The 144,179-nt window shown below is 43.1% G+C and overlaps 1 protein-coding gene across 3 annotated transcripts; it reads right to left on the bottom strand.

The window, feature by feature from the left end:
* Positions 1-35,904: 35,904 nt before the first annotated feature.
* On the bottom strand, positions 35,905-133,185 carry TRIOBP (TRIO and F-actin binding protein). 3 transcript variants are annotated; one of them, XM_077452338.1, is made up of 14 exons: positions 132,930-133,185; positions 111,731-111,787; positions 107,870-107,938; positions 105,918-106,007; positions 99,220-99,329; positions 88,892-89,312; positions 76,513-76,611; positions 71,041-71,188; positions 69,095-69,209; positions 57,419-57,578; positions 52,259-52,372; positions 48,943-49,029; positions 36,816-36,979; positions 35,905-36,652 (listed from the first exon to the last, which is right to left on the bottom strand). In XM_077452338.1, exons 1-13 carry the CDS (start codon positions 132,933-132,935, stop codon positions 36,818-36,820), a joined length of 1,638 nt encoding a protein of 545 aa, XP_077308464.1. In that variant the 5' UTR covers positions 132,936-133,185; the 3' UTR covers positions 35,905-36,652; positions 36,816-36,817. The 3 variants fall into 3 exon arrangements, with proteins under 3 accessions (XP_077308464.1, XP_077308462.1, XP_077308463.1); XM_077452336.1 differs by lacking the exon at positions 132,930-133,185 and adding an exon at positions 116,593-116,683; XM_077452337.1 differs by lacking the exon at positions 132,930-133,185 and adding an exon at positions 111,991-112,375.
* Between the last annotated feature and the right edge of the window lie 10,994 nt (positions 133,186-144,179).

Here is a 144,179-nt window from a genome sequence, read left to right as displayed (position 1 = left end):
AACAAAAAATGATTCAGGAGAGCTGACGAATAAAAATATTGTATTCATGAAACCAGGAAAAAGAATAAAGAAATAAGTTTTGGAGAAGTGTGTGTGAATATGAGCAGCAAAACAACTTCACTCATAAACAAATTTTTAACATTGCAGCCTGACAAATGTGCTATATCGATTACGAACGCTAGCTTTACCTGACCGAGCGCTTCCGTCTCAGAATTTATTCTGAGCATGCGTGGCACTTTGTCCGTCAGACTAGGCTACACACGATCGGAATTGACGTGCATCGGATCATGTTGTCGGAAAATTTTAGATCCAGCTCTCAAACTGTTGGTCGGACATTCCGACGGAAAAAGTTCAATGTAGCCCACACACGGTTGGATTATCCAACAGCACGGTCTGATTGGACATTCTCCGTCGGAATGTCCGACCGTGTGTACGGGGGCTTAGTCTAGAATTGCTGCACTTCACTCTTCTGTCGCTAGGTGGCCAGGTACCTGGTGAGATTAGATAAGACAAGGACAGATTAGGAGTACATGGGGCATCTCAGCCAATGGGCAGGGGTTTTCTTAAATCCCTTGGCCTGCTGGGAGAACCTATATATTTAGGTGGAGTCAGGTGATCATGGTTCTGTGCCACCTGGATAGCTGTCTGGGTGGACATGTGTTGTATTGCCAGGGCTGCTAGGTTGGAGTTTGGGCCTATCCTGGGCACATCTGGCTGCAAAGTCCTATCCAGAAGCACGAAAACAGCGCAGGGTTGGGATTGTGGCTTGCAGTCGAACCAGAAGTGATGGTTCTACTGGACGGAGAACCTTTCGTGGTCAGAGGTAGAGGGACCAACCACCTTATTACCAGGGACCACAGTGAGTAGCTGCAGCAAATACCAGAGCAGAATTCTCACCAACTGGGGATGGTGAAGAATCGTGAAACTTCAGCGGATATCAAGCCAGAGACCCAGCCAGTGGAGGAGACGCTTGCAGAGCAACCTTGTGTGTCAAGCCAGGGATCGAGCAGGCCAGTGTGGTGAAGCTTGAGAAGTATCTTGAGTGCCAAGCTAGGGACCCAGCAGAGAAGCAGGGGTGATGCTTGAGGAAGATACTACAGTGAAGATTGGAGAACCACGTGGGATTCAGTGGCAGTGAATCATCTAGTCTAGTGGGAGAGACTGGGAGCTCAGTGGGCTGAAGAATTAGAAGAAGTGATTGTAGTGGAAGTGAAGGAACTGTTACTCTTTGTGTTAGAAACTGGTAAAGACTGCAGCCAGTGGTGTAGCTAGCACTTCTGGCATCCGGGGCTGGACATTTTTTGCACCCCCCCAAACAAGACAAATGGTATGTGGCAATATAGCAGCACCACGCCAAAACTGTGGGTGTGGTCAGATTGCATCAACGGTGGACGGGGCTTAAAGGGTCATATGCTTAATGAATGTGCCACAAGTGAGTATGTAGCAGACAGTACAAGCCTCAGTACACCAATTTTAATTAAATAAAACTGTTCTATTGCATATCCTTTACTACACTCAGCTAAATAAGTGATATTGAATTTGTGTCTTTTGTTATAAACAATAAACATGTTATACTTACCTGCTCTGTGTAGTGGTTTTGCACAGAGCAGCTTAGATCCTACTGTTCTTGGGTCCCTGGCCTACCCTCTTTCTGGGTGTCCCCACAGCAAGCAGCTTGCTATGGGGGCACCAAAACAGGAGCAAACTCCCAAGCCATGGCTCTGTGTGTACATTCACAGAGCCATGGCTCGCCTCTGCTCCTTTCGTCTTCTGATTGGCTCACTGGCTGTGAATGACAGCAGTGTGAGCCAGTGGCTCCCGCTGCTGCCAAAAGCCAATCAGGAGTGCGAGTTCCTGGACAGCCAAGGCTCTCACGGACATCACTGGATCAAGAAGGGGCGGGGGGGGGGGGGCTGCTGCACAAAGTTTTTTTTTTTTTAACCCTTATGCATAGAATGCATGAAGATTAAAATATTGTGCCTTTAGAAGCATTTTAAACAGGAATGTGCTGTACTTAGAATGCAGTAGTCAGGAGTCACAAATGTAAAACACAGTGAGGGGAATTCATCAAATCTGGTGCAGTCAGAATTTGAAATAGCTGTGCATGGCAACTAGGGGTGCAACGGATCAAAAAACTCACGGATCAGATTTTTCCTTGGATCAGAGTCACAGATCGGATCATTTTTCGGAACAGCAAATAATAATTGAATTTGCAAAAACCTGTGAAAATTCCACCACCATATAGTCCCCACTGTAATATCCACATCATCTCCCCCACTGTAATATCCATGTCATCTCACCAACTGTAATGGACATCTCCCCCACTGTAATATTGGCCGAGTATGGCTGGGTATCGCCGAGTATGACTGGGTATTACCGAGTATTGCAGATTATGGCAGGGTATGGCAGAGTATTGGTTGAGTATTGGCAGAGTATGAACTCACCCTCCGGGGCCCAGGCAAGCTCTTCCTCATTCTAGGTTTTAAATCCAGGCTCTTTCCCTGAAGCTGGAAGGTTCTTCAGGCACCCCCTTTCCTAGTCCAGGGGGCCTCCGCGATCCCCCTTTCATAGTCCAGGGCCTCCAGACACCTGCTGCCCTAGTCTAGGGCCTCCAGATACCCCCTCACAGTCCAGGGCCTTTACTGCACCCCCCAGTCCTGGGCCTCCTTTGCAACCCCCAGTCTAGGGCCTCCTCTGCACCCCCTCCCAGTCTAGGGCCCCCTCTGACCCCCCAGTCCAGGGCCTTTTTTAAGCCTCCTCTTCTCTGAGATGCCTCACGCATAAAAGACATAGGCTGTTTGGGCACTGGGCAAAACTAGGAGGTAGACCTGCCTGTCCATTACACTTGATTGGGTGGTAATAACACACTTAGAGCAGCGGTCCTCAGTGCGGGTGGGGGCAGCACCACTGGCAGAACCCCCCCTATATGCACCACCTGGGGCAGGTCCCCCCCCTAGTTTTGGCCCTGGAAACAGCTTGTTGCTTGAAGCCTTTTCCTGCATGGCTGTCCTCCTGTTGAAGTCTCCGGCGTCTGCCAATTAACATTGCAACTACCTAAGGGTGTCCTGGGCCTAACCCTCTATCCCAAGTTCTGTTAAGATAAATAAAAATCTCTTTGCATTCAAGAAGTGTCTGGCGCCCAATGAATCTACCTTGCATTAAACCCACTATGCCTTAAAACTCACCACATACAGAAGGATGTCAGCTATCTCTGGCCCTGAAGGTCCTCATTAGGCTGAAGGAGGCCGGAGACCTTGCTACAATGGTATCAAAGGTCTTGCACTTGGCTCACTCATAGATCAGTGAGAAGAGTAAGTACCACAATGTCACATGAACATGGCATAAGGCAAAAGAAATACGATATTCAGACACAATGCAGCCTAGGATGTGTTTGTAGCATTTAATTCTAGTGCAGGGGCGGACTGGCAACTCATGGAGCCCCCGGGCATTTGAAGATTATAGGGCCCCCTGTGTCCCTGTCCAAACTCAATTCACACCCACACAAAGCTCCACCTACATATTGCAATTCCCACATTACATGTGTGTATCCCTGGTCTCCCCTACCCCCAGTTTCTGTCACAATCATCCTGGCAGGGCAGGTCTGCCACTGCCTTCTTTAGTCTGGTCAGCAGACCAACACTTAAGACAAGGGACTTGCTAAAGCGCCACTGCTGAGACAGAGAGCTTGGACAGCAGCATCAAAAGATGTATCACAAACAGGGCAGGACTTAGGGTGGTGGGAGCCCCTAGGCTTAAAGAGGGATTCCACCAAAAAAAAAAATATTAAAAGCCAGCAGCTATAAATACTATAGCTGCTGACTTTTAATAAATGGACACTCACCTGTCCCGGGTTCCAGCGATGCCGGCAGCCAAGGCCGATCGATCGCTCGGCTCTCGGCTGCTGTAGTCACCATTCTAGGTGAGGGAATCAGGAAGTGAAGCGAATCGGCTTCACTTCCCGGTTCCCTACTGCGCATGCGCGAGCCGCGCCGCGCAATAGGAAATCTCCGCGCTGTCACTGGGACCCGTGTGTGTCCCAGCAGACAGCGCGGCAGGGCAGGAAATGGCGTAGACTCCCACGGGAGTCTATGCCCGGAAGTGGGTGAAAATACCTGTCTTTGACAGGTATCTCCACCCCCCTCCCCCCTGAAAGGTGTCAATTGTGACACCGGAGGGGGGGAGGGATCCGATCAGCGGAGGTTCCACTTTAGGGTGGAATCCCGCTTTAAGTCACTTTCGGGCCCTACCTTCTATACATTACTTTAAATAGAGCAAAATGATACATACACAAGCTATGTATTAGAGCTACACAATTCAGGATAAACTGAGAATAAAAATGGAGATCACGATTTTGAACAAACAAACAAAATTACATAATTTATGTTAATTGCTGAAGTCTATTAAAAATGTTAAATTAATCTCATTAATTGTCATTGTAATAGGTTATTTCTCTCACATGGCATGTGTATACCACAAATGACACCCCAAAATACATTCTGCTACTCCTCATGAGTATTACGATAATACATGTGTGGGACTTTTTCACTGCCTAGCCACTTAGAGAGGCCCAACATTCAGGGAGCACCCTCACGTGTTCTAGGAGCATAAATTAAACATCTAACTTCTTGACTACCTATTACACTTTTGAAGGCCCTGGAGCACCAGGACATTGACATGTGACACTGATGTGGCACTGATGACATGTGACACTGATGTGGCACTGATAACATATGGCACTAATATATGGCACTGATGACACAGGACACTGATGACAGGTGGCACTAATATGTGGCACTGATGACACGTGGCACTAATACATGCCACTGATGACAGATGGCACTAATACGTGACACTGATGACAGATGACACTAATATTTGGCACTAATACATGACACTGACAGATGACACTAATGACACGTGACACTGATGGCACTTATACGTGGCACTGGTGGCAGGTGGCACTGGGGACATGTGGCACTGTAAGCACTTTATTTTCCCCCTTTTTTTTTTACCTTGACGCTGCCGCCGTTCACTCTCCCTCTTCCCACACTGTCTCTGTGGGAGGAGGGAGAGCTGGCGATGAGAGATGATCTCATATGTTTACATATGAGACCATCTCCCATTGGACACTGTGATCGAGTGCTAAATGGCTGCTGTATTTGGCCATTTAGCACGATCTGTGATTGGCTATGTCCAAGGGACACGCATTGGGGAAGTAAACAGGAGAATGTCCAGGGACATCCTCCCGGCAATTGGAGTCCACGTTGCAGCCATCTTTCGGCTATAGCGCGCACACCTAGTGTTTTTTAAATGTAAAGAAGATTTGCTATTTAAAACATAAACAGGGGGGCCCGCGGGGCCCCTCATTAGGCGGGGCCCATGGGCTTGAGCCCAGTCACAAATGTATTTCAATCCCGGCACCAACTGGTCCGCCATTTTAGCATAAGCCTGAGGTACTGAACAAGATATCAAGGCTGACATCTAGGCCAGGTCCAAAGAAAAGGTAGGAGGTAGAGGCACAGATAGGGAGGACAGAGGGGACACCAGAGGCCAGTGGAAAGGAGGGGATGCTTCAGTACCAACCACCTCAGGGAGTTGTAGCATCCCACACTGCGTCCAGGGAAGGAAAAAAGGGAACAATTACTTACCAGTCCAGCAGAGCATGTGGGTAAGGCTCCCATAACAAATCCTCCTGTCCACTAAATTGGGGGCTGTCGGCCAGAGTAATCCTGTGACACAGACTCCGACACCTGATCATATGTGTCCCCATGAGCCATTTAACTCGCTGGGCACCCTGTTCTAGCATGTAGATAAAGGTCTGCATGCGCTCATGGCCAGACAAGGTGACCATTGGATCTAAATTATCCAGCCCGTCGCCCAGCTCGGCTGTTGATAGAAGATCTTCAGAGAAAAATTCCTGAAAAAAGGCAAGGAAAAACCAAAAAGGGTCTGTGGAACCACAGGCCCTGAAAGGGAACCAGGGTGTCACGTACCTGGTAGGCGAGCCCGGAATGCAGGGAGCGGCCTCTCGTAGCCCCTGGCTCGAGAACCCCTGAAGGTGGTAACAGAGGTTCAAAAGTTCAGGGGGCACAAGTGCCTGGCAAGTGAAGGCAGGTCCGGATAGACAACAGCAACACAGATAGCAGTCGGCAGGTGACAGCAAGCACAAGCAGAAGGACTGGCAGGGCAGACGATCGTCAGCGGAGGACGGCAGGCTCAGGCAGATCAAGGCAGGAACGGCAGGAGGTCGTCAGCGGAGACAGCAGGCACTGGAAATCCGAACGGGTCGGTAGGTAACAGCAGAGTCGGGTACAGGCCGGGTCGGCAGCAGGCGGTCAACAACGGTACAAGGGTAGAGGCAGAGACGTGGTCAGACAGGCAGGTAGTCGGTGGCAGGCAGCAAACGAACGTGGTCAAGAACAAGCCGGGTCACAGGAATCAAGGCAACAGGTAACAGATGCAGAATCTCCGAACACGCTGTAGACTGGACAGCAAGAGGGGAACGGAGGCAGAGTCCTTAAGAAACCTTTAGGGCGCCAAAGCGGTCGCACGACGAGTCTGCGTGCCCCCGCGAGTGGCCATGCGCCCGTTCATGACCCCGCGCACCTGCGTGCGCTCGTTCGCCACATCGCGCACCCGCGTGCGCCCGATCATGCCAACGCGCACCCGCGTGCGTCCGTTCTCGTTAACACGCGCTAAAGGGAAACGACAGGTTCTCAACAGGCCTCTGCGGGCAGATCTCCCATGTGCGATCGGAACGCCAGGACGGTCATGACACAGGGCCTAGCTCCTGAACATTGGGCACGGTAACTGGCTTGCCTATCGCAGAGAGGACTGCCCATAGGATGTGCCAAGTTGTTTTTCTGCCTAGTGTCCTAGTCCTGTAGACTGACTCCAGACTGCAATGTCCACTGTTAACTATATCCTGTGAAAACCAGAAGTTCAAAGCAGCACTAAGGAAGCAGAAGCCAGCAGCATTGCAAGTTGTAAACGGCAAATGCTGAGGGGTAAGAATTTTTTAACAAATAGTTTACTGGCAGATGTTTATTCGATTGCGTTAAATGTACTAAGATGAAAAGCGATGGGTGTTTGATACCATTTCAAAGGGAGTTCTCTCAGTTGCTTTACCAAGCAGTGGGCATATTGATTATGTTCAAAGCTTTTAAATATCGGAGCATGGTTAAGGCTTGCTTAAAGCCTTAATCATGCCAGTAAGATTCAAATCTAACAAAACAAAAGTAAAAAAAAAAAAAAAGTATTCTTACCAGTCTCACTACTCATGTCATTATTTATTTCTTGCATAGCTATAACCACCAGCAGAATCGTCAGCATCCAACAGGTTTGATGCCCTCTGCTGTGGTCAAATCCACAGGCTGCACCTTTGCTACACTGCCAAAGACTCACAGAAAAAAGGCTCAGAGGCTAGACCTCTGTGGCAAATTGTGGATGAATAATGTCCCAGCTGTCTGGCTGCTACAAGGTCCCACTAGAGAATAGGCAAAACAAACAACAAACAATTGTTCAGGAAAAGGACTTGATTGATGTCAACAGTAGTTCTATTGAGCCATATGACTGCTATTATAATACCTAGCATTCATTGACATTGTGAATAAAATGTCAAACCGATCAATAATGTCCATAAAAACACTTTATTAGAAACCTAAAGATATTCCAACCAATTTCCACAGTATGTGTCACAAATAATTTCAGATTCTAAATCCAGAGTGTGTGATAGTAAGGATGAGAGAGTTTATACAGGTGCATCTCAAAAAATTTGAATATCATCAAAAAAGTTATTTATTTCAGTAATTCAGTTCAAAAAGTGAAACTCATATTATATAGATTCATTGCACACAGAGTGATATATTTCAAGCATTTCTTTCTTTTAATTTTGATGATTATGGCTTACAGCTAATGAAAACCCAAAATGCTGTATCTTAGAAAATTTTAATATTACATAAGACCAATAAAAAAAAGGATTTTTAAATGTTGTCTTACTGAAAAGTATGTCCATGTACAGTATAGTATGCACTCAATACTTGGGCTCCTTTTGAATGAATTACTGCATCAATGCGGCAGGAGATCACAATGTGCCACTGCATGGAATGGAAGCACAGGTTGCTTTGATGGCGGCCTTCAGCTGGTCTGCATTGTTGGGTCTGGTGCCTCTCATCTTCCTCTTGACAATAACCCACAGATTCTCTATGGGGTTTAGGTCAGGCGAGTTTGCTGGCCAATCAAGTACAGTGATACCATGATCAATAAATCCGGTATTGGTACTTTTGGCAGTGTGGGCGGGTGCCATGTCCTGCCTGAAAATTAAATCAGCATGTCCATAAAGCTGGTCAGCAAAGGGAAGCATGAAGTGCTCTAGAATTTCCAGGTAGATGGCTGTGCTGAGTTTGGACTAGATAAAACACAGTTGACCAACACCAGCAGATGTGTTCTCCCAATCAGATGGCTCCCCAAATCATCACTGACTGTGGAAACTTCACACTGTACCTCATGCAATTTGGGTTCTGTGCTTCTCCACTCTTCCGCCACACTCTAGGACCTTGATTTTAAAATGAAATGCAAAATTTACTTTCACTCGAAAAGAGAACTTTAGACCACTGAGCAACAGTCCAGTCCTTTTTCTCCTTAGCCCAGGTAAGACGCTTCCGACGTCTCTGGTTCAGGAGTGGCTTGACACCAGGAATGCGACAGTAACCCATGTCCTGGATATATCTGTGAGTGGTAGCTCATGAAGCACTGACATCAGCCGTAAGCCGTAGTCTACTCCTTGTGAATCTCCCCCAAATTCTTGACTGGCCTTTGCTTCATAATCCTCTAAAAGCTGCGGTTATCCCTTTTGCTTGTGCACCTTTTCTACCACACTTTTTCCTTCCACTCAACTCTCCATTAATATGCTTGTTTCATAGTTTCATAGTTTCATAGTTTCATAGTTAGTAAGGTTGAATAAAGACACCAGTCCATCCAGTTCAACCTGAGTGAGTGTCCACAATTGCCCCTATCCCTGCACACTGAACACTGAACACTCAAATCGGTCCCTACCCTCAAGGAGCCCACAATCCAAGGTCCCCATCCATATACTAGGGCCAATCCTGGACAGAAGCCAATCAACCTACCTGCATGTCTTTGGATTGTGGGAGGAAACCGGAGTACCCGGAGGAAACCCACGCAAGCACAGGGAGAACATGCAAACTCCAGGCAGGTAGTGTCGTGGTTGGGATTTGAACCAGCGACCCTTTTTACTGCTAGGTGAGAGTGCTAACCACTACACCACTGTGCCGCACTCTGTAAACAGCCAGCTTCTTTAGCAATGTCCTTTTGGGTCTTGCCCTCCTTGTGGAGGGTGTCAATGACAGTCTTCTGGACAACTATCAAGTCAACAGTCTTCACCATGATTGTGTAATGTACTGAGCCAGACAGGTGTTTTGAGTTAATTAGTTCATTAAAGTGTGACACCATGGGGGGTTATTCACTAAAAGCAAAACCACCGTGCACTTGCAAGTGTACTTGGAAATGCATTCACTGTAGATCTGAGGGGGGCATGCAAGGAAAATAAACAGCATTTTTGCTTGTACATGATTGGATGATAAAATCAGCAGAGATTCCCTCATTTCAGATCTTCCCTTCAGCTCTACAGCAACTGCACTTTCAAGTGCACTTGCAGTGCAGAGTGGATTTGCCTCTAGTAAATCAACCCCATGAGTCTACAATACTGAACTTTTTAACAGACAATAACATTCTCAATAACACAAATATCATGTCAACAACAGTGTTTACAATAGTGTCCGATCAATGTGGTGGGATCATTTTATAACTATACCATATCAAGGTTACCAACCATAACCATTTCCGTCCTAAAAACAAGGTGGTGATTCATGAGATGCCTTGAACTCACTGATCAATGAAAACTATTCCCTGTATACCTAACATTATTATTATTATTAACATTTATAACAAGTCAAGACTATTTTGCTTGTATTATTTCAAAAAGCCTTGCATAGAAGAAGACCGCAAACATCTCTGTGGAGGGACTCTCATGTATTGGAACCAGATTTACTAACTTAGAGTCATAATAGAAAACTCATTATCTAGTATAACGTAACTTTGGAGCCCACTATCAAATGTGTGGGAACCCAAAATAGGGCAAAGTTAGAGGTTGTATGAAGGAATAAAAGAAGAAAAAAAGGGAAGTAGTAAGTAAAGCAGAAGAAAAAAGAAAATGGAGAAAGAGGAGGTTTGCGGTCGATCACCATGCTCCAGACTACTGATTCCTCCCCCACCCCACCCCTCACAGTGCCTGGAGATATCTAATCCAGGGGTTCAAAACCCTTTCAAACCAATTTTGTTGATCATGAAGGATACTAGTTAGTTTTTTATTTATCATAATCCAGGAAAATATTTTTTTCACTAATGCTAAATTTATCAAGAGGGGTTTTCCACGCTCGTGCTTTGGTGGTCTTAGCTGGAAAAAAGATAAAAAAGAGGAGGGTTCGAAGATGTCTGGGCAGTTCACTCGAAAGATCAGAAAATAAGGCGTTAACTTAACGATTTTAAAGTGTATTCACTCCAGTTACCAATTAAACCAAGTTAAAAATTCTTATCCAAAACCTTTTGACATTCGGCACGTCCAGCCGATGTGGAGCATTGTGCCCTCCTGGCCATACCCCCTGAAAAAGAGAGGCGGTGCATCTGGGTAAATTTTAGCTAGCCTCATCAGAATGAGGTACCATCATAACAATATTTTGTAGTTTGTCTCAACCAGAGAAGTGTTCAAAATTCTCTTGTGCACAATGGTCGACCATTTGGACTAATTGATAGGTGAGTTTAGAGCCCTGATCCATTAACAGAATAAATAACTCTGAAATACTACCCCCCATCCTAGGACCGCTCAGGCATTTATTTTCGTGAAATGTTCTAGTGGTAATGTCCCCCTGATCTTGACAAAGTGATTGTAAATAATGGGTGATTTAGCAGAGTCGAAACAACTCCGTTGGGGGCATTTCCAGAGTATCTCGAAAGTAAGAGGGCTTTCTTATGCGCCCTTATGATCTATAAAATGTGCTATCTTGTATAGTCCTTTATTAATCCACCATGCAAACTGTTTCAAGTGTTGTCCTGGGGGAAAGTGCAGATTTCTGAAAATGGGGGCCACTGAGGTATGAGGCGACTTTACAGTATTATGATCCTGGTCACCTAGACTCAGTGAGAGAGAGAGTGCGGCTCAGAATGGCTCTACGCTCCCTAGGTGGTAACTTCAGTAGAAGGTCCATAGAGAGTGGATAACTCGCTTGAGCCTCCATTTTCACCCAATCAGGCTAACAAATTGTAGAAAAAATTTGATAGGCGTTGCACCAACTGGGTCGCTCTATGGTAATGCAAAAAGTGTGGAACCTCCAATTCACCATGCCATTTTGAGACATACAAGTAAGATTGAGCCACTCTGCACCCTCCCTGGCTCCAGATCAATTTACAAATTAATGATTGGAGTTGCTTAAAAAATGTCATGGGAACTGGTATCGGTAGGAGCCTAAAATAATAAAGAATTCTGGGAAGAGTCATTATTTTAATGGCACCAATTCTGCCCATCCACGAAAGACTATGGTTCTGCCAGTTCTTTAAATCTTCTGTCGTAGAAGAAAGAGGGACATAATTTGCCTTATGTATTGTAGATAACGCCAGGGATGAATTTTACTCCTAAGTAGGAGAAGGCCTGCTTACACCACCGAATTGGAAAGGAAGCACATATAGAGGTCAGGGTTGAGGCAGAAAGATTAATATCCATTGCCTCTGATTTAGATTGATTGACTGTCAGGCCTGATAATGCTCCAAATTTAGATAGAAGTGAAATCAAATTAGATAGGGTCTATGATAAATAATAAAAGAAAGATAGTCGGCAAATAATGTGCATTTATGATCTCTGCCTCCACCCAAGACACTGTAATATTGAGCTTTTTCAAAATATTCATATTTTCTGAGATACTGAGTTTTGAGTTATCACTAGCTGTAAGCCATAATCATCAAAATTAAAATAAAAAAATGATTGAAATATATATGTGTGTAATTAATCTATATATGGGTTTCACGTTTTGAATTGAATAACTCAAATTAACTTTTTTAGGATATTCAAATTTTTTAGATGCACCTGTATAGGCATCCGCGGTGTGCAGTGACAACATACAGTACCTTGAAAAAGTATTCATACCCCTTTACATTTTCCACATTTTGTCATGTTACAACCAAAAATGTAAATGTATTTTATTGGGAATTTATGTGATAGACCAACACAAAATGGCACATACAGTAATTGCGAAGTGGAAGGAAACTGAACAATGGTTTTCATGATTTTTTACAAATAAATATCTGAAAATTGTGGCTTGCATTTGTATTCAGCCCGAGTCAATACTTTGCAGAACCACCTTTCACTGCAATTACAGCTGCAAGTCTTTTGGGGGTATGTCTCTACCAGCTTTCTAGAGAGTGACATTTTTGCCCATACTTCTTTGTAAAATAGCTCAAGCTCTGTCAGATTGGAGGGAGAGCATCTGAACAGCAATTGCCTTCAGAAATCACCTAATTAGTAAATAGAGTCCACCTGTGTGTAATTTATTCTCAGTATAATTACAGCTGTTCTGTGAACCCCTTAAGGCTCCTGCACACTGCAGCTCAAAGAAACGGCTCCTACAGGCTTTTGAGCTCTTATTTTTTCTGCCTAGAAACTCCCCTACATGTTAGCCAATGTGTTCATGCACACTTGAGCTTTTTTAAGCGTTTTTATTATGTATATGCTTCTACAGGCAGAAAAAACCCACACCAAACTCACATTTTTGAGAGGAGCTAGTGCTCAAAGAGCTTGAAAGAGCTCAAAAACGCATACAAAAGTGTTGTTTTGTTTAGTTTATACAGTGGTTAAGAAAATACTATCTAAGAGGGTTTGTGAAAAAAACACTTATGCCCAAAAAAGCTGGACAGGGCTTGAAATAGCTAGAAAGAGCTCAATAAAAATATGAGAAAGAGCACAAAAAAAAGAAAAACAAACAAGCTTTTTCAAGCTTTTATAGGCAGAAATAAAAGCTCAAACACCTGTAAAAAGCTGTTTTTTTTAGCTGCAGTGTGTATGAGCCCTTAGAGGTTTGTAAAAGAACCTTAGTAAACAAACAGCGTCATGAAGGCCAAGGAACACACCAGGCAGGTCAGGCAGGTCAGGGATAAAGCTGTGGAGAAGTTTAATGCAGGGTTATTTTATAAAAAAATATCCCAAGCTCTGAATATCTTGTGGAGCACTGTTCAATCCATCATCCGAAAATGGAAAGAGTATCATACAACTGCAAACTTACGAAGACATGGCCGGTCACTTGAAGTTAACAGGCCAGGCAAGGAGAGCATTAAATCAGAGAGCAGCCAAGAGGCCCATGGTAACTCTGGAGGAGCTGCAGAAATCAACAGCTCAGGTGGGAGAATCTGTCCACATACAACTATTAGTCGTGCACTCCACAAATCTGGCCTTTATGGAAGAGTGGGAAGAAGAAAGCCATTGTTGAAAGAAAGCCATAAGAAGTTCAGCTTGCGAGAAGCCATGTGGGGGACACAGCAAACATGTGGAAGAAGGTGCTCTGGTCAGATGAGACCAAAATTTAACTTTTTGGCCTAAAAGCAAAACGCTATGTGTGGCGGAAAATTAACATTGCAGATTACCCCAATCACACCATCCCCACAGAGACAGGGAAGCTGGTCAGAGTTGATGGGAAGATGGATGGAGCCAAATACAGGGCAATCTTAGAAGAAAACCTATTAGAGTCTGCAAGACTTGAGACTGGGGCAGAGGTTCACCTTCCAACAGGACAATAACCCTAAACATACAGCTAGGGTTACAAGGGAATGGTTTAGATCAGGGATATGCAATTAGCGGACCTCCAGCTGTTGCAAAACCACAAGTCCCATCATGCCTCTGCCTATGGGTGTCATGCATGTGGCTGTCAGAATCTTTCTTTGTCTCATGGGACTTGTAGTTCTGCAACAGCTGGAGGTCCTCTAATTGCATATCCTTGATTTAGATCAAAGCATATTCAAGTGTTAGAATGGCCCAGTCAAAGTCCAGATCTAAATCCAATTGAGAATCCGTGGCAAGACTTGAAAATTGCTGTTCACAGATGCTCTCTATCCAATCTGACAGAGCTTAAGCTATTTTGCAAAGAAGTATGGGCAAAAATTTCACTCTAGATTTGCAAAGCTGGTAGAGACATACCCAAAAAGACTTGCAGCTGTAATTGCAGTGAAAGGTAGTTTTTACAAAGTATTGACTTAGGGAGGCTGAATACAAATGCAGTTCGCACTTTTTAAATATTTGTAAGAAATTTTGTATCATTTTCCTTTCACTTCACAATTATGTGCGACTTTGTGTGGGTCTATCGCATAAAATCCCAATAAAATACATTTATGTTTTTGCTTGTAATATGACATGTGGAAAATTTCAAGGGGTATGAATACCTTTTTAAGACACTGTAAATTTAACAACAGTGGGGAAAGGTGCTAGCCAAAAACACCTGACCAACAGGTGTAATACTGTCCACTGTCTGGATGGACTGGCCGAGACACCAGAACTGAGATACAAGAAGTGTCTAACTTGATGTGTGTCGCGGAATGGCTAAGCAACCTCCAATCGGAAGTCCCCGAAGATCTACAGCATCTCTGGTCTCCAATGCTACATGTTTTGTGGTGTGGCCTTTTTGTCAAATCTTGGAGAAAGACTGCTCACAGCTTCTGCCAGGCCAAATAGCTAGCAATTGAACAATGAAACCCAGATTAAAGGTATACAAAAACATTGATACCTATTCATGCTATAAAATGCTATACAATTAAAAAATAATAAAACCACCAATACATCAGTTCAAAAGTAAAATAAACACAATAAAATAAAATTGAATCAGTACTTCAGTGCATTATTATTTGATTCCTGAATGGGACATGATTATAAAGGGGCTTTTAACAAACCTATTGTGTTGTCTAGAGGAACATAATTAACTAGCTAAAGATAAATAACTAAAAACACCACCAAAAATACAAATTACTGATACTACCTCTGACCTCATCATAGAAAGATAAGCAAGGGAAAGTATTGTGACCATATCACATTAATATAAATATTAATAATAAGGGTAAAGAAAATCAATACCATAATCTAAAACTCAAAGTACATTATGTACTTCCAGTTCTTTATTGAAACTGTGACGAACTGCAAAGTTTATGTATCCAGAACGTTTCACGCCTGCATAATTGTAAAAATCTTTCATTATCAATAAGTTTTTCTTTTGGTATGTGTTCTATGGCTAATACAACCAACCATATAAGTTGGGCTTGATGGATTTGTGTCTTTATTCAACCTCACCTACTATGTAACTACAGTGTCTTGCAAAAGTATTCAACCGCTTGACTTTTTACCTATTTTATTACATTACAGCCTTTAGTTCAATGTTTTTTTAATCTGAATTATATGTGATGGATCAGAACACAATAGTGTAAGTTGGTGAAGTAAAATAAGAAAAAATATATACATAAAACTTTTTTTCAGAAATAAAAAAACTGATAATTCACCCCCTTTGTTATGAAGCCCATAAAAAGCTCTGGTGCAACCAATTACCTTCAGAAGTCACATAATTAGTGAAATGATGTCCACCTGTGTGCAATCTAAGTGTCACATGATCTGTTATTACATATACACACACCTTTTTGAAAGGCCCCAGAGGCTGCAACACCTAAGCAAGAAGCACCACTAACCAAATACTGCCATGAAGACCAAGGAACTCTCCCAACAAGTAAGGGGCAATGTTGTTGAGAAGTACAACTCAGGGTTAGGTTATAAAAAAGATATCCAAATCTTTCATGATCCCTGGGAGCACCATCAAATCTATCATAACAAAATTAAAAGAACATGGCACAACAACAAACCTGCCAAGAGATGGGCACACACCAAAACTCAAGGCAAGGACGGCATTAATCAGAGAGGCAGCACAGAGACCAAAGGTAACTCTGGAGGAGCTGCAGAGTTCCACAGCAGAGACTGGAGCATCTGTACATAGGAGGACAATAAGCCGTATGCTCCATAGAGTTGGGCTTTATGGCAGAGTGGCCAGAAGAAATCCATTACTTTCAGCAAAAACAAAATGGCGCTTTTTGAGATTGTGAAAGGGTATGTGGGAGAGTGTCAAAATGTATGGAGGAAGGTGCTCTGAGGAGACTAACATTGAACTTTTTGGCCACCAGAGAAAATGCTATGTCTGGCGCAAATCCAACACATCATATCACCCAAAGAACACCATCCCCACAGTGAAACATGGTGGTGACAGCATTATGCTGTGGGGATGTTTTGCAGCAGTCGGGACTGGGAAACTGGTCAGAGTTGAGGGAAAGATGGCTGGTGCTAAATACAGGGATATTTTTGAGCAAAACTTGTACCACTCTGTTTTTGGGCTAGGATGGAGGTTTAACTTCCAGGACAATAACCCCAAACATACTGCTAAAGCAACACTTGAGTGGTTTAAGGAGAAACATGTAAATGTGATGGAATGGCCTAGTCAAAGCCCAGACCTCAATCCAATAAAAAATCTGTAGTCAGACTTAAAGATTGCTGTTCACAAGCAACTTGAAGAAGCTGGAGCAGTTTTACAAGGAGGAATGGGCAAAAATCCCAGGGGTAAGATGTGGCAAGGTCATAGAGAATTATCCGAAGCGACTTGGAGCTGTGATAGCCGCAAAAGGTGGCTCTACAAAGTATTCACTTTAGGGGGGTGAATAGAGGCAAGGGGGTGCAGGCACAAGTAGAGAAGAGAAAAAGACTGGCCAGTGATTACTGGCATTAAATTAAGTAAGCAAATGAAGGGTAAGAGACCCTCAAAAAATTCCCAGCGCAAGAGGAGCACTATAAAATATATGAACTGAAGGTGCGGTTCTGCCTATACTGAGCCCCTAGATAAATGGTTAGAGTGGACAGGGATCCACAATGGGTAACTGGGTTACCAAAGTCCACAGGGACTAATAATCATGCAGAGTAAACAGCTAGAGAAACAGCCATCTATGTGAGCAGGATGGATCAAGGGTGGTAATTAACACAGAAAAAGACAGAAAGAGAAATTTTGATGTTAAGTTGGGATACATTTGGGGTGAGGCACTACAACTAGTAAAGTCAAAACAGAGAAATGAGAGTTAAAAAAAGAATTCTTTATATGTTGTCAGAGAGGGGAGATAGGATGAGCACTATGGCTGCCTGTCTGATCATAGAATCATAGAAGCTAGAGTATGTGAATTATGGGATTACAATACATGGGATGCAAAGGATATCAGAACAAAATAAGGAAAGCGGAATTTAAGCAGGGAATAGTAAAAAGAGTTAAAAGAAAGTGAGAGAATGATATGCATGTGTTGTACACAAATGGGAAAAGATGCAAGTGATTTTAAAGAGATATTCATGTATATGTGTGAATGCTGAAACCTTTAGTTCTACATCTTGTGTGTGATGTTAGCTCTTTGCAGACCCCCTCCCTTTTCTCTGTCTCATAAAAGAATGTGCTAGGGTGAGACATTAGTGACAAGGACACCCATGATATGACTACACGTATATCATAACAAAATGTGCCGGGTTAATTAATCTAATGATAAACAATGCGATCACAATTATTTTTGAATCAGTTTTCCAAACATGGTAAAATGAAGGTTACATTTAACTATGTATTACACAAATTGAATATCTTTTGATAGTGGAAACAGTGCATTTAAAAAAGGGAGATTAAGTAAAATGTCCTCCTTCAAGGAAATATATCTGTGGATATATATTATAATTAGGGTGTGATATTGATATTATCACTTGAGTATTAATTTCTGATATTAGTTTAACAATTTTATTAATGATATAGTGTAACTGGTTTAGACAACCTATGGTTGGAAATGAAATCCAAGTTATTGGGGAAATTTGTAAAATGGGATTAGTTTAGATTAAGATAACAATTTTGTATATTTACATTTATACAATAAGCCCTTATTGAGAGAGAAAAAAGATTAAGATGAGGTCATTAACTGGAATACAGCTTAAATAGTATTTAACAAAGCCAAGATGGATGGGATGCATAAGAAGTTTTTCTACAAAGATGAAATCTAAAGGTCTGATAATAACTTGATTTGCAGTCCATGATGTGAGAGCAATAATAAATAAAATTTAAATATAACAGACCCATCACATCAAGTCCACACTTCCTGTTAGGATAGATGCCTGCCACCTGCAGCTAGTTGTTTTATAGTTTTTGATCTGGCTGAGAGCTTTCAGTTCTGTCATATACAGATTGTTGGTCCTTTTGTTTTTATTTATTTTTTAAATCCAAAGCAGAGTGTGTGGATTGTGAAATGATGTGCCCCCTTTCCTTGTAAGTGCAGTGGTATAAGCAGAAGTAGTGATGGACGAACTTCCAACGGGATGTTTCGCGAACACGATCCGTGAACATGCCCAAAAGTTTGCGAACCACAAGGTTTGCGGCGGACCCCCTTCACTTTAATGGCAGGCGAACCTTAAAAAACTCCAGGTCACATTTTCAGCCACAAAATACTTACTAGCTGTGCACACATAGTCCCACAACATGGACACTGATATATCAGAAGTATTAAGTGAATCTGGGATCGACAACGACAAGCATTCTTTTTTTTATCTGTGAAATTTTGTCAATTCAGGAGCGCACGAAGGCCATGGAGGAGAGGCAAGGTCAGGACAGGCTATGAAGGGGGTGCAGGAGATGATCAGTGCCACAGTCAGGGCAGTGCAGTCCTGTGCCAGTGTCCCAGTATGCCAACCTGTGCTTGAGCCCCTGACCCCTCCCTCTGCCCGGCCCTTACCCCCACCTATGCAGGGCTCCACTGTGGTGATCTGGAGGTGCCAGTCCAGTGCTGATCCTCAGCCATGGTGCTGGCACTGCCTGCTGATTGGCTTCTCCGCTGCTATCTTCCTCACTGTCTGACACCAGCACTGCAATAGAGACTGAGCACTGACACCAGCACCGAGATAGAGAGCACTGACACAAGCACCGAGATAAAGTGCACGGACACCAGCACTGTGATAGAGAGCACTGACACCAGCACCATGATAGAGAGCACTGATACCACACCAGCACCATGATAGAGAACACTGACACAAGCACGGATACCAGCAACTCGCTGTGGGACCCAAAAATATGACACCGCTCAAACTCTTCAAACAGGAGGGTACGGGCATATAGTACGGTGTGCTTTTTTTTGTACAAGTGAGCCAAAAGGTAAAAAAAAGGTCCGTGTGCTAGATTATATAAATAGTTTATAGAGTTATGCATATACAGTGGTGTGAAAAAGCGTTTGCCCCCTTCCTCATTTCCTGTTCCTTTGCATGTTTGGCACACTTAAGTGTTTCGGAACATCAAACCAATTTAAACAATAGTCAAGGACAACACAAGTAAACACAAAATGCAATTTGTAAATGAAGGTGTTTATTATTAAAGGTGAAAAAAAATCCAAACCATCATGGCCCTGTGTGAAAAAGTGATTGCCCCCCTTGTTAAAACATACTATAACTGTGGTTGTCCACACCTGAGTTCAATTTCTCTAGCCACACCCAGGCCTGATTATTGCCACACCTGTTCACAATCAAGGCATCACTTAAATAGGAGCTGCTTGACACAGTAAGGTCCACCAGAAGATCCTTAAAAGCTACACATCATGCCGAGACCCAAAGAAATTCAGGAACAATTGAGAAAAAAAGTAATTGAGATCTATCAGTCTGGAAAGGGTTATAAAGCCATTTCCAAAGCTTTGGGAATCCAGCGAACCACAGTGAAAGCAATTATTCACAAATGGCGAAGACATGGAACAGTGGTGAACCTTCCCAGGAGTGGCCGGCCGCCCAAAATTACCCCAAGAGCGCAGCGACAACTCATCCAAGAGGTCACAAAAGACCCCACAACAACGTCCAAGGAACTGCAGGCCTCACTTGCCTCAGTTAAGGTCAGCGTTCATGCCTCCACCATCAGGAAAAGACTGGGCAAAAATGGCCTGCATGGCAGAGTTCCAAGGAGAAAACCACTGCTGAGCAAAAAGAACATCAAAGCTCGTCTCAATTTCTCCACAACACATCTTGATGATCCCCAAGACTTTTGGGACAACATTCTGTGGACCGATGAGACAAAAGTGGAACTCTTTGGAAGGTGTGTGTCCAAGTATATCTGGCGTAGAAGGAACACTGCATTTCATAAAAAGAACATTATACCAACAGTAAAATATGGTGGTGGTAGTGTGATGGTCTGGGGCTGTTTTGCTGCTTCAGGACCTGGAAGACTTGCCGTGATAAAAGGAACTATGAATTCTGCTGTCTACCAAGAGATCCTGAAGGAGAATGTCCGACCATCTGTTCGTGTACTCAAGCTGAAACGAACTTGGGTTCTGCAGCAGGACAATGATCCTAAACACACCAGCAAGTCCACCACCGAATGGCTGAAGAAAAACAAAATGAAGACTTTGGAGTGGCCTAGCCAAAGTCCTGACCTGAATCCTATTGAGATGTTGTGGTATGACCTTAAAAAGGCCGTTCATGTTCGAAAACCCTCTAATGTAACTGAATTAGGACAATTCTGCAAAGATGAATGGGCCAAAATTCCTCCAGGACGCTGTAAAAGCCTCATTGCACGTTATCGCAAATGCTTGGTTGCAGTTGTTGCTGCTAAGGGTGGCCCAACCAGTTATTAGGTTTAGGGGGCAATCACTTTTTCACACAGGGCCATGATGGTTTGGATTTTTTTTCACCTTTAATAATAAACACCTTCATTTACAAATTGCATTTTGTGTTTACTTGTGTTGTCCTTGACTATTGTTTAAATTGGTTTGATGTTCCGAAACACTTAAGTGTGACAAACATGCAAAGGAACAGGAAATGAGGAAGGGGGCAAACACTTTTTCACACCACTGTACATGGTTTACTGGTCACATGTGTTGAATTCCTCTGTGATCCACGCCTCATTAATTTTTATAAATGTGAGGTAGTCAGCACTGTTGTGAGCAAGGCGAGTATGTTTATCCGTCACGATCCCCCCTGCTGCGCTGAACGTTTTTTCGGACAGGACACTGGACGAGGGGAAAGCCAATAGTTCCATTGAAAATTGTGCAAGCTCTGGCCAGAGGTCAAGCATGCCCACCCACTAGTCCAGGGGTTCATCACTTCTCAGAGCGTCCACATCGGCTGTTAACCCGATGTAGTCGGACACCTGCCGGTCTAGGCGTTCCCTGATGCTGGATCCGGATGACACCTGTCGATGGGTCGGCTGAAAGAATGATCTCATATCAGAAGTGACCAACACAACTTCAAACCGCCCTCTTCTTGCAGGCGCTGTTGGCTTGGTACCCGCAACTCTTTCTCTGGGAGTGGGAATTCCTCTGCCAGCGCACGCAAAAACAGAATGCAGCATTTCTCTAAGCAAGGAATGGAAGTGCTCCATTCTGACAGCCCTCTGTGGTGGTGGTGGTAACATTTCCGCCATTTTGCGTTTGTACCGGTGGTCTAAGTACATTGCCACCCAGTATTGGTCCTTGACCTTTATGCTTTTTATACGGGGGTCCCTGTTAAAATACTGGAGCATGAAGGCCCTCATTTGCACTAAACTGGAAGCAGTGTGGTGGCCTGGCTCCTGCTCATCATCCAGGATAATGTCGTCCTCCTCGTTCCCCTCCCCCCATCCAAGGACAACAACAGGGATCCCAGAAAGGTTTAAAGCATGCTCTTCTCCTCATCCGCCCCGGCACCATCCTCCTCAGACTCCTCTTCAGACTCCTATTGTTGACTTGTCTCAGATAGAGTAGCCCCCCCCCTGGGAATTCATCCAGCAATGCGACTTCCTCATCTTCCTGCTCCTCCATGGCTTGATCAATGACACGACACAATGCACGCTCCATAAAGAAGGCATAAAGGTAAGATGTCACTGATGGTGCCATGGCTGCGACTGACCAGTTTGGTGATCTCATCAAATGGCCGCAGAAGTCTGCATGTGTCGCGCATGAGCAGCCACTGGAAAAAAAAAACAAGCTCCCCAGAACCTGTTCTGCCACAGAGTTCGTACAGGTAGTTGTTAACTGCACATTTCTGCTAGAGCAGCCTATCAAACATATAGAAGGTTGAGTTCCATCGCGTTGGGCAATCGCAAATAAGACGTCTGACCGGCAGATTGTGTCACCGCTGAATGTCAGCAAGGCGAGCCATGGCCATGTAAGATCTTCTGAAATGGGCCGAGATTTTCCTTGCTTGCCGCAAGATGTCCTCGACCCCAGGGTATTTGACAACGAATCGCTGCATGACCAAGTTTAAGACGTGTGCCATGCATGGCACGTGTGTAATTTTGCCCTGTTTCAATGCGCTAAGCAGATTGGCACCGTTGTCACACACCACTTTACCAAATGTCAAATTGAGCGGTGTTAGCCACTGATCTGCCTTTGAACGCAAAGCTGAAAGGAGTGCAGGGCCAGTGTGGCTCTTGGCTTCCAGGCACAACAGACGCAGCACAGCATGGCAACGTCTCACCTGGCATGTCGAATAGGTTCTGGGGATCTTGGGCGGCGCAGCAGAAGAGATGCTAGCAGCAGAAAAGGAGGAGTCAGCCGAGCAGAAGAGGGAGGATGGAGTAGGAGGAGAAGAAGAGGCAGACCTGCATGCAATTCGTGGAGGTAAAACCAAATCTACATGGGTGCCACGAGTTACATGCTTGACAGCCGTCAGAAGGTTCACCCAGTGGGCAGTAAAAGTTATATACCTTCCCTGCCCGTGTTTGCTAGACCACATGTATGTGGTCAGATGCATCTTGGCACAGGCACTGTGTGCCAGAGATACATTCACTTTCCGCTGAACATGGCCATATAGCTCTGGGATGCCCTTCTGTGAGAAATACTTCCTTCCTGGGACCTTCCATTGTGGTGTTCCAATGGCCACAAATTTTCGAAAGGCCTCTGAGTCCACCAGTTTATATGGCAGTAGTTGGTGGGCTATCAGTTCTGACAAGCCAGCGGTCAACCATTGGGCAAGAGAGTTATCCAGCGTCATCATTTTTTTACGCTCGAACATTTGGCCCAAGGTAGCCTGCCCTTTTCCAGAAAAACGTGAGGACGGCATGATGGAAGGTGGAGTGGAGGACAATTCTGAGGAGAGAGGAGAAGTAGAAGAGGCTGGATGGTGAGAGCCTGGAGTGTGGCTTTGTGAGTTCTATTGCTCCCACTGGGCTCGGTGATGGCAGCTCATGTGCCTTCTTAAGGTGGTCATCCCTAGGTGAGTGTTGGGCTTGCCGTGACTTATGCGTTGACTGCAAAGGCTGCAGATGGCAACACTATTGTCAGCAGGGGACACATTAAAAAAGCCCACACTGCGGAGCCATGTGCCGGCATCCTGGGAGTGCCAGATGTGACCGTACATGGTTGATGCCTCGCTCCTGATACATTAGCAGTCTGGTTTGTCCCTCTGCTGGTCCATATCTCCCTCTGAACTCCCTTCCACTTCCTCTCTTGTGGGCACCCATGTGACATCACTAGACACTTCATCATCTACGTCACTTTCCCTACCGATATAATTAGAGATCTCGGAGTAGGCAGCAACACCAGGGACCAACCTCCTTGGGGTGATCTGGGTACTGTTGTCAGACTGCTGAGTGGCGGTTGTTGCTACCTCTTCTTCCTGATCCAATGCCAGGAATGGCTGTGCATCGGCAATGTCTTGTGATGGATCGGAAAATAATTCCTGTGACTCAAGCGGAGGGTATATGGTGGTGGTGGTGTTGGTGGTAGTATCTTTGGGGGTGCACACAGCAGAGAGTGAAGAGGGTGCAGATCGAGAGGATGAGGAGGGTGCAGAAGAGTAAGGCTGAGTGAGTCACTCAACCAAGTCTGGTGCATCCTTTGACATAATCAAACACACCTTCTGCAATTTGCCACTTTGGCTCAAGCATGTTGCTCCTGTCCTACCCCTACCACCCCTGCGGAAGGGCCTGCATCTTCCTCTGCCTGTCATTTTTTAAATGACCCTGTGACAAAAGTCTCTAGAGAAGTGCAGTATATCTAGAAGAAGGTATATAACACCCCACTTCAATCTGTCGTTTTGGGGGGCCACTGGTCTATCACACCAGTTATAATACTTTTTTCTAATTGCGTTTGTGACTCTTTGGAGTATCACTGCAGAACCACTCAACAGTCACAATGCTGCACAGTGGAAATGCACTATACTATGCTTTCTATATTTTAAAGTATTTTATACGTGTATTACACCCCTATTATACTGCACACCAAATAGTACACCTATACCAGTCCTTAAAAGGACCTTTGTGGACCTAATAGTAGCTAGCTAGCGAATTGCAGACTGTCTATGCTCCAAACACCAAACTGTCCCTACACCGAGAAACGACAGCTGCAGAATCGGTCAGCAGCACTGCATGCAGTGCACTATAATATGCTTTCTATATTGGAAAGAAAGTATATTATATGTTTATTACAACCCTATATACTGTACACCTATACCAGTCCTTAAAAGGACCTTTGTGGACCTAATAGTAGCTAGCTAGTAGCTAGTGAATAGCAGACTGTCCCTGTTCCAAACACCAAACTGTCCCTACACTGAGAAATGACAGCTGTGGAATCGGTCAGCAGCACTGCATGCAGTGCACTATACTATGCTTTCTATATTTGAAAGAAAATATATTATAAGTGTATTACAACCCTATATACTGTACACCTATACCAGTCCTTAAAAGGACTTTTGTGGACCTAATAGTAACAGACTGACTGACTGTACCTGCTCCACACAGCGTCCTTTCCCTACACTGACAAAAGACAGAGTGTAAAATGGCCGCCAGATCAGGTCTATTTAAAAGGTAGGGGGTATGTCCATGTACTGAAATGTCTCAATTGGCTGTCCTGTACCCCATGATGGATGTGTCATGGGTCAAAGTTCTTCACACTGTAAACTAATATGTCCACCACGAACAGTGCCAGAAGTCCGCCAGTTTGGCGAATTGCGAACAAGCAAAATTCGCCGCAAACCGACCGTCGGGCGAACCACAAGGCCATCTCTAAGCAGAAGAATATTTTGGATTTATGGACATCTCTGCATGACCGCAGGGTATTGTTATCATTGATTACGTTATGACATCAGGAAAATAATGTCAGATGGAAACTAAGGACTTGTGCTATCTAGCTAAAACTAACAACAGAACAAGCAATGACAAATTATGATATTGCCAGGAAAAAACTTTTTGAAACACGAAACTGGAATTCTTACACAAACAGTATGATAGAAAACAAACCATTGTAATATATTTATGCAAGCTGGGCCCAGTAATGAAGGCTGATATGTCAGAGCAGTCGCTTTATGCAAAGGTGCTATTCGACAACGTTACAGACATTATTTTGGTCAAATATTACATTTTTAATGGTCCCACATTCTGCGCAGCAAATATACAGCTAACTAAATGTTTGTTTAATGAAAGGTTCAAAATATGAATTTGTTTTGTGTACAAATCTAAAAATGAAAAATTCATGCATTTGAAACAGCCACCTTATTGACTCTATAGGAGGCTGGAGAAAAAACATGTGTTAAATTGATGACATAGGAATCAGCTGTTGTGAGCCCAGTGCAGGACACACTCCCTGAAGACCCAAGATAATTTTTTTGTAGATTTGATCCGCGTTTTAATGCCGAGGATGGCAATACCCATACTGAGTATGCAGTTTATTACCTATAAGGACACGCTGTATTCAGAGTCATTGGATACTTTTTCCCCAGCTCAAGAAGCAGAGCTCCATGTTTTATCAAAGCCTGTGAGCTATAAAAAGAGTATATATTTATATAGGTAGTCGAGATATAGAGAGCTTTTTTTTCCATTTGAAGGGCCAGAAGTTTGTTTTTACTTCAACAGGTAAACCAATAAAGCACGCCAATTTAATTGATTGGCTGTTTTCAGCCTTCCAGCTTCTTGCTGAGGTAGCCATACTAACATTAATACTCACACATAGAAGCAGACCAGGCAATTAAGGATGCTGTATTACAGCCCCGGACACTTGCTGGGTCTGTGCAATGCACAGATTCCACCCTAGTTCTGGCCCAGTATAGCTGGGATTATTAATTCAACTTTAAGGACCCCAGAATGAGTAGAACAAGTGGTCCACAGGGGGCAACTTCTTATGAAACAGGACTTTGGAAAGATGTGATCTTTTATGTCTGCCAGACACTCTTTTCCCTCCAGCTTGACAAATGGACAGTGTCATCAGTCACAAGCAGTTATGGCTGCCTTGGTAAATGAGCATGGGATAAAGCCAGGGTTCACCACAGTTGTTTTATAAGATACCACTTCTTGTTTTACCTGTTACTAAGGTGTTACCAAAAGCTGAACATCCCTTCCAGAGATTACAAAAAGATATATCCAGATGCCCAAGTCAGAATCATAGTAGTATGCATTTTGTCTGCATGGACATGTTTTCTGAATGCCTAGTGGCAAATGCCACAGTAAAAAGTGTTATCAGGAGTAGTTTGTAAGTACAGAGTGCCAGAATCTAGAGAGTAACAGAGGAAATCTTTTTCATAGGAGAGTCCTTACTAGGAGGTTTGAGGTTTCATTTTTACACTCCCTACTGTCTACAACGTAGCGGAAAAGGTAGAGTACAAATCTAGAAAACTTTTGCCTGAATGTTTTCTTATATTTTATCAAGCCCCCTAAGGGGATGTTGGACTCTCACCCTATGATATTTTTTTTGGGGAGTGCGTTACCCACTTGCTTATATTTTGTCCCAGCAGCAGAAGTCCTCCATTTAGATCTCACAGAGAATGTTGCTGATCTTTTAAGGTTTTTGACAAACGTTTCTCCACAATTCCAGATCCTAACTGGAAAGATCTCAAACTAGAGCCAGGTGACTTGTGGATTGTTAAGAGACATTTATATATAAGGAAATGTTTGGAGACAATACATCATCTATTTCATGTACAGTTTTGCAAAACTTGAAGGAAAAGTCACCTGGATCCACACCAGACACTGCAAAAATTACTAAATTAAAGAAATCTCTGTGTTTGATTTGTTTCCCTCTTGCTATCACAGTCTAGGGTACTATTTATTCAAATACTTTAATTGTAAGGAATATTTATATATATATATATATATATATATATATATATATATATATATATATATATATATAAATATATATATAATGTGATTTGAAAAGTTGTTTAGCCATGTTGAAGTCATATTTGTCTTTTGTACATCTTCCATTTTATGTAAAATTGTCTGTGTTTACATATGCTGATAAGTCAGCATGCCAACAATTAACCCCCCTAGCGGTAATCCCGAGTCTGGCTCGGGTTAGGAATTTACTGATAGAAGCGGTAACCCCGAGCCGGACTCGGGATTGCTTCGCTGGATGCAGGGGAGGACACAGGGAGAGTTACTTACCCTGTCCCCTGGATCCAGCGATGTCCTCCGCTCGATTCACAGTGCCGAATGCCGCCAAGCTCCGTTCCCTGCGACGTTACGGCGCATGGGAGCGGAGAACGCCGGCAAATTCTTTTATATTATTTTATATAAACTTTAAACTTTTATATTATAAATACAGTTTTTTCTGCCTGGGATTTGGAGATTGTCCATAGCAACCAAAACGTGTCCCTTTTTCAGTGTTTTAGGATTTGATTACATTATTGAATAATTTTTATTATATTATAAACTTTATCATACCCAGGATGTCTGATAGACTCTGGTTTGAAGTTATTTAAGAGCTTTATTCCTAAGAATTACAGGACTACAAAATAAAACGCCAGATTTCCATGCAAAATAATTGTACCGCTTTCAGCACCCAATTCCAGACTGAATCATAGCGGCAGGGAGGTTAAGCTAGAAGGCCATTCTGGCCACAGGAGTGTACAGCCAGTACTCTGTAAATATGTCTTCTCAATCATTTGTTTTTACACAATGAAAAGTCATTTTGTAATGAAAAAGCTGCTCAGCTATTATATTCTCAATGGAGTTTTGCCTCTTTGGCCAGGAATACCTCCACCTAAGCGTGTGGAGGTTCCAGGTTAAAAGGTGATAGCAGGTATGGTTAGTGATCAAAATATTAATCAAAAGAGAGGAGATTGTAAAGGAAGTTTGGAAATTCTGTATATAATCGTATTCTATTTTGTATGTATTGAACACTGCCCTTGCTGTGCACACGGCACTAATGTTTTCAGTGCATTCTTTCAACGTGTGATTAGAATTAGTCTGCCTATGTTACCATAAACGTACAATTGTAATTTTAATGTGATACCTACGTAATCATATGTATAAAAACCTTAAATTGTGTCATACAGCAGAACAGGTATTTGGAAAGATGCAGAGTCTATCTTTTGTGTTTGTTCCCTACTGCAGTAGTTATATTGATTAGTGGTTCCGAATTAATAATGAGGATAGGAGTTGCCCATCTATAAAATTCCATGTCATTCAGGAAAACTAGGTCCCAGTGTTGGGTCTAGTCAAAGAATGTGCCAATGATTTTTAATACTTTTAACGATGACCTGGTACTGGCAAACAAACCCTGTGGTGAACTTTCTGTTTAAAATTTTCTATCAGGGATAAGCTCTGTGAATTACAGTCATCTAAACTTGCACAGTTCCCCAATCAGTAAAACTTGCCACAGGTATGTTGTACTGCCAGGAAGGATGGTAGCAACTAACATACTGCAAATAGGAGTCGCTGGTCAGTTTATTGTAATGTTGTAAGTAGTGTCCCCGTCATTGTATAATACCAAATCCAAAAGAAAAAATGTGTGTGAAATGATGGGTGTGGAAGGCCTAAAGTATTATTACTGCAATGGTCCACAAAAGAGAACAACTTCTAACTGCCATTCCAAATGAATAAAATATTGTCAATATATCGACCACACAAGGCGATATACCACGTAAAGTGATTGTTGTGCCATATGGTGTGCTCCTACCAGTAGCTGTAGTGATGTTTGCATAGGACAGGGCATAGTTGACCCCCGTGGCTATGCCAAGCACTTGTAAATAGAAATCAAGGAACACAAAATAATTGTGCTCCAAGCTAAACTTGATGCCTTCAACAATAAATTTTGTCTGGCGGAAGTTCACGTTGGGGTCTTTCAAAAGGAAATATTGCAGCGCAGACCCCACCTTGAGTAGAATTGAGGTATAAAGAGAACACACATCCAGGGAGGACCATACATAGCTAGCATCCCACCTATAACTGACCAATGTGTCAATGATATGACTGGATTCAAAATTTAAAATGGCAGCTGGGATGCAATGGGCTGCAAGAACTAGTCAATGTATTGGGCAAGCCCACTCATGAAGTTGTTGGTGCACGCTATGATGGGCATCCCTGGAGGGTTCTCCACTGACTTATGTATTTTTAGCATGTGGTTAAAAGCAAGTGGTGCTGCACTGCAAAGGCAGCGAAAATTGTTTGTACTTTTTATTTATGACCCCTTCAATGCCTGAATACCTGGTCAATGAGTGACTTAAAGACAGGTTGGAACTCAGGTAGAGGATGCTTTCGAATTTTCCTATAAGTCTTAAACCTCGTACACACGATTAGATTTTCCACAGACAAAGCATCAGACTTTTGTCTGAAGTGTCTGTGCCGTGAACTTGTCTTGCATACAAATCGGTACACAATTGTCGGCCAACAAACATGAACGTAGTGACGTATTACGTGGAATTTCAGCTCTTGGGCACCTTCTGCTAATGTCGTGTTTGGTGAGCACCGATTTCAAGCATGTGTGTTTGTACTTTGGACTTCTGTGTGATGGACGTGTGTACACACGATTACAAAAATCTGACAACAGACCGTTGTCTGACGAAAATTTACTAGCCTGCTATCCAACAATTGTCGGTGGAAAGTTGGCCAACAATTGTCTGATGGAGCGTACCAACGGTCGGATTTTAGGCAGTCTGTCATCGCACAATTCCAGGGCAAAAATCTGAAGCATGTATACGAGGCTTTAGACTTAACTAAAATGTGACAAGACTCATTGATGTAATTAGAACTATTTTGAGACCTTCCGTATTCCCACCTTTATCTGCTTGACATATTACAATATCCTTATTGGTTTCTAATTCTTTTAGCGCTGTACGGTCACATGACACTTGTAAAGACCTTGTGCTTTAGGATTGTTTGTTACCATTAATACAATATCCAATGGCATCAAGACACCCCTAATGCTGAAGGTTCTGTTGGCAGCCATAGCTCTGCAAGGGAACAGAGATCTGAGGCATAGGCAGCAGGCCAGGTAAGCATTCATATTCTTTTTCAGGCTCTTTTTAATATGGAACTATAGGAAACCTTTTTTCCCCTCTCATTTTAGACAGAATAAGGGAGGAGCTAAAACCCCTGTAAATTTTATTTTTGACATATTCAATGAGGAGACTTCCTTTCACTTCCTGTCCCATAGGCAAAACAGGAAGCAAGAGGAAATCCCTCCAAAGCGAGGGAATGTCTGGTTATCACAAGGGTCTCCAGAACTAGTATCCCATTAGAATATTTACATTCTACTATATTACAGTTCTAAAATATAGATTTTACTTTTGATGAATGGTAAACGTGACAAAAGAGATGGTGAAACTGCCTATCGGGAGCACAAACAGCAATAAAAACCTGGCAGGTGTTCTAATACCTCTCCATCCAAAGCACAAAAACGTTTTTCCTCTAGTTATTCTTTCTTTTGTTTCCTTTCGGTGACAGAGCCACTTTAAGGAATTCAAGAAAGTTGTGCAATACCCAACGACTATAACAAGCAAAGATTAAAGTGGTTCTAAAGGTTGAATGTTTAGAAGGTTAAAAACGTTCTGTGTCTAGCAGCCTCCCCTGCCCCACTAATACTTACCCGAGCTCCCTCTCAATCCAGAGATGTGTACAAGAGCATTGGCTTTCCAGGAACTCTCCCTCCTCATTGGCTGAGACAGCAGCGGGACCCATTGGCTGTAAATCACAGCCAGTGAGCCAATGAAGAGAGGGGGCAGGGGCGAGCTGGGGCTCTGTGTCTGAATAGACACACACAGAGCGGCAGATCTGGGGCACACCTGCTTGGATGCCCCTATTGCAAATGGCTTGATCTTGGGGGCATTCGATAGGAGGAAGGGGCCAGAAGCTCCAACGGGGAATCCGAGAAGAGGTTTGGGACTGCACAGAGCAGGTAAGTAAAACCTGTTTATTGCCTTTAATATCATCTTAAGAAATGCTGGAGTACTTAAGGCCTGGGCATACTTGTAACTCCAAATACCCATACTCTTACAGGGTACTTCAAGCTTACTGGAAATATTGACATCTAGTGCCCATGCATTCCATATACAGCTATATTTGTGTAGCTTCAGACTGCAAGGGTAGAGATTATTTTTACTGTTAACAAGTTCTGAAACCTTGAAAGGCTTCAGCACACATGAAGGATTACAGGATTAGTTTTTTTCAACAATACCGATGAACCACAAGTTGTGGTTGGGTTCTCCGCACCAGAAGCATGAAACCATTTCACACAGCTGAGTATACAAAGGTTTATTTAATTCCAGTATATAAAAGCTGACATATAGTACACATATGGTATATAGCACAGCTGTCAGTGTGCTTTATATCAGCTCTCAACTGATCGTTCAAGACCTGAAACAGCCAATGTCAGATGATCCCATGTGCAGCACAATGGCAACTGTGCATCCTCACAGAGGCTAAGATGACACCAACTTAGCTCTACTATAAGCTAAAGAGTCCGACTCAGAGAAAAAAAAAAAAGAAGTCTTGTACACATGGGTTTAAGCTTGTACAGGAGCAGTGTGTACAACAATCTTCAAGCCACTTTCTTGAAGTTTTCAAAGCAACCTTTAAATTTAGTAAGGTTAAGCACAAAACATAATGGAACTGGTGGCTGTTACTTTAATCTTCCTCAAAGCCTGCAATCTGCCTATTTTATGCAAGTGCTGAGCCTGCTAGCAGCTTAGGACCCAAAAATACCCAATACATTTCATTATTCCTTGCCTGCGGAGTACAATTTCCTGCACCCAGCTACAGGGACCTTCCATCAGTTGGACCCCTGTGCTCCCGATCTGTGGTAGCAGAGTCCTCTTTAGCAGCCAACTGAAAAATTGTAAGGAGCTCAGTGCTTTGTCAAAATGTAAATACATCTTGACATTCTGAATTCTGCTGCACCACTTCAGAGCAACTACATACAATGTTTTCTTTTAAAAAATAAATAAACTTTCAGAGTCGGTGTGTGTGTGTATATATATATATATATATATATATATATATATATATATATATATATATATATATATATTAGGGCTGCGGAAATTAACGATTAATTGTTCGATTAATCGTTAATTTCTTTGATCGATCAAAATAATTTTGATCGAGGACGATCCGCGGAGTGAGCTCCGCGGTCTCGCCCATAGGAAAGGCCGCGGCTTCGGCCTAGCTCCGGAGCCGCGGCCATCTTGGTCCACCCCACGGCGGCCTAGACGCGCGCATTGACGTCATCATCGCCCGCCTGCTTGTGTCTACTATGAGGACGGATGGGTCTGCCTGCTGTCTATTCCAGACAGAGCAGACAATCATGAATATTAAGGTATGGGGGAGATATGAGGAGATGTGGGCAGTACTTTATGGGGGGAGATGTGGGCAGTACTTTATGGGGGGGAGATGTGGGCAGTACTTTATGGGGGGGGAGATGTGGACAATACAGCATGGGGGGAGATGTGGGGGAAATGTGGACGGTACAGTATGGGGGAGATGTGGACATTACAGTTAAAGTTAAACTAACTTTCTACGTTTTTCTTAAAGTTTAATAAAAAAAATTGTAAAAACTGTATGTGCATTATAATTAATCGAAATTAGTCGATTAATCGATTAAAAAAAAAATCGATTAATCGAACAGGAAAATTTTAATCAGTAACAGCCCTAATATATATATATATTTATATATTAATATTCTTGGTTGTAGTTAAAAAAAAAAAAAATCTAAACTTTTGTACTCTACCCTTTATTGAACCCTTAATATCCCAACCAGACAATACTTTCCTCTCCCAAATCACATTAGTTATTTTTTTTAATATTCTTGGCTTAAGTGGCAAAAGTATTAAAACTTAAAAAAAAGGATAAAGTTCACCTTTGGAACATGTAACAGCATCTGAACCCTCGTTCCCCAATCACCCCCTTCCTATGACAGTAGACGAGGGTCCCGCAGCCACTGTCACAATTTGAAAACAGCGCGGCCATTCATGGCTCTCTACGCCATGAATAGACTACAAGTACCATCAGCCATTGCAGGTGTAGTTCACAATGAATTGTGAGGGTGCTCTCAAGTAACTGCCTGCCTGGATCAGAGGCAGACAGCTACTCTGGGAGTCTGCAGGATCCTGGCATTGCACCCACCATCATGGGTGCAAATGCTCTGCAGGCTCCTTAGAGGAAAAAAAAAATCTAATTTTTTTACCTGCAAAACATGTGAATTATTTTTCAAAGGGTAATTTTAGCCTTTAATTCTGTTTTTAATAAGGTTGACACAAACTTTTGGTGACATGATACTGTAAGGTAACCGTGTAAGGTTATACAATTTTGTAGTGCTTTTAAAGAAAATTCAACTACACTTGGATGACAATGCCACCAATGCTGTGGGTGGCATAGTAGTGTAGTGGTTAGCACGCTCACCTAGCAGTAAAAAAGGGTTGCTGGTTTGAATCTCAACCACAACACTACCTGCCTGGGAGTTTGCCTGTTCTCCCTGTGCCTGCGTGGGTTTCCTCCCACACTCCAAAAAGACATGCAGGTAGGTTAATTAGCTTCTGTCCAAAATTGGCTCTAGTATATGAATGGGGACCTTGGATTGTGGGCTCCTTGAGGGTAGGGACCGATCTGAGTGTGCAATGTACAGGGATAGGGACAATTGTAGACACTCACTCAGGTTGAACTGGATGGACTGGTGTCTTTATTCAACCTTACAAACTATGTAAAAGAAAGCTTAATTTGTCCCTCAAAAAATAAATTACAAAATGTAAAAGCCCATAGACTAATTGTGAATAAAGCTCATTTGGTTAAAGTAAACAGTCAGCACGTGTACTATGATTTGCATTTAACATCCTCAAATTGGAACTGAAGCCTGTGTCAAGGAAAACAATTGTTTTTTTTTATAAATATGCCCACGTATTTATAATAAATTTAAGACTGAATGACCTATATATAGTAATTTATTTAAATACACTCTACACTCAGCTGTGGATAACAAGCTTTCCATTGCACTGAATAATTGGTCTATTTATCACACTGTTCAGCTTGTTAGGCCCCCACTGAGGTTTAAAGAATGGGTGCAGAGAACCTGTATGTCATTTGCAATATAAACAAACAGCTCAATTCATATGCCACTTGTGTACACCATGTGACTATTGTTATTAGTAAATAAGTCACATGGTGTAATATAGGTTATAATCATCGCTCACATCAATTACAATAAGTCAAATGTATTTTCTTATTTACTGTAATAATAAGCAACAGGTGAGGACTCATGTCCTATAATACACTATATGACCCATTCACAAATTACATTAGTAGTCATAAGATTGCAGTCTTGCCATCTTGTGACTTGTGCAGCTCTATAGCGGACTTGTGAGGGGTCATATATTGTTTTATCAATTGTTTAGCAAGGAGACCCTGGCAGTATACCAGCCCAGGGTTTAAAAGAATAGCAGCACTGATTACACTTTCATTCCATCTGCAGCAACAGCCCTTAACCCATTGTTGCCATCATACATCCCCAATGCCTAGTCCCTGCAGGGAGAAGAGCCATCTCATTACAGTTTTGAGATAGTAAGAATGAGTAGCAACGATGACCATACACAGTTTTCAGGTACTTTTCAACCAGCTTTCAATTTAATATAAAACCTAAAAAAAAAAAAAAAAAAAAAAAATCAACAAAATCCTATTACCAACAGTTTCAATCTTTTTATAATAGGGGGTAGAAAAAGTTGGTGGTGGGTTTTGTAGATTTGGAATTTAAACCTGGTTAGAAATATTGTGTGTATACCCAGCCTCATATTGTGTCTTGAACACCATTTCTATTTATTCAGTCCATGATTCCTGCAGGCTTTCAACAAATTTATATTTGGGAATTCAGGCAGCACATGGGACAAAAAAATAAAAAATAAAAAAATAAAACACAGAGGGGTGTGTGCAAGGAATGTCAGCAAGTGGTAGTGAAAATTGTGTGTCTGTTTTCTACAATGGTATACAATGTGCAACCTTCAGTTACAGCTTATGTTCACATGATTACTTGATTTTTATGTTTTCAGAACTTCAGCATTATTGGTGCCTTTAAGGTTACTTTGCCTGATTAATAGTATAAAAGCCATTTTGTACCAAGAAAGTGCAGAAAAGCCAACTGCACAAATATTCTATCCAATTTACTGACAGGCACTTGCACCGGAAACTATATGGTGCCAACAGCACACAATGTTTCTGCTACTTATTCTGAATAAGATTTCTGTAAATGAGACAAGTATAACTGTGTAATACAGTGCAAACTAAAATAGCATTAAATTGGCAGTTTTTGTATTGCATAAATAGATCACTACATCTGAAACAGAAGTAGTCTAAAGAAAATTGTGAATAGATATGTACAGGTTTCCATAGTGTGAAATGATTTATAGTAGCTTTCATTTGTGGAGGCAAATCCCAATAGTATATAGCTGGACATGCCACCACACGGATGCCATCTGATACCAGACAAGGCAGAGCACCAGAGATCTTACCACACACTCCCAGAGTACAGGTCAAATGAGCCTGGTTCAGACTGGTAAATACTATGCATGATTCCAAGGAGGGTGAGAAGCTCAATATATTTCACATCTTCGGTATACAAATTGTTTAATGCTAAAAAGGTAACAATATTTTATTTTAAATGAGTTTGTGTTTTCACACTTGTGAATAAGAGATCTACATAAACATACATCACTCTCACACTGCTGACATACAAACCTGTCCTCACTGTTGCTTTGTTTAGAAATATTCAGTTTTGACCTGAACAATACTCTGTGCTTACAAAGTGAGGAATAAATCTTTCATCAAACATAACACCACTCCCCAGCAGTTTATTATATGTCCGTACGGGGCCTGTCTCTAGCCAGTCATTTTATCAATGACCTTAGAATTCAATTGGTATTCACTCTGTTAAAATTACTGACATTGTTTACATTCCCAACATTCAGTGCACTCATTTCTGCACAGCTCAGCTCCACCCAGTGCTCTACTATGTCTTCCCACAATTGCTCCCAGTGCATTTATATATCACTTACATGTCCACATATACAGTTGGTCTTTAAAAGCAAACATTTACATTCTGCCATACGTAACAGTAAAACATACTAAAATATCCCAAAACTGGTGTTGCAGATTTTGGGCTATATGACCTTGTGCTACTGTCTTAAGACACGTGAAAAAGGATCTTCGTATGATAATAAAAATAATAAACTGTATAAAATCCTGTGATTCACATATAAAATGATGCAGTTTTGTGGCGCAGCCAGAGATGCAGTGATGTCACAGTGTCTGCATATACGCGATATCCGTATCTCCATGAAAAGAGGCATCTAAAGAAACTGTAAATTAAATAAGAATAAAGTGTCAGGACATACGATTTGGAATATGCTACTGTACACCCTAAAATGGCAATTTTACTTTCAGTTACACAAAGGCAGCATATTATGTTACATCTGATGTGTAGAACAACACAGGCTAATATTTAGTATAAACCATTCTCACCGCTATTCTCCTACACTGTTCCGTAGTGCAGCCTCTTCACGCAGTGCTGACATGGCGAGCCGCAAGTGTTCCTTTAGCTGGTCAATCTCACGCTCTGAGCGGGATTTGATATTATTGAGTTCCACATAAATGTCTTTGTACTTCTCTGATGCATACCTCTTGTCCTTGAAAAAGATGGAATAAAAGCACAACTTGTTCAGAATAAAAATTTTTTTTATATGTTTTAATAACTTATTTTAAATAAGCTGCACCTACAATAGTTATTAGAAAATGAATGTCTTGAGTTTTAAATGGAACATTAATACCAAGGAAAGGAAAATCTTTGAACTACGACTGATAATTCTCACTGGATTTGGCGTGGAGACACAACGGACATCTTCAGCTGCCATTGTGCACTTGCTGGGCTTCTAATGTGTCCCTGTGGCTCTAATAAGGAAAGGGCTCCCTCCAGGCATACCTGCCCTCAGGGCCAGTGCAATGATTTTTGTCTACATAGGCAAAGATGCATTTTGCCACCACAGCGTGGCTGGACGAGGGAGCAGTGTGGTTGGAAGAGGGGGGGGCACAGTGTGACAGGAGGACACACACTATACTATACCCCGGGCACTGTGTACAAGAGTCTTCTGTTGCAGTGAATATTGTTCTGGGTAAGGGGCGTGAGCGGCCTTTCTTAACCTTACCGGCACGACAGGAGCAGCATGGCTGAAGGCAAGAAGTGGGAGCTGGGGTCGAAGGGCGGAGTTGGGAGGCAGGGTGTGTCGTCCTCCTGTGTAAAGCGTATCATTGGTTGCTGGGACACCAAGCTGCCTTATGCTGGCGCTGGCTCTTCCCTTAATTTAACCACTGCTATATATGTTCCAATTTGGAGACTCTCAAATTGAAGAGTTAGGACTGCACTTTACAGAGGAGCCTCGACAAGGCAGTGTGGCTTCCACGTATATATTTGTAAAACCTCTGTTTTAATATAAATTGTTAGACAATGTCAAATTGTTTTTTATTTGTTTGTTTTTTAACAGGCTAGCTGGTAAGCATGCTGGGAAATGTTCTATTTGTTTGCATTGCTGATCGTGGCTTTAACCTCTGTGACTCTTTCTCCTTCCCATTTGAGAAAATCGGGTACTGTCCGCGATAGGTTAGTGCAAATAAAAAAATAAAAAAGTATCACGGACAGTACTCAATTTTCTCTGTCACAATTGCACTAATATGGCTACAATCACTTCAAGTATGATGGAAGTCCAACCCATTTTAAAGCAAACTTGTCTGCTGCTTATCTGGCTCACTTTCATTACCCTCTGTTTCCCCCCCCCTCTTTTTATATATTATTTTAAATTACAGATGTTGTAACGATAGGGACGTCTGATTAACCTCATACTGTGTGGAGAGAATGGGAACATGGTACTGAACACATTAACGCTTCTTTTCCCCCTCAAAATTTTAAAAGCTACAGTCAGATTAAAATCTCCTGTCCGTACTATGGTTAGTACATAAAATCGGATAAAAAAAAAAAAAAAAATACAGATTTCGATGCAATTGTCTGTTAATCTGATTCGCTGTACACAGATTTCGAGAGCCAATCAGGACAGCTCCTGTGAAATTATCAGAAGGGACAAGCACAATTTTTTTTCTCGCACAATACCAGAACGTACCGTTTTCTTTAAATCAGTACAGTATTGATCCGGAAGAAAAATAAATAAATAAAAAAAAAAAAAAACACGGAAGACCAAGACCATGCATTTTTGGAAATGAAAGAATATGTTTTAACCAATTCAGCCCGGGAGGTTTTACCCCCTTACTGACCAGAGCATTTTTTTCCAATTTGGCACTGCGTCGTTTTAACTGACAACTGCGCAGTCATGCGTCGCTTTACTCAAACAAAATGGACATCCTTTTTTTGCCACAAAAAGAGCTCTCTTTTGGTGCCATTTGATCACCTCTGCGGTTTTTATTTTTTGCACTATAAACAAAACAGCGACAATTTTTATTTTTTTTCAAAAACACTATCTTTTACTTTTTGCTATAATAAATATCCCAAATTTAAAAAAAAAAATATTTTTTCCCTCAGTTTAGGCCGATATGTATTCTTCTACATATTTTTGGTAAAAAAAAAAAAAAAAAAAACTCAACAATTTACACACAGATCCCAGTTCTCTCTCTGTCACGAGCGTTCGCGGGTGCCTGCCGGGCACTCACACCGGTGGTAAGCCATGGGCGCGCATCCCTGGCAGCAGTCAAAGGGCAAACCGACATAAGGCAATGTTGTTTCAATCACCCGTGCCATTCTGTCGCAGTAAAACTGCGGCGGCTGGTCAGGAACAGGTTAATATAATACAACACGTCATTTCCGAAGTTGAATTCTGTCATAGGAGAATTTTCGTAACTTTAGTAACCAGTTTTTTGATATGAGACTAGCATGCCAAAAAAATAAAAAAATTAAAAAAAAGATAATTTGTCCAAAATTCAATCAGAAGTCAATCATTAGATCAACTTTTGTTGAACAGACAAGCTGTAAAAAACTGTTAATGGAGCAGAGAGGGGGTACACACGTGATGCTGAATGAAGCTGTATCGCAACTACCCATCAAGCGTGTGCAATGCACAGTTGCAGCGTTGAGGTGCAGGTTTTTGGGGGTTACAGCAGGTAGTGAGGTGACATAATGCTTGCTCAGCATCTGAAAAACACCTGTGTATTTTCTGCAGTAAAGTTTTCTTTTTACAGCCTGTGCCTCTTACACTAAATGTACAATGAGCTAAACATGTGAAGCTCAGGGTACCTTCTCAGCATGCCTTGGTGCAGGGAAGAACTAACTTTAACTGGTCCAGTTAATGAAGATGGCGAAATACACTGACATTTCAGAAGACAACTAGGAGAAGATAAGAACACCCGCAAGGGAGGTGAGTGTAGCAGGGGCGGATCCAGGGGGGGGCCCAACAGGGCAATTGCCCCCTCCGAGAATGCGGTTCGCTCCGCGGGTGATCCGGCGGTCAGCTCCGCGGGTGAGAGCATGCGGGAGGTTCCGCAGGTGTCGTTCCGGGCGGGCAGCTCAGCGGGTGACAGCACGGGCGGGTGAGGTTGGGACAGCTGGGCGGCTCAGTGTTCGAGCAGGGGAGCAGGGAGATGACATCATCTCACTTCCCTGCATCTCTGCAGTTCCGTCCTCACTGTGCGTGAATCAGTGGGCAGCAGAAAAATTACATTATCTCTCTGCTGCCTAATTTCACTCTGGAAACAATCCGCAACGTGTGGCAGGCGACATGCCAAGTGACAATCTGCAACGTGTGGCAGGCTTAGTGGCAAGTGGCAATCCGCAATATGTGGCAGGCTACGTGGCAAGTGACAATCCGCAATGTGTGGCAGGTGACGTGGCAATCCGCAACGTGTGGCAGGCTACGTGGCAAGTGACAATCCGCAACGTGTGGCAGGCTACGTGGCAAGTGACAATCCGCAACGTGTGCCAGGCTATGTAGCAAGTGACAATCCGTAATGTGTGGCAGGCGATGTGGCAAGTGACAATCCGCAATGTGTGGCAGGCGACGTGGCAAGTGATAATCCACAATGTGTGGCAGGCGACGTGGCAAGTGATAATCCACAATGTGTGGCAGGCGACGTGGCAAGTGATAATCCACAATGTGTGGCAGGCGACGTGGCAAGTGATAATCCACAATGTGTGGCAGGCGACGTGGCAAGTGACAATCTGCAACATGTGGCAAGTGACAATCCGCAATGTGTGGCAGGTGACAATACGCATTTGGTGACAAGTGACAATGTGCAGTGTGTGGCAAGTGACGTGGAAAGTGACACCCTCAAGGCTCCCACTGATTCTGCATTATGGGGAGTTTTTTTTTTTTATAATTTTAATTTTATTTGATTTTTCAGTTAAAAAAAGAAAGAGAAAAACAAGCGGGAGGGTAATCATAATAAGGAAAAAATGTGTTACAAGTACAGAACACTCCTCCAGTACAATATATAAAAAAACAAGCAAACAAGACAGATGTCCTTAATGTTACAGTCAATGACCCTTTGTCTTACCTACTTACTTTCCTTTCCTTCCTATCTTCCCTCCCCGCCACTTTCCCAGCAGTATATCCTAGCCCCCCCACCCATCCTCCCCCCATATTTGTTGGCCCTTCCTCCTCGGTTTATTCCATTAATACCTGGATGTAGGTTTCTGTCCTTTTGAAAATTCTCCATTTTTTCCATACTGCCCAATATTTGTTCATCTGGTTATTCTCCATTTTAACTAAATATTCCATGTTATTAATATATTCAATTCTCCACACCCACTCTTTAACCACTTGCCGACCGCCGCACGACGATATACGTCGGCAGAATGGCACGGGCAGGCATATGGGCGTATATATAAGTCCCTGCCTGCCCGCGGGTGGGGGGCCCGATCGGGCCCCCCCCCGGTGCCTGCGGCGGTCGGCATTCCTTCGAGAGCGATCCGGGATGAGGGGGCGGCCATTCATTCATGGCCACCCCCTCGCGATCGCTCTCGACGAATGGAAATCCTTCGTGACATCACTTCCTCTCCTGTAATGTAAACACAGGAGAGGAAGTGATGTATTCTCTCCTCCGTGTCGGTATTTTTCGTTCCGGCACCGAGGAGAGAGGTTCGGTGAGTTGCACCAACACACCACACATACAGTAGAACATGCCAGGCACACTCACACCCCCCCTTTACCCCCCGATCACCCCCCCAATTACCCCTGCCCCCCCAGTCACAGTGACACCAATTGCTTTTTTTTTTTTTTTTTTTTTTTTTTTTTTGCATTGGTGTCATTTGTGACTGTAATAACTGTTAGGGCAGTTAGTGTTAGCCCCCTTTAGTTCTAAGGTACCCCCTAACCCCCCCAATAAAGGTTTAACCCCGTGATCACCCCCCGTCGCCAGTGTCACTAAGGCTGGGTTCACATTGCAGCGGTTTGAGAACGGATGTGATTCGCACCGCACTGCAGTGCAAATCACATCCGATCTCTGTGCGATTCGAGTTCAGCCATACAGATAGTATGGCTGAATTCGTGTCGCACCCGCCGCAAACTCGCACGGGACCCTTTTTTTGGTCCGCAGCAGAATCGGATCGCATGGGTGTTCACACCATGCGATCCGAGTTTGCAGATCGCACTGCGATATGCGAACTGATCTGGGGGCGTCATTAACATTTCACTGACACTCCCAGCAGTTCGCATAGGGCAGTGTGAACTGCCGCCGGGAGGCATGCGATGCGGGAACCCGCCGCGGATTCGTGGCGTTCCCGCATCGCTCCAGTGTGAACCCAGCCTAATAAGCGATCATTTTTCTGATCGCTGTATTAGTGTCACAGGTGACGCTAGTTAGGCAGGTAGGTATTTAGGTTCGCCGCAACTTTTTATAGCGCCAGGGACCCCCATATACTACCGCATAAAGCCCCCTGATTGCCCCCTAGTTAACCCTTTCACCAGTGATCACCATATAACTGTTACAGGTGACGCTGGTTGGTTAGTTATTTTTTTATAGTTTCAGGGCACCCGCCATTTATTACCTAGTCTCACTAGTGTACCCCTAAATTTAGGGGCGTCTACTTTCCAAAATGGGGTCATTTGGGGGGGGGGGGGGTTTGTGCCATCTTGGCATTTTATGGCCTTCAAAACTGTAACGCCCTTAGAAAGCCTGAAGGCGGTGCTTGGTTTTCGGGGCCCCGTACGCGGCTAGGCTCCCAAAAAGTCCCACATATGTGGTATCCCCGTACTCAGGAGAAGCAGCAGAATTTATTTTGGGGTGTCATTTCACATATGCCCATGGCATGCATGAGCAATATATCATTTAGTGACAACTTTGTGAAAAAATAAAAATAAAAATAAAAGTTTGTAATTTTCCCGCAACTTGTGGCAAAATATAAAATATTCCATGGACTCAACATGCCTCTCAGCAAATAGCTTGGGGTGTCTACTTTCTAAAATGGGGTCATTTGTGGGGGTTTTGTGCCATCTTGGCATTTTATGGCCTTCAAAACTGTAATAGGTAGTGAGGAGTGAAGTCAAATATTTACGCCCTTAGAAAACCTGAAGGCGGTTCTTGGCTTTCGGGGCCCCGTACGCGGCTAGGCTCCCAAAAAATCCCACACATGTGGTATCTCCGTACTCAGGAGAAGCAGCAGAATTTATTTTGGGGTGTCATTTCACATATGCCCATGGCATGTGTGAGCAATATATCATTTAGTGACAACTTTGTGAAAAAAAAATAAAATAAAATTAAAGTTTGTAATTTTCCCGCAACTTGTGGCAAAATATAAAATATTCCATGGACTCAACATGCCTCTCAGCAAATAGCTTGGGGTGTCTACTTTCTAAAATGGGGTCATTTGTGGGGGTTTTGTGCCATCTTGGCATTTTATGGCCTTCAAAACTGTAATGGGTAGTGAGGAGTGAAGTCAAATATTTACGCCCTTAGAAAACCTGAAGGCGGTTCTTGGCTTTCGGGGCCCCGTACGCGGCTAGGCTCCCAAAAAATCCCACACGTGTGGTATCCCCGTACTCAGGAGAAGCAGCAGAATTTATTTTGGGGTGTCATTTCACATATGCCCATAGCATGTGTGAGCAATATATCATTTAGTGACAACTTTGTGTAAAAAAAAAAAATATATATATTTTTTTGTCATTATTCAATCGCTTGAGGCAAAAAAATAAAATATTCGATGGGCTCAACATGCCACTTATCAATTTCCTTAGGGGGTCTACTTTCCAAAATGGGGTCATTTGGGGGGGTTTTGTACTGCCCTGCCATTTTAGCACCTCAAGAACTGAGATAGGCAGTCGTAAACTAAAAGCTGCGTAAATTCCAGAAAACGTACCTTAGTTTGTAGATGTGACAACTTTTGCGCAAACCAATAAATATACAGTTATTGACTTTTTTTTTACCAAAGACATGTGGCTGAATACATTTTGGCCTAAATGTATGACTAAAATTGAATTTATTGGATTTTTCTAATAACAAAAAGTAGAAAATATAATTTTTTTTCAAAATTTGCGGTCTTTTTCCATTTATATCGCAAAAAATAAAAATCGCAGAGGCAATCAAATACCATCAAAAGAAAGCTCTATTTGTGGGAAGAAAAGGACGCAAATTTTGTTTGGGTACAACATTGCATGACCGCGCAATTACCAGTTAAAGCAGCGCAGTGCCAAATTGTAAAAAGACCTCTGGTCATTTACCAGCAAAATGGTCCGGTCTGAAAGTGGTTAATGGTGGGTTTTTTGACTTGTGTCCAATTTACAGGTATCAAGGCTTTTTCTGCATTTAGCAAAAGAAGTACCAACGTATAAATTTTTTTATTCTTTCCTTTATTATTTTTCATTTGTGAATTACCACTTGTATCCTCTACTGCATTATGGTGAGTTGAACCATTTATATTTATATTACAATGTAATAATAGAAATAATACACTTCAATCATCCTGACACCATAACAACCATGGTGCCGTGATGATTGAAGCGACAATACCAGCCATTTCCCCGATAAATTGCCCCCAAAAAAACATATTTTCTAGCAGTGCCCCTCCCGAGACTAGGCTCTGGATCCGCCCCTGGAGTGTAGGGAGTTTACTTTGGCTTTAACAATTCCAGTTCAGACCAATTCTGACATTCCTCTCCTAAGTGTAAAAAACTATTTTATTTGCTAGAAATCTACTTAGAATCCCCAAACATTATATATTTTTTAGGCAGAGGCCCTAGATTTCTCTGCTGGCCTCCAAAGCATCTAATCAAACCGCTTGTAAAAGTAATCCAGCGGCTTTTTAGCTGCTTGGATTACTTTTACTAAAAAGAGAAATCTCTGGTAGAAAAAAAAAAAGAATACCGGGAGTGTAGATGCAGTCATGATACCAGTACAACCACTTTAACGACTTCCTGTCCCTTCCCTGTTTATAAAGGGTGGCAGGTTGAAGTGGTTCTAAAGCCTAAACTTTTTTTTTTTTTTACCATGATGCATTCCTGCATTAAAGTTGTTGTAAAACCTGGAGGCTTTAATTCTCTGCGTTCAGGTAAAAACTTTCTATTTTCAGCCCCCCAAACACTTATCTGAGCCCGTTTTCATTCCAGAACAGCAGCTGTGTTCTCCCTCTCCTCACTGGGCTCAATGAGAGCAGTGGGTGTCATTGGCTACTGCTGCTCTGAATCAAGTCCAGAGATGAGGGAGTTTGGGCAAAGCTGAGCCGCACTGTGTGCATCAATAGACAAGCACATTGCTGCTTGGGATCAAGCCTGCTTGTGTGCCACCATAGGAAGAAGGTTCCTACGGTGGTACATGGAGCAAAGGAGGCTTCAGGAATGCCCATGGGGGACCCGAGAAGAGGAGGATCAGAGCTGATCTTTGCAAAACCATTGCTTGCTTCCAAGATGGACTAGGAACTGAATATGGGATCTGTAGTGTGCATAGAGCAGTGCACATGACTGCAAGGAGAGGTTGGGGAGCTCATGGAGGACGTTACAAGGTGGCAAAAAAAAAAAAAAAAAAAAAAAAAAATTAAGAAATTATTTCATGAAATTAGATTACAGGAAAAATTAAGTAGTGGATGTGTATGGATCTGTATGAAAAAAAAAAAATATCTCTGAGAGGTGTTCTCATTACAAAAGTGGTTACTTAAGTGGTAAGTTAAGTGGTAGTAAAGTCTTTTTTTTAATTTTTATTTTTTTTTATTTTTTTTACCTACAGTACCTATGAAAGGTAAGCCTATAATAAGGCTTACCTGTAGGTAAAAAGAATATCTCCTAAACCTGTACAGCTTGGGAGATATTCCCCTTGCAATGAGCAGCTGACTTCAGAGGCGCATGTGCCTTGGGGATTCTCGGCTGAAAGTCCGGCAGACGCCGGACCTTGCCGGAAAAGAAGTCTGTGTGCATGCGCAGGAGTGGCGACATTGCGGCTCCGGCCACTCACAGTGCCAATGCCGCGATACCCGGAAGACACGCCAAGGGAAAATGTCAGCTCCTTCGGCATGGACCGGGTGAGATACCAACATCTCGTTCTAAGGTAAGTATTTCATAATGAGCTACTATGCGGTGCATACTAACTCATTATGCCTTTTCCCTTACAGGTGTATAAAAATAAAAAAAAAGGCAGTGGGTTTACTACCGATTTAACGTAGGACCCTGCTTTCACTATATCTGGTCTCCCACAGTACACGGAAATGCAATCGTTTTAGTAACTATAAAACTGCTAAATACTTTCTCATCAGCAGTTAGAACAGCCTTGTGACTTCTTAAATGTTTGGTAAAAGCTTGCGAGAGGAGTTTTCATTCTGCACTGACTGTCCTATAAGGCTGCAGGACCCCTGCCCATCTGTCTGGACAGTGCTGATTGGCCCTGGCCCTGTGCTGTACTCTCCCACGAAAAAAAACAAAAAACAAAACTCTAGCAACACACACCAAAATAAGCATGTGCAGCTTGTCCCCTAGCCTCTGTCTTATCAAGAGATAAAAGAAAAGATAGCATCAGCACTTCATGTTATATACAGTTGTGCTCATAAGTTTACATACTGTGGCAGAATTTATGATTTCTTGGTCATTTTTCAGAGACTATGAATGATAACACAAACTTTTTTCACTCATTGTTAGGGTTTGGCTGAAGCCATTATCAATCAACTGTGTTTATGCTTTTTACATCATAAATCACAACAGAAACTACCCAAATGACTGATCAAAAGTTTACATACGCCAGTTCTTAATACCGTGGATCGCCCCCTTTAACATCAATGAAAGCTTGAAGTCTTTTTTTGGTATTTGTGGATGAGGCTCTTTAGCTTCACTAATGGTAAAGCTGCCCATTCCTCTTGGCAAAAAGCCTCCAGTTCCTGCAAATTCTTGAACCGTCTTGGATGAACTGCACATTTGAGATCTCCGCAGAGTGGTTCAATGATATTGAGGTCAGGAGACTGAGATGGCCACTCCAGAACCTTCACTTTATTTTGCTGTAGCCAATGACAGGTTGACTTGGCCTTGTGTTCATGATCATTGTCATGTCATGTCATTGTCACGTTGGAATGTCCAAGTATGTCCCATGTGCAGCTGATGAATGCAAATGTTCCTCTAGTATTTTTTTGACAACATTCTGTATACATCTTGCCATCAATTTTGACCAAATTTATTGTGCCTTTGTAGCTCACACATCCCCAAAACATCAGCGATCCACCTCCGTGTTTCACAGTAGGAATGGTATATCTTTCATCATAGGCCTTGACTCCTCTCCAAATTAAGTGTTTATGGTTGTGGCCAAAAAGCTAAATTTTGGTTTCATCACTCCAAATGACTTTGTGTCAGAAGGTTTGAGGCTTGTCTCTGTGCTGTTTGGCTTATTGGAAGCAGGATACTTTGTGGCATTTGCATAGTAATGGCTTTTTTCTGGGGACCCGACCGTGCAGCCCATCTTTCTTCAAGTGCCTCCGTATTGTGCATCTTAAAACAACCCCACCACATGTTTTCAGAGTCTCCTGTATTTCACCTGAAGTTATTTGCGGATTTTTCTTTGCATCCCAAACAATTTTCCTGGCTGTTGTGGCTGAAATCCTAGTTGGTCTACCTGACTGTGGTTTGGTTTTAACAAAACCCCTAATTTTACACTTCTTGATTAGAGTTTGAACACTGCTGATTGGCATTCTCAGTTCCTTGGATATCTTTTTATATCCCTTTTTATACAGTTCAACTACCTTTTCCCACAAATCCCTTGATAATTCTTTTGCTTTCCCCATGACCCAGCATCCAGAAACGCCAGTGCAGCACCGGATGAAAGATGGAAGGATCTGTCAGTCAGTCTGGAGTCCAGAAGCTCACTGACCTTTTATATACACACACACGAATTACAAACAGATCATAGGTTTGGATGGTTAACTTTAAGTTTGTGTCTACTTGTGTGCACGTTATCAGGCCAGAATCACCAGGGTATGTAAACTTTTGATCAAGATAATTTGGGTAGTTTCTGTTGTGATTATGATTTAAAAAGAGTAAACAGTTGATTGATAATAAATGGCTTTAGCCAAGCCCTAACCATGAGTGAAAGAAAAGTTTGTGTTATCATTCATATTCTCTGAAAAATGGCAAAGACATCAAATTCTGACAGGGTATGTAAACTTATGAGCATAACTGTAGCTGCTAGCAATTAGTGTAGATATACAAAGAACTGTAATAACAATAACAAAGAAAAATGGCAGCGCTCAACACTATATCAAAAAACTCAAAACATCTGAAGTGTTACGATAGAGAGTCCAATATTGAAAATATTCAAGAAATATCAAGGGATAAAATTCAGGTGATCTCCCTTCTCTAGTGCTTCAATTACCCAGTGCAGCCTCCACCAATACCAGAAAAACGCTCACCAGATATAGTGGCTGTCTAATGAATAGAACAGCAAAAATCTCATATGATAAGATACAGGTCATCAGAGGTATGTAGTCATCATTAGCTCGCACTTATCCCCTCAAACCTATACCTTGAGAAATTAAACTTCCTGGTAGGATACATTCTGAACAGGGTCCCGTGATTTGAATAGAGGGTATAAGTGTGAGCTATTGATGACCCGGATCTTATGATATGAGATGCTCTAGTCATTAGACAGCAACTATACCTGGCAAGTGCATTTTTCTGACATGTGGTGGAGGTCCCACTGGGTGATTGAAGCACTAGAGGAGGGAGATCACCAGAATCTTATTAGGAGATGGATTGGGAACTGTGGAAAAAATAGGAGGATCAGAGAAGACAGGATCAAACAGCCTTTTTACACAATGCAGAGGATTAACCCCTTAGGTTTCACAGTGAGTATAACAAGCATGGATTACTGCATATACCAACTGATTTTACTGTTGTGGGTTTAGTAACACTAACTTTTGCCTTGCTGAATTGTGAAAAAAAAAACATATATGACAATAGGCAAACATTATTTAAACCTTTTGCCTGCATCATGACAATGCTGATGACAGCAGATACGAAAGAAAGAGTAAAAAATAAGCAAATAGGAGCACAGGACATAACAGGTCATTATGGACTTTATGAACATGGTTTTACTACTCATCCAATTCACCTACTGATTTTCTGTAGTTTTGATCAGTACAAAGTTCTTTGAAAACACCACCACAACAACAGAAAAGTGGCAAAGAATAGATTACCTTCTGCATGTTCTGGAGATCCTCGCGTAAACAGGAGACCTCTTTTCGCAAATACTGCAGCTCGTTTTCTTTAACTCGCAGTAAAACCTGAGCAGAATAGATTATCGCCAAAGTAAAACAAGTGCAATAATAATAATAAAAAGAATTATAATAAATGTATTTTTCAGGTGTCCTTTAACATTTTAAATCCTGTGTTGCATTTAGATGTGAACACATAAGAGACATTTTCTCAAACATTATACCTATATTCTAATAGTGCTTCTTTGTACAGCTGCCTATCCTAATCTCCTGATTTCGAAATGTGGAAACATCCTTTCCTTACAAAGGATGACTGTATGAAAAAAAAACATGGTATGGTATAGTCAGAGCGAAAAAAAAAAAAAAAAAATTCTTTACGACTTTACCTAGCTACTGACAACAGTCGAACTAGTTTTATGCAAGCATTCAAGGAGCCCAAAAACCAAAGAAAAGAAAATGATTAGATATAGGAAGAGGATGATGTTTTATGAAAGCATGTTTTCTGTGAAGCTAGATAGAAGAAAGCCTAATTGCATAAATCTCCCAAGAGGTACAGTGTCTGGAATATACAGTGGGGAAATTATTTGATCCCCCTGCAGATTTTGTACATTTTCCCACCTACAAAGAAATGAAGGGTCTATCATTTTTATCATTAGGTGTATTTCTAAATTATAGAGACAGAATTTCAACCAAAAATCCAGCAAAAAAAAAACAAAAAAACACATAAAACAAAATGTTATAAATTGATTTGCAGCTCAGTGAGCAAAATAAGTATTGGATTCCCAAGCAAAACATGACTTAGTACTTGGTAGTAAAACCCTTTTTGGCAAGCAGAGAGGCAAGACGTTTCTTGTACAGGCGGTCCATGGGTTACAAACAAGATAAGGACTGTAGGTTTGTACTTATGTTGAATTTGTTTGTAAGTTGGAACAGTATATTTCTAAGTGTAACTCCAGCCTGTGCAGTGATGTGGGATGGTCCGGGTACTTCTACACATGCAGTCTTGCTATTTGAGGCTCTTGTGGTCATGCAGTACTGCAGTGTGAGAGGTGTCTGACACTGCCAGATGGTTGCTCGACAGTATCCGGGACAAGTGCGAAGAGCAAGCGGCCGGCAGTGACGTCACACCACCTCCGTTCGTAACTCAGATGTTTGTAACTCGGGGACTGCCTGTAGTTGATTACCAGGTTTGCACACATCTCAGGAGGGATTTTGGTCCACTCTTCTTTAGAGATTTTCTCTAAATCCTTAATGTTTCTTGGCTGTTGCTTGGAAACTCGAAGTTTCAGCTCCCTCCATAAATTTTCTATAGGATCAAAGTGGATGTAAACCCTCACATATAACCAGTGAAGTGAACAGCCTCAGATTATACACAGAGATGAAACAAATCTCCCTACATAAGTTTTACATGTATAACTGCTGTCTGTCTTCAGCATGCTTTTTTTTTTTTTTTTTTTTTTTTTAGAAAGTGCACATCGTGTTAGAAATTTTATCCTGTTAAGCACTGGGCATGTAGTCTTGGCATACACCCCCCTCCCCCCACATGGGCAGAGAAAGGAAGGAATCTGCAGTGAATAGACCAGCTCTCCGCTAATCTATTTATAGAATCCACACCAACACAAATTTCAGGCTGGTTGCCGAAGAACTTGTCAGAAGTTATCATGTGGATAACAGAAGAACGGAGCAGCAGAAAGACACAGGGCTTTGGAGAAAGCCAAGAATACACTGCAGATATATGTGCCTAGGTCAAATTTCAGGAATAAAGTTTACATCAATTTTAAGGTCTGGAGACTGACTAGGCCACTGCATGACCTTGGTGGTATGTTTTGGGTCATTGTCATGCTGCAATACCCATCTACGACCCATCTTCAGTGTTCTGGCTGAGGGAAGAAGTTTCTCATCCAGTTTTACAATACATGGCCCTATCCATTGGCAAAGTCGCCTATACTTTTAGCAGAGAAACAGCCCCAAAGCATAAGGTTTGCACCTCTGTGCCTGACTGTAGGGATGATGCTCTTAGGGTCAAAGTCACCATTTTTCTTCCACCAAACATGGATAGTCGAGTTAATGCCAAAGAGCTCAATTTTAGTCTCACCTGACCACAGCACTTTCCTCCAATCCTTCTCTGAAACATTTAGATGTTCAGAAGTGCCTGTACATTATTCTTCTTGAAAAGGGGGCCCTCGTGGCTGCTGCAGGATTTCAATCCATGACGGCATATGGCGTTACCAATGGTTTGTTTGGCGACAGTGGTCCCAACTTCCTTGAGATCATTCACAAGCTCCTCCTGTGAAGTTCTGGGCTAATCCCTCACTTTTCTCATGATAAGCCTTATGCCATGAGGCAAAATCTTGCATGGCGCTCCAGACTGAGGGCGATTGATGGTTATTTAGCATTTCTTCCATTTGCAGAATTGCTCCAACAGCTGTCTCCTTCTGACCAAGCTTAATGCTAATGGTCTTGTAGCTCACTCCAGCCTTGTGCAGGTCTACAATCTTGTCCCTGACGTCCTCTGACACTTCTTTGGTCTTGCCCATGATGGTGGGGTTTGAATGGAAGAAATATTCTGTGGACAGGTGTCTTTTATACACATAACGAGTTGTCGTTAGGAGCACCATCTTAAAATCACTGAACTGCAACGTGGCTTAAAACATTTGTATTGTGTGTTTTATTTGGATTTTTGGTTGATATTCTGCCTCTATCATTTAAAATACATCTATGAAAAAAATTATAGAGCCTTTGTTTCTTTGTAAGTGAGCAAACTTACAAGGGGGATCAAGTAATTATTTTCCATATGGCATATTGCCTGCTTGTGAACAGAAAAGGCTAGGGAGTCAATTTGTTTATCATCTTCACAATGTAAAAATTTTCTGCACAATCCATTTTCTTTTGTACGTGTTTAATTAATACATTTTGGGCCCATAAACACATTATAGTGTGTTGTGTAGCTATTCATGCTGAAGGACACACAGACCACAGCATATCACTTGCTATGGAAGCGTTTGGCGGGGGAACCCCAGAAGAGGAGGATCGGGGGTGCATTGTGCAAAACCATTGCACAAAGCAGGCAAGTATAACATGTTTATATTAAAAAAACATTTTTAAAAATTCAGTTTACACTCACTTTAATTGGGTTTGGAGGAGAGAATATATTGCAGTTTATGTGATATTTTTTAAAGTTTTATATAGTCCTTGGATGCTAAAGTATTTTAAACTGTCATCTAAAAGAGGATTTTTGATTTTCACGTGCATTATTAAAAGAATGTTGGTGATGCATTTGATTGGTTACATTAAATACCTCAAGCTCAGCACTGCTTTTCTCTCCCACTTGTAACCGTCCATCGTTTGGGCCATTACCAGACATGAACGTTCGCAATTTTGCAATCTCTTCTGAAAAACGATTATTCAATTCCTGAAAAAAAAAAAAAAAAAAAAGCAAGCATCATACAGTTAGGACATGTTGAAAACAAAATGAAACTCTCACTCTAGTAAGCAGTGAATACAGACACAGAAGTGACAAACCGTAGTTAGAACCTGCAAAATACTCCATTGTATGCTCAGCCTTGTTTTTACCTACATTGGATATGATATGATGAGCTTATAGCACCTATATTCTATAAAATGTTAATACAACTGAGGGATCATCATCAGCATTCCAATTTTACAAAGAATGCAACAAGAAACGCAAAGGTGCAATCAGGGCGGCTAAGATAGAACAAGAAAGGCACATAGTGGAGGAGAATAAAAAAATAGCAAGAAATTCTTTAAGCACATAAATAGGAGGTCAGACCATATTGATCCCATAAAGAATGAAGAAGGAAATTTGGTTACTTAAGATAGAGAGATGGCGAAGGTATTGAATGTATTCTTCGCCTCAGTCTTCATAAGAGAATCGGGGGGGCTTCAGTAACCAAAACTGCAATTTTAATCCTCATGACATATCATAAGAAGCATCCTCATGGCTAACAGAGGATAGAATTAGAAATAGGCTTGAAAAACATATTATTAACCACTTGCCGCCCGCCCTATAGGCAATTGACGGTGGCAAAGTGGTTTCATAATCCTGATCGGACGTCATATGACAGTCTGACACCCGGCAACTACGATCTCGGTAAAGAGTCTCCGACGGAGGCTCTTTACCACGTGATCAGCCGTGTCCAATCACGGCTGATCACAGTGTAAATGGGAAGAGCCGGTGATCGGCTTTTCCTCACTCGCGTCTGTCAGACGCGAGTAGAGGAGAGCCGATCGGCTGCTCCTCTGACAGGGGGGGTCTGTGCTGATCGATTATTGGGTTGTACTGGATTTTGGGAAAGCATTTGAAACCGTTCCCCATAAATGTTTACTGTACAAAGTAAGGTCTGTTGGCATGGACCATAGGGCGAGTACATGGATTGAAAACTGGCTACAAGGGTGAGTTCAGAGGGTAGTGATAAATGGGGAGTACTGGGAATGGTCCGGGGTAATTTGGGTCCCCCAGGGTTCTGTCCTGGGATCAATCCCATTTAATTTACTCATAAATGACCTGGAGGATGGGATAAACGGCTCAATCTCTATTTGCGGACGATACTAAGCTAAGCAGGGCAATAACTTCTCCGCAGGATGTGGAAACTTTGCAAGAAGATCCGAACAAATGAATGGGGTGGGCAACTACATAGCAAATGAGGTTTAATGTAGAAAAATTTAAAATAATGCTTTTGGGTGGCAAAAATATAAAATGCATATTAGGGGGGGGGAGATCCTCTGGGGGAATCTAGGATGAAAAAGGACCTGGGGGTCCTAGTAGATGATAGGCACAGCAATCGCATTCAATGCCAAGCTGCTGCAAGCAAAGCAAACAGAATATTGGCATGCATTAAAAAGGGGATTAACTCCAGAGATAAAAGGATAATTCTCCCACTCTACAAGACTCTGGTCCGGCTGCACCTGGAATATGCTGTCCAGTTCTGGGCACCAGTCCTCAGGAAGGGGAGAGTCCAGAGAAGGGGAACAAAACTAATAAAAGGGACTGGAAAACATTAGTTATGAGGAAAGTTTACGAGCACTGAACTTATTCGCTCTGGAGAAGGGACGCTTGAGAGGGGATATGATTGAGAGGGGAAATTATTTCAATGTACAAATACCGTACTGGTGACTGCACAGGCGGTGGTTTCAGTGGGGAGAATTGATAATTAAAAAAACAAAACAAAAACTATTAGATAGGCACCTTAATGACTACAACATACAGGGATATACAATGTAATACTGACATAAAAATCACACATAGGTTGGACTTGTATCTTTTTTCAACCTTGCCTACTATGTAACTAATTTGAGAATTGAGAGAGGAGAGCGAACAGAGGGGTGGGACTTTAAATGAAGCACATGGTTACAATAGAATAGTTTGGTGATCATGATAGGGATTTATTGATTGCCAAAATATACAAACAAGGTATAAGACATGCAGATACGTTACAATAGTGCATGGGTAGAACAATACATAATAATTATAAATTGAGTACACGCTTAATGGCAAGGCAATCATAATCCAAATTACACCAAAACCGTATTTAGGGTAAAACCATAATACAAGGTAATGCCTGCAAAGCCTCGGGCCTCTTGGATCCTTATATGGGATATTAGGGGTTAGCTATCAGAGCTATCTGGATATAGACAAGTATCAAATTGTATGGCAGCTCTATGCATTTCGTGGCTAGAAGGCCACTCGTCAGGAGCCAGCACTTGATGTACCTAAAAATAAAAAAAATATATTGGTATCGATTTAGATAATGGAGTGAACACACATATGGGCAGGGGTAGAATTAAACACCCCCATACCACATGTAAGTTAACTTACTCGAGTTTGTGCGGTGGTGGTGTGGTGCCAAGTAGCGTTGGCCATCTAACAGTATCCCCCATCGGGAGCCGCGGGAGGCAATCGGGGGGGGGGGGGCATCCCACGGGCCCCACTCAGGGCGGGCATGAAACCAAGGCAACCTATGTGTGAGGTTAAATATGAGGCACCCCTGAGTGGGGCCCGTGGGATGCCCCCCCCGATTGCCTGCTGCTGCTCCCGATGGGGGATACTGTTAGATGGCCAACGCTACTTGGCACCACACCACCACCGCACAAACTCGAGTAAGTTAACTTACATGTGGTATGGGGGTGTTTAATTCTACCCCTGCCCATATGTGTGTTCACTCCATTATCTAAATCGATACCAATATATTTTTTTTATTTTTAGGTACATCAAGTGCTGGCTCCTGACGAGTGGCCTTCTAGCCACGAAATGCATAGAGCTGCCATACAATTTGATACTTGTCTATATCCAGATAGCTCTGATAGCTAACCCCTAATATCCCATATAAGGATCCAAGAGGCCCGAGGCTTTGCAGGCATTACCTTGTATTATGGTTTTACCCTAAATACGGTTTTGGTGTAATTTGGATTATGATTGCCTTGCCATTAAGCGTGTACTCAATTTATAATTATTATGTATTGTTCTACCCATGCACTATTGTAACGTATCTGCATGTCTTATACCTTGTTTGTATATTTTGGCAATCAATAAATCCCTATCATGATCACCAAACTATTCTATTGTAACCATGTGCTTCATTTAAAGTCCCACCCCTCTATTCGCTCTCCTCTCTTGATATGTATAGGGATGGAAATATGTGACCTTACCAGGCCACAATTCCAATTAAAGTCCCAAGGGATGGAAGAATTGACCTTACCAGGCCATACCTTCATTTAAAGTCCCTAACTCCAGTTCTCTAATAATACTAATTTGAGAATTGGTATCAAGTAAATCTCTCCACCAATCATCAGTTCTGGGATTTACAGCTATGTGTCACATCACTGACTTTCATAGGCTATCATTTCTATTCGTTGTAGGATGCTTCTATTCTATAGCACAGTTGCTGCAATATATGTTATTTTTGGGATGAGTTTTCAGTTATGCTTCGACATAACCTCTGCAGGGAAACAACTTGAACAAAATATTTGTGCAAATTATCACAGTTACTATTTATTTTCTGAAATTAAAGGAAGAAGTTGCATTCCCTACAGCTCACCAACTCCCCCCCCCCCCCCCCAGCTACTCTTATACATACCCAAGCCAGATCTCAATACAGGGATGATCGTAAGGGCAGTGGCCCTCTTGGGTCTCTCCCATTATCATTGGCTCAGAGACAGCAGCGGGAGCCATTTGCTCCTGCTGCAGTTAAATCACAGCCAGTGTGGAGGGAGTGGGGCTGAGCCGAGTTGTGTGCGCCAACAACGCATGGAGCCGGGCATGGGAGCATGCACAAGCCGTTTGCTATGGGGGCACTTGGTGGGGGTGAGGAGCCAGGAGTGCTGTTGGGGGGACCTGAGAAGTGGAGTATCGGGCTGCTCTGTGCAAAACCATTGCAAAGAGTGGGTAGGTCAAACATGTTATTTTTTTTATTTTTTTAACCAAGCATTTACAATCACTTTAAAGTGGTTGTAAACCCTTACAACCAACTTTGACCTACAGGTAAGCCTAGATTAAGGCTTACCTGTAGGTCCAAGAAATATCTCCTAAACCTACATGGTTTAGGAGATATTTGCCGAAAGACAGGGCACTGAGCACGCCGCGGTCAACGCAGATATGCCGCGAGTGGCGGCTCCCGTGCGCATGCGTGGGAGTGAAGTCATCGCGGCTTCGCCGAATGACAGCGGCGGAGCAGGAGACCCACCGAGAAGATGGATGCGCTGGACTACAGGGGACAGCGGTGACTTCGCTGGCTCCTGTGTCAGGTAAGTGACACATAATGGACTACTATGCGATCCCATCAGGGTTTAGGTCCTCTTTCACCCCTTTTCAGAAACCACAGCTCATTCCTTACAGCCAGCTAATACAGTTTCAGCTTTAGGAATTTATTGTTCTGTTAGGAATAATAGTTGAAACATTCTCAGGATTGTCCTGGATGCACTGCAACTTGGACACCTAAACTTTAAAATAAGACAACGCTATTCATGGTCACATAATTCTATGGTCAAACTGGCTTTAGAATTTTTGTTTTACTTTTAAAAATCTCTGCACTGGCAAACTCCTGGCACAAATTACTTGCGACATGACATGACTCTTCCCAAGCTACCCATCTGCCTGAAAAACACTTATATTAATCTTCCAGTGATTTCATCAGTCTTTCAACCACTAAAAGTTCTATAAACACATGTTTCAGGCATTTCAAAGCAACAGAATTTGTAATGAATAACCAGATAGGTGGAGAAACTGCATTATTGAGAAGGTATAGTGGAAAAATCAAACAAAAACAAAGTGCAATTCAGGACAATGCACATTCTGTTTAAACAAATATCTTAGCAGCCAATCTGTGTTTGTCAGGTGTTAAATGTAAATACTGTACGATACAAGATGCAGATAGTCATTTGCATTACTATTTTCACAAAAAAAAAAAAAAAAAGGGGGGGGGGGAATCTTTGTTCCACTTGCCTGATTCTGTCTCAGCAATTCCTGCGCTTCCTGCTGGCACCTCTGTAGCTCTCTCTCCCGCTCTGCAGCAGCTTGATTCAGTGCTCCAATCTCCAGACACTTCTGTGAGTAACGTTCAGACAGGGTCTGCAGCTCTCGTCTTAGAGCGTCCATATCAGATCTAGCAACAGAAGGTGCAACACAAAAAAAAAAAAATTTAACTTCAAAATACAGACTTGATGAGTAGACTGATAAACATATGCACAAATGCTTAAAGGGTAAGTTCACCTTTAGACCCCTTTCACACTGGGTCGTTTTTCAGGCGCTTTAGCGTTAAAAAAAAAAAAAAAAAAAAAAAAAAAAAAGCTTGTAAAGCGCTTGAAAGAAGCCTAGTCTGCAATCCCATTGTGAAAGCCCAAGTGCTTTAAGAGCCCTTTCACAATGTCAGCGCCCAAAAAATGCTTTTTTTTTTTGACACCTTGCCAGCGCAGTGCCTCAGTGTAAAAGCGCGTTTACTTTGGGATTGCAGTTGCAGCTTCTTTCAGGAGCCTTTTTTTTTTTTAAGCTAAAGCGCCTGAAAAACGCCCCAGTGTGAAAGGGATCTCAGCGTGAAAGCCCTTGGGCTTTTACATTGGGATTGCAGTTGCGGCTTCTTTCAAGTGCTTTACAGGAGCTTTTTTTTTTTTTTAACGCTAAAGCGCCTGAAAAACGCCCCAGTGTGAAAGGGGTCTTACAGAAAAATCTGTAAGGTGAACTTACACTTTAAAGCTCAACTGTAATCACAGAAAGATGTTTAGCTACTATATATAAATACTGCATAACATACATCCCTGACACTTTTTCATTTATGTCAGTGTGTCTAAATATGACTGCACAGTTCAACAGGCACCAGCGATTGACAGCTCTGACCACAACACACTATAACGTAACAAGCTTGTTCTGATACACCCAACAGTTTAACAAAATGAACCTCAAGGAAGGAAAACACATGCATTGTGAAACTGTGTTCCGATGTGTACAAAAAAAATGCAACAGCTAAAAAAACTCAGAAAAACTCATTCTACAGCTTTCCAGAACTAACACTACTGTCTTTTATAACATCCAGTATGCATGAGGCCTTAGCAGCAGTGCTTTGGTGACTGTAGGATAAGTCACTGAAAGTAAAGTGGGGTACCAAGAAAATAGGGCTAACATTCGTCCGATTTTTCTCGATGTGCGCCAGCAAATCATAACCGATGAAAGAAAATTTGTACAAAAATTCTTACGAATGTTCTCCTACGACAAAGGCTTTTCCCTTTTTGTTGTTTATGGTTTCTGATCACGTCAGTCAGTCTTTTCAGATTTTTCTTGTACGAAAAGGGTACACATTAAAACGAAAATTAGTTCCGTTTCCATACAAGAACATTTTTGGAGTTTGTCCCTTCGGGTAAAATACAACACTAGCTTATCAACAGACCAGTATTTAACTTTATTTACTGTTAGAGAAAAAAATATACTAAAATCAGTATTTATTGTGAGTGGATACTATTCAGATTGTTATATGCGATTGAGGCAATGAAACCTTCTGTGCCGGTTCACACTGATGCCATGCGGAATTCACAGCAAATTCTGTGCAGTTTCTGCACCGCCTCAAAATCGCTCCCCGTTCATGCAACCTGCTGTGGGTGTGTATGTTAACGACACCCAGAAGTTGATTCTCAAAATGCAGTGCGATCTGCAGAATCAAATGGCATGAGTGTGAACACCCATTCGATCCAATTCTGGTCCCTGAGCGATTTTGGTGTGGCTGCAGAATTGCTCAAATCGCACTGCATGTGATTTGAACAGGAATGCAGTGTGATTCATGTTCAAAATATCATACTGCTCTATTCCCATCTGCTTAGGCTGGTTTCTCACTGCTGCACTGCAATTTGGTCACAGCACAGGAGTACCTGTGTTTCATGCAGCTGATCCTTGGTTTTCTATAGATTTTTATTAGGTCCCACGTTTTTGGCGTGTTTTCCGAAAACGCACCAAAGATGCAGCATGAAGAACTTTCAGAAAACGCACCAAAAACACCTAACCTAATAGAAAGTCTATGTGAAATCACGGGTTAATGGGAAAAAACGCAGGTAGACCCACACCGTGACCAAACTGCAGCGCAGCAGTGGGAAAATAGCCTTATATTCTCAAATGGGAGGACAGTACTATCCAGAGCAAGGGCAGGCTGGGCTGGGGGCAGGGTAGAAACTTCCCCTCAGGCTGCCAACTTATATTAAAAAATGGCCGTTTTCATAGCCGCGGTCTGCTGCCTTTTTTTTTATGCAGGAGGTGAACCGCGGCGGCCGCCGATTGGCTGTGTTGCTCCTGCGCTGCATTCTGGGAGCTGTAGTTTGGACCGCGCTCAAGTTCCTGGTGGCGATGGGTGAAGAGAACTAAGCAGCGGCGCACAGCACCCAGAAACTACAACTCCCGGACACGGAGTCTTCGGAGGCAGGAAAAGGCGGGGCGCGACTCGCTGGCTCGGGCTGGATGGCTGCAAGCAGGGTCAGTACAAGGAATGGGAAGGGACGCCAGGATGTGAGCAGGAAAATCTGCCCACAAAATCTAGTTGTAACAATTGTATGCCCCTGTTGCCTGCCCAAATTGAGTCCCCCCCCGATTGGAACTGGTACAGTCCCAGCGGCAGTACAGGTGGGCGGGGCTGTAAGAGCCTTATACGGCAGCATCAATCATTGGGTCCCGCCCAGCACACAGCAGAGACCTCCTCCAGGGCAGAGTGAAGATGTGTACACTACGGATGGGAGGCTGGATCCTCTGCTACTGTACGTCTCCACTGCCCTGCATACTGTGATGTTAACCTGCTCTGTACTTTTCAGTGCGGGTGTATTGAAAGTGAAAGTAAAATTAATGAATAGGTTAGGAATATTCAAGAGTATAGGAATACACAGCAAAGGATGTGATCATATCCCAGCTCAACTCCAAGTACAGAAGTCCACTCTTGTAGTGTGGGGGGGAGAAGAGGGGTATAGCCTTTTTTTTTTTTTTTTTTTTTTTTTTAACTTGCCTGATTCTATGCTCTAGCCAGCTCCAGTGTTCTCCTCCTCCCCAGACCTCATCACATATAAAGGAAGATTAACCCCGTATTGTATGAAGTGGAGGCTGGAGTGTGGCCAACATCATTCCTAACATACACAGGAGCTGCAGGAGACAGAACTGCAAAGAGCCCGCTGAACCAAGGGATAAGGTAAAGTTGGGTACACACAGATCAAAATTCATCGGTGTACCCCTCTATGTTAGGCAGAAACCCATTGCTATATCATCTTCTGCTGGAAATCCTTGCTCAATTAGCTGACAACAGCTAACAACACCAGCTGAGCAAACAGCACCAGTGTTGACCAGTGTATTCTGACAGGGCACAGTCCCTGCTGTCAGAATACAATGTCCCAGTGGGGGGGGGGGGGGGGACGTTTGTTTTAAGTGTATTGCTTTGCACTGTACATTTGATTTGCAGCAGAGGAAGTTTGGTAGCAACGCCAATGGGCTGTGGGTCCCGCTGGGAACTGGCCATGGCCTGTGGGTGATGACCATGGCATGTAGGCCCTGCCAGGGGCAAGCCACTGGCCTATGGGTCCTACTGGTAGCTGGCCTGTGGTTCTGTGGGCCACTTGGCTGGACTTGTCCCCCAGGCCTAAGGCTGCCAGCCCTCCCCTGATCCAGGAGTATAGTCACATCTTCGTTAGTTCTCTTCCTATCTATCCAACCACACCTTTAGTGTTGCTTACAATTCTGCTTCCTCCTCTCCCCTTCCTTTCTGTGTTGGGGTCCCCCAAGGTTCTGTTCTTGGACCTCTCCTATTCTCGATCTACACCTCCCTGGGTTAGCCGATAGTCTCCCATGGCTTCCAATACCATCTCTATGACACCCAAATTTATCGCTCTACCCCTCAGGTCACTCCCTCCGTCTCCTCACGTATCACAAATTTACTAAAAGACATCTCAGTCTGGATGTCACACCACTTCCTCAAACAAAATCTACCCAAAACCAAGCTCATAATTCCCCCCATGTGCCCATTCCCCTGATCTCTCTGTCAAGATCGATGGCACAACCATCACCCCATCTCCGCATTCCAAGGTTTTAGGGGTAATCCTGGACTCTGATCTATCCTTTAGGCCCCACATAGGCACCAATCACTATACAAATCCTGCCATCTCAATCTCCAAATTACTCCCCTTTCTAACTGGTTACACAACAAAGCTCCTAGTTCACTCCCTGGTCTCCTCTCGCCTTGACTACTGAAAATCCCTTCTCATCGTCTTACATAGGCTATCCCCCTTCAGCTCATCCACCTTACCAACACTCCATGTCTGCTACTCCTCTCCGTCAATCCCTCCATTGGCTTCTGCTCACCCAACAAATTAAAAATACCAACAACAATTTACAAAGCCATCCACAACTCAGCCCCCAGCTACATCACTAGCCTAGTTTAAAAATACCAACCTAATCTTTCTCTTTGTCCCTCCCTAGACCTCCTGCTCTCTAGCTTCCTCGGCACCTCCTCCCATGCTCATCTCCAGGACTTTTCCAGAGCCTCTCCCATCCTATACTCCCCACCATAATCTGTCCGATTATCTCCTACTCTGCTTTTAGACTATTCCTGAAAACCTTCCTCTTCAGAGAAGCCGATCCTGCATGTACCTAACAACTATACTTTTATTTTAAATGAAGCACTTGGATAGTAAAAGACAGAGATATATCATTGGACCATATAAATTTATTTAGTTGAATGTTCAAAAGAGCTTGTCCCTGGCCCGCCCGGCGCCTACCGCTGTGCGTTGCATTTGACGCCTGGACTGGTGAGTCCACTCTAACCATACTATCTATTCATAATATAGTTTTATGAATCTACTATCTTAATTTACTGGTCAGTATATTATTTGTATAATTTTTATTTTTTATAGAAACTTTGTGGTAGCATCTGCTCCTGATGAGTGGGGAGACACCCACGAAACGCGTTGAGCTCTGCTCTTTGATGCTCGGGTTATACCTGTATACGGAACCACATCTATAAGTCCTTAATTACCTATTTAGAAGTCCTTGACCATTCATTACAAATTTAATTTTGTCCTCATTTATGGGATGCATATCTATCATGTGCATACATCTGCGATGTCGGACATGCTGTCATGGGCACTATTTTGCCACATTACTTAATTAATCTATGTATTACTGTTATGTATAACTACATGTGGATACTATATATTATGTCATATATTATGTTTTTATTGTATCGATATGTATATATATCATAAATTGGACTTATTTATAATGAGTAGTTCTTTTGAACATTCAACTAAATAAATTTATATGGTCCAATGATATATCTCTGTCTTTTACTATCCAAGTGCTTCATTTAAAGTCCCAAACTTCCCTTTTTTTATGTGCATTAATTACCGGGATGGAGGTACTTAACTGTACTTCATTTAAAGTCCCAAAACTCCCCCTCTTGTTGCCTATATATACTTTTATTTATTTTTGCCATCAGTTCATCCCCCACAGTTATTACCTTTTGTATCACTCAACCATCCCCCTAGATTGTAAACTAGGATAAGCAGGGAACCCTGATTGCTTCTGTACTGAATTTTTTTCTAATTGTGCTGTCTGCCCTCATGTTGTAAAGAGCTGCACAAACTGTTGGCACTATATAAATCCTGAATAATAATAATAATAATAATAATAATAATAATAATAATAATAAGCAGCATGTAACTGGTACCTCTCTGGCAAACATTTTCTTTTTTCAGTTCATGTTGAAGGATTACAACTCACTTACATTTTTATTGCTATCTGGGGCTGCATTACAAAGCATATTCCCACAACTGCACGCATACATATGAAGTATGGGACTTTTTTTTTTTTTTTTGCAGAATTATACGTACCTAGGGGGAAGTAGCATCGGTCCAATTCTGCATCTGTCCATCGGTTATAACACTGAGAACCGAGCGATCAAACACAACCGATCGATTGGATCTTAGTGCTCAATAAGCAGAGAGCTGGTGATGGCAATCACAGCTCTCTGCTCTCCCCCCCCCCCCCCCCCCCCCCCGGGCTCCCTGGAGCACATGGCTGTGGAGGGGGTGGGAGCAGCCAGCCCTGTCCAGGCATCATGTGGGTGGATCACAACCATATAGTCACGATCTTTCCCGTGCCTGAACTGTCTCTGTGACGTCAGTCAACAGCAAGATTCAGCCTGCGGTCTGCTTAAAACAGGTCACAGAAGTGCACAACTAACTGCACTCCTGTGATCCACAGGAGAAGTACAGCCAAACGAGCTTTGGCTGAACATCTCCTATTTGTGTGCCCTGGGATGGAAACAATGGCATATCCTCCGTGGGTGCAATGTGTGGGACTTACTGCTAAGCACTGTTATGTGCTCCCATGCCCAATGAAAACTATAAATGCAAAGAAGTTTAGCGCTACCCTATTTATAATCAGTCTCTTGTGAATAGTGGTGGAACCCTCCTCAACGTAGAAAAATCAATAGACCATATAAACAATCAAAGAAAAACCTTGGATTGCAAGCATAATGCCTTCTAGAAATGTGCTTGTAATCCAAAGCACTCATATCAAAGCAAATTTCCTCATAAGAAATAATGGAAACTCAGATGATTAATTCCATCACAAAAAAAAAAAAAAAAAAAAAAGGGTCGATAGGAAATGCATAAAAGCACAATCCAACAGGAGCTACAGAGTATAAAAGAGAAGAGAGGCACCTCTAAGTGTAGCAATATGGTTACATTTAATGAAGGTACAAAATTTAGCAATTCACGTGGTTGATGATTAAAATAGGCACTGCTAAGTATGCATGCATTTGGGATAAAGCTGTCCACATAGACCATCCTCCGCATCACCATAAGCTCTACGAGCGCTTTAAGCCTTGCTTTCAGATCACTCCACTGCAGGGTAGTTTTCCCGGTCGATTTTAGACTGACATTGGTGAGAGCTGGTGGTGCGGAGGATGATCTATGTGGACAGCTTTACCCCGGATGTGTCTCTTTTAATCAACAACAATGTGAGTTGCTAAATTTTGTACCTTCATTAAATGTAACCATATTGCCACACTCAGACGGGCCTCTCTTCTCTTTTAGCGCCTGGTCACGCCGGTACGACATGCGATTTACAAATCATACCTGAACTAGCATCTAATGTGTTTCTATGGTAATGTCTTAATAGGTACAATTTCAAGAGAGAAATAGTTCATGTATTACTTTTTCAGGACTTCAGCATGATTTCACTGCCCGAGACTATAAGGTAAATCATGCCGCAAATCGTAACTGTGTCTATATCAGCACTACTTGAGCCTGAAAGAAGTTAACTATTAACCCTTTGCTAGTTAAACTTTTGTTCATAACATCACTGTTCCTCCTTGTGGCATGGACAGGCCCTTTCACTGAAGTCATATCAAATTGTTACAAATCGCACAAAAGTAGTGGTAGTTTAAAATCGTACCGATGTGACCGCAAGCTCCGACTCCATTGCTACTCGTATTGCAAGACATTGCTCATTTATTAAGTTTATTAAAAAAATTTGCTTGTCCTTTAAAACACTCACAGAGAAAGTTGCTCGCAATCCAAGCTTTTACTGTATTAAAATTTACAATGCCTTAAGTAATAAGTGATACAGAAAATTTCTTACATTTAAACATTTATTTAACAAAACAAACCTCCAATCAGTTCACTTGTATGTATAAGTTAGATAAAAAAATAAAAACACAATTATATATTAAATACACAAAAAAAAAAAATGGTACTCAAAACTTTTGGAAGAAAAAGGGGGAAAAAAAAAAAAAAAAAAAAAAAAAACTTTACCGTGTTTTTTTTTTTTTTTTTTTTTTTAAATCTGTGTATTTTTTATCAAAAAAATTGCGTTTGAAAGACCTCTGCGCAAATACAGCGTCACATAAAATATTGCAACAACCGCTATTTTATTCCCTAGGGTCTCTGCTAAAAAAAAAAAAAAATTATATATATATATATATATATATATATATATATATATAATTTTTGGGGGTGTCAAGTGATTTTCTAGCAGAAAATACAGGATTTTTACTTGTAAGCAATAAGTGTCAGAAAAGATTTAGTATTTAAATGGTTAAACTGAGAACTCCTACACAGGGAGTTCAGTCCATTGAAGAAGAAACATTGTATCTCTTTGCTCTTTTCTTGGCAGACTGCCCAGAGAGGAGTAAAGTCGCTCCACTGATTAACTTCAGGTAACTTACATTGACTTCTATTACAGAAGTCGCGCTGAACATATAATCTGCCTTTTTATCAGCACAATCGGCCGATGCCGATTAATTAAAAAATGCCAAATATCGGCCGATATCTATACACAACTATAAATATTAGTGAAGAATCCTTTGCATTTAAGACCTCCACTTTTACACTGGTTAAAAAAGGTATGGGAGAGACAGAATTTTTACCCATATGGAATATTAAACCTCTACAGGAAATGGAAAATATAGGACAGGAGTAAGGAAAGGGAAGAGTGTGGTTTGATGTGATCGGTCCAATTGTAACAAGTTGCACATCAAAGCTTTGTAGAACAAAAAGCTTGGCTCCTAACCAGCTGGTATGATAAAATGGAAATCCTTGACTAGCACTCTGTGAAGAATAGAAATATCATCTAATATTCTTGTATCTTAAGGGCGTTTCTGGATGAATAGCATTAATAGTCAGACTGACTTAAAACCAAGTGCGAGTTTGTCACACAGTTGGCATCATAAATACAATGTAAAAAGTATAATAGTTCAGTTCAGTGTAGGTAAAATAAATTAAATAGAATAGTTATAAAGCTGTAATAAGCTTATAAAAGCATGTGTGCTTTATGGCTGCTGCCTTCTGTCTCCATGCTGTCTTGTGTAACCAAAAAGCAGCAGGAAATTACGTTCTTAGACTTCTGGGAGAATTCAGCTGTTTCAACTTACCAGTGGATCTTCATGTAAATATGTCAGTGTCATCTCTCCTAGTGGGTGTTTGTGTCTGTCTGACATTCAATATGGAAGCAGTGGCTTTATAATATGAATGCCATAGGCCAGTGATGGCGAACTTTGGCACCCCAGATGTTTTGGAACTACATTTCCCATGATGCTTATGCACTCTGTAGTGTAGGTGAGCATCATGGGACATGTAGTTCCAAAACATCTGGGGTGCCAAGGTTCGCCATCACTGCCATAGGCTCACAAAAACTTAGAACCTTGTATGGCACACATTCATTTGTGCCAACTTCAGCAATATGCTATTCAAAAGGAGATACTAACTCCGAGTCATATGGAGTTTGATTGACAATCCCATATGCAACACCTGTAGTAATGTGCTGATCATGTAATGTCATATAACCAAACATCTACTAATATGAACACATATTACCAAATTTTAACTATATACTTATTAATATCACTGAGACTACACTAAACTAACGTAACAGGATAAACAAATATGTATTAATCCTCCAGCTACATAGATACGTGTCTATTTTTGTCTTCTCATGACATTCTATACCAAGATACCTTATATGTCATTCTCATACATACCAGAAACTTATAGCAATACTCAGCTTTAGATGAAGAATCCTATCAAATCAACTGATCAAGGTCATTCACACATACTATATTTATTATGACTAATCATAAAACCAAATATGTTTGCAAGCTTGCCATGAATATAATAGAACACCTATGAGTGCTGAATTATGAATTTTTCAAATAATATTCTAACACTCTGCAAGCAAGCTTCAAAGAGAGATGCTTGATGAAGTTGAGCTACAGGAGGTCAAAGGACCAACAGTCAATGAAGATGACCCAGGTCACATAGCGATGATCCATGGACAAATACTGCCCCTAGAGACCAACACAGCAGGATGGACAGAAACATGATATAGTAAAAGGACTGCCTCTTGGCAATATCTCATTGGACAGGAGGCTCGCGAGGCATGGTTACGTGGGGGTCTGAATGCAGGTAAAATAGCATACAGAAGGGAGATCGATCCCCTTTTCGCTCTTGACTTTTGCCACATGGCTCTGTTACCATTTTAAGCCCAGCTGACCGGACAATATCTAGAGGACAGCCTTGTGATGAGCATCTTTGATGTTCTTTTGTTATACGTTTGTAATATCTTCCTTTAGTGTTTTCATGTTAGCATTTTCCTATTTTCTTGGGAAATAAGACGTTGTTTTACTAAGCAGTGTGTTTGTTTTCATAGCTAACCTTATATCATTGTGCTTAATAACAGTAACATTATCCGAGTTTTAATAGACTAGCCAATTACAGAAATAGTTTAATACAAGTTAATACAAACATGCAATAGAGGGAATCAGTAACCACCTTCAGATAATATTTATCGCACATAAACGTGGTCCGCATTCCTGTGCAACTCAGCTGATATTCAGCTCCTTTGTTTGAATGTGCTAAAAATGCACTGGATGGCACAAAAAGTAGTGTATGCACTACTCTTCAAAACCTGCATTACCGTGTAATCTAGTGCAGGCAAACGCACTGTTGTTTGCAACCTGAGTCTGGGTTATCATAGTTGGTAAGGTTGAATAAAGACACCAGTCGATCCACTTCAATCTGTATTGTTAGGAATACATTGCTACCTGCAGCAGATCATACACCCAGCGCTTTCTGAAAGTGATGTGGGAAACCCACACGGAATGTGCCTTTCCCGCACTGTGTTTTGGTGTGAACCAGCCCTTAAATTTTCTCTCTTGTACATGCATTTTGCTACATTTAATATTCTTCGCACCCTGCTTGGCAACACTGACAAGCACAACCCAATGCAGGTAGGGCTCAAGTTGCCCAGGAATCTTTCAACACAAACCCTGAAAAACCCCTCTCTTACTTATAATATAGATAATTGCCATTTCCAGCTGCTAAAACTCTAATACTGAGATATAACAAAGAAGGGATAACTTGTATTTTTAAATGTTTTTAGATATTCTAGTTTGTCTTATAAAACTGAAAAATTAATAATCAGGGCCCATGTAATTAAAACAACGAACTCAACAGCCTCTGATGATATGAAACACCCAAAACCATCTTGGTATCCAGAGACTTTGAACTAGGCTGCCCAGATTTTAGGTTACAGAAAAAGAGCCCAAAACCAGCAGGTCTTTGTTCCTGGCAAGAGCAAGAGCAAGATATTGTCAATCAAAATATTACTGCATTAGTTAATAAAAAAAATGAATGCAATTTTGGACAGTTAACATATGCCGATTGATTCAGATCATAAATCGAAGTGTGTATTTTAATACCAGATGAACTTGAATTTTAGGTGTTAGGATTAAAGCATTTAAGTATATCTAAATCCAATCACCAAATTATCATGCAAGCTTTAACATGTTCATGTAAATTCAAAAGTTATATCCAAAATTATTTAAAAAAAATTCAGCTTTTAAGAAAAAAACAGCTGGTAAATGTGCCATGAAAGGCCTTCCTTGTTCAAACACTTTTGCTATAGCTTAGACATGGTCCACCATTAGGATGCCAATCCAGAAAAGAAGAAAACGCAAAAAAAAACAAAAAAAACACACATAATGACTAATAGTGACAAAGTGATTTCATAAACCAAAAGTCATCAAGGTAGGGCTTACAACAGATCCACTTTAAAGCAAACAAGCACTAGCTACCACATAAAATATAAGGCTGGAAAAATACATACTGGTGTTGCCGCCGAAGCATTTCATTTCCAGTAGATCCTCCATGTTGGAATGTACGAGCCTTCTCCACTTCTCTTTGCAGCTCTTCCTTGTGGGCAGCTCTGATTGCCTCAATTACTAGATAAAAAAACAATACAGTAATAAAAAATAAATAAAAAAAAAAACACATAACTTTAGGCATGCAAAGGTGCTGAAAATACTATTCGTAATATTTTGACCCCAGGAAGCCAGAACGTTAATAAGAAAAAAAAAACTGGCTATGTCTAGGATGCAAGGTTTGCCCTCCCTCCCCCCCCCCCCCCCCCCTCATCTCACATGCCTCACTATTGGTAAGAATGTCCACCGCATTATTGACCCAGTAGTGTAAACCAATTTCCTAGCTGGGGTTGACATTTGCATATTAGACCTCAGCTTTTGGGGATCTGTGGGCACTCTAGAAGGAAACAGACAGAGCCTGCACCAAGATATTATTTACAGTCTTTTTTCAAAAGTGTCAAGCAAAGCTAGGAAAAAAGACTTGAGGGTTGATTTACTAAAGAGGAATAGGCTGTTCACTTTCCCTTAGCTTAGTCAAGGCGGTAAAAACTTACTTTACAAAAGGATACCACATGCATGGAACATTTGCCTACAGATTACTGGATGATGGAAGTCTGTAGAGTTTCACCTCATTCACCAAGCCGTAGGAAAACTGTGCCTGCAAAGTGAACAGTCTATTTTCCTTTAGTAAATCATCCCCGTTATCACCACAAAATATGCAATTTAACCTTAAAGATCACCATTAAGGTAAAATACTTCTGTTGAGCTTGATACGGTGTATGTAAGCCAGAAATGTATTTTCAGTAGGTTGGCATAATGGCTCAATATTTACATTTTTTTCTTGTCTAGAAATTCCTACCAGTAACAGCACTTCCTGTTTCATGCCGACAACACTGAGCTGCTGCTTTGCAATTAGTTACAACATTGTCGGCTTGCAATGCACTCCTTCAGTTGGTTGTTGTGCTGTCTATTAGGTTTGCAAGAAGCAGACATGATAGTCTTACCCCAACCTATTCTCTATACATTCCACTCCTTTGCCCATCTGTGTCTTACACACATCCTCATTGTGTAAGCTGTCTGCTCTCCTCTCTTGTACTGAAAGACTGCCATAATACCTTCTACCCTCTGCACAAATAGCTTAATGTCATATCCCCTACCCTCCTCTTCTCTTCTGCATGGATGGGTTACTTTCTACTCTTCACCCTCCTCTCCTGCACAGATGGCTCAGCGTTCTATCCTGCATTCTCATACAGACTGCTCATCTTCAGTCTTTCCTCTCCTGCCTAGAAGTCTCACCATCCCTCTGACCTCCTCTCCTACACAGATGGTTCGCCGTTACATTCTGCCCTCCTCTTCTGTGTAGGCAGCTTAACGTCATACCCTTGTCTCTTGCACAGGCTCATTGAAAAGTACTCTAGTCTTACACAGACTGGCCTGCCGCCAAACCCTGACCTCCTCTGCTGCCTACCTTCACACCATCTTCAATACATCCCGAAATTCTCTCCTCCATGTCCTGCCTACTAGCATCTAAAATTCTTCCCTGCACTTAAAATGCCACTAGAACACCTATTTAGCATTGTCTGTTATATCCCCAACCCTGATTATTCTGGACTGGGCGCACACACTTTTGCTCATCAAGAAAAAATAAAATAAAAATATAATATATAGAATAATAAAAAATGTAAATTATATATATATATATATATATATATATATATATATATATATATATATATATATATATATATATATATATATATATATATATATATATATATATAAAAATAAGAGAGAGAGAGTACAACACAAATATAATTTTGAATGTGCCATAATCCCCTTGAAGGAAGATATATATAAATAAATGCTACAAAGCCTTTAATACTGCTAAAATGGCCGTTATACAAAGACTTACCAGATGCTGTGGCTGCCGCTTCCTCGGCTAACAGCTGGTCCTTCTCCTGTTTTAGTCTCTGAATCTCCCACTCGTGATGTCTCTGAAGCTCAGACAGGAGCTGCTTGTGAAAAGACTCCATCTGAGAGAGACTGAGCTCACAGGATTCCTATAAAACAGACAGGAAGACAGTCTAAGAAGTAATGCAGGTCAAGTGCTGCTAGAAACTTCACCATTAAGAAGAGGGCATGTAATTGTGCATTAATAGACAGTACAATACAGTTAAATTACATTAGTGTAACTGGCATCTTATATACAAGGGAGTATCACATTGCAGTGGTCCAAAACCATACAGCATGCTGAGATTTTAAAAAGGTTTTACATAGCTGAAGGACACCTTCCCTGCCCTGGGAACATAGTCAAAGGTCCCCCCCCCCACCCGGAATGGTTTGTGTTTTGTTGCCTCAACCTGGAATTAACATGGATTGTTTGAGGATTTGCATCATTTAATTTACAGAACATGCCCACAACTTCGAAGATTTTATTTATTTTTATTGCGAAGCAAACAAATAGGACAAAATAACAGAAATAGTCAATGTGCATAACTTTTCACCCCCCTAAAGTCAATACTTTGTAGAGCCACCTTTTGCGGTTATCACAGCTCCAAGTTGCTTTGGATAAGTACGAGCTTGCCACATCTTACCACTGGGATTTTGCCCATTCCTCCTTGCAAAACTGCTCCAGGTCCTTCAAGTTGGATGGCTTGCGCTTCTGAACAGCAATCTTTAAGTCTGACCACAGATTTTCTATTAGATTGAGGTCCGGGCTTTCATTAAGCGATGCCAACACATTTACGTGTTTCCCCTTAAACCACTCAAGTGTTGCTTTAGCAGTGCGTTAGGGGGCATTGTTCTGCTGGAAGGTGAACCTCTATCCTAGCCTCAAATCGCAGAGTGGTACAGGTTTTGCTCAAGAATATCCCTGTATTTAGCACCATCCATCTTTCCCTCAACTCTGACCAGTTTCCCAGTCCCAACTGCTGAAAAACATCCCCACAACATGATGCTGCCACCACCATGTTTCACTGTGTGGGTGGTGTTCTTCGGGTGATGTGATGTGTTGGGTTTGCGCCAGACATAAACTTTCTTTGATGGGCAAAAAGTTAAATTTTAGTCTCATCAGACCAGAGCACCTTCCTCCATACATTTTGGGAGTCTCCCACGTGCCTTTTCACAAACTCAAAACGTGCCATTTTGTTTTTTGCTGAAAGTAATGGCTTTCTTCTGGCCACTCTGCCATAAAGCCCAACTCTATGGAGCGTATGGCTTATTGTCTTCCTATGCACAGATACCCCAGTCTCTGCTGTGGAACTCTGCAACTCCTCCAGGGTTACCTTAGGTTTCTGTGCTGCCTCTCTGATTAATGCCCTCCTTGCCCAGTTCCGTGAGTTTTGGTATGCGGCCGTCTCTTGGGTTTGCCGTTGTGCCATGTTCTTTCCATTTGGTTATGATAGATTTGATGGTGTTCCTAGGGATCAAAGATTTTGATTTTTTTTTTTTTATAACCCAACCCTGACTTTTTTTTTCTGAACAACAATGTCCCTTATGCCGTGTACACACGGCCGGACTTTGACAGCAAAGGTCCGACCGAACGAATCCGGCGGACAATTCGATCATGTGTGGGCTTCATTGGACCTTGGCTGTCAAAAAATCAGGCAGACTTTAGATTTAGAACATGTTTCAAATTTTCAAGACGGACTCGAGTCCGGTCGAAAAATCAGTTCGTCTGTATGCTAGTCCGATAAACGAAAACAGACGCTAGGGCAGCTACTGGCTGTGAACTTCCTTATTCTAGTCTGGTCGTACGTCATGTTTAAATCCATTGGACTTTGGTGTGCTTGTGTGTGGCCAAGTCTGTTCCTTCGGAAAGTCTGTCGGAACTCCGCTGAAAGTCTGTCAGAACTAGTCTTTCGAAAAGTCTGCTCGTGTGTACGCGGCATTACTTGTTTGGAAAGTTTCTTGGTCTTCATGGCAGTGTTTGGTTAGTGGTGCCTCTTGCTTAGGTGTTGCAGCCTCTGGAGCCTTTCAAAATGGTATGTACTGTATATGAAATGACCGATCATGTGACACTTATGCCGCATACACACGATCAAACAATCCGGTGGAAAGTGACAATCCCCCCCGTGTGTGGGCTCCGGCGGACTTTTTTATACCCAAAAGTCTGGTGGACTAAGAAAGTAGTTTTGCACCAAAATATGTCTGCCGGACAATACGGCCGTGTGTGTGCTAGTCCGCCGTACTTTTGAAATGAACGGACTTTCCCGCGCATTTTGAGCGCGGCTCCAGCGAATGAAGCTTCGCTAGCCCCCTCACCTGGTATGGACTTCAAGGGGAAGCCCTACGCCGGAAAAAACGGCGTGGGGGTCCCCCCCAGGTCCATATCAGACCCTTATCCGAGCACGCAACCCGGCCGGTCAGGAAAGGGGGTGGGGACGAGCGAGCGTAAGGCCCCCCCACCCCAAAGCACCTTCTTCCCATGTCCCCCTCCTGAGCCGTACCAGGCCGCGTGCCCTCAACATGGGGGGGTGCTTTGGGGAAGGGGGGCCGCGCAGAGGATGCTGGGACTGTGACATCATAATGGGCGGGGACTTCACCTGGCGACGTCCCTATATAAAAGTCGCCGCACGCCGCCTGCCTGTCATTGTGGCCAGAGACAGCGACGAGGCAACAGCTGAAGAAGAGAAGAGAAGAACAGAAGGCGACGACGAAGAACAGAAGGCGACGACGAAGACAGCGGCGACAGAAGACAGCGGCGACAGAAGACAGCGGCGACAGAAGACAGCGGCGACAGAAGACCGGGCCACCGCTTGTAAAAGAGCTAGAAGAAGGCGCGGAGGCCCGGCAAGAGGAACCCAAGAGGGGGACAAGACCCCCGGACGGCGGCGAAGAAGAAAGTCGGGCTCCTCCACTAGTAAAAGAGCTAGCAAAAGAGCAGAAGATAGCGGAGGAGTCTGGCGAGAAGACCCCCCTAAGACGGAAGAAGACCCCCGGAGCTGTACAATAAACTATTTTTAACCCTTGTGTGTTGTGTTTTATATACATTTTTTTTCACAGGTGAATGGGTAGGGGGTACATTGTGGGTACAGCGCGGGGGGCCGGTATCCGGGGCCCCCTTATTAAAGGGGGCTCCCGGATTCTGATAAGCCCCCCGCCCACAGACCCAGACAATCAATGGCCAGGGTTGTCGGGAAGAGGCCCTTGTCCTCATCAACATGGGGACAAGGTGCTTTGGGGTGGGGGGCCACACGGCCCCCCCTTCCCCAAAGCACCCATGTTGAGAGCACGCGGCCTGGTAAGGCTCAGGAAGGGAGCGCTCGCTCGCCCCATCCCCTTTCCTGACCGGCCGGGTTGCGTGCTTGGATAAGGGTCTGATATGGACCTAGGGGGGGACCCCACGCCGTTTTTTTTCAGCGTATTTTTCCCCATTTAAGTCCATACCAGGTGACGGGGCCAGCGACGCTTCATTCACTGGTCCCGGCTACCTGGAGCCGCGCTCAAAATGAACGGACTTTCCTCCGTGTGTGTGTGTGTGTGGGCAAGTCACTGTTCATTTCAAAAAGTACAGCGGATAATCCGGCGGACATACCGCCGGACCTAGTCCGCTGGAAAAGTCACGTGTGTGGGCAGGTACGCTTGTTTGGACAGTCCGGCGGACTTTACAGCAGTTTGTCCGCCAGACTAAGTCCACCGGATAGTCTGATCGTGTGTACGCGACATAGGATTTCACACAGGTGGACATGATTTCACTATTATGTGACCTCTGAAAGCAATTGGTTGCACCAGAACTTTTTATGGGCTTCATAACAAAGGGGGTAAATACATACACACATACCGATTATCAGTTTATTTCTGAAAAATAGTTTTCTGTACATATTTTTCGAATTGTACTTCATCAACTTAGAATATTGTGTTCTGATCCATCACATATAATTCAGATTAAAAAAAGCCCATTGATCTAAAGGTTGTAATTAGGGCTGAAACGATTAATCGACATCATCGATAATAATCGATAATGAAAATCGTTGTCAACGATTTTCATTATCGATTAGTCGGTCCGCATCATGTGGTCCACGGAGCGGTCCGTGGCTGCGGCCTTAGGAAAGGCCGCGGCTTCGGCCTAGCTCCGGAGCTGGCGGCCATCTTGGCACACCCGGCGGCGGTGTTGTATTGTAACCCCGTCACTTCCGGTGCGGCTCTGTTGTAGTGTCATATTTTGCTGCCTATCACAGAATGCTACGGAAGTGACGTTGCCGCCAGAAATTGCGTACTGCGCATGCGCATAGCGTTCCAAACACTCGCGCCATACGTTCCAACATAGTTTCGGCAATACAGTTCAGCGAAACCATCACATAATGTTACGGAAGTGACGTTACAGACAACACAAACACTGGGCCGTGCGTTACAACACTAATACTTCCCTTGTTACCTAGTATTATTTACCAACCATGCTGAGCTACGTGCCGTGTTAGGTTCTGCATTGCTGGGACTTGTAGTGCCTATCCTGAGCTACGTGCTTCAATGTTCAGTGTCCTCATCCTTATCCCTGTGCTTCAATGTTCAGTGTCCTCATCCTTAACCCTGTGCTTCAATGTTCAGTGTCCTCATCCTTATCCCCCTGCTTCAATGTTCAGTGTCCTCATCCCTATCCCCGAGCTTCAATGTTCAGTGTCCTCATCGAAGCAGGGGGATAAGGATGAGGACACTGAACATTGAAGCCCGGGGATAGGGATGAGGACACTGAACATTGAAGCACAGGGATAAGGATGAGGACACTGAACAGAAAAAAGGGGGTTTGGGCTATGGATAAGCTGTAAAAGAACGGTGGATATAAGAGGGCTGCCACTACCCCAGGCTCGAAACAAAAAGTTGGAACAGTATACCAATGTTATAAATACAGGTAGTAAAAGCGCTCTACTCTGATGTTTTATAACCCCAGGAAATGTAAAATATACAAAAATTAAAATGAAATTAGTGGGTGTGTTTTTGTAAAATCTGTGCAAAGTGCAATGTGCAAATCTTGTTAATTATTGTATCTGCACAATTTAAATTCAATTGTGACAAGCGTTCTTTCATATATATATATATATTTTTAATAGTATTGGCTTTTTTATTTAGTCATTGTGCACTCAGATATATATTCATCACGTGGTATAATTTATAGATCAACATTTGATAATTGATTCATTTTTACATTGTGCGTTTATTTTTCATATTGTGCGTTTTTTTTGTTTTTTTTTTAAATATGATTTTATCCGATTAATCTAAAAAATAATTGGCCGATTAATCGATTATTGAAATAATCGTTAGTTGCAGCCCCAGTTGTAATGTAACAAAATAGGTAAAAAGCCAAGGGGGGGGGGGGGGGGGGGGGGGGTGAAAAGTTTTGCAAAGCACTCATACATACTGTAAGATTTACATGTCCCATGTGACTCACCTGAGAAATAAAGCCTGCAGGAACTGTGCCTTCATATCCTCCTTTCTGAGATTCTATTTCTTTCCTTGCCTTCTCAAGTTGCATCTTTAAACTCTGTATCTAAAGAAGCGCGATAAAACTTTTACAATTTATACTTTCATAAATCAATGGAAAAACAAGAAAGGCCCATACTGTATAAAACTTTTGTTTTTTTACATTTTGGAAAGAGTGAGGTTTTCAATCCATCAGTCACCCCCCCCCCCCCCCCCCCCCATCTGTGTCCAAGCCAATATACTAGTCTTACAATTTACAAAACTTACATAAAAAAGGGAGAACGTGCATTTTCTGTTACATGTCCAAATTGTTCCAGCATATGCATATGCTTGTTAGCACAACATGTAGCATATACATTTGTTTGTTTAGAACATTCCCAGTTTGCTGCTTATTTATGCACCTCAATACCAAACACTTTCACCTCCTTCCTGCCCAGGCCATTTTTCAGTTTTCAGAGCGGTCACACTTTGAATGACATTTACCGTATATACTCGAGTATAAGCCGAGATTTTCAGCCTCTTTTTTGAGGCTGAAAGTGCCCCCCTCGGCTTATACTCGAGTCATCGCTGTCTGCCCGCTCGATCAGCGTGTCGAGCAGACAGACAGCGGCCATTCTATCATTCAAAAGCCGCGCCTCCGGCTCCGCCTTCGCCTGTGATAGGCGGAACACTGAATTTCCCAGCAGCCTGTGTTCCGCCTATCACGGACATCGTATCATCCTCGTACTACGGACGAGGATGATACGATGTCCGTGATAGGCGGAACACAGGCTGCTGGGAAATTCAGTGTTCCGCCTATCACAGGCGAAGGCGGAGGCTTTTGAATTTTACAATGGCCGCCGAGGCGCCGACGAAGAGGGCACGGGACGGAGGCAAGGCAAGGCACGGCACGGGACGGGACGGAGGCAAGGCAAGGCACGACACGGGACGGAGGCAAGGCACGGCGGCACGGCGGCAAGGCACGGCACGGGACGGAGGCAAGGAGGCAAGGCACGGGACGGAGGCTCGGGACAAAGGCTCGGGACACAGGTAGGCTGGACACACACACACACACACACACACACACACACACACACACAGGGATGGATGGATGGAGACACACACACACAGGGATGGATGGATGGATGGATGGAGACACACACACACAGGGATGGATGGATGGATGGATGGACACACACACACACAGGGATGGATGGACGGACACACAGGGATGGACGGACACACAGGGATGGACGGACACACACACACACACAGGGATGGACAGGCATGTCTCACCCTCGGCTTATACACGAGTCAATAAGTTTGCCAGTTTTTTTGGGGGTAAATGGGGGCCTCGGCTTTATATTCGGGTCGGCCTATACTCGAGTATATACGGTACTAAGTCATGCAACACTATACCCAAATGAAACAAATTGCATTTTTTAAGGCAGATTGAGCTTTCTTTTGTTGGTATTTAATCACCACTGGGATATTTACTTTTTGCTATGAAAATGAATAAATACTGAAGATTTTTTTTGGGGGGGGGGGGGGGAACATTTTTTCTTCGTTTCGGTTATAACATCTTGCAAATTAAATTATTTTTTTTGTTCTGGATGGAGTGGAGAGAGATTAGAACACCTGTCAGTTTTTATCGCAGTCTGTGCCCCCATTAGGGAGATTCACCATTTTGTCCCGTTTATCATGATAATTAGAAATAAATAAATAAAAAATTTTTTGGTTGTCTCCAGAAAACTAAGAGGGGAAACCTTCCAATGGGGACACTGGTTCTGGTGATCTGGGAGTCCCCAAGAAATCCCCTTAATTTGCAGGGATTTGCAGGGAACTTCCACTTATCCAGTAGTTCCGCCCCCTCCGATATCCCATTTGCCAACTTTAGGGGGGGGGGCAGATACCTGTCTAATACAGTTATTTGCTCCCACTTCCAGCGAAAGATCACCACAGAATCCGCAGGTATCTACGCCATGTCCAGCCCCTTCTCCATCCCCCCCTTCCCGGCTGTCTTCTGGGAGACACACAGGTCCCAGAAGACAGCAGGGACCAGTCAGATTGCGCAGCGCAACTCGTGTATGTGCAGTAGGTAAAAAGGCTGTGAAGCCGATTCCCTTACTTAAGATGCCGACACCTCCACCCGGAGCCGAGGGACAGGTCGACTTCGGGTGAGGACATTGGAGGGTGCCCCAGACAGGTAAGTGTCCTTATTTTAAAAGTCAGCAGCTGCAGTATTTGTTTGTTATTTGTTAATTTTTGATTTTTTGCAGGCGGAACTCCATTTTAACATACATCATTGTCTATTATGTAGTCTGTGTGAAAGATATAGAGTCTACAAAACTATGGTATATAAAAGTATATTTGGAAACTAATCAATCCTGATATACTGTCTGTCTAGCTCATTTCCTGAAGTCCTAAAATGCCAGGACAGTACAAATACCCCCCCCCCAAATGACTTATTTTAGAAAGCAGACAGTCCAAGGTATTTAGCAAGAGGCATGGTGAGTTTATGGAAGTTGTCACAAAAAAAATAAAAAATAAAATTTGTTTTTGTGCCACAAAGTTGTCATTTTACCAAGTTATTTCTCACACACAGCAGAAGCATACTTAGAATTACACACCAAAACACATTCTGCTATGTCTCCCATATGGTTAGCGGGGTCCAAAAATCCAAAAAGCACCTTTGGGCTTTCAAGGAGCATAAATTACACATCTATTTTCCTGACTACCTATCACATTGTTGGAGGCCATGGAGCACCAGGACAGTGGAAACCCATAAAATGACCACAAATTTGGAAAGTAAACACTCCAAGGTATGGTGAGTCTTTTGAAGACTTAATTTTCTTTGCCACAAGTTTTTGGAAAATGCAGAATAAAAATAGATTTTTTTTTTTTTTTTTTTTTTTAACACAAAGCTGTCAATTTAATAAGAAATTTCTCTTATACAGCATGAGCATACTTAGAATTACAGGCCAAAAACACATTCTTTAACTCCGGAGTATGACGATACTAGATTTTTTTTTCAGTGCCTGGACTGATTGTGTACCCAGATATTGTATCTTGTGTATCACACAAATCAACCAATTGTATTAAAAACCAATGTATTGTAATAGCTGCCTCTATGCGAGTGATCAGTAAATATAGCTTAGTGTAGAGTCACCCATAGCAGTCCCTCTTCCTATAAGCCAATCAAGTCTAGCCTGATTTGTGGCTGCACCGAGGAATGCCATGTTCACTGTCCCAGAAGTACAGGAGGCAAAAGAAAGTAAAAAGTGAGTTCCTGTTCCAGGAGAGCAGTCGTACACAGTGGATGGCTGTGACTGGTGTCTTGCAGGAACATAGTCGGTTGGACATGCAGATGGGTCAGTTCAGGAGTAGGCAGAGACATTGTCAGCATGCAAAGTCCAAAACTTGGTGAACAGGCATATCAGGAATACTGATTGGAGCTACCCTGGTCTGGCAGCGCTGTGGCTGGTGTGGTGTTGATTGGTGAACTGTGACTGGCTGCACTATTAGGGCTCATTGATACATTAGGTTGGGAGGCAGTAAAATCTTGCAGTTAAGCTACGGATTTACCATTCAACTGCTACGCCTTTTAGCTGCAGAGGCATTGGCTGGAGGTGTACACCTAATGTGGCTGCAATGCTTTGCAGCTGTGGCAGGAATTATACCCCCCGTATGCCTGCCGATTGTGACCCATTCAAGCTAATGGGGTTGCTTGTGTGGGGTCTAAGGGGTTAAAGCAGGTGGTGAGGGGGTAATTTCTGTCAAATGCTTTGTACATCTGAACAAGTCCTTATGGTGACACAATGACTGGTGTGGCCATGATCAGGGACACCAACTTGTGTTGCGGTGGTCAGAGACAATACGATTGGTATGGGTGATTAGGAATACTGACAGTATGTAAAAAAATAAATAAAAATATATATATATATATATATATATATATATATATATATATATATATATATATATATATATATATATATATATATATATATATATATATATATATATATACACATATACATACATACATACATACATACATACACACATATACACACTACATTTATTTGTACATACTTTCAACAGAGTAGTGCAGCGTCACCATAGTGACACCGTACTACTCTGGCATAGTGATCAGGTTTTATTTTTATTTTTTTACATTGCGATTGCTTGTTACAGTGATATCCACTGTAAAAGCAATTGTTTTATCTGTCATGAATGGCTTTCAGTCATGACTCATTGTTTACTATTGTGATTGACTACTACTATCACATGGTACAAGGCTACTGTGCTTAGCCATGTACCATGTGATCACTATGCCGATTCATAGAGCTCACAATAGTAAGCAATGCTGTCATAAATTAAAGCCATTCCGAATAGTAGTTTACTTGTGATCACTGATTTTTCACAGAAATCACATGGCACCTGGGCTAACCACAGTAGCCCAGTAATCAGTGATCTATCTGGTGGATGCAGTGGATCACAGAATGCGCCACTGAGTGCCCCAGGGGGCACGGTAGGGGAGGAATTGGGGGGAAATTATATCATGTCCTCCTGGAACAGGAGAGCACCTGTCTGCTGGTGTGTGTGTGTGTGTGTGTGTGTGTGTGTGTGTGTGTGTGTGTGTGTGTGTGTACACACACACACACACACACATTGGCCGAGTGGGAAATGGTTGAAGAGTAATTCCAGTTAAAAGTGATTCTTCATCTCAATTTACTGAGAAACATTTATCCAAGGCCAAAACCTTTTAGTTTTAGAAAAGTCAGGGTTAGAGCCCCTGTCATGTTTTTGTGAAGTCCCTGTTTGGGAGATTTATTTTCTCTTTATTGTCCTGGTGGTTTCTTCTGTGAACTGCAAAATGAATAAATAAATAAAAAAAAAAAGGAAGCAAAAAACTCAGATGGGGAGACTCCTTTCATTGAGAAAATCCTGTGAATTGATTTCACTGCATGCAACAACATGATGAATGAGAAAGAACCTGCTAAATTACAATATTCTCTGCAGTTCACAGAAGACTCAGAACTATTAAAGCGGAGGTCCACCCTAAAGTGGACCTTCCGCTCATCGGAACCCTCCCCCCCTCCGGTGCCACAATTGGGACCTTTCAGGGGGGAGGGGGGGTGCAGATACCTGTACAGTACAGGTATCTGCACCCACTTCCGGTGTTCTGCCTAATAGAGTCCGGCCATCGATATGTGTCCGTTCCGTACTGCGCATGCGCAGTACGGAGCAGACGAAGCTTCGGAAAATCTCCGAAGCTGAACGGCGCCTGCGCCGTGAGTGGAGGAGGTAGCCCCCACTATCCAAGCGGACATAGGGTTTAGAATTTTAGAGGGCCCCTCGCGGGCGAGCTTCGCTCGCCACGCTTCGGGCTCGGCCTCGCTGCGCTCGGCTATTTTTTATTCTAACTCTATGTCCACTTGGATAGTGGGGATAGAACCTGGACTCACGGCGCAGGCGCCGTTCGTCCTCGGCAATTTTCGGAATCTGTGCTCCTGTGTACTGCGCATGCGCAGTACGCAGAGGACAGCATCTGATAGAGGACCCTAATTGACAAGACACCGGGATAGCTCTCTGCGGAAAGGGGCGTAGATTACGCCCCTTTCCGCAAGTGCCCGCCTGCTGGGAAACACACAGATCCCAGAGGCAGCGGGGACCGTCCTTATTGCGCAGCGCGACTCGCGCATGCGCAGTAGGGAAGCGGGAAATGAAGCCGAAAGGCTCCATTTCCTGATTCCCATACCCAAGATGGCGGCGGCAGCACCCGAGAGACGATCTAGAGATCGGCTTCGGGTGCCGACATCGCGGGCTCGCTGGACAGGTAAGTGTCACTATTTTAAAAGTCAGCAGCTGCAGTATTTGTAGCTGCTTGCTTTAAAAAAAATAAAAAAAATAAAAAAAAAAACGCGGAGTCCCGGCGGACTACCGCTTTAACTGCTGCAACACCAGAATTTCTGCACCATGAAAGATGGCAGAGCTGAAGGAAAACAAGTGAGGAGTGGGCAGGGATAGAAAGTCTATTTAGTCCCCCTGTTAAATGACAGAATGGACACAGATGTCTGGGACATCTACTATCCAAAGTGACACAACCACCAACAGACCTTACTCTGAAGAGAGGACTTCTGGGAAGGCTTGTGACAAAGGAAGTGTTAAAGTGTTACTAAACCCACAACAGTAACATCAGTCTGCATATGCAGCACAGCATGCGTGTTAGCCCTTGTACACACGGTCGGAGAATCCGTCGGAATGTGTCCCATCGGACCGTGTTGTCGGATAATCCGACTGTGTGTGGTATGCATTGGACGGATTCCGTCGGACCCAATTTTCCAACTTGTTGGAAATATTTTCCGACAAACTAGTCCGATCGGACACACTCTGATCATGTGTAGAGAATTCCGATCGGACAAAGTGCCACACATGCTCAGATCAAATTCCTACACCAAAGCTATTGGCTACTAGCATGAACGTAGTCCCGTCGTAACGAAATAACGTCATCACGTTCTGAACGAACGGATTTTCCGACAACTTGGTCCGACCGTGTGTATGCAACAGTTTCGGACACAATCCGTCGGACAAAAGCCAACGGATTTGGTTGGCAGAATGTCCGACCGTGTGTACAGGGGCTTATACTTGCTGTGGAACTTAAAGGGTTAATCCTCTGCATTGTGTAAGAAGGCTGTTTTATCCTGTATGCACAGATCCCCCCTGCACTGTCTATCTGGGAAAGGCCAGCTAACACAGGCACAGGTAGCCGACCTGCACATGCTCTGTTGTATCTTTTATGCTGGAGAAAACAGTTTCTTGTTCTTGGAGCTAGCCGGGTCACATGATATGGACATCACACATGTGGCCATGTATACAGGCTGTAGTGAAAATCTCCTTCCTGAACTCTCAGCACTGGAGAAACTGTGCAGTTTATCATGTAGCCGTGGTATACCGATCATCCAAAAAAGGTATATAGTGGCAGTATTTTAATGTAAACATAGGATTTTTATAACAGCTTACCTGTAAAATCCTTTTCTTTGATGTACATCAGTGGACTCAGAGCCACAGTAATTACTATGTGGGTTATATCGGACCGACAGCTGCCGGACACTGGCACGCCCCTAAAAGGCGTGTACTCCTCTATATAGCCCCTCTCATTACTGGAAGTCCTCAGTTTTGTAGCCAAGCAATACAAGTGTATCCCAAAGAAGGGAGGCACCTCTGTGTCCCCTGATGTACATCAAAGAAAGGGAATTTACAGGTAAGCCATTATAAAAATACGAATTCTTTTCTTACATCAGGGGACACAGAGCCATAGTAATTACTTCGTGGGATGTCCCATAGCAATGGCAACTGAAGGAGGGGCGACATAAATACAGGAGGCCAGAGAACTCATACTGCAGCCTGCAGTATACTGTGCACAAAGGCAATATCTTCATGACCTTTAATATCGATTTGATAAAATTTGATAAACGTATGAACCGAAGACCAGGTTGCGGCCTTACAGATCTGAGCCATAGAGGCCTGATGATGCACCACCCAAGAGGCACTAATCGCCCTGAGTGAGTGTGCTTTAACATGAGAAGAAAGAATTTTCTTCTTTAAGCTGAAGCTTGAATAATCACTTGACAAATCCATTTGCAAAATAGTGGATCTTGACGCTGCCTTTCCACATCTTGGACCCTCTGGCAGTACAAACAAACCCTGTGTTTTGCGAACCTGAGTGGTCGCAATTAAACAGACTCTGAACGCTCTAACTACATCAAGAGATTTTCCCTTTTGCTGGATAACAACCACCAATTTAGGCTCTGACTTATATCAGGAGCCAAGTGTATTGGAAACAAACAAGGCCTGAATCTTTTTTTATTCCAGACCGACAGGATGGTGTCTTGAAGCAACTTTTGAGTAAAAAACTGTGCGTAAGGGACGGCCCTGAAGGAGGCCACCATTTCCCCTAAAAATCTCCTGCACAGCCAAATGAAGGAATTTTCCTTTGTTTTGGTAAATTGAATTAGTCCTACAATGGAACGGATTCTTATCTGGGGAAGAATATCTTCTTCTGTATGGTATCTATAACCAGCCCCCAAGTACTGTAATCTCCTTGATGGTTTGAAGGATAATCTTCCTAGGTTCAATAGCCAACCTAGAGACTTTAGATAGTTACGGCTGAGATCAGACTCTGGTTTTAGACCTGAGACTGAATGATCTATTGAAAGCAGATCTTCTAATAGGCTAGGACCGCTATGCCTTGAGCCCTTAATCTGGCTAAAGGAGGTGCCAGAATCTTTCAGAACACTTGTGGTGCTGTGGCTAAGCCAAATGGCAGGACCACAACTGAAAAGATAATTTTATATTTCAAATCTAAGAAATTTCTGGTAAGCGGGAAAATTTGGCACATGGAGCTATGCAATTCCCCTCCTTGCAGGATGGACACAGCCGATCGAATTATGAAAGGATCGGATGTTTAAGTGCGATTCAGATCTTCAAGATCTAGAATGGGTCTTATCTCTCGGTTTGGTTCTGGAACCTTAAAAAGGTTCGAGACAAAACCCCCTGTTCCACTAAGGAAACCTCTGATATCACCGACTGGGATAACAGCTGATCAAGAGGCCAGAAAGAGACCTCCCTTTTTTTTCTGGATCCTTAGGAAAATTCTCTGAGGAGACGGAAACACTTGCATAAAAGACTGCCCCATCAGCAGCCCAAGGACCCCACAGGCAGCACCCAAACAGGGACCCAAACCCGGGACCCTCAGATCAAAAGTCTGATGCTCTACCGACTGAGCCATCTGGGCTTTCGGAACTCTAGTCGTAACCTAGAGAAAAAATTGCAGAAATCCATCTGCCCTGACATTGTTCCTGCCAGATCTTGAGAATCGCAGGAACTTTCCCCTCACCCTAACGAGTGGGGGTGCCCCTTCATGAGAAGGCTTTAGCATTCTGCTTTGTGGACTTTCTGCCCCAAGATCCTGGTGCTGCCCTTGGGGACTTTCCCTTGAACCTGACAGTTGAGGCCGTCGAGACTGCCTAGAGGCAGATGCCCCAGGCATAGGAGAGGCAGCACGATAAAAGGAGAAATGTTTGAACCTTGTTTACTGCTAAAGAGAGCTTTACCCTATTAGAGGTCTTTTGGATGTACTTATCCAGTCTAAATAGCCATACCCCAGGAAGCGAAACAAACTGGCTAAGAGCTTTCACATGGTGCTTCGGGTGATCAATATTTCAGCCACAGAACTCTGCGAGAATGCACTAGTCCAAGCATAAGCCAATCTGGGGGGCACAGGAAGAGACCAGACCCCCTTTTCTTACCAGAGGGTCTGTTCTGGCTGGAGGAGAAGAGAGTGAAGGCTTCTGCTGTTTCCAGCATCAGGACGGTGAGTGCTCAATACAGCTCCCAGTGGTGACACATAGGCATGACAACGCTATACATAGAAAGAGAAATTCCTGAGAAAATCTCCCTTACCTTATCCTCGCAGCAGGGTTTTATCAGAGATAAAAGAGCCAATCTTCACCCTTCGCGGTAGGCTCCGAGACCTTATAGGAAACCTTCAGGAACCGGGGAACTCTCAGGTTATCCCACAATCCTGGACCTGCGACAGCACCCTACCAGTAACGTTATGACCTCACTACCAACAAGTACTGGATCCCAGGGCCAAGCTCTCTAAAGAGAAGCGTTCGCAAGCAAAACCTTGTTTCTTCAGACACGAGGCCCGGGTACCATTCATTTAGCCCATGAAAATACATCAGAACAGATCCGGACAGCATGGCTAGCCCTCATCAAGGATTACCACCCATGGAGCTCAGCACATCTTTACTTATGACCAACTCCTTAGACTCTGGTGAAAAAACTGAGGACTCTTAGTAATAGGAGGGGTTATATAGGGGAGTACATGCCTTTAGGGGCGTGCCAGCGTCCAGCACCTGTCGGTCCAATATAACCCACATAGTAATTACTATGGCTCTGTGTCCCCTGATGCAAGAAAAGAAAAGAAGATTTATAAGCTGTGGGCACTGTGGGGGGTAGAGGAACTATTTTCACATTACTGGGTTTAGTAACTCTAAGCCTTGGTGTAGATGCTGACATCTGTAGAGGACATTTTTCTTTCTTTGCGCAGAAGAAAAAAAATCAGTAGGAGTAGGGGACTTAGACTTTATCCCCATGGAGGTAGGAGTAGCTTTCCCCCACTTATTTTCTTGATTAATTTTTCAAGGGATTTCCCGAAGAGGTGCCCACCATCGAATTCCAGTGCATATGCACAGAGATAAGAGAAACTCAAGGTGCTCACCATCAAATTGCTTGTGTAGAAGACGTTTCTTATAAGTATCCTGCGCATATGCACAGAGATAAGAGAAACTCCTGAGAATTGGCGAATTACAGTACATTCTCAAGGGCATCAACACAAAAACAATGGGGCTGAAGGCATCAGCTGCATTTGTTTTAAGGGAAGGGTCTACAAAGACACGTTCCTGGTCTCTGTTCATATGTCTTAACCAGGTAGTGATATTCTAGCAAACAGATATGGCAGCAATTCTTGGCTTTTCAGTCAGTCTACAAAATCTGGCCATGTATGGGAAAAGTCTTTACAGACGTAGCCAACTTTTTAGAATCCCATATGGGTCTGTTTTGGCTGTGGAAAATCAGGTGCTGTTAAGCAAGCCTAGTGCATACTGCAAATCAAATAATGTGTACCTATAATCTGCAGGGGGAGAAAAATAAAATTCAATGTTCTCAATACTTTCCTCCATATTTTTAAGTCAGAGCCAGTTCACACCAGAACGTGGTGTGGAAAGCCCATGTGTCGTGCGTATTTCCCGCCCATCGTTCAAAACGCACTGCAGTGGGTGTCAATATTAAGGTTGCAAATGCAGCGTTTTGCCCTGGCAGATAGAAAGAAGTCATCTGGGAGACGTGACAGTTACCTCCACTTTCTGAGCCCAAGACCAAATAGTAGGGAAAAACGTCAGTTTTAAATTTGTCTGTGCCGAGAAGAGTTAGAAAAAATGTCAGCTGTTACACAGTTAATGTTACATGTTGCACATCATGCCAAAGTGAGCGAATAACATAGGATAAAGTATCTGAAGCAAAAATTACAGGCTGGCCCCACACAATCTGGTCGGGAGAAGGTCCCCATGGTATACTGAGAGGGTAACTGACAAGGAAACTGCCAAGTAGCACGGAGTAACAAGCAGTCAGACGTTAAAATGCGTTGCAGATGAAAAACGTCAGTGGTTTTAAAAAAAAAAAAAAAGATCAATGGATAGATCTCCCACAGAGCTGGCGGACAGAGGCCTGACTCGGTGGAAGAGTATCCACCTCGTATATATGAGGCCTTACTCTAATATATGAATTTGATATTAAGATTCTCTCATTATATTTATGTGTATATATATATATATATATATATATATATATATATATATATATATATATATATATATATATATATATATATATATACATACATATATATACACACACACATACACACACACACACACACACATATATATACACACATACATAAACACATACATACACACACTTAGTGTAGTGTATACATAAATGTAGCTGGTGATCTTTGTCCTAAATAGGAAAGATGCATGCTTGCATTTCAATAATCTATCATATTAGCCCTCCCACAAGAGGGAAGGCCTTCAATCACATGGGCCATTCCCTTGATCCCAGATTCCTCTATAAATACCATACCAAATCTAGCGCTGAAGAAGAGGGGACACCCTTGAAACACGTCAGCTGTTTTTTGGACTATATATCCCACTACTGTTGCTTGCCAGCTGATCTTGCTGGATAATGCATCTTATGGACTCTATACTCTATGTTGAATATGTAACTCGTTTGAGTATGCATTTTTTAAACCTATACTTCATTAAAGTGTTGCAAAGGTAATGCGCAAGGCGTGTGTGCTCTCTGTTCCTTTTTCCCTTTTTAGAACAGCCCACTGTCGTCTATGACACCTGCCACTCCACAAAGGGCAATGGATGGCCCAATCAGTTCTGTCAAAAAAATAAACACATAATCAGTCTGTCCATGTGAAAGGGGCCTTACTTTCATTTCAAATGAAAATGGTCACCGAGACAATAAGAAAAGTAGTAAAGTATGTAAAGTAGTGGGTGATAGTCTCTACAGACTGCAAGAAAAAACCCCATCTATAAATTAAAAAAAATAAAATAAAAAGTAGGTTTGCCTTCGGTTATACAAAGAAAATACAAAATATATCACTCCACAATGCCAATAGATACAGGGGTGAATGATGGCTTGTTTTAAAGTTATTTTACTGCTCAGAATATGTAAATACTGTGTGGTGCATAGTTCATTTTAAGAATGATCCCATTCAAACAATTTACCTGTTTTTCAAGTGCTGCGTTCTCTCCCATAGCTTTGGTTTTGTTTCCTGCAAGCAAACAAGTAAGAGGAGTCTGTTTAGTCTCCCGCAATGGCAACCGTTCCAGCTCTTTCCATTTAGATTCAATGTCTTCATTGAGCCGCTGCTTCTGCTCTTCAGTCACTGCAGTAGTGAGAGTTCGACGAGCGGTGTGTGTGTCGACTCCTGGAGTAGCTTCAAACCAACGTTTTCTCTCCTCTAATCTTTGATCCCGCTCTTCCCCAGGGGAGAGTGGTGATAACTCTACATAGTCAAATGAGCCCTGTCGCGATCCTACCAACTCTATTTTCCTCTGCCTAACTTCTGAACTCAGACGCAGCTCTTCTGGCCTTGGTGTAGCACGAGGAGGCACAAATGTATTTTCCTTATTACTTTCAGACAGTCTAAAATGTAAAGCAAGAAAAGATTTATATGTTAATGTGCAAGTCCTATACTGCACAAAAATTAGCAGTACATGTCAATGCCAAAATTTACATTTAAAAAGTACAAACAAGTGCATTTTGCATTTAATAAACCTCTAATAACACTGCGCTGTAAAGAATTACCCTAAATCATATAACTCATACAATAATAGTGATAAATGTGTTTTAACAATTAAGCTATAACAGTAAAAAACAATCCTGCTGCCTCATTTATAAGAAATAGATTTCTTCCATGAAATCCAAAAATGATTCCAAAATGGTTATAACCATTTGGTGAGTGGGACTCACACAGGGTGAGCACTTGAGGCAATTGCTTGTGAAGTGCGATAATCACATCATCTTTCCTGCATGATTGGAACATGGCTATTTGCAGTTATATTAAGTGTGGGACTTCTGCACGGACTTTTTAATGAACACTTAATGCCTTGAATTTCTTGCATTGATCAAGTGCCTTCGAGAATCTATTAACATTGATTTGATTTCATGGGGGAAATGTATTTTGCATTTACAGTCACTTAGAGGACAGTGTGCACATGGGGAAAAACAAAAAAAAAAAGGTTTATCCTAGTACTAATCTTAGCAAAACTTTTTTTAGATGTCGGTTTCCAGATCTTGTGCATGGCCATACATCTAAACCTGTGGGAATGCAGAGCCACCCCAACCACTCTATAACCCCCACTGCAACCTCATTCACAATTTACAGCATGAGAGGAAAGCTGCAGAGCACTGCTTAGATCTTCTCCAGAAACAGCTAAATCTACTTCAAATGATCATATTTACGTTACAATAAACAAAAGTAAAATATCTCACAAAAGTGAGTACACCCCTCACATTTTTGTAAATATTTTATTACATCTTTTCATGTGACAACACTGAAGAAATTACACTTTCCTAAAATGTAAAGTAGTGAGTGTACAGCTTGTATAAACAGTGTAAATTTGCTGTCCCTTCAAAATAAATCAATACATAGTCATTAGCGTCTAAACCACTGGCAACAAAAGTGCGTACACCCCTAAGTGAAAATGTCCAAACTGGGCCCAATTAGCCATTTTCCCTCCCGCGTTTCATGTGACTCAGTGTTACATGGTCTCAGTTGTGAATGGGGAACAGGTGTGTTAAATTTGGTGTTATTGTTCTCAAAAAGACAATTCAAGTGCAAAAAAACCTTAACTAGACTTACTGGTAACGGTATTTCTCTGAGCCTTTCAGGACAGCACCCTATAGAGAGAGCAGCTCCACCCCTTCACAGGAAACAGTGCCTTGACAACGCCCCTTTAAAAGTGTCTGCTTCCACAATGCCATCAGCCGTACACAAAAATTCCTCTGACATGTTGGAAGATATCAGCAAAAAAAAAAAAAACCGAGCACCCGAGATTATACATCCATATACATAACATGCCGGGAGGAGTAGCTGCTGTCCTGAAAGGCTCATAGCAATACCATTTCCGGTTAGTCTAAGGTTTTCTCCCTCTTAGACAGGTATCTGCACCCCCCTGCCCCCTGAAAGGTGCCAACTGTGACACCGGAGGGGGGTTCCAAAGAGCGGAAGTTCCACTTTAGAGTGGAACCCCACTTTAATTAGTAATTATAATCTTCCGCAGCAACCCAATTCTTCCAGAGAGATGCACTTTATTGACTTTAAACACAGAACAAAGTCTTCCAACAGATGACACGATCCAACAGAGTATCTATGACAACGAATACCAGCCTTCAGAGCCCCATGTCTCCTAGACCTGTGCCTCCATAAACACACACCGAGAAAAGACTGAACGCCATGTAATATCCCCAATACACTGAATGGCTGAGCAATTTCATTGGCCCTTTCCATTAAATGCTTTGATCTCCTTGCGACAGAAGATGACCCCTAGCCGTGAACAGCTGTAGTCCTAAACTGCCCTAATTTGCATATTAACATCAACAAGATTCCTTAAATATGTGCAATTAGATTAAAAGATACCACCTACAATTAAATCTGGCCTGGTCAAGGTTTTTTTTATAATGTATAATATATTATATATAACATAAAATCCCACATAAATCTACAACACTCCTCAGAAACCAGGCCATCCGCTTGAGGTATGTTGCGTCTGGGTGATGGAGGCAACCTTGACTCAGAAGATCTTCCCTGACCGGTAGTCTCCAGGGGGGAATTTTTACTGATAAGTTCAGAAGAGTTGAGAACCAAGATCTTGGCCAGTAGGGTGCGATTAGAATCAAGTCTGTGGAGTCTATTCAGAACTTTGCTAATACTCGCAGAATCAACTGGAACAGAGGGGGAAAAAAAGCGTAGGACAAAGGGAAGTCCCATTTGTGGGGTAATGCATCCAACCCTATTGCTTGATCCTCTCTTTGGAGCGAAAAGAAGGCAGGCGTCTTTGTGTTCCCTTGGTTTGCAAATAAATCTACCTGGGGCAGCCCCCAACTCTCGGTAATCATCAGAAATATTTATTGATTCAATGAGCGATCCGACTCCCTTACTTTCTTTCTGCTGAGGAAGTCTGCTAGAACATTCAGGTGAATTGTTGATAGCAAAGCCAGATTAGATTACGGCAAAGATAGGAACTGATGGGCCAGCTCCATAAGCGCTCTGCTCCTTGTTCCACCCCATTTTCTTGTCAGGTACAGGACAGCTGTTATGTTGTCTGACAGAACCTGCACATGTTGATTTCCTAAGGACCGCTGGAAGACCAGAAGACTCTGGTGAATCGCTTTTAGTTCCCTTCAGTTGGAAGATCCTATGGCCTCTGCCTTGGAACATTCACCTTGCGCTGTTCTTCCAGGTGGGCTCCCCACCCCAATGCACTTTGCACCTTGAGGTTCCTTTGATGCCCCCACCACCATAAAGACCTTTTCGCTCTCAACTTGATCCCTTGCTCTAGTGACTCCTGACGCGACAATTTCTGGAGTATGTCCCACTGAAAGCGGCAAGCATGTAGTCTGGCCCACTGCACCGCTGGAATTGTTGCCGTGAATAGCCCCAGTACCGACATTGCCTTTTGTGCGGATACTTCCAGGTTGGACTGGACCAACTTTAAGGCTGACTGAACCTTCTACATTTTTTTCTGTCGGGGGAAAGATTCTTTGTAGTGTCGAATCTATCTCGTACCCTAGGAATCTTACTTTCTGAGCCAAGATTAGATTTTAATTCTGTTGGTTCAGCAGCTAACCCAAACGGTTCAGATGTTTCTGGGTTATTTGCTAGTTGGCCGCTACTTTTTCCTTGGCCTCCGCAAAAAGTAGGTCGTCGAGGTAGGGTACTATGGTGACCGCTTTCAGCCTCAGGGGCTCCAATGCCTCCACCAATACCTTTATAAACACTCTTGGTGAGGAGGAAAGGCCGAAGGTCGGGGCTCTGAACTGCAGATGACATCTCTCTGCTCCCATGTTGAATGCCAGACGCAGAAGCCTTTTTACCATAAAGATAGTGTTCATCTGGAATCTCTTGTATTTTATTGATTTGTTCAGGATTTTCAAGTTTAAGATTAGGCAAAATTTTCCTGAAGGTTTCTTGACCAAAAATATGTGGGTATAGAATCCCTCCCCATCCTGTTCCCTGGGAACTTGGATGAGAACACCCTTTTGCATCAGTGACGTCATGGCAAGGGCTTTTTCTTAATCCCTTTGTTTTTAAATAACGGATTTTATGCAATGTGGGGGAGTCCGAGAAAACTCTAGGTCGTAACCGTGCCTGATGTTTAACACAAAAAGGACTCGTCGTTGCTTCTATCCAGACCGGAAAATAAAGCCTGCAGCCTTCTGCTCAACGGAAGGTAATCGTCATTGCTTTTTTGCAACTTGTTCTGGGGGCCTGAAAAGCACCTCCCCCACCCCCCCTTTTGTCCAACATGGTTTCTAATTCCGGGCCAAACAGCAAATCCCCTGCAAAGGGCATCCCGCAAAGGGCGGCACAGTGGTGTAGTGGTTAGCACTCTCACCTAGCAGTAAAAAGGGTCGCTGGTTTGAATCCCAACCACGACACTACCTGCCTGGAGTTTGCATGTTCTCCCTGTGAGTGATTCCTCCGGGTACTCCGGTTTCCTCCCACACTCCAAAGACATGCAGATAGGTTAATTGGCTTCTGTCCCAAATTGGCCCTAGTATATGAATGGGGACCTTGGATTGTGGTCTCTGAGGGTAGGGACCGATGTGAGTGTGCAATGTACAGGGATAGGGACAATTGTAGACACTTGGGTTGAACTGGATGGACTGGTGTCTTTACCTTACTAACTATGTAACTTCGAAGCAGAGTCCCTCCAACCAGGTTTTGAGCCATAGGGCCCACCTGGCTGAGTTGATCAGGGTGAAGGATCTCGCCAACATCCTTATGGACTCTGATGAGGCGTCAGACATGTACCGAACTGCCTTCAGGAGTGTAGGAAAGGATTCCAGTAAATCTTTCCTAGAAGTGCCTGCTTCCACATGTCCTTTTAGCTGTTCTACCCAGCATTCAAGGCTTCTCGCCACTACAGTAGATGCCATTGTCAGCTTCAAATTGAACAAGAAGTCCCAAGCCTTTCTCAGGAGGGAATCTGCCTTCTTGTCAATGGCATCCTTGAGTACCCCCATGTCTTCAAACGCTAGATCTGTAAGCCTTGAGACCTGGGAGAAGGCTGCATTCATCTTTAGTATTTTGTTCCAAAGGAAAGACTCGTCCTCTTCAAAAGGGAATTTTCTTTTTAGAGACCGAGAGAAAAATTGGCCCTTTTCCGGGTCTTTCCACTCCTTTTTTTACCATCTCAGCGAGTACCTTATGGACTGGGAATATCCTATGTTTAGTCCATTCTAGACCTTGGTACATTTTATCATGCATCGATAGAGTTTTCTTCTCTTGTATATCCAGGGTATAAACTGCCTTTAATAGGTCCTCCACTTCCTCCAACGCAAGTTTGTAACTAGAGGTCCTTGTCTCCTCCTTTACATCCTCCTCCCGAGAACCCAATGTTGAGGGGGAATATGGTCTCTTTCCTCCTCTGACTCGCTTTCCACCCGTTTTGAAGTAGAGGGCAGAGGATTGGAATGAAAACTCTAGCCCTGAACGGACCCCTGACCCCGCTTCTAAAAAAGGGAGTGTACTGTCCCCAAAATTTCTGCAAGTTCCTTTCTGATAGAAGAGAACAGCTCCTTGCATGGACTCTTCTTTCACAAGTCCTGCAATGCAAGACCTGCAGAATCGCTTGGGCCAGGAGTCTCTTAGTGGGTTATTGCAAGAGGGGAACTTTCTCCCTCAAGGGGCTCTTTCTGATTTGGCAATGGCTGAAGAGGGAAAAAGAAAGGAGAGACCTGGAGCGAGGAGAACCCAACCTTACATAGAGCTCCCATTCCCTGCTGAACTGTTAAAAGAAATCCACTTTTAATCAGTCAGCTGCAAGCATCCCTGCAGGTAGAAAGGAACGCATCAGTTACAAAAACAAAAAACAAGGAGGCACCACTGTACCTCTCTTACCTGGGCCTGGCTGGGGTTACGGGCGCCTGCATTCGCCATCCCCGCGAATCTCCTGTGCTTTTATAAAGCCTTAATCCTTCTGGCATCCCTGCGCTCAAGGGCCGGAAGGAAGCCCCTGCCAGGTGATCCGCATCTTCCTCCTGTCGGAACTACTCGCTACCATGCCCCCTGGAAGCCCTTGGAAGCCCCACTCCCTAGAAGCGACATCACCCACTGTCTGGGAGCCAACATCCCGAGAGCTTAAGGCTTCTCTCAGCATGCACGCCAAGCACACCCGTGGCCTCCGAGTACCTGGGAGCGGGATCCTTCCGACCATCACTCCCTTGAGCCGAAGCAGAAAGACGACACCAGAACACCACCCTCCCATGAGGGGGTGCTGGGCTGGTCATAGAAGGAGAAGCCAGAAGGTACTGCCACACCTTCCCCATGGAGAGAATGCAGTCCCCTCTGTAGTTCCCCAGCAGCACTTCCACCATGGCGGTGGAAACACTAAGACTCTCTCCATGGTGCTATCCTGAAAGTCGAAGAGAGAAATAATGGTTAGCCACTATATAACTAACATAGGTGAAGAATTTGTAATCATATTTTTACTAAATAAAGATTCAAGACAAGTTTGTAAAAAAACAAAAACAAAAAAAAACATTGATAACAACCTGAACAAATAAGCCATTTCACGCTGAACATTCATCTGAGAATGACTGTTCATTCAAAACATATTTTTGCGACCATTACTATAAACACGTATTTAGAAACGTAATATTGTCGGAACCACTGCATGCGTATTTTTCTAACATTTTTCAGCATATAAAATGCAAAGTGGACTTAGAAAAGAATGGCTTCTCAACTCCCCCCCCCCCCAGAGTAACTAGTTTTCTGTTAACAAAAAATAATAAAAAAAATTAAAAAAAGGAGATCAAGCCTAAGATGCCTGCAAAATGCTCAAAAACGCCTAATGAAAAAAAAAGCCTCTAAAAATGACCTCAGTGCTATGCTCATTTTCAAGCATGAATGCAGCCTCAGATTTTACCGACCTAAAACAAGTAAAGTCAAGTTTCTTATCTTTGTATTCAAAATCAATGACTTTAAAAGTACAGAATCATCATGAAAGTCAGATAAACTATTTTTCAGGAGAGGTCAGCAGTAGCAACCTTCCAAGTCCCTCTATACAAGTTTTCTTGCAATGAAATGCGTTTGACTAATGCTAGGCTTTTGTGATGTTTGCAATTCATATTCTTTATCCAATCATTTGTTCTGATGCGCCCAAAACTTCCTCGTACGTGCTAAACTCATCTCAGCAACTTACACGTCTCTACCAATTAACACACTCTAGCTCTACTGATTCGAAGTCTCAGGAGACCAATTATAAGTTGCTGACGCGCTGGATTGTTTACCTTCAGCCTTGTCACGCATATATCCTTCAGTTACAGATCTTTGTTGGAGAGGCTGTGGCCAGAGTGGTAAGCTCCTGCACTTGCGGTGAGAGTATCCCACAAGTCATTATAAGCACTACTGCACCTTTTAAAATGCGGCTAAGAGACTGATTCCCATTTACTGGAAAAGGGCTCAGGTTCCCAATAGGAAACAATGGATCAGGAAAGTGAATGAAACCATGGATGCAGAGGAGTGGGTGGCGACATACAAGGACAGCTGAGAGCACTTTTCTAGTGCTTGGACGACAGGTCAGGCTCGCATATCTGACCCTACTTTGGTTCCATCTAGTTTAGACTTAGCTTTGTTGGAGTTAGCCGAGCCCTCACTTAAGGTACCTACTTGAATACTGCAGCCACTACCCAAATTTTGTCCTCGTAATTTTTTTTTTTTCACAGCTTATGTTCATTACTGCCTTTACATCTGCTTCCAGCCTCCCGGATTGGTGTGGATACCTTCAGTCCTTTTGCGCTTTCAATGGGCCCCTTATGATTAAATACTATGTTTTGTGTCTTTATGTTACAAGTATCTTGTTTTTTTTCCCTTGACACAGATAGCCCGGGTCAACATGGTTTGACCCTCGCAGAAGGATGGCCCTCCCTCTCTTTTCTCTATGAATAACCCTGTTCATGTTTGCTATGCGATATGTGTCGCTTTCTTTTTGTATAAAAATGTGAGATAGAGATACACACACACACACACACATATACACACTCACACCCCAAAAGACACCTTTTAGTATGCTATGCATACTAGCTCATTAAGCCTTTGTCCTGCAGAGTGTTTTATTTTTTTTAGAGAGGGTTTACTTCCTCTTTAAGACTAAATGAAACAGGGAACAACAACAAGTGATAAAAGTAAGGCTGGGTACCAGCCATTGGCTGCAGCGGCTGATCGAATGTTGATTTTCCAGCAGGACCAGTCAACAACAGAAGCTAGTCTAAGGATAGGCTTCTGTTGTACACAGAATGCTACAGTCAGATTGAAATTCGATTTGTGTGTACACAGCTTAACACAGATGGTGGTAGTGGACCTGCACAGAGTTTAGGATGTGACTGCTGATACACGAGACTGCTAAACCCAAATACAACATTCAGCTACCACTGATATACAGGGAAATAATACTGTAAGCTACCCCTAACAGTGACCTGTTTTACTATGCAGGAATTTCACTCATAAAGCAAAACGCAACGCCAACTACATACTTCTCACCATTGTATTGGAAGAGGGTTTGGGTGGGATTATAGCAGTGTTTTCCGTTATAATCCCACCCAAACCTTCTTCCAATACATTTGATTCTTTGGGATCAGGTGCCAGATGCTATGTGGTTACCTGGGTCGGAACAAATACAAAACATACAACTTGTTTTTTGCCCTCTATATTCCTACACGTATAATAAAAGCAATATAGGGGATGCGTTATGATCCATTTTTTAAATGTACAATTTCTCTAATAAGTTTGAATAGACATAAAATACATTTACAAAATACCCAAATTATCTTTAGTTTAGAGTTGTTTTAATGCTTGTGTGTTTTTTTGCCTTAATACATTTCATGCATTAAGGTAAAAAAAAAAAAAAAAAAAAAACACAAAATAAAAAACCACCCAGTAACACATACCGAGTCTGTCAGCGATTCAGTGCAGTCCCAGCTTCAGGTCTTCTCTCCCCTCTCTTCCTCTTCTCACAGGAACTCCGCCAACAGAGGGAGCCATTGGCATTCTACTGTTGTCAGTCAAAATCCTGTGAGCAGAGGGCAGGGCCGAGCAGCATTGCATGTGTTCATAAACGCATACAGCCCCTTTTTGGGAGCAAGCCAGCAGGTGTGCACCCAAAGTAAGAGGCTTGCTATGGGGGGCACACAGAGGAGGAGCCAGCGGGGAACTCCAGAAGAGGAAGTTTGGCCCCCCCATGCAAAAATATTGCACAAAGAAGGCAAGTATAACATTTATTATTTTTAATTGAAAAAATCTAGCATCTACAAAACATTTTAAACCAACTAAATACATTCCAGGTGTATCAAAACAAAAAGGTGTACAAAGTCCTAGCTCGCCACACCTATTGCAATCTGACTGTTTTATTGCTGTACAATCTCCTTTAGATTTACCAAAACAAATAAAATAAAAAATCTAATATCTGTCTAAACAGTCAATTCAGTCAGGCTCTTGTACTACATCCTTCTCTGCAGGATACTTGCTTTCTGTGTGGAAGCAGTGTTTTCTCTACAAAGGCCCGACCCTCTACTGGGTCAGAGCAGGGGATTTCCATTCAACAAAGCTCAGGCTCCCAGCTGATTAGAGAGGCCTAGCTGTCTGACTGGGGGGGGGGGGGAACCTCTGCAGACAGACTACAGAAAGCAAGCTCATTTTCTGCAGAATGCCGCCAAGGGCCAGGCTTTTCAAATTAGGCTGTGTCTGCTTTCTAAGGTAAACCAACTGTAAGACTTTGCACACCTTTTGCAAAGCTTTAAATATTTTTTCATTAAAATAAACACATCACACTTACCTGCTCTGTACAATGGTTTTGCATAGAGCAGCACCGATTTACATCTTCTGTGGCCCCCGCAGGTGCTCCTGGTTCCTGCCTAGTGCCGACTGCCCCCATAGAAAGCCACTTCTTATGGAGGCATTTGTGCATACTCAATCTCAAGCCAGGCTGTTTGCATCTATTCAGACACACAGCCTGGCTTAACTCCACCCCCCCCCGCTCAGAGGTTTTGACTGACAGCAACAGGAGCCAATAGCTCTAACTGCTCTCACTCAAGCCTGTGAGACAGAAGAGAGGGGAGAATAACTGCTGCAGACGTGCACAGCGCTGGATCAAGATCAGGCTCACTTGAGTATTGAGGGTGGGCTGGGGGAGAGCTACTATTAATAGTTCTTCTTTTACCTTAATGGAGAGAATGCATTACGGTAAAAAAACCTTTACCTTTACAAGCACTTGCAATTGAGTAATTTAAAATGAAAAGCCATTTGGGCTTCAAAATGCTTACAACTTACTTTGTCACATCAGGTATGCTAACTGGGTGCACATTTTTTCTTAGAGCCTCAATCCAATTCCTGCGAATGCCAGAAGTCATAGCAGAAAGTGTGAATACACCTTCATTTGTCTGCAAAGAACAGGCAAAAAAGACAAGTTATGGAGATTTCAGAAAGTCACCACATCTTTAAAACCCATTTTAAAGTGATACTAAAAAGTCTTGTTCTTTTAATTTAAAAATAAACATCTTATACTTACCTGCTCTGTACAATGGTTTTGTGCAGAGCAGCCCAGATCCTCCTCTTCTCAGGTCCCTTGCCAGCACTTTTGGCCCATCCCTTCTTCCCAGTGCCCCCAGAGAAAGCAGCTTGCTTTGGGGGCACCAGTGCTGAGCCACTGCTGTGCCCCGCCCCCTCTCTCCTATGATTGGCTCACAGACTTTGATTGACAGCATTGGGAGCTGTAAAATCCCTTTCTTAGAGTTTATCACAGGACAACAGGACATAGGAGAAGTAATTCTTATACCATTGGGTTATGCTTTGAACACTGGCAAACAGAAGAGCTTAACAATGTCTCACGCCCAGCACTGCCCTAGTTTTGTCAGCAAGCAATATCAGAGTGAAACGAGAGAGGATGGAATTGCATCTCGTAATTTACTGCATAAAAACAATTTTACATTCAAGTCAAAAATCTAGTTTTCTTAATTGTACATCACAGGGCACAGGAGAGTTAAAATCACTGGAGCACCCAAAAGCAAACTCATGAGGGGTGAGCAAATGGCTAACATACCCAACAGGAACAATCCTAATTACAAATAAAAAGGGAATAATTGAGAAGGCCCTTGCAGTGCCACCTTTAGGACATTCACCTGGTAAAATGTAGCGTACGTATAACAGAGGACCAGGTGGCCACCTTGCAGACCTGGGAACCCAAAGGCCCATAGTTGAAAAGTACATGAAGCACCGACACTTCTTCTGGAGTGAGCCTTCACAGAAAACCTTTTAGGTCATCTGCCTGAGTGATAATCTGTTGACTCCACCTAGAAGTTTTAGCTATAGAGGCAGCCTTTCCCTTCTAGGAGTGTTTAGGAAATATGAACTAGACTGCTTTCCAAGCAGTGGAAAGCAATCTCTTTATGATATTTTGGAGAAGGAAAAAAGAAAGGCAATACAATGTCCTGATACAAATGAAAAGCTGAGACCACCTTAGACAGGAAGGAATTATGTGGTCTCAAAACAACCTTGTCATTGTGAAGAACAAGAAAAAACATCCCTAACAGGACAAAGTCTCAAATTCAGTTGCATGATGAGAGGGAGGAGAGAAATATCACAAATGGTTTTGAACCTTGGCCTCTGAAGGACCAAAAACACTGGGTTGAGGGTTCCATGGATTTAGCAGGGAGCTATTGGGGGAACAGTGCGAGACATTCTTTGTACAAAGTCTCTGACCAAGGAGTGAGAAAGCCAGCAGCCTCGGAAAAAAAAAAAAAAATGGCAAAAAGCAAAAACCTGACCTTTGATAGCCTTCTAGACTTAACTAGTTTTGACTGAAGAAAAAATTTAAACCTGTGCTACAAAGTATTTTCTACAAGAGGAGGACTTCCTGGCCTTCAGCAAGGTGGGAACCACAAAGTTCACAAGAACAGTGTCCCTCAGAACTAGGGCTTCAACTGCCAAAGCATTAGTGACTGCAAAGCAGGATGGAACGCGTTATGGTTAAAACTTAATTGATTTCCTCAGCTACCTTCTCTAAGCTACAAAAGAATGCTTCCCTATGTAATGGAGGGAAAGGAGGAGTTTGTAGTCCAAAATCAGGACAATAGCCATTCTAGAGTGATACCACTGATGCCTTCTTGGATACAGTGCACTGCAGCGAGTAAACATCTTCATCTTAGGGTATGAATTGTTTTTTTTTTTTTTTTTTTTTTCAGAATAAAAAGGGTACACACAAAAAACACTAATTCAGCCATCATTTACGGACTGCTAAGTTGCAACCTATTACATGTTTGGGTTTATTATAAAGCCTTTTTGTACTGGCAGAAAATGTCCTTTGCCAAAAAAAATTAAAAAAAATAAAAAAAAAACATAAAAATAAATAAATAAAAACGGTCAATCAGGTCCTTGGTGGCAGCCAACAGTGCGTTTTGCCAGACTTTCAGGTTAAACATATTTTGACTATTACTAAATTATTAATCAAGACCAATTTCTTAAACTGATCCCATCATCTAGCACTGTTAAAAGTTGATTACTATTGCAATGAGGTCAGTCTAACAATCGTTTGGTGTTCCTGCTTGTCAGATTTTTTTAAGTCAACCTGCTTGAATTCAATGAAGAGTTGCAAAGACACTGCAGTCTTAACTCTGGAGCTCTCTGAAAATATATTTTCAGTTTGCCCCAATAACTATCCAAAGAAAGTACTGATTATAAATGGATACCTACTGTAGCCAAAATAGAGCAGACATACAAAATGTCAAAGCTACTAGTCCTTCAAAATCTGCCCTGAACATAAATGCATTCAAACTTAAACGTTTATAGACTAAAACAAAGTGCCCGGATCATTTCCTTTGTGGGACTTGCTAGAAATCAGCGATTTCTTCGATAACTCCCCTAAGGTCATGTGACCTATTTTATCACAAATCAAGCACAGTGAACGCATATAAAAAAAAATATATATATATATAATTAAGAAAAAAACACGTCACAGGGTCCTCAATAGGGATGAGCCCGATGTTTGAGTCAAGCGTAAGTTCGCCTGTTCGCTGAATAGCGAACAATTTGGGGTGTTCGCGGGGACATCAATGCAAAAAAAAGAAGTTTTAAAAACATCCGTTTTCTCGGGAGCAGCGATTTTAATAATGCTTAAAGTGAAACAATAAAAGTGAAATAATCCTTTAAATTTCGTACCTGGGGGTGTCTATGGTATGCCTGTAAAAGGGCACATGTTTTCAGTGTTTACAACAGTCCCTGAACAAAATGACATTTCTAAAAAGGAAAAAAAAATAAAAAATTTAAAAGTACTCGCGGCTATAATGAATTGTCTGCCCCGGCAATACACATAATTCATTGAAAAAAATGGCATGGGATTCCCCCACAGTCCATTACCAGGCCCTTCAGGTCTGGTATGGCTATTAAGGGGAACCCTGCACCAATTTTATTTATTTTTTTAAATGGTGTGGGGGTCCCCCCAAAAATCCATACCAGACCCTTATTCGAGCACACAACCTGGCAGGCCACAGGAAAAGAGGGGGGCCACCCGAATACATAACCGGGTGATCCGCCTCCTCTGACAATACAGGAAGCCATAGGGATTGTCCCCGTGCATTAGAGGATGGGGACATCCTGTGTGGCCCCTCCCTCAGTTATAAAAGAGCCTTCACCCGAGGACGGTCATTAGAGCGGGTGCCTCCCATGAAGGCGGATCGGTGGCGGTGTGCGGGTCTTTTTTTTTTTGGTCCGCTGGCGGAGCAAGAGAAGAATAAGACTTCATGAGACAATTTTATTTTTTAATAAAGGACTTGTCCCCAAGCCGTGGAGGGGTGAGATCTGGGGGTACCCTTGTTAAAGGGAACTTCCAGATTCCAATAAGCCCCCTGCCCACAGACCCCCACAACCACCGGGCAAGGGTTGGGGGTATGAGGCCCTTGTCCCCATCAACATGGGGACAGGGTACTTTGGCTACCCCAAAGCACCCTCCCCATGTTGAGGGCATGTGGCCTGGTACACTTCAGGAGGGGGGGGGCACTCTCTCTCTTTCCCCCCTCTTTTCCTGCAGCCTGCCAGGTTGCATGCTCGGATAAGGGTCTGGTATGGATTTTTGGGGGAACCCCCATGCTTTTTTTAAAAAAAAATTTTTTATTTTGCCACGGGTTTCCCTTAAAATCCATATCAGACCTGAAGGGTCTGGTATGGATTTTGAGATGGACCCCCACGCCATTTTTTTTACATTTTGGTTCGGGGGGGTCCCCTTAATATTCATACCAGACCCAAAAGGCCTGGTAATGGACTGTGGGAGAATCCCATGCTGTTTTTTTTCAATGACTTTTAGGTGTATTGCCAGGACCGACAATTCATTATAGCCACGAGTACTTTTAAATGACTTTTTTCCCCCTTTAGAAATTTAATTTTGTGCAGGGACTGTTGTAAACACGGGAAACTTGCGCCACTTCACAGGCATACTATAGACACCCCCCAGGTACGAAATTTAAAGGAATATTTCACTTTTATTGTTTCACTTTAAGCATTATTAAAAAGCACTGCTCCCGAAAAAACTGCCATTTAAAAAAAAAAAATTTTTTGCGTTGATACATGTCCCCTGGGGCAGGACACAGGTTCCCAAACACTTTATGACAATAACTTGCATATAAGCGTTTAAAAACTTTTGATTTTTCATGTTAGTGTCCCATAGACTTTAATGGTGTTCGTACAAATTTTTTGACTGTTCACATGTTCTGCTGCGAACCGAACCGGGGGGGTGTTCGGCTCATCCCTAGTCGTCACTAACCTCTCAAATAATATATAAATAGCAACAATCTATTTTTCTCTTATTTGCTCCATTTAAAGCATTTTGTTATAACTGCTTGATAAAGCAGAAAAAATACCATACTTGTAATGAATGTTCAGGCGCACTTTACACTGCACACAGTAGCCTGATCCACACCACAATAATTATGTGTATACAGTTGTGCTCATAAGTTTACATACCCTGGAGAATTTGTGATTTCTTGGCCATTTTTCAGAGACTATTAATGACAACACAAAAACGTTTCTTTCACTCATGGTTAGTGTTTGGCTGAAGCCATTTATTATCAATCAACTGTGTGAGCTCTTTTTAAATCATAATGACCCTGATCAAAAGTTACATCCCCCGTTCTTAAAGTGGCCAAAAAGCTGATTGGCATTCTCAGTTCCTTGGATACCTTTTGTTATCCCTTTCCTGTTTTATACAGTTCAACTACCTTTTCCCCACAGATCCTTTGACAATTCTATTGCTTCCCCCATGACTCAGAATCCATAAATATCAGTGCACCACTGGATGAAAGATGCAAGGGTCTGTCAGGAGTCCAGAAACTCATTGACCTTTTATACACACAGACACTATTTACCAGTAAACCGATCACAGGTGAGGATGGTTACCTTTAATAGACATTCAAACCCCTTTGTGTCAACTTGTGTGCAGGTTATCAGGCCATTTCTGTTCATTTAGCAAAACAAAAAAATAAAAATAAAACCCAGTGGTGATTAAATCGCACCAAAACAAAAACACGAAGAAAAAAAAAAAAAAAAAAAAAAAAAAAAAAAAAGAAGGAGTACAGTGTTGCATGACTGAGCAATTGCCAAAGTGTGACGGCGCCAAAAATCCAAAAATTGGCCATGCAGGAAGAGGGTAAAAGTGCCCAGTATTGAAGTGGTATTAGAAATGTGAAAAAACTGCCCCCAAACAAAGTCCTGTTGTGGCAAACATGTTGGGAGGTATGGCTGAGGCACATACTAGTACTGACATTCTGACAGCACATTCTGGAGCTAAGCAAAGGTGCAACTTTATGCAGAGGCACCGTGCGGGTGAAGAGACGCTTGATACAACACTACATTAGTTGCAGTGGCACAGAGTTTGAATCAAATTAAGCATGTCATAATGGTGAACACTGCTGCACCATATAAATGTGAGTGCATGCACTAGTGGTGTTTTTGATTGCAATTTTAAATAAATGGTGTTTTTAATAGTCTAACGCTATTTGGAGCAATGCTTTTTTTTTTTTTTACGTGCCTTTTGAGTACAATGCGATGTGGACTTCACAGCGGTGAATTGGGAGGTAGAATCTTGTTGTAGGTGGATATTCCACTAAAGGCGCATGTAACCTGACATACTGTAGTAATAAGATCACATAGTTCTGGTGAGTGGTGGGCACCAAGGATGAGCTCAAGCATGTTTGCAGCCTCACATGCAGAGCCCGCCAGGAAGTCGGCACTGCGCTAATCACACCTAGTGAGACATTTTCCCGATCTATGGCTGCAGAGATTAGGAAAGATCTCACTGCCTGCAATTAGTGCAGCGCAGTGCCGACTTCCTGGTGCGCTCTGCACGTGTGGCTGCGAACACACTTGAGCTCATCCTTAGTGGACACACATGGTGTTGAAATCTAGCACCTTTTTTTAAGATGTTGAATATAGTTCATATAATTTATGGACAGATTTTACGAGACTTTTCACAGATATAATTTTTTACCTTAGAAGTTTTTACTGTGTGGAGGGTTTATTTTTATTAGTATATTTATTATGTTAGCCTCCGTTCTCATTAGTGCAAATCCAGACTTACACTCTATGGCACTCAAGTCGCATCAAAGTAGTGCAAGAACCTTTTTTTTTTTTAAAGTCACATAGATTGAAATGGGTGCCATTGAAATAAATGGGACGCAACTTTATGTGCCCAAAGTCACACGACAAGTCACACTAGAGAGAATGGAGTCTTTGACTCAGAGTCCTGAAAGTACATAATAAAATGCAGGTCAATACAAACATACAGGAACATAAAAACAAAAAATTATCATATCCAATAAGCCAGCCAAATAATCGCCCAACAAAAAAAAATAAAGTAAAAATTAGCATGCTGTGAAAATTGTTGATGTCATTACCTTTGGAAACCTTAATGAGCTACATATAAGAATAGAAGTGGAGTTAATTGATAAGGTCAATGTAAGCACTAAAAATTAAGTTACACTCACATGAATCTGGAAACCATAATTCCTTTGTACAGGGAACTCGGGCACGTCGGTGCAAGTTCTAAGATCAATCTCACCATCCAGCTCATCAGCCTTAGGAAAAAAAAATAGTCATGTTAAATTCTGTGCATTCTCTCTATCTGAGCTGCAAGGCAGCATTTTTTATTAAATATGTTTAGTCTTCAAAACTGCAATCAAGTCATGCTATCACAAAGCAAAAAATAAATAAAAACTATCCAAAACACTTGTACACCAACACAGAGGGTGTCCATTTGTAAAATAGAGGTCACAATGTGAATTTGCATCATGAAGTGTGAGTAAACATCCTGAAAAACTGATAGGGAAAAAAAAAAAAAAAAAAGTCTATCTGTGGAACGCTCTTCAGAGAGCATTTGACAATGCACATAGTTGTGGCGTGCTAGTACAGGCTTTAAGTGGTTAAAGCAGGCAGTGAGGTGAAAATACAGTGCATTGCACACAGTTGCAGTGCCTTACAGAGTGGCCTCATCATTTGACAGGAGCAGGTAGAATTCCAGCCATGACCGTAAAGCAAAGCATTGCAGCAATGACATGTGTACACCCCTGGCTGCTGCCTCTGCAGCCAAAGGGGGTAACAGTCATGGGTGTGGTAAAAACACAGCTCAACTGCTGCCAATGGGAATGAGTTTCTATTGGTAAAAGAAAAATCTGTGTTGTCAGGGTCTTAAATATACAATGTGGCTGGAAGCGGCACCAAGAGGTACTTGCATGTAGGACTGTATGTGTTTAGGGGCATATCCCAGGAACGCAGGTATTCTGCGTAACAGGCATTAGTCCCTGAATGCATAGGTCCCTAAACGCTCAGTGTCACTCAGTACAGCGTCCATTCGCAGAGTATTACAGCCTGTCAGCCTCTCGGGCGCACAAAAACGATGCGACTGGTAGAGCAGAGATAAACACCCAGTGTGCATGTGGTGCAAGACACTCCAGGCTAAATAATCCACCTGAAGATATCTTTTAGCAATAAGCTAAATGATCTGGTTTTGGGTCATTTCAGGCGAACTCCTCCTGGACATGAAATTTACCTGGAGAACTAAAATATAAAAAGAAAAAAAAAAAAAAAAAAAAAAAAACACACACACCTTAGCAACTGGATTTCATGAATTTTTTTGAACACTTAGAATTTGAAGACTTTGAAGTGATTGTAAAATCTCGTTTCTAAAAAAAAAAACCAAACATGTTAAAACTTACCTGCTCTGTGCGGTGGATTTGCATAGGGCAGCCTGGACCCTCCTCTTCGCTGCTCCTGGCTCCTCCCTCCTGTCAAGTTCCCCCCACAGTAAGCAGCTTGCTATGGGGGCACCTGAGCTGCCCCCTCTCTTCCCCGATTGGCCAAATGACTGATTGATAGCAATAGGAGCCAATGGCACCGCTGCTGTGCGTTAACCAATCAGCAGAGAGTGCCACAGATGGCCGAGGGACTCGTGGACATCACTGGATAGAGATGGACCTCCGGTAAGGATTAGGGGGGCTGAGAGGGGCTGCTACACACCGAACTTTACAACTCCTTTAAGAATCTCCTGATTCTCCAGAAACATTACTTGCTCAATCCACCCAGTCACTTAAATTCCGATGTCATTCATAACCTCCAAAAATGTAAATATAGAAACTATAACATGTTAAAGACAATCATAAAAACAGATGTTTTCATTAATCAGATTCCTGTGCCAGTTCTTCCTTTGAAGGTAAAGGAAATTTATGTACCTCAGTGTCTGCCAAGGATGGATGGATGGATAAATAGATAGAGATTTGATCCTGTTAAAGCGGCCAGCCTTTTGGTCAATTACACCAGTTAGTCTGGTCTGTTTCCACAGTAAAGATTGTAGGGAATGTAGAAAGTGATATGGCGCTGTGCACGCTACTTTTAATAACAATGGACCTTCTTGCTGACACCACCCAAAAACCAGTTCTCTTACCTCTTCAGCATTGGAGTCCCTGTAATATTTGAGGCTGGAGTCTGTGAGAACAAACCAGTGTTTCTTCCACTAAGAAAGCAAGAACATATGTTAAGGTCCATGGCATCATTATCAACTTCAGTCCTCACACATACAATGCCTTACAGCAGCAGTCATCACAGCTATATCATTAGATTATAATTCCTCCTGCCTCTGTACTTGATCACAGGAGCAGCCAAAAGGTTACTGTATATTCAACTGTTTTGTTTAAACCAGCCTTTCCCAACAGGAGTGCTGCCAGAGGTCCCCAGGGATGCCACAGCTACGTGGTAGGGAAAGGCTGTCAGGACAGACTGAGCCCCCGAACCCCAACCAAACTGAACCTCGTCACTGGGAACTCAGTCAGACTAATGTATAAACTCAGCAAAATAAAAACGAAGGGAGCGTGTGCTGTGCTCTCTGCCCCCCCCCCCCCCCCCTACATTGCAGTACCCGGCTGTGTGAGGGAAGGTACTGCAACTTTTTAAAGAGCCGATAACGTGTGTGTGTACGTACACACACACACACACACACACACACACGTGTCGGTCTGCATATATACAGGTTTCTGTACATGCGTTTGTGTGTACACATCTTTGTCTGATCTAGATTATATATATATATATATATATATATACACACACACACGTGACTTTTAATCTTGATACCCTATTCCTGTACTATCAGAGCTGCTTTTTTTAGGGCTTGTACTAGCAGCAAGGATTGCTGCTTCTCTGAAAAGTGATCCATACAAAGATTGCTTTTCAGAGACATTTGATAGGTGGTAAAGAGGCAATATGTTGCCTTCTCCCCACCTGTTTTAGCCCCGTAAATGCAGCATCACCACACCACAACTGTGTGCAATGCAGTCCCATTCACCTGGGGGTATACACTCAGCTGCAGTCACAGCATCTGTACACCCCCAGTTGCTAAAAGGGGATCAGTTGGAGGTGGTATAAACGCAAAAGGTGGTATAAAACGCAAAAGCTCAACCACGTGATTTCCCCAATTTCCCACCCTCCAACCTCACATGTGAGCAAGCCCTTGCTTTACAACGGTGCGGCTACTTGCTGCGTATGGGGTTGCCCATTCTTTTTTAATGGGCTGTCCTACCCGCAGAAATGCAGGGAAAAAAAGTTCGATTTTTTTTTTTATTATTATTATTTTATTGCACCAAACACACCCTATGTTTGTAAATGCATGGGGGTACCGTTAATAGCATTCATGATCCTTGAAATTTTCCACATTTTGTCATGTTACCACCAAAAACATATATGTATTTTATTGGGATTTTATGCGATAGACCAACACAAAGTGGCACATAATTGTGTAGTGGAAGGAAAATTATTAATGGTTTTCCAACTTTATTACAAATAAATATCTGAAAAGTGTGGCGTGCATTTGTATTAAGCCCCCTTTACTCTGATACCCCTACCTAAAATTTAATGGAACCAATTGCCTTCAGATGTCACCTAATTAGTAAATAGAGCCAACCTGTGCATAATTTAATCTCAGTATAAATACAGCTGCCCTGTGAAGCCCTCAGGGGTTTGTTGGAGATCCTCAGTGATCAAACGAAATAAAGGCCAAGGAACACACCAAACAGGTCGGGGATAAAGTTGTGAAGAAGTTTATAGCAGGGTAAGCGAATATAAAAAAAAAAAATATCCCAAGCTTTGAACATCTCACGAAGCACTGTACAATCCATCTGAAAATGGAAAGAGTATGGCACAAGTGCAAACCTAACAAGACATGGCCATCCACCTAAACTGACAGGACGGGCAAGGAGGGCATTAAGCAGAGAAGCAGCCAAGAGCCCCATGGTAACTCTGGAGGAGCTGCAGAGATCCACAGCTCAGGTGGGAGAATCTGTCCACAGGACAACTATTGTCATGCATGCCACAAATCTGCCCTTTATGGAAGAGTGGCAAGAAGACATCCTTGAAAGAAAGCCTTAAGAAGTCCCGTTTGCAAGAAGCAATGTGGGGGACACAGCAAACATGAAGAAAGGAGGTGCTCTGGTCAGATGAGACCAAAATTGAAGTTTTTGGCCTAAAAGCAAAACATTATGAGTGTCGGAAAACAATGTACAAACCCCCCCCCCCCCCCCCCCCCCGAACACACCATCCTCACCATGAAAAACAGTGGTGGCATTATGTTGTGGGGATCCTTTTCTTCAGCAGGGACAGGGAAGCTGGTCAAAGTTGATGGGAAGGTGAATGGAGCCAAATACAGGGCAATCTTAGAAGAAAACCTGTAAGAGAGTCTGCAAAAGACTTGAGACTGGGGCAGAGGTTCACCTTCTAGCAGGACAATGACCCTAAATATACAGCCAGAGCTACAATAGAATTGTTTGGATCAAAGCATATTCATGTGTTAGTATGGCCAAAAGTCCAGACCTAAATCCAATTGAGAATCTGTGGCAAGACTTGATAATTGCTGTTCAGAGACGCTCTCCATCCAATCTGACAGCGCTTGAGCTATTTTTCAAAGAAGAATGGGCAAAAATGTCACCCTAGATGTGGAAAGCTGGTAGAGACATCCCCAAAAAGGCTTGAAGCTGTAATTGCAGCGAAAGATGGTTCTACAAAGTATTTAATCAGGGGGGGCTGAATACAAATGCACACCACACTTTTCACATATTTGTAAAAAAATTCGAAAACCATGTATCATTCTCCTTCCATGTCACAATTAGGTGCCACTTTGTATTGGTCTATCACATACAATCCCAATAAAAATACATTTACATTTTTGGAGTAACATGAAAAAAAAAAAAGTGAAAAACTTCAAAAGGGGTATGAATACTTTTTCAAGGCACTGTATAGCAAAGATACAAAATGATTCATAGCTGGCTACAAACTTCAAGGTACTAACAAAAGATGCCAGTTGCTGAGCAGGTTATATTTAATAGGCACATGAATACCAAGCAGACTGCGGGCAAAAATGATGGCAGCAGCAAGTGATCAAGTGACTTGATTCATACATTATTCAATTTTTCCATTATCTGCCATCTCCATCAAGGAGAAAGGTAAATATATTGGTTCATCTCTACTGTCACATTAGTCTATGAGCGCATTTGTGCTTCCTGGCATAAAAAGATCTTTAGGAGAGGTGCACACGCGCGCGCGCACACACACACACACACACACACACACACAAATTAGGCATTGCAAGGGTTCCTGCAGCTTGTTCAGCGCTTCCTCGTATTTGATGCAGGAAACACAACTACCAATGACTCAAATACAGGTGGGAAATTAGGAACAGGCTTTGTGCTGTTTACATTCCCCAGCCTTAGTACCCAGCACTGACGTGTACAAGTAGGTGGATGGTTTTTATAATAACAAACTTCTCACAAATGTTATTTGTGATAACAGTGGTTTCCTCTTTCTGAAGCAGTATCAAATACAAAAATGCAGCATAGAAAAAAATTAAAATAAAATGATGTTTAAACATATCCTGCTTTAAAAATTGTAAGATAGAACCTGATTGGCCAATCTGGGCACCACTGAAATTTCCCTCTGTACACAAAGCCCTAATGATAACAAAGGTTAAACAATCCATCAAAACCCAAACTCGGGCCAAACATTGATAATCTAATGGGATTTAGACACATTAAAACAATAAATGCGAGTTTCAAATTTAAAACCATTACAGAACAAATTGCTGAATGCAACACAACGATGACATGTGATAGCTTACCATAACGTTAAGCATTAATAGAACACCATTGGTTACAGCAAACATAAACCATGATACACGGACAAACTTTATTCTACTAGCAATGACAAAGTGCAAAGGAGCAAAGCTGAATACGTGTTATACGACAAAAGATGATGTTCTCACCTCTCCATTGCCATCGAGTAAGGACATCCATCCTTTCTTGAAATTCAGCAGGTCTGGCTGTAGGGAAGAAACATCAAGTGTAACTAAATAGCTGCATGGGGATCAGAACAAGTGCAACACAATGAAATTGGAGGGTATGAACAGAGGATCTCTAGTAGAGATTAGACATCGAGAGGAAGAAAATAAAAATAAAAAAGGAACCTACAGCAGGATAAGACATTTAATACTAATCAGTTAAACTTTTCCAAGACACATCATACCTCCAGGTCTGTGCTGGCACCTCTTTCTGCAGATGATTTACTGGACAACATAGAGATGTCTTACTTCCTGATCTCTCTACCCGTCTTGTTTACAACACCATACTCGACTACCTCCCACCTACTATCCTTGGTTTACATTATAGAAAAATAGCTTCTTTGCTCCATGTTTCTTATTAGCTTTAGAGAGCACCATTAAAAACAATGGATTCTGTGACCTCCCCCCTATATTATGTCACTTGCCCCTTTGCTTTCATCTCCAAGTCCCTGCAGTAATTGTACAATACAAAGCCAAAAATAAAGAAAGGCCTAATTTTTACATTTCTAAATTCTAAGTTGCTATAATGTATATTTGCAGTGCCATGAGCGTTGAATTATCTGACATTTAGCTGTGTCCCTCTCTCCAGCCCTTTTCTTCTCCAGTTACAGTTGGGTGTAGGAGAGGGACACAAGTTACTCCCACCCCTTGGCCAGAATCCTCGCAGGGCAAAGAGGGGCAGAGAGACATACGAGGTATAGAAGCAGATTTAGTTTCAGGTTGTGAATGCCATATAAGAGACTAGCGGAAAGTGAGACTACCCTTTAACAGAGAATGACCAAGGGTTTCAGATATTTAATACCACAGATACAAGTAACAGTCACTCAATGAAGACACACACACAGCTGGTTAATGAAAAGAAGCAGAGAGACCGTAATGAATATCAACGCAGAGTGTTTTAGAGGAGGGACACAGATGACACAACTCTGCTTGCAGAGTGACAAGTACTAGATGACTGCAGCCTAAAATATAAGAAATATGCCATCAAGGAAAGGATAAAGGTAACAATCACAAAAGATCTGTAGAGAGAGAGAGATAGAGAGAAAGAAAAAGAAAATAAAATAAAATAAGTCTTGCTAGAGGGACAGACTGAAAACAACAATAGGGTGACAGATTGTCACAACAAGAAACACCCAGTGTGACAACATTATCACAATAAAAGGGGACAGAAAACCGAGACAAGGGAAGATGAAGACAGATAGTAAAAGAACTGATGCTGCCCACACACTAGACTTGCGGGTTCAGAATACAAAACATTAATCTGAAAACGTTTGAAAATCTCACTCTTTTTACATTTTATTGTATGTTAATGAATGTAATTCCCCAAAGAAAAACAAATACACTGACCAAAATTATTTGAGAAAAAATTTCCATCCTAATTTTCTCATGACTATGGCCAAAAATGAACATCGATCAATGATTAGAAAGTCAAACAAACGTTCTTAATGTGGTAAAGTCATTTTCGACTACTTTTACCTACAGATAAGCATATAACCGTTTAGGAGATATTCCATAGTAGCAGCTGGTGACGTCACTGGCGCATACACTCTGAGACTCCATTCACACCTGAGCGTTTTGTAGCTTGAAGCTACAAAACGCTGGAGGGGAAAAAATGTATTATTCTCGATGGAGATGGTTCACATCTCCACTCCATGTCGCCTGAAGCCGAACGCCTGAAGCTCAACAAATTCCGTACTCTTTTTTGTCTCTCGAATTGAGCAGATTTGGGTGTTTTTCTTCTTTTAACATTGGTGACCTTTTGCCCTGCACAAAATCGTGGTAAAAAAGCACAGCGAATCGCAGTAAAAAACACCGCAAAAATCACGCGATTTTCTGCTTGAAAACACTACGCTCAGGTGTGAATGCAGCCTAAAAGGAGCGGCACTGTGTGTGCATGCGTGGGAGTGATGTCATCACAGCTTGGCTATTCAAGCGGCCACAGCCCGCAAACCCAGAAGGAAGCCCAGGTGAGAATGGTTGCCCTGTCAGAGGTGACAGCAAGCTGGGGGCGACACGACTTCAGGACGACTTTGTGAGGCAACTTGGAGACGACTTAAACACGACTTAGACACGACCTGGGGCGACTTACAACACGACTTTAAGTCGCCCCAGGCCAGGCGACTTTTGCCGTGGCTAATCAAAGAATGAGCTCTGAAGGGGGAACTCCAAAGATCCATACCAGACCCTTATCAGAGCATGCTACCCGGCCGGCCAGGAACATGGGGACAAGGTAAATTGGCACCCCCCCATGTTGAGGGCACGCAGCCTGGTACGGCTCAGGAGGGGGCGCTCGCTCGTCCCCACCCCCTTTCCTGGCCGGCAGGGTAGCGTGCTCGGATAAGGGTCTGGTATGGATCTGCAGGGAACCCCCACGCCATTTTTCGGCGTAGGGGGTTCCCCTTAGAATCCATACCAGACCTAAGGGCCTGGTATGCTCTCAGAGGGGGAACCCACGCCAAATTTTTTTCATAAATTTGGCGTGGAGTTGCCCCTTCAGAGCTAATAATTCTGTCAGTCGCCTCCGTATAGACGGAGATCCGACTTGGAGGCGACCTCCATTGAAATCAATGGGTACCAGTTGCCTACAAGTCGGATTGAAGTAGTACAGGAACCTCTTCTGAAGTCGGAGCGACTTCAGTAGTGTGCATTAAGACGGCTCTCATTCACTTACATTGATTTTTAAATGTCCAACCTGAGGCGACTAGGGGCGACCTGAAGTCGGATCCGAGTCGCCCCTGTGTGAACCGGCTCTTAAGGCAAGTGCATACTACGATGCATACTAGCACATTATGACATTGCCTTGCAGGGTGACTTTTTTTTCTTTTAACAAGCTTTACTACCACTTTAAAAACATTTTTTTATGAAAATGTATAAGTGTATGGCCATCATACAGTAAGCATTTCACAGCTTTATTAGGTTATTTTAACATACAAATTTTGTACAAAGCAGGTGCAAGAAATGCAACACAGTATACAGTTATGTAAACGCACATCCTTTGTATAAAACAGTGTAAATAACAGTAATAATTTACCAAGAACATACCAAATATTAACATTCCTCATTAGCCATCACACTTTGGCTGCTGTAAAGATGAAGCCATTTGTATCAGCTAATATTGATAACCTTCAGGGTAGTAGGTTCAGCTAATTTCAATCCATCTATGGTTGAAGTGGTAGAAGTCCATTTAGCAATCAACTTCTGTTGAATGGGAATGGTGGAGCATTTTCATTAGCTCATCGTTGATCAGGGTATTCTGACAGTGGAGGAGTCCCCGCTGTCAGAATATAATAGCACTGTGGGGAGGATTTCTCCATCCACTTTGCGTGTGCGGGTGGGAAAATACTGTATTGTTTTTTTGTTTTTTAACCCCTTGCCGCCCGTCATATAGAAAAATGATGTTGGCAATGTGGTTGTTTTATCCTGACCAGACGTCTTTCAGGGTAACAAACTGTCACATGCCCCCAGCGATCATTGTTGCGGTGTGTCAGTCTGAGAAACCACAACATCAGTCTAGGTAAAGAGTTTCTGATGGAGACTCTTTACCACATGATCAGCCATGTGCAATCACAGCTGATCACAGTGTAAACCGGAAGAGCCGTTGATTGGCTTTTCCTCACTAGCGTCTGTCTCACATGAGTAGAGGAGAGCCCATTGGCTGCTCCCCTGACGGGGTGGGGGGGGGGGTCTGTGCTGATTATCAGCGCAGCCCCTGCCCCCAGGATGCCCACACTGGACCACCAGGGATGCCCACCAATAGTCACCACCAGGTATGCCACCCATGGCCACCAGGGATAACAATCAGTGCCCATCCATGCCGCCTTTCAGTGCCACCTTATCAGTGCCCATATCAGTGAAGGAGAAAAAACTTACTTTTTTTTTACAAAGTTTTGTAACAGAAACAAAAAATGTATTTTTGTTCAAAATTTTCAGTCATTTTTTATTTGTTTAGCAGAAAATAAAAATCCCATAGGTGATCAAATTCCACCAAAAGAAAGCTATTTTTGGGAACAAGATTATAAAAATTTAGTTTGGGAATGGTGTAGCGTGGCCACGCAATTGTCATTCAAAGTGCAAGAGCACTGAAAGCTGAAAATTGGTCTGGGCAGGAAGGGGTATAAGTGCCTGGTATTGAAGTGGTTAATCAGCCTGCTGAATTCTGTACTGACCAGCTTTATTTTTAACACAACTGCATTTCCTTTTATAATTAATAAACCCATTGTCATTATGTATACAGAGCTTATACGGCTCCAAGTGTGTATCTGATAGCAAATGACTAAATTACCCAGTCTGAAAATCTGATGACTCAAAAGCTGTTTGCATACATGCAATTTGTAACAATGAACTTCTCTTATGTTTCTCTCCTTTGATCTGTGAAATATATCCACCAGAAATCCAGTGAGCTGTAAACTACAGAACACCACCCTCCTATGTTATGGAGATTAGGAGGTTTTCTATAGTTCCAGCCATACATTTTCAGTAATCGTTCTACAGAAATCTGTAGATAGATTTGTTTTTACAGTTCAGATTTTTATTTTTTTTGCTCAAAACCCTTTCCATTCAGCCTTCGGCATTCCGTTTTAAACTGAGTAACAACTGTGTAGTAGAGGAATGGATAAAATACTAGAATATGGTAACTGCGATTTAGAAGCTAGCAGACGCTTTCAGTCCTTGTACACAGTTGTTACATTTGGGCACGCTCGACACATCAAACTCTCCAACATCAGAACCAGTAGAAAATGTACTGAAAAAACATTTCCAAGCCACATAAGAGTGCACTAAACGAATACCTCGTATTTACGCCACATCACTGGTTCCTGATCCTTTGTGGCACTACAGGCCTGCCTTTTTGACTGGTGAACTCCAACCAACAGCATTTATCTGTAAGTGGAGATAGAAGTTTGAAAGTCACTGCCTGGGCTTTCAATACAGCATGTAGGAGTTCAAGTCCCCAAAGAATATCTGTATTTTGTTAAAAATGACAGTACAGTCATTGGTAGGCAATACAAATCGTAGCCGTTTCCAGCAGAAACTCTGTGCCTGTACGGGGCCCACCCAGTGTTTACATCCCTCAGCACTCCGAATAATGTCACAAGAGGAGGACAGTGTATTTCTAGAGGACAGAAGGGTCAGTCAGACTGGACATTATTCCCTATGAACTAGCCCGACACAGATACCACCCGCTGTCAGCCTGTCGGAGAACACATCTGCCTTGGGAGACAGTCATATGTTCCAGAGGATGTAAACACTGTGCTACATTCTATAACGGCCATGCAATTGTGAGAAGAATTTCTACTGCAAACAAATAACCATTCATATTTACAGCTTAACCGTATGCATGCTAGAGCTGCACAATTCTGGCTATAAATGAGAATCACAATTTTTTTTCTTAGAAGATTGATCACGATTCTCGCGGCGTATCATCTTTCACATTAAAACAAGAGAGTTTGGGGGTTCCACGTAATTTTCTAGCAAAAAAAACAAAAAAAAAAAAAAAAACACATTGATTTTCACTTAAAGTGGGGTACCCCCTAAAAAAAAAAAAAAAAAAAAAAATTAAAAATTAAAAAAGTCAGCAGCTACAAATACTGCAGCTGCTGACTTTTAATAATTGGACACTTACCTGTCCCAGGGTCCAGCAATGCGGCACGTCATGCGTACTGTGGGCACCCAGCTGTGGCTTCACAGCTGGGCACCCACTGCGCATGCGCGAGTGGCGCAGGGATACGCCGTACAGTCATCTGGGACACGTGACAGGTCCCAGGTGAATGTGCAGCACGAAGGGAAGTGATGTCACCAGCCCGGGCAAGGAAGAAGGCAGACTACGAGGGACCCCCTAGCAACAGGTATTTAGAGGTGAGTAATTTTTTTTTTTTTTTTACGAATTTTAAGCAGCTTTTTATTTTTTGTTGGCAACACCACTTTAACCACTTAAGCCCCGGACCAATTGTCAGCCTAAGGACCAGAGGTCTTTTTACAATTTCGCACTGCACTGCTTTAACTGGTAATTGCGCAGTCATGCAATGTTGTACCCAAACGAAATTTGCGTCCTTTTCTTCCCACAAATAGAGCTTTCTTTTGATGGTATTTGATTGCCTCTGCGATTTTTATTTTTTACGATATAAAAGGAAAAAGACGGAAAATTTTGAAAAAAAAAAAAAAAAAAAAGATATTTTCTATTTTTGTTATAAGAAAAGTCGAATAAACTAAATTTTAGTCATACATTTAGGCCAAAAAGTATTCAGCCACATGTCTTTAGTAAAATAAATGTCAATAAAATAAGCGTATATTTATTGGTTTGCGCAAAAGTTATAGCGTCTACAAGCTAGAGTACATTTTCTAGAATTTTCACAGCTTTTAATTTATGACTGCCTATCTCATTTCTTGAGGTGCTAAAATGGCAGGGCAGTACAAACCCCCCCCCCCCAAATGATCCCATTTTGGAAAGTAGATACCCCAAGGAAATTGCTGAGGGGCATGTTGAGCCCATTGAATATTTTTTTTTGTCCCAAGTGATTGAATAATGACGCAAAAAAAAAAAAAAAGTTTACAAAAAAGCTGTCACTAAATGATATATTGTTCACACATGCCATAGTTATATGTGGAATTGCACCCCAAAATATATTCTACTGCTTCTCCCGAGTACGGGAATACCACATATGTGGGACTTTTTGGGAGCCTAGCCGCGTACGGGACCCCGAAAACCAATCACTGCCTTCAGGATTTCTAAGGGTGCAAATTTTTGATTTCACTCCTCACTACCTATCACAGTTTCGAAGGCCATAAAATGCCAAAATAGCACAAAACCCCCCCAAATGAGCACATTTTGGAAAGTAGACACCCCAAGCTATTTACTGAGAGGCATGTTGAGTCCATGGAATATTTTATATTTTGCCACAAGTTGCGGGAATATTACAAACTTTTTTTTTTTTGCACAAAGTTGTCACTAAATGATATATTGCTTACACATGCTATGGGCATAAGTGAAATTACACCCCAAAATAAATTCTGCTGCTTCTCCTGAGTACGGGGATACCACATGTGGGGGACTTTTTGGGAGCCTAGCCACATATGGGACCCCGAAAACCAAGCACCGTCTTCAGGATTTAAATATAAAATGCTACCAAAAAAAACTGGTAGCGATCGCACGGATCAGGCCTGACTCTGCAAATGCTGCAGTTATGTGTTTAGTGTTTTGTAAGTGACAGTGATCGATTGATACTGCACTTGGGTGGGCTGGGCAGAGGGGCAAAACACAGGTGCTAGCAGGTATCTGGGCTGATCCCGCTAACAAGCCGGAGGGGGTGCCATCGGACCTCCCACCCGCTGGAAGGCAAGCACGTACGTATCTCCATGCGGCGGTCCTTAAGTGGTTAAGAAAGAAATGTTAGAAAAAGATTTAGACTTTAAGTGGTTAAAGCGGGAGTCCACCATTTTTTTTTTTTTTTTTTAAAGCCAGCAGCTACAAATACTGCAGCTGCTGACTTTTAAAATAGTGACACTTACCTGTCCAGCGCGCCCGCGATGTCGGCACCCGAAGCCGATCTCTAGGTCGTCTGTCGGGTCCTGCCGCCGCCATCTTGGGTATGGGAATCAGGAAATGGAGCCTTTCGGCTTCATTTCCCGGTTCCCTACTGCGCATGCGCGAATCGCGCTGCGCAATAAGGACGCTCCCCGCTGCCTCTGGGATCTGTGTGTTTCCCAGCAGGCAGCGGGGTACTTGCGGGAAGGGGCGGGCACTTGCGGAAAGGGGCGTAAGTTACGCCCCTTTCCGCAGAGAGCTATCCCGGAAGTGGGTGCAGTTACCTGGATTATCCAGGTAACTGCACCCCCCTCCCCCCTGAAAGGTGCCGATTGTGGCACCGGAGGGGGGGAGGGTTCCGATGAGCGGAAGGTCCACTTTAGGGTGGACCTCCGCTTTAAACTTCCTGCATTTACAGTTGAAAGCTTGGCAGACTGCCCAGATTATTTGTTTACACAAGAAGTTCTTTCCCTTTGATCTAAGAAGTAAACTTAGTTACAATGTTTCAAGTTCTACACTTGGCAGATTGCTGATGCTTTCTTTTGACAGCTGAGTGTGCAGATAAGGTCTCCACTTGTTTATATGAAAGAATCGCCTACTCTCAGGGGGCAAAGGGGGTGAATCGAGATGGCAATTAATTTTTTTTAACGATTAATCGAGCAGCTTTAATGCATGCTGGTCATTGCAGCCCTGCAATTTTTATTTTTTATTATTTTTAAGTGCAGTTATTTAAAAGAAGTCTGCAGAGAAACATGGAAGTTGTCACTTCTGATATCCTACTGAAGATGCTAATTGGCTGCCATGCCAATCTATTTCCTGTAATAGTCCAGGCCACTGAACTGGAAAAACTATGCAGCCAGCGAAGTCAGAACACCTTATGATATGCACGCTTGTTCAGGGAAAGCAACAAAATTTGATTTAGGCCTGGTTCACACCTATGCATTTTTTAGCACGTTTTCAGTTTTGCAGAAACATACTACAGTCTATGTAACATGGTTTCCTATGCATGTAGTTCACATTAGAGAACGACCGATATTGTTTTTTTGGTGACGATACGATACTGATATCTCAGCCAAATTTTGGGCTGATAGCCAATATCATGTGCCGATACATTTAAAAAAAAATAAAAAAAAGTTACACTTTTTATTTTATTATCACTGTTATTGCTGTCACAACAATAATAGGCAGTGACAGATACTCTTTACTCCTTTGCACTTGAAAGTATTCAAAATGTCAAGATCAGCATTTTTGAATACTTTAAATTTTTTAAACCTGGTGCCTTTAACCAGTTCCCAACCATGTCATGCAGATATACTGTAACAGAATGGCTCTCCTGGGTGAAAAACCCTTTTTTGGCCACCAGAGGACGTGTGAGTCGCCGAGACACATGCCCACTGTACGGCAGGGGACCCAATGAACATGGCTGAGGGGTGCGATCGTGTGCACGAGCGTCAGCATGGGGATTTGTGTGTGTAAACACACAAATCCCTGTGCTGTCAGAGGAGAGGAGCCATATCGTTTGTTCATACCAAGTAGGAAAAATGATATGTCTCCTCTCCTAGTCAAGCCTATCCCCATACAGTTAGAACACACACAAAAAAATATGCCATAAATGTTTCCCATAGTTTACAGACGCTATAAGTTTTGTGCAAACCAATCAACATACGCTTATTGTGATTTTTACCAAAAAGTATGTAGAAGAATATATATATAGCACGAAAAATAACCGCAGAGGTGATCAAATACCACCAAAAGAAAGCACAAATTTTGTTTGGGTACAGCATCGAGTGACCACACAATTGTCAGTTAAAGCGACCCAGTGCCAAATTGTAAAAAAGTGCACTGGTCAGGAAGGGGGTAAAATCTTCCGGGGCTGAAGTGGTTAAGATGTCAGTAATCCGGTAAGTGATGTCATGACATCGCTTCCGGGTTACTAGATCTGAGACCCGAAGGAAGCTTCTGCTTTGTTCCGGTCTTCGGCCAGCCGGCGAACATCGGTAGGACGGTAGAGCGGCTGGTGGGGAGGTGGGGGGGGGATGTCCCCTCCCACTGCTTGTAATAACAGCCCAGCGGCTGCTGAGCTACATTGGTTGTTATTACAATAAAGCTGACTGTCCGCTCCAAAGTGCTGCAGGAATCGCCTCAGTAAAACCCCTTGAAGCATAAATCGGTAATTTCGGGTACGTTTGTGCCAGATACTTCAAATTAAGTGAATATCAGCCGCACCGATAATCGGTCGATCCCTAGTTCACATTTGTGCATTTTATGGAAAGGGCCAGGACTTTTTTTCTGGTTTTTGGTTCCATAGACTTCAATGGACGAAAAGCAGGATTTAAAAACGCTTAAATACACCTGCAATATGCAAACTGCAACCTGCATAGGTGTGAATCAGAGTTGATGGGAAGATGGATGGAGCCAAACACAGGGCAATCTTATGTGAAAACCTGTTAAGAGTCTACATAAGGCCCCATTCACACCTGAACGTAGTGATTTCAGGCAGAAAGTCGCGCGATTTTACAGCGATCTTGAGCAGGTCAAAAGGTCACCAATGTAAAAAGCAGAAAAATGACCAAATCTGCCTAAAAAAAAAAAAAAAAGTTCCAGAACTTGTTTGAGCTTCAGGCATTTTGGAGTGGAGATGTGAACCATCTCCATACAGAATAATTGATTTTTCGTCCTCCAGCATTTTGTAGCTTCAGGCTTCAAGCTACAAAACACTCAGATGTGAATGGGGCCTAAGACTTGAGACTGGGGCGGAAGTTCATCTTTCAGCAGAATGACCCTAAACATACAGCCAGAGCTACAATGGAATGGTTTAGATCAAAGCATATTCATGGGTTTGAATTATCCAGTCAAGATCCAGACCTAAATACAATTGAGAATCTGTGGCAAGACTTGAAAATTGCTGTTCACAGACTCTCTCCATCCAATCTGACAGCTTTTTTTGTAAAGAATAATGGGAAAAAAATGTCCCTCTCTAGATGTGCAAATCTGGTAGAGACCTACCCAAAAAGACTTGCAGCTGTAATTGCAGTGAAAGGCGATTCTACAAAGTATTGACTCGGGGGGCTGAATACAAAATGTAAGCCACACATTTCAGACATTAGTAAAAATTTTGAAAACAATTTATTATCTTTCTTCCGCTTCACAATTATGTGCCACTTTGTGTTGGTCTATTACATAAAATCCTAAAATACTTAAAAATAAAATACTTTAGATTTTTGTCTGTAACATAACAAAATTTGAAGAGGTATGCATACTTTTTCAAGGCACTGTAAATCATTAACCACTTCAGCCCCAGAAAGAAGGATTTATCCCCTTCCTGACCAGAGCGTTTTTTTGCGATTTGGCACTGCGTCGCTTTAACTGACAATTGCACGGTCATGCGACGTGGCTCCCAATCAAAATAGGCATCTTTTTTTCCCACAAATAGAGCTTTCTTTTGGTGGTATTTGATCACCTCTGCAGTTTTTATTTTTTGCGCTATAAACAAAATAAAAAAAGCGACAATTTTGAAAAAAATAAAAACTTTTTTTTTTTACTTTCTGCTATAATAAATATCCCCAGAAAAAAAATATATACAATTTTTTTTCTCCCCTCAGTTTAGGCCCATATCTATTCTTCTACACATTTTTTGAAAAAAACAAAAACAAAAATCACAATAAGCGTTTATTGATTGGTTTGCGCAAAAGTTATAGCGTCTACAAAAGAGGGGATAGTTTTATGGCATTTGTAGGGGTTAGGTGTTCCTAGGGGCGTGTTTCTAACTGTGGGGGGGGGTGTGGCTGTGTGTGACACCACACTGATCACTGCTCCCGATGACAGGGAGCAGACGATCAGTGTGCTGTCACTAGGCAGAATGGGGAGATGCTGTTTACATCGGCATCTCCTCGTTCTTGAGCTCCGCGACACGATCACGGGTATCCCTGCGGCGATCGAGTCCGTGGGACCCGCGACCACGGAGCTCTCGGCAGGCGCGCACAGCGGGCAATTCAATGTAACGTACGTGTGCATTACTTTGCCCAGACGTGCCATTCTGCCGACGTATATTTACAGCAGCCGGTCAGGAACTGGTTAAAATCAATTCACTAAAGAACACACACATTCGTTAAAACTTTTTTTACACTGCCAGTGGGCCACATTAGTGGTAAAGCACTACTAGTTTTAGCTGTGCTTTTAACCACCGTTAGAGGCCGAAGAAAGGATTAAATAAGCCTGAAACTGACTTTTTTCTAATGTCTTGCAAGCGCACCGCTGCAGTGTGAAAGCACTTGGGCTTTCACATGGGCATTTTTCAAGTGCTTTACAGTCGCCATTTTTAGCCCTTTGGCGCTTAAAATGCCTGTGTGAAAGGGGTCTTATTTATCACCTGATATTAGGCAGAGGGGAACTCTGACCTGACCAGTAAATTAGCCATATACAAAGTATCAGTGTGGAAATGTTTTGCCCCGACTTTAGAAAGGAAAACAAATTGTAACATTTTATCAGAGGAAGATCAGTCTATGAATAAAAGCACACTAGTATGTTTTCACAGTTTCATAGTATTTTTGTGTGCATTTATTTCTTCCTCTAGTGCAGTGATAGCATGTAATATATAATGACAGCGGCCGTTTACCAAGTGATCACTCTGTCAAATGACAGTGATCACTTGTAAACAAACCTGTGTCATGTCCGGTTCCTCTCTCCCCTCCCCGTACCTATAGGTACAGTGTGAGTGGAGAGGGGAGAGATTGGTGGCAACAGCGCTGTGGGCTGGATGTGTAGTGCCAACAGCGCTGATATGTGCCCATTCCAGTCATCCATACTCATCCATCCATCCTCACCCATCAATGCTCAGCATACCCATCCATCCTCAGCAATACTCATACATCCATCAATACTCAGCCATCCCATCCACCCCCATCCATATTTAGCCATACTCAGCAATACCCATTCATGCCACATCAGTTATCATCCATGCCACTAGAGTGCCTCACAAAAGTGTAATAGGTAGTCAAATTAGATTTGAAACTTATGTCCCTAGAACACCTGATGTCGCTCCCTGCATGTTGGTCCCCTGTATGTGGCCATGCTGTGGAAAAGTCTCCCACATGTGGTATCGCCATACTCAGGAGTAGGAGAACCGATTTTGGGGTGTAATTTTTGGTATGTACATGCTATCTGTTAGAAACATTGTTTAAAAGAAAAAAATATATATATGCGTTTTCATTTTCTTTACACATTTTCCAAAAACTTGTAGAAAAAAATGACATGTTCAAAAGATTCGATATGCCTCAGATTATACATTGGGGTTTTTTCTTTCCAAAATGGGGGCATTTTTGGGGCGTTTCCATTGTCCTGGTTCTCCAGGGCCTTCAAAAGTGTAAGAGGTACTCAAAAAATGATATTTGTAATTTATGCTCCAAGAATGGCTGATGGCGCTCCCTGCATGTTGGGCCTCTGTATGCGGCCACGTTGTGTACAAGTCTCCCACATGTGGTATTGCTGTACTCAGGAGGAGTAGTAGAATTTGTTTTGGGGTGTAATTTGTGCTATGCATATGCTGGGTGTGAGAAAAAAAACTTGCGAAAAATTGTGGGAAAAAAATTACAACTTAAAAAAAAACTCACCATGCCTCTTAATAAATAACTTGGAATGTCTACTGTTCAAAAAGAGGTCATTTGTACTTTCCTGGCTTGTTAGGCTACTTTCACACTGGGGCGTTCAGCACGCTGGCGGTAAAGCGGCGCTATATTTAGCGACATTTTACCGTTGTTTTAGTGGCACTGATTGGCCGCTAGTGGGGCAGTTTTAACCTCTGCTAGTGGCCAAAAAAGGGTTAAAAGCGCCGCTTGGTTTGGAGCACTGCCCCATTGTTTTCAATGGGAAGAGGCGCTTTAGGAGCGGTAAATACACCGCTCCTACAGCACTCCAAAGATGCAGCTTGCAGGACTTTGTTGACTGTCCTGCAAGAGCACCGCTCCAGTGTGAAAGCCCTCAGGGCTTTCACATTGGAGTGCATTGAGCGGCTCTTTTAGGGAGCTTTGCAGGCGCTATTTTTAGCGCTTTAGCGTCTGCAAAAGCGCCTCAGCGTGAAAGGGGCCTAAGGGTCTCAAGAAATTAGATGAGCCGTCAGTACTTCAAGTGTGATCAATTTTCAGAGATTGGCACCATAGCTTGTGGACGCTATAACTTTCACAAAGACCAAATAATATACACCCATTTGGGTTACTTTTACAAAATATATGTAGCGGTATAAAATTTTGGCCAAAATATATGAATAAAAAAAATTTATTATTTATTTATTTTTTTTTACAGAATTTTCGGTCTTTTTTCTTTTATAGCGCCAAAAAAAAAAATGGTGATTAAATACCACCAAAAGAAAGCTCTATTTGTGTGAAAAAAGGACAAAAAATTCATATAGGTACAGTGTTGCATGACTGAGTAATTGTCATTCAAAATGTGAGAGCACCGAAAGCTGAAAATTGGTCTGGTTAGGAAGGGCGTTTAAGTGTCCAGTGGATAAGTGGTTAAAATCAAAACCCCCAAAAAAACAGACCCCAGAGCACCTTGTCCTCATGCTGAAATCGAAAAAAATAAATTAAAAAAAAAAAAACTTTAAAAGGAGCAATCTAATTCATACGTAGTGTTGACGTCTCACATACAAGTGGGGTCGTCTACTATACTGTCCTCAGGGCCCACTAACAAGCCAAGCTTTATGTATTACCTTGGGGTGATGCAGACTAGAATACGGCAATCACTGAGCAGCAAATGATATCACCTGTGATGTATTTCAGTTATCTTGCAAACCTGGCCTGTTAGTGGGCCCTGAGGACAGGGTTGATGACCACTGCTCTACTAGTTCCACTCATATGTGATAATGTAAGACATGTTTTACGGATGACCTTCAGACTAATGAACAGAATATCGTTCGTTCACCAATGATACCACACCATTTTTCCAATCTGTCTTTTTTGTTCATAATATAGATATCGGGTATTACTTGCTGGGCATCAACGAGTGGAAAACCGGCCGATCGTTCACAGAACATAAATTTTCGTCCAATTTTCTTATTGTCTATTCCTGCCATTAGTCTGCTAAATACAGCCCTTCTATTTGTGTGTTTATAGAACACAAGGACTCATCAAGAATATAAACTTCTTAAGGCCTTTTTTAGGAGTAGGACCTTTTTTTTTCAGCCTGTAAAGGCATCTCTAGGTTAGCCTCTGTATCCATGCACACATAGGCGTTTACAGGCATATTAGAAGAAAAGCATTTACTAGACTGGAAAAAAAAAAAACACATCACTAGCGCATTAAGGAGAGAAGCTTTTGGCCATAAAAAAATGCTAGATGGGTTTAGGCATGTTTGCTTGTTAATGCCTTCTAATGGGTAGAATAAATAATATTCTGGGCCATAGAATGCAATAACTCCAAAAGATGCAAACATCATAAAGGAGCCTAAACGCACCTTCAAAACACTGCTTTAGGTGCATATTTTAAGCCGCTTCTTTCCTGCCAGTAGAGAAATAAAACATCCCTTCTGCATGAGTCCTAAAAAATGGATACAAAACTATCAATTGAGCTATTACGGTATATTTCATAAGTATCAGGATTAGTTTCCAGCCTAGCTTATTCTAGACCAGTGATTGCGAACCTTGGCACCCCAGATGTTTTGGAACTACATTTCCCATGATGCTCATGCACTATGCAGTGTAGTTGAGCATCATGGGAAATGTAGTTCCAAAACATCTGGGGTGCCAAGGTTCGCAATCACTGTTCTAGACAAACATTTCAAGTGTTCCGCTCCCCAGTCCTAGACTAGGTCACTCATAAGGCCCATACACACAATCAGACCTTTTGACAACAAACATGCAAATTAGCTGTTTTAAGGCAACATCCGACCGTGTGTACGCTCCATCGGACAAACATTTTCGGTTTTCATCGGACTTTTGTTGGCTGTGCGAACGGACAAACTTTCTGGCAACAAAAGTCCGATGGAGCAAAGTCTGATCCTGTGTACAGCAAACCATAGGACTTTTGTACAAAGTACAAACACGCATGCTCAGAACGCAAAAGATCAGACAACAATACAGAAGTTGACCAAAGGTGGCGGTAAAGTGCAGGAAAAACACATGATTTGGTGAAAGTTGGCTGAAAAAGTCCTGCCGTGTGTATGCAATACAAGTTCTCGGGCCAACACCCTTTGTACAAAAATCCTCGGGAAAGTTTGTACAAAGTCCAATCGTGTGAATGAGGGTTTAAGACTCGCTTACACAGAGCTCCTCCGTTCCATTCAGCAGGGGATCAGTAAGCAGATGCCCTGCTGAATCAGAGCTGAACAGAACGGATGTTAGTTATTTTTCTACAGCCATAACCGTTCAGTTTGTGCCCACGATAACATTACGGGCGGCCGGATGTAAACGGACTTGTGTCTGTTTACATCAGGCTACCTCTGATCCATCACATTTAGGTTCAGAAAAAAGGACACAGTCCTTTTCTGTTTTGTTTTTTTCTGACCTGAGCAGACTCAGAAGTAGGCCGGTGTAAATGGACACAAGTCTGTTTACATCAGCCTGTCCTTGGAGCTTTCGATCAGGTCTGCCTGAAAAAAACTGCCCTGATTGGAAAGGCGGCATTAAAGAGCCCTAGGGATCCAGGTGTTGTCAGGGGCTCGTCTTATGCCCTACATATGACATGAGTTTAGGAAGGAGAAAAGGCTGGCTGCACTCCAGGAAAGTTCAAATTGTGGCAACTTTCTTTAAAGAATAAATTTGCCTTTCTAAAACATGCAACGCCCATATTCAGGGTGTAACATGTTCAGCATCAGACCCCTCTCCCTCCTGATCCCACCAACCCCTGTGACAGCGAGCCGGGGATCTCCTCCCGTACTCACTGCCAAAATTCAAAGAGTGTGGCTTCATCTACATGGCCACGTCATTGATTCATAGATCTCTATGTATCAATGAACTACAAATACTTTGCGGCTGTCAGTTCTCAATGAAGCTCTATTTTGTTAAAAGGTGAATTTCTCCTTTAATCTAATCTACACCAAAACCCAGCTTTGCCATTGAAATGCATCCGCAAAAGAAGTACAGCCAAGTTTTTTCTCCTTCTTATCTCATTCTTGCAAATTAAGTTCTTCCTGAACATCTGTTTTGAGATTTTAACAATAATTGTGTTTCCCTCTTCTGGTCATCTGTGGACATTTGTTGCCATATTTAACAACAGACCTCCAATCAGGACCGAAGCACCACAGGCTGCATGTTATGTGACAACAGTCCTGATGGGCTTTAGTGCTGAAAGTAGCAGCTGTCAATGACAGCTATGGTCCAGCACTAAGCCCAGGAACTGAAGTGATCAGCTCCTGGGCTTTCGTTTCTGCCAATAAGCGGACTGCTGTCAGAAGGCAATGCAAGCACAATGAAGAACAATGCTTCCTCACTGTGTTTACAATGAAAGTGACATGACATCACAGCACTTCCTGACAGAGCTGTAGCTGTGTATCCTCTCCATGTAGCAGTAGTACGCTATTTGAAGTGATCAGTTGCTGCAGAGCCGAATGAGGGGGCTGGATAAGGTCCACACTGAGCAGATTCAGCAGCCACATAAAAGAAGGAAAATGTAAATTTTTATATTATAATATATAAAATATATAAATAAAATGAGCTAAAGTGTGGGTCAAACCTTTGAAAAGCTGTGACATATTAGTAAGCAGCAGCAGAGAAGGAAGGGGTGGGCTCTCAGAGGTAAAAACAAGCGCTGTAAACATTTGTTGAATCACAAGGCACAGGGCCAATCTGACTGGCTCTGTACCTTCTGCCTGCACAGCTCAATCACAGGTATACAAAGGCCATATGGCCACCCATGCCAGTTTTCTAAAGCAAGGATTGAAAATGTCACTCCAAAAATAAACACTCAACGCTCCGTCTATCTTATTATACAGCTGTATTGAGGTGATTGAAGTACAGAAAAATATGGTGAACTTTCTAAATGCACTCAGCACCTAAGCCTTGATGGCTGACAACACACAGCATTTTTTTTGTGGATTGAGTGGCATCAGCCCTGCCCAATAGTCTTTTTCTAATCTACTCAAAAATTCCCACTTCCAGATTTCTACAACATAAAGGCTGATCATTCTACAGTCCAAGTTAAGAACTAGAAGGCCATACACAGAGTGAATTTCTTTCCTGCAACCACACAATCTCGATTCCCTCCAGACAGTGTTGACAGGGGAATCCCTCCCACTAAATACTAGTCCATCGTAGTAATTGCATGTAGAATCCGTCAGGCTGGTTGTACCAAAGTTAATCAATCAACTTGATACACTCAATTCCGCTGATCCCTGCTGAGCAGGCCAATGACAGGTCTGTCTCTGCTGACTGTGCAGAGACAGACCTGTCAGAGTCCCGCTCTCCTCTATGGGGAGATCAGAAGAAAGAGACAGCCTGTCCGTTTTCATCCAATCCGACCCGCACAACAGATGGCAAATGTATCGCCATCCGTCTCTTCTCAGCGGATTTTGTTGGATCAGAGGTCAGCTGACACATGTCCACTGACATCCACCTCCCCATAAAGGACAATGGGTGGCCGATTGGGTCCACCTGAAAAACTGACTGACTGGTCCGATTGTGTGAAAAGGGGACTTAAGCTAGGAAGAGTCAGACTTCTTTCTGCATTTCTCATACGTAGGGCAGCCGACTGAAATGAATGGATTTGCTCTACACACACAACACAGGAAAGTACACCCGTGCTTGGTTGCACCTGTCGGTGTGAACCAAACCTTAAAGTGTACAAATATTGTCCAAATACAAGAGGCATGTGTATTTTTACTGGAATCTTGGTGTGTTTTGTGTCATTTTCAGATTTGTGCAATAATGCAGTGTGAAACTCTGCCTCTACAGGACTTTCCTGTGATAAAGACTGGTTACTGCTGCTCTCTCCATGTATTGGGTGACTGGCCTGGTCTCCTCCTGTAGTTTTCTCCAAATAGCCTCTAGTGGGTGGAGCCTTCTGGGCCCCTTCCACAGCCTAGCTGTCTGCACATCCTATGTATCATCCCTACAGTTACAAAACATATCTTGGTTTGTAAAGGCATCTGGTGCTCACAAAGTGGATGTATATCCTGTGCTGGTATTGAGAAACATTCTGTATGTTTATGAAAGTTTTCGTGTGTGTTGAGCTCAGCTTTAACAGAGTGATAGAACACAGGAAGTAGGCAGAGGACACAGGATGGCTCTGAGCTGACAAGATCTGCAGGTGTTGGCTGAACTTACCATCTATACAAAATGCTAATATAAAAAAGGAGAAGTTTGGGACTGCTCAAAAAAGCCTTTATACTCACTTCCACCTATACCCACTGTCTCTAAACCTGAGGACTAAGTGATCACATGAGCACTGATGGCACAGTTCTCAGTCAGCTCTGAGCAGAGAGCGGTGACTATCAGTCACCACTCTCTGCTCCTCCAACACTCACTGGAGCACTGGGCTGGGGAGGGTAGCTGGCTCTGAAAGGATCCTAACCATATTGTCAGGATCCACCCAGATGCCAGATTGACAGCTGGCTCTGACCAGCTGTCAATCAGGCATCTAGGTGGATCCTGACAATATGGCTAGGATCCTTCCAGAGCCTGGAGTGGCTCCATGATGTCAGCTGATAGTAGACTTTAGCTTGCTGTTGGCTAATTCTGGGCCAGAAGAGAGCACAAGCACACTCCTTTGACCTACAGGAGATGTACAGCCAAAAAAAGCTTTGACCATATTTCCTTTTTAAGAGAGAAGTATTTATCCTACTTACCTAAGGTAATGCAGGATCTGTCCCCCACCGGCTCTAAGGCTGAGAACCAAGCGAACAAACACTGCTGATCGCTCGGTTCTCAGAGCTCCCTCTCAGCAGGCTTCAGCCCAGTATCTGCAGAAAACGGGTCGCGGGAGTGCAGAACAATCAGCACTCTTCTGATCCACAGGAGCAGTTTGTACTTCTTGAAACCACCAGTTCCCCTGCCCCTTGTGTAATGGTGATGGTGATACAGACATGTTTGTAGTCCATATCAGCAGAGCAGCACGCAGGGCTCCCTCCATTCATACAGCAGAGGAGTGAGGTAGCCACCCAGGGTCAGGAAGTGTTTGGCTCGGGGGGGGATAAAAAAAAAAAAAAAATCAATGATATTTTTATTAATTTTTTTATCAACAAGATTAAAAAAAAAAAAAAAAAAAAAAACTTTTTTGTTTATCAATTTATTTTAATATAATGCTTTTGGAGTAAAAGTCTATCTAAAGATAGTTTTCTATTTAAGATAGAGTCATAATTTAGTTTATTCAGCACGAAATGGAGCTTCGTTATGTAGCATGAGGCTGTATATTCTGCAATATTTACATTTTTTGGTAAACTCATTCAATGAACCCAAGCTCTGCAAGCTGAGCTAACATGCACTGCATTGATACATTCACACTTCACAGCAACCATGAGATAAAACAAAGCTCAGGAATATTCCTTTTTTCTATTGTTTTGCAAATCTACGTACACTACAAACTGTATGAGTGAATCAGTTCTGATATCGCTGTTTTACTAACCTGACAGCTTATTATTCTGAATAGGAAACCTTCATTTTGTTTGCAAGTATCAAATATTCTAACTACCAGCAAGAATACGTCATTACATTTAAAGAGCACCTGTCATTTCAGATCCATCATAGCAGCGCCTGTTAGCAGGCATGCACTCACCTGCTGTCGCCACGTCCCTCACGGTGTTGTGCCACTGCCACATCACCAGCTGCCCCATTAAAGTGAATAGAACTGTCAGTGAGTCAACAGCGGGTCAGAGGAGGAGCCACTGCAGGACGGAGATGACAGTTGCTCTTTAAAAATTACGATTTAAATCAAATCCACCCTAGTTAGGCTACATGCACATGGGCGAATGACAGCGGCAGGAATCTGGATTTGGTCGGTTGTTTATGCCACCTGTGAGCAGCTAGCTCTGGCCTCTGAGCTTTGTTCACATCAATGACAGGTTGGTGGCGACCACAGCGATCTGTGGCTGTGCGCCCGGCCAGTAATTACCAGTGGTGATTGCTGTTGGATGTAGTTGGTGTGCACCCAGCAGCAATCACCAAAAAGTAATCCCTGGCACTGAGCTGTCATTGGCGGCCATGGCTAACCACTCACCTGCAGGTATCAGAAGATTCCTGCCATTGTCATTCCCCCATGTGAATGTATCCGAACACACTTCCTGGTCCAGGGTGGCAGAAGAGTCATGCCACTGTCACTAATGCCAGGCCAAGTCACCCATATGAATGGAACTTTATTGGTTGGTTACCGGGTGAAAATGAAACTGAAGAAGATTAGAAAGGACTAGAGATCTGCAACAGATTCCATTGCTGCTCTGGGTTTTGGATACACTTTACAGCAGAGCAAAGGGGAGGAAATAGGAGGAGTTCATGGCCAGAGATCACACATAAGACATGGGCTCTGTACAGATCGGGGAGACATCTCAGTGTGCCAGGGTACCTGTTCAATGGTCTGTGGTGACGTCAGATCTATGACATCACCCGTCTCCCCCATGTACCTGCCATGTTCCATGCGATCCCCGGACACACACACCATACAATCACATCGCTGACATACTCACCGTCATGTTGGTGCCCAGCCCTCCGGACACAGACAGACGATCCAGCCTGAGGTGTACACAGACAAGGCTTCGGACCCCCTCCCAGCCCCCACCTCTTCCACACCACCTCTCTCCCACTCCTTTTTTCCTCTAACCTTTTCCCCCTGTGGGTTTCCTATAATTTTTTTCTACAAACTTCCTGGGAGGGGACAGGAAAAACTAACAGGGCGAGGAAGGAGGAACCAGGCGGGAGGGGAGGAGGAGGAAGGGGGCAGAAAAGTCAGTGAGGAAGTTTAGTGTGAGCGGGACCTCCCCCTCCCTCACTCCCCTCCCCCCATGGCCGGCCTCTGCCTGTGTGCCTCCATGTGGAGGAAGCCCGCAACACCCGGACTAGTTCTGTCATGTCTGTCTACACTCCGCTGATAAGGAACTTCACACCCGCCGCCGCCGCCCGCCTCCCACTCGGCCAGGCTGAGACACGGAGGTGTGTGTTCCGCTTTACAGCTCTCACCTGTGTGACACCGTCATATCCCTCCCTACTATTCCCAACTGTCATATCCCTCCCTACTATTCCCGACCGTCATATCCCTCCCTACTATTCCCAACTGTCATATCCCTCCCTACTATTCCCGACCGTCATATCCCTCCCTACTATTCCCAACCGTCATATCCCTCCCTACTATTCCAAACTGTCATATCCCTCCCTACTATTCCCGACCGTCATATCCCTCCCTACTATTCCCGACCGTCATATCCCTCCCTACTATTCCCGACCGTCATATCCCTCCCTACTATTCCCGACCGTCATATCCCTCCCTACTATTCCCAACTGTCATATCCCTCCCTACTATTCCCGACCGTCATATCCCTCCCTACTATTCCCGACCGTCATATCCCTCCCTACTATTCCAAACTGTCATATCCCTCCCTACTATTCCCAACTGTCATATCCCTCCCTACTATTCCCGACTGTCATATCCCTCCCTACTATTCCCGACTGTCATATCCCTCCCTACTATTCCCGACCGTCATATCCCTCCCTACTATTCCAAACTGTCATATCCCTCCCTACTATTCCAAACTGTCATATCCCTCCCTACTATTCCCGACTGTCATATCCCTCCCTACTATTCCCGACCGTCATATCCCTCCCTACTATTCCCGACCGTCATATCCCTCCCTACTATTCCCGACCGTCATATCCCTCCCTACTATTCCAAACTGTCATATCCCTCCCTACTATTCCCGACTGTCATATCCCTCCCTACTATTCCCGACCGTCATATCCCTCCCTACTATTCCCGACCGTCATATCCCTCCCTACTATTCCCGACCGTCATATCCCTCCCTACTATTCCCGACCGTCATATCCCTCCCTACTATTCCCGACCGTCATATCCCTCCCTACTATTCCCGACCGTCATATCCCTCCCTACTATTCCCGACCGTCATATCCCTCCCTACTATTCCCGACCGTCATATCGCTCCCTACTATTCCCGACCGTCATATCGCTCCCTACTATTCCCGACCGTCATATCGCTCCCTACTATTCCCGACCGTCATATCGCTCCCTACTATTCCCGACCGTCATATCCCTCCCTACTATTCCCGACCGTCATATCCCTCCCTACTATTCCCGACCGTCATATCGCTCCCTACTATTCCCGACCGTCATATCCCTCCCTACTATTCCCGACCGTCATATCCCTCCCTACTATTCCCGACCTTCATATCCCTCCCTACTATTCCCGACCTTCATATCCCTCCCTACTATTCCTGACCTTCATATCCCTCCCTACTATTCCCGACCTTCATAACACTCCCTACTATTCCCGACCGTCATATCCCTCCCTACTATTCTTGACCGTCATATCCCTCCCTACTATTCCCGACCGTCATATCCCTCCCTACTATTCCCGACCGTCATATCCCACAACTCCCGACCGTCATATCCCTCCCTACTATTCCCGACCGTCATCTCCCTCCCTACTATTCCCGACCATCATAGCCCTCCCTACTATTACCGACCGTCATATCCCATAACTCCCGACCGTCATATGCCTCCCTACTATTCCCAACTGTCATATCCCTCCTTACTATTACCGACTGTCATATCTCACAACTCCCGACTGTCATATCCCTCCCTACTATTCCCAACTGTCATATCCCTCCCTACTATTCCCGACCATCATATCCCACAACTCCCGACCGTCATATCCCTCCCTACTATTCCCGACTGTCATATCCTTCCCTACTATTCCTGACCATCATATCCCACAACTCCCGACTGTCATATCCCTCCCTACTATTCCCGACTGTCATATCCCTCCCTACTATTCCCGACCGTCATATCCCACAACTCCCGACCTTCATATCCCTCACTACTATTCCCTACCATCATATCCCTCCCTACTATTCCCGATTGTCATATCCCACAACTCCCAACCGCCATATCCCTCCCGACTATTCCCGACAGTCATATTCCACAACTCCCGACTCATATCCCTCCCTACAATTCCCGACTGTCATATCCCACAACTCCCAACCGTCATATCCCTCCCTACTATTCCAGACCGTCATATCCCTCCCTACTATTCCCGACCGTCATATCCCTCCCTACTATTTCCGACCGTCATATCCAACAACTCCCGACCGTCATATCTCACAACTCCCGACCGTCATATCTCACAACTCCTGACTGTCATATCTTGCCCTACTATTCCCAACCGTCATATCCTACAACTCCCGACCTTCATATCTCACAACTCCTGACTGTCATGTCTCACAACTCCTGACCGTCATATCTCGCAACTCCCGACCGCCATATCCCGCAACTTCCGACCGCCATATCCCTCCCTACTATTCCCGACCATCATATCTCACAACTCCCAACCGTCATATCTCACAACTCCCGACCGTCATATCTCACAACTCCCGACCGTCATATCTCACAACTCCCGACCGCCATATCTCACAACTCTCGACCGTCATATCTCACAACTCCCGACCGTCATATCCCACAACTCCCATGTCTCACAACTCCCGACCGTCATGTCTCACAACTCCGGACCGTCATATCTCACAACTCCCGACCGTCATATCCCTACTATTCCCAACCGTCATATCCTACAACTCCCGACCTTCATATCTCACAACTCCCGACCTTCATATCTCGCAACTCCCGACCTTCATATCTCACAACTCCCGACCTTCATATCTCACAACTCCCGACCGTCATATCTTGCCCTACTATTCCCAACCGTCATATCCTACAACTCTTGACCTTCATATCTCACAACTCCTGACCGTCATATCCCGCAACTTCCGACCGCCATATCCCTCCCTACTATTCCCGACCGTCATATCTCACAACTCCCGACCGCCATATCTCACAACTCCCAACCGTCATATCCCTACTATTCCCAACCGTCATATCCTACAACTCCCGACCGTCATATCTCACAACTCCCAACCGTCATATCCCTACTATTCCCAACCGTCATATCCTACAACTCCCGACCGTCATATCTCACAACTCCCAACCGTCATATCCCTACTATTCCCAACCGTCATATCCTACAACTCCCGACCTTCATATCTCACAACTCCTGACCGTCATATCTTGCCCTACTATTCCCAACCGTCATATCTCACAACTCCCGACCTTCATATCTCACAACTCCCGACCTTCATATCTCACAACTCCCGACCGTCATATCTCACAACTCCTGACCGTCATATCTCGCAACTCCCGACTGCCATATCCCGCAACTTCCGACCGCCATATCCCTCCCTACTATTCCCGACCGTCATATCTCACAACTCCCGACCGTCATATCTCACATCTCCCGACCGTCATATCTCACATCTCCCGACCGTCATATCTCACAACTCCCAACCGTCATATCTCACAACTCCCGACCATCATATCCCTACTGTTCCCAACCGTCATATCTCACAACTCCCGACCTTCATATCTCACAACTCCCGACCGTCATATCTCACAACTCCCGACCGCCATATCCCGCAACTCCCGACCGCCACATCCCGCAACTCCCGACCGCCATATCCCGCAACTCCCGACCGTCATATCTCGCAACTCCCGACCGTCATATCTCACAACTCCCGACCGTCATATCTCACAACTCCCGACCGTCATATCTCACAACTCCCGACCGTCATATCTCACATCTCCCGACCGTCATATCTCACATCTCCCGACCGTCATATCTCACATCTCCCGACCGTCATATCTCACATCTCCCGACCGTCATATCTCACAACTCCCAACCGTCATATCTCACAACTCCCGACCATCATATCCCTACTGTTCCCAACCGTCATATCTCACAACTCCCGACCTTCATATCTCACAACTCCCGACCGTCATATCTCACAACTCCCGACCGCCATATCCCGCAACTCCCGACCGCCATATCCCGCAACTCCCGACCGCCATATCCCGCAACTCCCGACCGTCATATCTCGCAACTCCCGACCGTCATATCTCACAACTCCCGACCGTCATATCTCACAACTCCCGACCGTCATATCTCACAACTCCCGACCGTCATATCTCACAACTCCCGACCGTCATATCTCACAACTCCCGACCGTCATATCTCACAACTCCCGACCGTCATATCTCACAACTCCTGACCGTCATATCTCACAACTCCCGACCGTCATATCCCACAACTCCCATGTCTCACAACTCCCGACCGTCATGTCTCACAACTCCGGACCGTCATATCTCACAACTCCCGACCGTCATATCCCTACTATTCCCAACCGTCATATCCCACATCTCCCGACCGTCATATCCCACAACTCCCGACCGTCATATCCCACAACTCCCGACTGTCATATCCCACAACTCCCGACCGTCATATCCCACAACTCCTGACTGTTATATCCCACAACTCCCAACCGTCATATCTCACAACTACGGGGTGAAGGACCACGCAAAGCCGCAGATGGACTCTGGTGGCAAGAAAGCGCCCTGAAGCGATTCAGTTCGCATAGCAACTCCCGACTGCCATATCCCACAACTTCCGACCGTCATATCCCTCCCTACTATTCCCGACCGTCATATCTCACTATTCCCGACCGTCATATCTCACAACTCCCGACCGTCATATCTCGCAACTCCCGACCGTCATATCCCGCAACTCCCGACCGTCATATCCCTCCCTACTATTCCCGACTGTCATATGTCACAACTCCTGACCATCTATTCCAGACTGTCATATCCCTCCCTACTATTCCCGACAGTCATATCCCACAACTCCCGACTGTCATATCCCTCCCTACAATTCCCGACTGTCATATCCCACAACTCCCGACCGTCATATCCCTCCTTACTATTCCAGACGGTCATATCCCTCCCTACTATTCCCGACCGTCATATCCCTCCCTACTATTCGACCGTCATATCTCACAACTCCCGACCGTCATATCCCTACTATTCCCAACCGTCATATCCTACAACTCCTGACCGTCATATCTCACAACTCCTGACCGTCATATCTCGCAACTCCCGACCGCCATATCCCGCAACTCCTGACCGTCATATCCCTCCCTACTATTCCCGACCATCATATCTCACAACTCCCGACCGTCATATCTCACAACTCTCGACCGTCATATTTCACAACTCCCGACCGTCATATCTCACAACTCCCGACCGTCATATCTCACAACTCCCGACCGTCATATCTCACAACTCCCGACCGTCATATCTCACAACTCCTGACTGTCATATCCCACAACTCCCATGTCTCACAACTCCCGACCATCATGTCTCACAACTCCCGACCGTCATATCTCACAACTCCCGACCGTCATATCCCTACTATTCCCGACCGTCATATCCCACAACTCCTGACGTCATATCCCACAACTCCTGACCGTCATATCTCACAACTCCTGACCGTCATATCTCACAACTCCTGACCGTCATATCTCACAACTCCTGACCGTCATATCTCACAACTCCTGACCGTCATATCCCACAACTCCTGACCGTCATATCTCACAACTCCTGACCGTCATATCTCACAACTCCTGACTGTCATATCTCACAACTCCTGACTGTCATATCTCACAACTCCTGACCGTCATATCTCGCAACTCCCGACTGCCATATCCCGCAACTTCCGACTGTCATATCCCTCCCTACTATTCCCGACCGTCATATCTCACAACTCCCGACCGTCATATCTCGCAACTCCCGACCGTCATATCCCGCAACTCCCGACCGTCATATCCCTCCCTACTATTCCCGACTGTCATATGTCACAACTCCTGACCGTCTATTCCAGACTGTCATATCCCTCCCTACTATTCCCGACAGTCATATCCCACAACTCCCGACTGTCATATCCCTCCCTACTATTCCCGACTGTCATATCCCACAACTCCCGACCGTCATATCCCTCCTTACTATTCCAGACTGTCATATCCCTCCCTACTATTCCCGACCGTCATATCCCTCCCTACTATTCGACCGTCATATCTCACAACTCCCGACCGTCATATCCCTACTATTCCCAACCGTCATATCCTACAACTCCTGACCGTCATATCTCACAACTCCTGACCGTCATATCTCGCAACTCCTGACCGCCATATCCCGCAACTCCTGACCGTCATATCCCTCCCTACTATTCCCGACCATCATATCTCACAACTCCCGACCGTCATATCTCACAACTCCCGACCGTCATATCTCACAACTCCCGACCGTCATATCTCACAACTCCCGACCGTCATATCTCACAACTCCCGACCGTCATATCTCACAACTCCCGACCGTCATATCTCACAACTCCTGACCGTCATATCTCACAACTCCCGACCGTCATATCCCACAACTCCCATATCTCACAACTCCTGACTGTCATATCTCACAACTCCTGACTGTCATATCTCACAACTCCTGACCGTCATATCTCGCAACTCCCGACTGCCATATCCCGCAACTTCCGACTGTCATATCCCTCCCTACTATTCCCGACCGTCATATCTCACAACTCCCGACCGTCATATCTCGCAACTCCCAACCGTCATATCCCGCAACTCCCGACCGTCATATCCCTCCCTACTATTCCCGACTGTCATATGTCACAACTCCTGACCGTCTATTCCAGACTGTCATATCCCTCCCTACTATTCCCGACAGTCATATCCCACAACTCCCGACTGTCATATCCCTCCCTACTATTCCCGACTGTCATATCCCACAACTCCCGACCGTCATATCCCTCCTTACTATTCCAGACTGTCATATCCCTCCCTACTATTCCCGACCGTCATATCCCTCCCTACTATTCGACCGTCATATCTCACAACTCCCGACCGTCATATCCCTACTATTCCCAACCGTCATATCCTACAACTCCTGACCGTCATATCTCACAACTCCTGACCGTCATATCTCGCAACTCCCGACCGCCATATCCCGCAACTCCTGACCGTCATATCCCTCCCTACTATTCCCGACCGTCATATCTCACAACTCCCGACCGTCATATCTCACAACTCCCGACCGTCATATCTCACAACTCCCGACCGTCATATCTCACAACTCCCGACCGTCATATCTCACAACTCCCGACCGTCATATCTCACAACTCCCGACCGTCATATCTCACAACTCCTGACCGTCATATCTCACAACTCCCGACCGTCATATCCCACAACTCCCATGTCTCACAACTCCCGACCGTCATGTCTCACAACTCCGGACCGTCATATCTCACAACTCCCGACCGTCATATCCCTACTATTCCCAACCGTCATATCCCACATCTCCCGACCGTCATATCCCACAACTCCCGACCGTCATATCCCACAACTCCCGACCGTCATATCCCACAACTCCCGACCGTCATATCCCACAACTCCCGACCGTCATATCCCACAACTCCTGACTGTTATATCCCACAACTCCCAACCGTCATATCTCACAACTACGGGGTGAAGGACCACGCAAAGCCGCAGATGGACTCTGGTGGCAAGAAAGCGCCCTGAAGCGATTCAGTTCGCATAGGTAGCGCTATACAAGTCACAACTCTCGACTGTCACATCCCACAACTACTCATATCCTACAACTCCTGACCATCATATCCCTACTATTCTCGACCGTCATATCCCACAACTCCTGACCATCATATCCCTACTATTGCCAACAGTCATATCCTACAACTACTCATATCCTACAACTCCCGACCATTATATCCCAAAACAAAACTCATATCCCACAACTCCCGACCAATATCCTACAACTACTCATACTATCCTACAACTCCCGACCATCATATCCCACAACTCCCAACACTATATTTTTTCGTCCATTTGAAAGTTATTGAGTCTACAAGCTATAATATATACAGTATCTCACAAAAGTGAGTGCACCCCTCACATTTTTGTAAATATTTTATTCTATCTTTTCATGTGACAACACTGAAGAAATGACACTTTGCTACAATGTAAAGTAGTGAGTGTACAGCTTGTATAACAGTGTCAATTTGCTGTCCCCCCAAAATAACCCAACACACAGCCATTAATGTCTAAACCGCTGGCAACAAAAGGGAGTACACCCCTAAGTGAAAATGTCCAAATTGGGCACAAAGTTTCAACATTTTGTGTGGCCACCATTATTTTCCAGCACTGCCTTAACCCTCCTGGGCATGGAGTTCACCAGAGCTTCACAGGTTGCCACTGGAGTCCTCTTCCACGCCTCCATGATGGCATTATGGAGCTGGTGGATGTTAGAGACCATGCGCTCCTCCACCTTCCGTTTGAGGGTGCCCCACAGATGTTCAATAGGGTTTAGGTCTGGAGACATGCTTTGCCAGTCCATCACCTTTACCCTCAACTTCTTTAGCAAGGCAGTGCTCATCTTGGAGGTGTGTTTGGGGTCAGTATCATGTTGAAATACTGCCCTGCGGTCCAGTCTCCAAAGGGATCATGCTCTGCTTTAGTATGTCACAGTATATGTTGGCATTCATGGTTCCCTCAATGAACTGTAGCTCCCCAGTACCGGCAGCACTCATGCAGCCCCAGATCATGAAACTCCCATGACCATGCTTGACTGTAGGCAAGACACACTTTTTTTTGTACTCCTCACCTGGTTGCTGCGACACATGCTTGACACCATCTAAACCAAATACGTTTATCTTGGTCTCATCAGACCACAGGACATGGTTCCAGTAATCCATGTCCTTAGTCTGCTTGTCTTCAGCAAACTGTTTGAGGGCTTTCTTGTGCATCATCTTTAGAAGAGGCTTCCTTTTGGGATGACAGCCAGTCTGAGCGCTGACAGGCTGACCCCCCACCCCTTCAACCTCTGTAGCAATTCTGGCAGCACTCATTTGTCTATTTCCCAAAGACAACCTCTGGATATGACGCTGAGCACGTGCACTCAACTTCTTTTAAGGCAGGCCCGGTCCATATAACGAATATAATTTTTAATAATCTGGATAGTATAATCATCTCCTTCATCTGAAATGGTAAGACCCCTTGATTAACGAAAACCACTCTGCTATTGCCTAACACCCTAGAGCAGTGACGGCGAACCTTGGCACCCCAGATGTTTTGGAACTACATTTCCCATGATGCTCAACTACACTGCAGAGTGCATGAGCATCATGGGAAATGTAGTTCAAAAACATCTGGGGTGCCAAGGTTCGCCATCACTGCCCTAGAGGGCCTTGCTTTACCTTGTTTTATTAAAAACTATTTGGCTGCGATCCTGGTTACAGTTAAAGTGGTTGTAAACTCTCCCCCACAACTTTGTCTGATGTAAATCGGCATAAAAAACCCTAATGAACACTGCTTGTAGATATCTCCTTACTTGCTTAGTATTGTTGTAATCCTTGTTGTTCTGTAGAATGAAGTCACTGAGCATGCCCAGATCTCCCCTGATTTAAGGCACACTCTCTATGTCTTATCTATCTGTTATCAGGACTTCCTACGGCACACCACTGAACTCTGCTAATCACTCAGAGTTTCCTCCTACACACCATGTGATCTCACATACAGTCTAAACTGAAGCTGATAAGACTGACAAAGGGAAACATTAGACATCGGCACAAGTAAATACTATGAAATAAACAAGTAAGCTATAAACAGGGAAGCAGTGTTGCCATAGAAACATTGGATTGAGAAGGAGGCTCGGTTAACAGTACAGGAAGTACTCAATGTAAGGGCGGAAATACACTCCACTGTGGACTCAAAAAACAATACTTAAGATGGCGCTGCCTAACTCCTGGAAACAAGTTTTTTAAAGTTTCTTTAAACAGTAAGTAATATGCGATTTGCACTGGATTACAGTGGCTATAGTCTGATAATGACTTACTGTATTATAATGGACTAAATGAATAGAAGCATCAGAGTGGGAGAATTTACTTCCTCTTTAAGTGGTGGCTAACGGAGGACTCGGCCAATCCCACGTCCACGTTGGAGGGTGGCATTGCCTACTCCGAACTACGGAACTTGATTCACCAAGGGCCCCAGTCCAATCCCAACATTACTTCCTTGATGCGAACTACTCTCAGAGTATGGGATATTGTCCAGACCAAGGTTGAAACATCAAATAGTTGGTCTTCACATACCCCACTGTGGGGTAACCCATCACTGCCTTTTTTTCAGTCCATTCCAGATCCTGTGCTGTGGGTTCAGTTTAAAATGAAAACTCTGAGAGATATTGTATCTCGTAGTAGATTGCTCAGCTTTGACTTTATTAAATGTGGATGGGGTCTACCCAATCAAATGTTTTTCAGGTACCTACAACTGCGTCATGCTTTCCAGGCTTAATTCCCCCACCCTATGACATTGGAGGTCCACGATTTTTAAAGCTTAATGAGAATGCCGGAGGGGATTAAACCCCTCTCTGCCCTCTACTCTACTTTAGCCAGCTGGATACTTCTAAGGTCTCTCAGTTATTATCCACATGTGTGTTGCGTTTGATATAAAATGTAAGATTTTTCTATAAGACTGTGATACAATAGCAATCAGACTAGTTTGATTGCCGAGATCAGTTTTGTCTGAGAATGTTTCTCAAACGAATGCCTTGGTAACAATGGAAGACCACTAGAGCTGTGGAGAGCAAGGGCGTTGATGTACTACAAGCCTGGACTTTTTTCTAAAGAACTTTAGAATGGACTTTCTAATAAACTTTTAGACTGAAACACCTTCTTAGTGACAGAAATATGGGAAGGGTTGCATTCAAGGAAAGTTAATGTTTAGAATGAGTTGTTGGTAAT

The sequence above is a fragment of the Lithobates pipiens genome, unplaced genomic scaffold (assembly GCF_037356315.1).
Source record: "Lithobates pipiens isolate NorthernLeopardFrog02 unplaced genomic scaffold, aLitPip1_a1.2 Scaffold_23, whole genome shotgun sequence".
Classification (NCBI taxonomy): Eukaryota; Metazoa; Chordata; class Amphibia; order Anura; family Ranidae; genus Lithobates; species Lithobates pipiens.
The sequence above is the reverse complement of the archived record's forward strand: the minus strand, read 5'-3'. Positions and strand labels throughout refer to the sequence as shown.

What these genes read in the sequence shown, in the direction of transcription:
- TRIOBP (XM_077452336.1), bottom strand. Translation starts at nt 116,679, where the DNA reads ATGCTGTTGGTTGGAGTTCACCAGTCAAAAAGGCAGGCCTGTAGTGCC. An exon ending in AGCATACCTGATGTGACAAA is followed by an intron (nt 89,313 to 99,219) that starts GTAAGTTGTAAG and finishes TTTACATTTTAG; the next exon opens with ACTGTCTGAAAGTAATAAGG. An exon ending in CTGCAGGCTTTATTTCTCAG is followed by an intron (nt 71,189 to 76,512) that starts GTGAGTCACATG and finishes TCTGTTTTATAG; the next exon opens with GAATCCTGTGAGCTCAGTCT.